Genomic DNA, 117,304 nt, shown 5'->3' on the forward strand with positions numbered 1-117,304 from the left:
GGAGGGACTGGTCAGACTCTTTATCAGTGGACTTTGAGGGGAGATACCTCTCCACTTAGAGGGAAGGCTATTACCCATAACCACCTTGTCTAGTGCCATGGGAGATGGACAAATGAAGGGTTTAAAGCTCAGTCTGAGAGTAAGAATAATTATACTGGCTATGATGTTCCAGATTCAGGATGCTACAAGCTCCGTCAAATGGGTAGTCAGGAGTCCCAGACTGTGCAGTTTGACACCTGCCGACTAATAGACTGTAGGGATTTGGAGCATCAGCCGTGGCTGAGTGGGGAAAATAAATACCTATGCCCAGAGCCAGTGGGGAATGGTTACAGTCAAGTTCCTTCTTGCCCCTCTTGGGATGATGTATGGTGGACCACCCAGAATAAAGGATGGACCATGAATATGGGGTGGGTCTCACCAAGTTCAAGACCATTAAAGGATAAGATAACCTTTTATAAAGGTAATACCCCACCAGACTGCAAAAGTCTTCAGTGCAATCCAGTAGTAATAACTATTAAGAAGGCAGACAAACTAGAAACTGGGAGCAGCACCAGGGACCAAGTAGTCAATAGAGTATATGGAATGCAAGCAGACATTACAGGTAAAGATCCTCTGGGGATGTTCCGTATTTGATTCCTTCCTTCTCCTGCAGATATGACATCAACAACGCCCCCTCTGCTAACCCTTTAGAGATACCAAAGGAAAACCAACCAAAAGCCAGTTCAATTCAGAATGATCCCAAAGCAGTCAGGATACTTAAGGCAGAGGATTTAAAGCAAACCACAGAAATAGAGACAGGATATGGGATGCAAATGCCTGGGTAGAATGGGTCAAATATACAGTTCAGAGTCTGAACAAAAGCAACTGTTACGCTTATGCAACTGGCTGACCTACTGCTCGTATCATACCCTTTCCACTAGGTATGGAAGAGCATGAAAGGGAGTTTAAGTGCATGGTGCTCCTCTTCCAAAATGCTACTCCTGGTAAAAATGGTAGTATGTTGGCCTCTCTCTTCCCTCCTGTCAAAAAGGGAAACAGCAAAACTGTGCTGGCTTCCTACCTTGGTCCAGGAAGTCCCTCTGCCTGTCTCTCTAGATGGGGAAAAGGGCTCCAGGACCTTGGGACCATGGCCTTGTGTACATAAGTGTGGAATGTGAATAAGGATAGTACCGGCAATTTCTCCATTTTGGCCATACACCAAGCAAACCTTTGGTGGTACTGTGGAAAGGGCATCTTCCAACGGTGTGACCTGAGGAGTGGGGAGGAACCTGTGCTCTGGTTCATTTGGGCATTCCATTTACCCTTGCATTTGAAAAAGAGGAAGAAACACAAAACCGGGGAAAAAGAAGAAGTTTACCTGGTTCCTTTGATGACTGAATTTATCTAGATCATATAGGCTTCCCTGGAGAATCCCAGATGAATTTACAGCTAGAAATCAGATAGCTGCAGGATTTGAGTCATTCTTGTTCTGGTGGATCACCATTAGCAAAAATGTGGATTGGATTAATTATATATATTATAATCAACAAAGATTTATCAATTACATCAGGGATGCAGTTAAGGGAATAGCAGTACAGTAGGATGCTACTAGCCAAATGGTCTAGGAAAATAGGATAGCCCTAGACATGATATTAGAAGAGAAAGGAGGCATCTGTATTATGATTGGAGGTAGTTGCTGTATGTTCATCCTCAATAAAATGGCCCTAGACAGGACTATCACCAAGGTCTTGTGAGTCTTACCAGCCTTATCTGAAGAGTTGGCAGAAAATTCTGGCATTGACAACCCACTCCTGGGATGGTTAGAGAGCTGGTTTGGAAAGTGGAAAGAGTGGCACTGTTTGTCCTGACTTCCCTTATCATCGTGACTGGGGTACTCATAGCAGTTGGATGTTGCATCATCCAATGTGCCCAAGTGTTAGCTCAGAAACTCATTGAGAGAAGTGGACGTGGCTCAACTGACAGAATATCCATCTACCATATGGAGGGTCCAGGGTTCAATCCCCAGGACCTCCTGACCCATGTGGTGAGCTGGCCCACGTGCAGTGCTGATGTGCACAAAGAGTGCTGTGCTATGCAGGGGCGCCCCCGTGTAGGGGTGCCCCACGTGCAAGGTGTGTGCCCTGCAAAGAGAGCTGCCCTGTGTGAAAAAAGGGCAGCCTGCCCAGGAGTGGAACCACACATACGGAGAGCTGACGCAGCAAGATGACACAACAAAAAAGAGACACAGTTTCCCAGTGCTGCCTAATAATGCAAGTGGATGCAGAAGAACACACAGTGAATGAACACAGAGCAGACAATGGGGGAGAGGATGGGGAGAGAAATAAATAAATCTTAAAAAAATAAAAAAAACTCATTGAAATGGCCCTAATCAAACAGATGCCCATACAGTACAAGCAAAACAACTTGTACCCCCTTAAAGAGGAAAATCTCTATGATGAAGAATGTAAGGAAGCTCTTAGCAGATTTGAGAAACTAAACTGTGAAAACTAGAAAGAATCTAAAAGTAAGGGGGGGATTCGTAAGAGAAAGGGTTAAGTTTAGCTTTCACATGAAGGTGAAGCCAAAACCAGCTCTGCAGTTAAAGAAGGGAAAAGGGCTCTCACAGCTCCCGCGCCAAATTGGAAAGTGGTGCCAAATTTAAAGGTGGAGCCAAGTTTGAAGGCAGCACCAAATTCAAAACTGGCACCAAGTTTGAAAGCAGCGCCAACTACCAAGCTGCCAGAACGTAGGGAATGGGAGCATTAACTAAGAGCAGGAACTTCAGTTTTAGGGTCAGGGCGAGATAACCCATATCAGGCTGTGTGGTCCCATTCGCATTCCTCAGATGTGGGTTGCTACTTCCCTATCCATGGGAATGTTTGGGCAGAGACCAGTGCTCTGGCTTCGCATTAATTAAGAATGCACACCTGCAGGAAAGGAGGGAAGGGAGGGGGGACTGAAGAAAGGGAGCAGAACCGGAGCCCTGGGCCTAACAGGATCACCTCCATAGGTGCAGGAAAACCAGCACAATCTGTTTTTTACCTCAAAGAAAGATTCTGGCATCTTTTAAAAACCCAGTATTCATTTCTGGAAAAAAAAATCCAGCAAACTAAGAATGGAAGGGAACTTCCTAAACCTGATAAAAGTCATCTTACAAAGCCCCTATAGTTAACAGCCTACTTAATAATAAAAGATTGGATGCTTTTCCACTAAGATCAGGAAAAGGCCAGGATGACCAATCTCACCACTTCTGTTCAACACTGTCCTGGAGTTCTAGCCAGTGACATAGGCAAGAAAAAGAAATAAAAAATGCCAGATTGGAAAGGAAGAAGTAAAACTGTCTTTACTCACGGGTAATGTGATAATTAAAAAGGCCATGAAATCTGCAAAAAAAAAAAAAAAAAAAACCCTACTAGAACTAGCAAGTGAGTTTAGGAAGGTTGCAGGATACAAAATGAATTTACAAAAATCAATTGTATTTTGATATACTATCAATAAACAATCACAAAATGAAATGTGTAAAAATAACCATTTATAGGATTCCAGCTGAGGCTAAGGCACTGACTAGCTCACAAGATCTGGTGAGGTTTAATCTTGTGAGCCCCTGCTTTAAAAAAGTAAGAATTTAATGTTTAAGGAACTAGAGAGTTGCCTGCCGTAAGTGGATGGATTAGAAAAGCCCAAACTCCTTCTTGAACAGTATCTGACCAGGCTGTACACTGCAGCATTTTTGCTCTCTATGAACCATAATGCAGACAATGCCGTTGACAAGGAAGTACTGCAGGTCTGGGATGTGGTTGTGGAGGGTTTAGCCTTGGAGCTGCAATGTAGGAGCAGGGCTGCGTGTTGGATTTGATATACATGAGGATGCATCGGGAATATTTAATAGGAATATGGAAGAATTGGCATTCACAAATGTTGACATGGCTCATTATCTAACAAAATGCCTGTCATTTGATACGGTAATTATGAGTCTTTTCTTTGCAACCAAAAATAAGGGAAGATATGTCTTTGGCAAAAACAGAATGGCAGAAACCACAGCCTGCCATTTACAGTTACACACACCTTCAACTTCTCCTTTGGTTAAGTTTATATTCAAGGGAAAGCTGCAGAATGGAAGATCAAAACAGATATTATAGGGGAAACGGACTTTGGCCCAGTGGTTAGGGCGTCCGTCTACCATATGGGAGGTCCGCGGTTCAAACCCCGGGCCTCCTTGACCCGTGTGGAACTGGCCATGCGCAGCGCTGATGCGCGCAAGGAGTGCCCTGCCACGCAGGGTGTCCCCCGCGTAGGGGAGCCCCACGCGCAAGGAGTGCGCCCGTGAGGAGAGCCGCCCAGCGTGAAAAGAAAGTGCAGCCTGCCCAGGAATGGCGCCGCCCACACTTCCCGTGCCGCTGACGACAACAGAAGCGGACAAAGAAACAAGACGCAGCAAATAGACACCAAGAACAGACAACCAGGGGAGGGGGGGAAATTAAATAAATAAATAAATATTTAAAAAAAAAAAAAAACAGATATTATAGAGATGTGATATGACCATCTGACATCATACAAATTTCATAAGAACAAATAATTGGATATTGAAGTGGATCTAATTCAGTTTTCTTTTTAAAAACTTCCAAAGATGTGACCTTTCTACACATGCCTCTTCAGTCACTTTTACTGAAGCTGTGGTTGGTGCTCGGGTTGGTGTATACTCAGGAGACTAGAGTTTCCAGACTGGCCATGTGCCAGCTGGGCCCTGAGCCTCAGAAGAGTTGCTCCTACTCTCTGATTCGTTAGACTTACCCAGGTCAACTAAGAGGGAGGTGAAGATGGTCAACCACCGTACCAAGGAACTGAGAGTCCCTACAACTGCAAGCAGAATAGCATCCATCAACCATGTGGGATCTAAGCCCCCTCTTGATATAGAGGTGGAGTGGACATCACCATCCCAGGGTCCACAGGATGGAGGAATAAAATATGGATTAGTGTGGACTTACTGGTATTCTACTATAGAACTATTGCAACTAGTAATGGAAGAAATTGTAGCATTGATGTGGAGAAAGTGGCCACGGTAGTTGCTGAGGGCAGGGAGAGGGAAGAAGAGATGTGATGTTGGGGCATTTTCAGGACTTGGAATTGTCCTAAATGATATTGCAGGGACAAATACTGGACATTATATATCCTGCCATAACCCACTGAATGGACTGGGGGAGAGTGTAAGCTACAATGTAAACTATAATCCATGCGGTGCAGCAGTGCTCCAAAATGTATTCACCAAATGCAAAAAATGTGCCACAATGATGAAAGAGGTTGTTGATGTGGGAAGAGTGGGTAGGGTGGAGTATGGGGTATATGGGAACCTCTTATATTTTTTAATGTAACATTTTTTGTCATCGATGTATCTTCAAAAAAATACAATAAAAAATAGATAAAAAACCATCCAAGGACAAAAGCAGCTTAAATTCTAATAAAATGAATAAAAAATTGTTTACTAAAAAAATACCATTCACAATAGTATCAAGAGTTGCAAAATACTTTGGGACAAATATTTGTCTGCTGATAAAATATGTACAAACCCGCCCATTAAAAACTATAAAATTGCTGAGAGAAAGAAGACTTAAATAAATGGAAAGATGTGTCATACTCATTGATTAAAAGACTCAATATGGTAAAGGTTTCATTTCTCCCCAAATTGATCTATGGATTCACTACAATCCCAATCAAAATCACAGCAGGCTTTTACAAATAGAAATTGGCAAGCAAATTCTAAAATTCATATGGAAATGCCAGGGACCTACTAGAGCCAAAAATAATTTTGAAAAAGACCAAAGTTGGACAACCTACACTACCTGACTTCAAGACTCATTATAAAACTACAGGAAGCCAGAAAGTATAGTATTGGCATTAAGGGAGATAAAAAGATCAAAGTCCAGAAATGGTGCCACACATATATGATTAATCTTTGACAAAGATACAAAGGCAACTCAGTGGATATATGATAATCCTTTCAACAAATGTTTTGGAACAGTTGGATATCTATGTGCCAAACACACAGATACACACCACAAACAAAACAAAACCACCCTCAATCCATACATTGTAACAAATACAAAAATCAAATCGAAATGTATCATAGACGCAATTGTAAAACCTAAAAATATACAACTATCAGAATAAAATTTAGAAGAAAATCTTCATGACTCTGGATCAAAAAAGATTTCTTAGATAAGATACCAAAAGCATGATACAGAAAAGAAAAACTTAATAAGTTGGACTTCATCAAAATCAATAACTTCTAATTGAAAGTTTTGATTTGAAAGAGAATTGTTGAGAGAATATAAAGATGAGCCACGGAATGGGAGGAAATATTTTCAAATCACATATCTGATAAGGAATTTATATCAGAATATATACAGAACTCTCAAAACTCTTGAGAAAACAAATAAGTCAGTTTTTTCAATAGTCAAAAGAACCTTTTTCCAAAGATTATATACAGATGGCAAATAAGTACATGAAAAGATGCCCAACATCATAAAACTCTCCTAATGAAACTTGCCACAGATTCCAAGCGGCATCATTATCCACCAGAATATCTCTAGACCCAACTTTCATCCCAGCCTGGCTTTCCACAGAATTCCATCTTGCTCTAGGCTCCACTCATCAGGTAATTTCAAATTAAAAACACAACGAGATACTATGACTCATCTAGTTTTTTATTGTTACATACAGACACACACATATTTACATAAAATTTGCCATTTTAGCCACTTTTAAGTGTACATTCAGTGGCATTAATTACTCTCAATGTTGTACTACCATTACCACCTTCCATTACTAAAATTTTTCATCACCCTAAACAGAAACCTTTACCCTCTAAGCAGTAAGTCCCCAGTCCCCTTCACTCCAGCCCCTGGTAACCTCTAATCTTTCTGTATCTGTGAATTTGCCTAGTCTAGATATTTTATATTAGTGGAATCATAAACTGTTTGTCTTTTGTATCTGGTTTCTTTCACTTAGCATTATGTTTTCAAGGTTCATCCACGCAATAACATGGCTCTCCATCCCTTTGTATGATTGACTAGTATTCCATGGCTTGCATATACCCCGTTTGCTTGATCCTTTCACCTACTGATGGATGCTTCCGATATTCCCACCTCTCGGCTGTGCTGTGAATGGTCGCGCTCCACAGTGAGCAGTGGTGCACTGGTGTGGGTTTAAGCCTGCCTTCCATGCGGAGGGGCATATGTCTAAGAGGAGAACTGCTGGGCCATGTGATGATTCTGTTTAACTTTTTGAGGACCTGTCACACTGTTTTCCACAGTTTTTACATTCCCACAAGCAATGTATTAGAGTTCCTGCTTCTCTGTATCCTCTACAACTCTTACTTTCAGTTGTTTTTTAATAGCCACCCTAAGTAAGTTCAAAGTGTTCTTTCCTTGTGGTTTTGATTTGCATTTCCCTGATGACCAATGACACTGAGTCTTTTCATGTGCTTATGGCCATTTTCATATCTTTGGAGAAATGTCTGTAGCCCTTTGCCTATTTTTAAATCGAGTTAACTTTTTGTTGAGTTGCAGAAGTTCTTTATATAGTCTCCATTAAACCCTTCTTAGATATATTTTCTCCCATTCTGTAGTTTGTCTTTTCACTTTCTTAATATTGTCCTTTCATGTACGAAAGTTTTTAATTTTGGTGAAGTCCCACTTATCTATGTTTTTGCTTTTTTTTTTTTTGCTCATATTTTTGGTGTAAAATCTAAAAGTCCATTGACTATTACAAGGTCCTGAAGTTATTTCCCTGTTTTCTTATAAGAGTTTTGTAGTATTAGCTCTTACATTTAGGTTTTGATTCATTTTGAAATAATTCTTTGTATATGGTGAGAGGTAGGGGTCCACATTCATTCCTTTTTTTTTTTAAGATTATTTATTTATTTCTATCCCCTTCCCACCCCCATGCCCCAGTTGTCTGTTCTCTCTGTCCATTCACTCTGTGTTCTTCTGTGTCCGCTTCTATTGTTGTGTTGTTGTCAGAGGCACCAGGAATCTGTGTCTATCCTTGTTGCGTCATCTTGCTGCATCAGCTCTCCATGTGTGCAGCACCACTCCCGGGCAGGCTGAACTTTCTTTCCCTCTGGGTGGCTCTCCTTATGGGGTGCACTCCTTGCACGTGGGGTTCCCCTAAGCAGGGGACACCCCTGAGTGGCACGGCACTCTTTGCACACATCAGCATTGCGCATGGGCCAGCTCCACGTGGGTCAAGGAGTCCCGGGGTTTGAACCACGGACCTCCTGTGTGGTAGGTGGATGCCCTATCCATTGGGCCAGGTCTGCTTCACCATATTCATTCTTTTGCATGTGGATTTCTAATGATTCCAGCACCATTTTTTGGAGAGCCTATTCTTTCTTCGTTGAATGGACTTGGCACCCTTGTGGAAAATCAATTGCCCTTAGATGTGTGGATTAAACTCTGGACTCTCAATTCTGTTCTGTTGGTCTAAATGTCTATTCATATGCTAGTACCACACTATTTTAATTACTGTAGCTTTGTAGTAAGTTTTGAAATCAGGGAATATGAGTCCTCCAACTTTATTCTTTTTCAATATTGTTTCAGCTATTCAGGGCCCCTTGCAATTCCATATGGGAAGTGGATGTGAGTCAAGAGATTGGGCTCCTGCCTACCACACGGGATGTCTGTGGTTTGGTTCCCAGTGTCTCCTAAAGAGGATGAGCAGGACGGCGAGCTGGCATGACGGGCAGGTGCATCAAGCTGACACAACAAGAGCGACAAGGGGGAAAACAGTGAAATACACAACAAAGCAAGGAACGAAGGTGGCTTAAACAATTAGGCACCTCCCTCTTACATCAGAGGTCCTGGGTTTGGTTTCCAGTGACTCCAAAACAAACAAAGATGAACAGATACAGCAAGTGCAAACGACGAGGGGGTAGGGAAAGATAAAATAAATAAAAAGCTAGGAAAAAAATACATATATAATTCCAGATGAATTTAAGGATCAGATTTTCCATTTCTGCAAAAAGGTGTACTGGAATTTTGATAAGCACTATAGTGAATTTGTAAATTGCTTAAGGCAGAATTGACATCTTAACAACATTATTAAGTCTTCCAATCCATGAAAACATGATGCCTTTCCATTTATTTAGTTCTTCTTTTATTTATTTCAGCAATGTTCTGTAGTCTTCATGTACAAGTCTTTCTGAGGGTTTTTATCATGAAAGGATGTAAGATTTTATCAAATGCCTTTTCCGTGTCAATTGAGTTGGTCACGTGGTCTTTTTTCCTTCATTCTGTTAATGTGGTGTATTACACTGATTGATTTTCTTATGTTGAATCATCCTTGCATTCCTGTAATAGATTCCATTGGTCATTGTGTATAATCCTTTTGATATACTGTTAGATTCAGTTTGCCAGTATTCTGCTGAGGATTTTTGCATCTATATTCATAAGGGATGTTGGTCTATAATTTTCTATTCTTTTGCTGTCTTTATCTGGCTTTGGTATCAGGGTAATGCTGACCTCATAGAATGAGTTTGGAAGTAAGCCCTTCTCTTCTGTTTTTGGAAGGGATTGAGAAGGATTGGTGTTGTATCTTCTTTAAATGTTTGGTATCAGTAATGAAACCATTTGGTCTTGGGCTTTTCTTTATTGAGAGGTTTTTGATTACTGATTCAATCTCTTAACTTGTTACAGACCCGTTGAGATTTTCTATTTCTTCTTTCATCACATTAGGCAGTTTGTATGTTTCTAGAAATTTGTCCATTTCATCTCAGTCTTCTAATTTGTTGAGATGCAATTATTCATAGTGTCCTCTTATAATCTGTTTTATTCCTGTAAGCTTGGTAATAATGCCCCCACTTTCATTCCTGATATTAGTTATTGTGTCCTTGCTCTTTTTCTCTGTCAGTCTGGCTAAAAGTTTGTCAATTTTATTGCTCTTTTCAAAAAACCACCTTTTGGTTTTGTTGACTCTCCGTATTGTTTTTCTATTCTCTATTCCGTTTATCTGTGCTGTAATCTTTACTATTTCCTTCCTTCTACTAACTTTGGGCTCAGTTTGCCCTTCTTCTAGTTTCTTAAAGTGTGAAGTTAAGTTATTGATTTGTGATCTTTCTTCTCCCCACCCCTCCCCAGATGGCTCCTTCATCTGTTTGCTAGTTGTTTATTCTTGTTGTTTTTGGTTGTTTGCGCTTGTTGTCTGCTTGGGTTTTGTTTTTTTCTTTGCTTTTTGCTCTTTGTCTGCTTGTTGCTTTTTGCTCATTGTCTGTCTGTTTTTTCTTTAGAAGGTACTGGGAACTGAACCTGGGATTTCCCATGTGGGAAGTGAGCACTCAACTGCTTGAACCACATCCATTCCCCCTTTTTTTCTTACCTGGTTGCGGCGGCATCTTTTTGGTGCATGGCTTTGCCTCGCGGGGACCTGCACCTCTCTGTGCCAGTTTGGGATGCCTTTTTTCCTTTTTTTTTTTTTTTTTAACTGGATGTCCTGGGGATCGAACCCGGGTCCTCTGTATGGTAAACAGGAGCTCAATTGCTTGAGCCACAGCTGCTTCTCTCGTTTTTTAAAAAAAATGTAAGCATTTAAAGCTATAAATCTTCACGTGAGAACTGCCTTCACAGCATCCTATATGTTTTGGTTTGTTGTGATTTTGTTTTCATTGGTCTGAAGATATTTCTTAATTTTCCTTGTGATTTCTTCTTTGACACATTGGTTGTTTAACAGTGTGCTGCTTAACCATATGAATTTGATGACTGGCTTTTCCATTTAGGCAAAAGAATGCTGCTGGAATTTTTATCTGTATTGTATTTTATCTGTAAATTGCTTTGGCTAGTATTGACATCTTAATAATATTAAGTCTTTCAATCCATGAACACAGGATGCATTTCTATTTATTTTAAGGGTTTTCTTTCATTTCTTGCAGCAATATTTTGTAGTTTTCAGTGTACAAGTCTTTTACATCCTTGAGTAAATTTATTCCTAGTATTTTATTCTTTTAGATGCTTTTAAATGGCATATTGAACACTGTTTAAATGTTTAAAATTATGACATGTAAAATTTTAGACTCACTATACCAAGTTTTGGCAAGAATGGGGAAAAACTGAAATTCACATATACTGCTGATGGGAATGTGAAATGTACAACAACTTTGGAATACTCTTTGGCAGTATCCAAAAAAGTTAAACATGCATTTACCATATGATCCAGGAATTCCAGTCCTGTGTACCCAAGAGAAATGAAAGTATATGTCCACACAAAGACTTACCCCTAAGTGTTCCTAGCAGCATTATTTATAATAGCCAGAAAAAGAGGAGACACTCCAAATGCCCATCAACTGCTAAATGGATAAACAAAAGGGGCACATCCACACAATGGAGACTATCTGGCAGTTAAAAGGAATGAAGTGTTGACATATGCTACAACATGGACGACCGTCATAAACATTAGGCTACATGCATGGAGCCAGACACAAACGATCACATGTTGTATGATCCCAATCATATGAAATGTTCAGAAAAGACAAATCTATAGAGCCAGAAAACAAACTAATGGTTGCCTGGGGCTGGAGTGGGAACAGGAAAGTCCTGCAAATGGGCCTGAGGGAGACTTTTGGGGTGATGGAAATATTCTAAACTTGGTTTGTGGTGATGCCTGCACAACTCTGTAAATTTACTAAAATGATTCAATTGTACACTTAAAATCAGTGAATTTTATGGCATATGAATTACAGCTCAGTAAGGCTGTTAAAAAATAAGGTTTAAACATATGCCTACCAGATGATCCAGCCATTCCAGTGCTAAGCATTTATCCAAGGGAAAATGGAACATGTGTCCATGCAAAGACTGAGAGCTGCTGGGCTTGCTGGGGGTCACACAGCCAGGATATGGCCCGTTAAAGGCTCAGCTCAGGGACCAGGCCCTGCAGCTCTGCTCTCCAGTGTGCTGACAGGTCCCGCTGTGTGTGCCTGGAATATGTGGTGCAGGTGGCAGAGAGGGGGAGTAGAGGCATGTCTCCCCATGACTCCCAGTGACCCACTGTGGAATTTCCAGGCGTCAGTTCTGCCAGGCTGGAGGTTCTAGTTCCTGTGGATGGGAAGCTCCTGCCAATGGACATAATAGGGTCCCAGGGTCCCAGTGGACTTGAAGATGTGACCAACCCCTGATCTTTGGGCCCCTCTGACTTGTGGGCTAATGAATTCTTATTACCATGAGGAGACAGACTGCTGCTATACAACAGAGCAGGGAATTTATCTAGAATCCCCTGCGGTATCCCTTGGTGTCTTCACACCCACTGGGGACAGTAAGTGGCACTTGCAGCAATCACCACCCAACAAGGGCAAGGCACTAAGGGCTCAGGCCCTGGGGACGAAGGTCTCGACCATCCCCTCAGTCAACAGCCAGAGCAGCTACAGCGTCAGCCGAGGCCGAGGGGCCTCTGGAGTGGGCGTGGGGGTAGGACCAGCTGCTGCTGCAGGGCCCGTCGCTGGTTTCATGTCTTTCAGACATGGTGCTCCCTACCACCTAGAAGGGGCCTCTGAGGGACTGGACTGCTCCCTGTCCTCTTGGGGAGAAGGGAGGGCAAGGGCAGACTGAATCTGAGGGTCTCTTTCAGACCCTCTTGGCCTTACCTGCCTTTGTTTCCAGCTCTGCCTGGGGCCCGACTAACTTGATGCTAACACAGCCTGCCAGCACCCACCCCTGCCCAAGCCCGTGTCCCCCCCCCACCTTTACCACCCACCATGGGCCCCAGCTCGGTGCCCAAGCCCTTAGCTAGGCCTCCCCACCATGCAGGAGGGTGAATGTCCTGTGGGGCAAATGGAAAGCCAGTGGGGCAAATGGAAAGCCAGTGGGAAGAGGGAGACGGTGGGTAACTTCTCCCTTCTCCACCAAGGGCTGCGCCTCCTTTACGCCGCTCCGCGGGGCCGGTCTGGTGGTTCGGCATCCGCTCGGTGACCAGCGCTCGGTGACCAGCGCCGTAAGGCAGCCTTCCGCAGCCTCCTCCCGACGTCGCTCTCACCCCTCCTTGTTCCTCTCTGCCCGAGACCTCTGCCTCTGGCCCTGCTTCCTGGGAAACGCTGAGGCACCACCCGTGTGCGGACTCCCAGGTGGGTGTCTCCAGAGCGGACTTCAGTCTGGACCTCCGGATCCACACGTCCAGCCTCAGAGGAGGAGCCTGTAGCCCAGCAGGTCCGAAGCCGAACGCCCGAGCTTCTCCCCAAACCTGCTCCACCTGACGCCTTCCCATCTCAAAAACGGCGAACGGGTCCCACACGTGCCCAGGACAGAAACCTTGGGCCACCCGTGGCGTCTCTTTCTGCTGACACCCTCCACCCTGCCTGCGGTCTGTCAGCACATCCTGTGCTTTCTGTCCTCAGCAGGTACCCAGGACCTCCGGGCTCCTGGTCGCATCTCTGTCACCGCCGGCCTGGTTCGAGGCTTCGTCGCCCCCTGCCTGGCACGTGGCAGCAGCCTGCTGCCTGGCCTCCCTTCTGCCATCCTTACTCTCGGGGTCCCACTAAATGTGAGTCTGCTCAGAACTCTCTAATGGCTCCCATCTCACCTACAGTCAAAGCCAGAGCCCTGACAGTGGCCTGCCAGACCCCACAGTCTGGGGGTCCCCCACATTCCTCTTTGCCCCTCTTGCCCCTCCCTTACTCAGCTCCAGCCACACTACGTCTCATTCTGTTCCCTGAAGACATACAGCCCCGCAGGGCCTTTGCATGTGCTAGTCCCTCTGCCTGGAATGCCCTTCCCCAGGGGTCCACACGCCTTCAACCCCCACTGCCTTCCTCAAGGGTGGTCTTTTCGGAGAAGCACGCCCTGACCACGCTACTGAAATGGCTAGCCCTCCCTCGTGCAAGCCACTCTCCTCTGTCGCAGTTCTGACATACTGTGTCTCTCTCACGACTGATTTGGGGTGGTGTCTGCCTCACCCCTAGAACACAAGCTCCATAAAGACTGGAATTTTTATCCCTCTTATTTGCTGCTTTGACTCCAGGCCTAGAACGCAGCTTAGCACAGAGGCGGCACTCAGACATTTTGCTGAGTTAATGAACTGCTTTCATCTGTACAAAGGGGAAGATGGGACCCAGGGTTTTTGAGAGGATTAGCATACATGCACATAAATGTCTGCTGTTTAAAAAATGTAACATGGACTGTATAGTAAAACCTCATTCAAAATTTGATTATGAGTAATAGTGCCTATATAAGACTGTTTTTCTTAGAAACTGAACAAATGTATGTTAATGTTACAAGATGTTAATATCAGGCTAAAAAAAAATCACATTATGCTCAGTGAAAGAAACCAGAAACAGAGTACTAAATATTGTATGATTCCATTTATATAAAATGTAAATATAAATCAATTTATAAAGATGAAATTACATTAGTGGTTATATAGGGTTGGGGAGGATAGAGGGATTGAGAGGGGACCACTCAGGGGTGTGGAGTTTTTCTTTTTGGAGTAATGAAATGGTTCTAAAATGTTTTGTGGTGATGAATGCACAACACTGTGATTCTACTAAAGGCCACTGACTGTACACTTTGGGTCAACTGTAGGGTATGTGAATATATCTCAATAAAACTGCTTTCAAAAAACAGAAACAAGTTGGCTGTCTCTGAAGCCTGAGGTTTGACTCCTTGAGGAAGGTGGACTTGCTGCCACGCGTGAGGAGGGCGCTGGACCCAGCAGCTGGCATCCCCGGCTGGGCCGCCCCGGCCTCCCAGCACTTGGCAAGGGAGGGAGCTCCCGGCTACGTGCTCTTTGTGATGAACTGGTCCCGGAGGGCCAGAGAGCCCAGGCTCTGGGATTCCCCCGACTCTGAGTGGGCGAAGCAGTCTGAGACAACTCAGAATTAATCTGGTTTTGACTTAGAATCAAGAACAAGACAGTGCTGAGTGAGGCACCCGGGAGCTGCTGACCAGTTCAGTGGGCTGCAGCATCGTCTTAATGAAAAGGGGGTAACGATTAAGTAAAAAAATGGTTTAATATTTGTACGTAGGTGTGTGTAACTGGACTGCAATGTATTTGTAATTGTGGCTGGCACACAGAGTTTAAAAGCCACCGTGTAAGTTGCAGGCTTTGGGGAATCAAGGCTTGGGCTGGAGCCCAGGCTCTGCCCCTCCCACTGCCGGGGCTAACTCCTAACTTCTCTGAGCCCCGCTTTCCACAGTGGAGCTGAAAATGTGTCTTTGGTAGTTGGAAATACCGAATACACTTGAAAGCCCCCAGTGTGTTGTGTGCCATGGGTTTTCAGAGACATTACAGAAACAGAAAGCAAATATAATAAGTATTTGTTTAATGACAACTACCATGAAAAATACATAAATGACGTGGCAGGCCGAGGGTCCTCGGGAGCGCCGCGGAAGGGGAAGGAGAGGGGAATTCTAAACGGGGGTCTGGGGCGACCTCGTGGGGCAGCGTTTGAGCAGACCTGGAGGCACAGGTGCTGGCTGCTGTGGAGACATCTGGACTGGGAGAGCGTCGGGCAGGGGGAAGGCACCTTAAAGGCCCAGCAAGGAGCAGCTTGGCTGCAGCGGGGGCAGTGAGGGAGCGACTCTCCCCGAGGGAGTGGAATGGGGAGCGGTGTTTTGGCCAGAGAGTAACATTGTGGAAACTGATTTCCAAGGGTCACTCTGGCCGCTGCCTTGAAACAACTGTATGAGCACAAACGGAAGGAGGGAGACCAGTGGGGAGGCAGCCCATGGTGGTGATGGAGGCAGGCAAAGGACTCTGGGTCTAGAGTCGGTCTGAAGAGTAGAAACTCATGGACTAGCTGCAGCTCCCAGGACTGTGGAGTCCAGAACCGTGCCCCCAGTTGGTGGCTGGGACACAGGAAGGATGAAGATGCCACCAACACGTGGAGGCCTCAGGAGCAGACAGGAGGGGCGGGGCAGCATGGGTGGTGCTAAGTCAAGGTCGTATCAGCACGTGGACGGGCAGGGAGACTGATAAGACACCCTTACCCACACTGAGGGTGCTTCTAAAAAAAAGGAAAGGTCATTAGCAAATTCTCAGAAAACAACACGGGTGGACAGTCTGAGTCATTACTTTTATGTGAAAACAAATGGTTTGCAGTTATGGAGAAATCTGTAAAAAAAATCATTCTAGATTTCTTGGTCCTTAAAGATAAGTTATATCATCTGTTCTTCTGAGGGCGTCCAATTCCTTCCTACAGTAAAGAGGAAGCCCCAGGCAGGTTACACTGGGAACTTCCTCTTAACAAAGTTAAGGCCACTTCAAAATACAGCTTCTGAATTTGGTTATGTCAAGAAGTTTGTGCAAAAACAATAAACCAACAAGTCAGAGATCCCAGAAAGGTTTCCAACTACATTTTATTGTTTCCAATATTACCAGCAATGATACAGGAGTAATTGAGGCAAATACTATCGCCTTAAATAATCAGAGAGAAAACTCACTGTGTCAAGCACATCTTGAGCTCCAGCAAATGAACATAAAAAGAGAACAAAGTTAGCAGCATTCAATTAAAGTGCTTTTTGCCAAAGTTCTTTTGGAAAGGGTCTCTCCTCCCATGGTATAAATTTAATATTACTTATTGTGTAAGAAGCTCAAAACTGTTCATTCCCCATGGGCTACATTGCAAAAATTCATGTTTACTTATTTTAATTTTTTTTTCTTTTTTTAAAAAGAGCACAAAATTCATTGGAATTGTGTGACACACATCGTTCCTGGCACACGATGCGGTGACCACTACCCGAGCCTGGCAAGATGCTCAGAACAACCTCCCACCAGGTATCCACCTTGGCAGAGTCCATCATTTTGTTCCATGCAACAGGGTAGACTGAGGGCTTGACGGCAAGCAGGTAAGTGGAGAGGATGTCACCTGCCTGGCCACCAACTCACTTCTCGAAGCCAATGGCAGATGGACTCAAAACCCAGCAGGATAAAATTCCCATCTCCCCACCGGAAGCCCTGTCCTGTGGGGCTTGTTCCTAGGAAAGAAGGGCTGCCTGTTTTACCAGCAACTCCCTGACCGGCGTGTCATAGACTCTGTCACCCAGAGGCTGCTCTACCAGACAGCTAACACTGTGCAGACGGGACGTGGCCCCACTCTGACCAGTAACAACCCCAAAACTCAGCAACAGGAAGTTTTTCTCAAAGTCAACATGAGGACAAATGTGTACCAGTCAGAGGCTCTAGGGATCAGGAGAGGGTGGGAGGATGGGTGCTGGGTTTCCCACATTCTCTTGGCCAACTCCAGGCACTGACAGAGGAATTAGGTCCAATGATGGTCAAGGGCAGCAAGGGGTAGACAGGAAGGTGTCTCTAGGGCGCATAGCGAGTGGGGTGGGGGATCTCCAGCTCCACCAAACCTGCCTAGAGCAAGATCAAATGGGGGCCCGTTCTGCCCTGAAGCCATATTCTCTAGCCATCCTGGGTGGGGCCCACTCCCTTCAGCCTGCCGCCAAGGTCACTCACTTCCGCCATACATCCTTCTACTACATCCTTTAACAAATCTGAACCAAACCACCTTTAATCAATAAAACCAGACTAAATAGGCCAAGGGCTGAAACCAGAGAAGTGACGCTGACACAGTGGAAGGAAGGTCAAGCCCCCCCTCGCCATGGTAACCGTCTCCTGCTCTGATAGCATGGCGCCCATCGGACACGCTCTTCACATGCTGCTCTCCTGAAGCTGTTCTCAGCTTCCTCCGGCAAGTCTGTCCCACCCCTCGTGGCAGAGGGCCTGCTCAATCTAAACTCTCAGGAGTAACACCCCCACACACACACACAAACACAAGTACACACAGACTTGCCTGAAAGGCTCTATAAATGGGAAAAGTGAATGCCAAAGGGCCAAACTGACCCAGCCAGAAGTCCTGGGATGGAATCAGCCTTCCTGGAGCTATTTCTGAGGCAGTCTGGGAAGGAAATCCAACTACCCCCCAAAGGAGCCTCTCTCTGCAGATGTGCTGGGTGCAGAAAGGACAGGGATGGACCAGCAGGAGCTAGTGCTGGCCGGACCAAGGTGGGGTGTCTGACAGCCTTGGAGGCGTCAGTCAGCACTTGGCAATGCCAAGAGATTCAGAGACCTTGGCAAGTGATCAAATGATTTGCAATCAACGAAACTGATGGAGCAGACAAAAGACCCCACTTGAACTCCTTGGTACCATGCTGTCATTTGTCATCATTAAAAACAGTCTCCTGTGGGGGTATGAGGTGGAAGATTTTCCTGCAGCAGCAGGCAAAGGGGCGGGGGGGAAGTTAACTAGCATTTACGGGTGCTTTCAACTGTCATGGCGGCGGCCTCTCCATGCAGGCTCCAGCTCCTGGTCACCCACTATCTGCTGGGCTGCAGGTACTGGTGCGTGAACATGTTGAGTTCACTGTCCAACCAACCAGCTTTATTCCTGCAAAGACAGGGTTATTTGTTAGTGGAAACAGCTGACAACGGGTCATAGTACCCAGCGGGCCAAGCACTGCTCTAAAACTAGCTGACACGTATTCTCACTCAATCCTCTGAAAACTAATGAGGAAAATGAGGCCCAGAGAAGTTAAACAACTTCCTAAGGTCCCCTGGTTATTAAACAACAGAGCCCAGAAGCAGGCTTTTCTGACTCTCAAGCCTTGTGTTTGGTTTGTCCTGGGACCAAAGGCAAGTCCTCTAACTGTTGGGAACTCAGTTTCCCAACTTGTCCCTGTGGCTTACCAGAGGCAGCAGAGATGCCCCCACACCTCTCCACACCCCCTGGGATTTCCAGCGGAGGAGCACAGTGTGTCCCCAGGAGACGGTGGCCCCAAGGGGCAGGGAGGGGCTCGCCTTGCTCACTGCCAGGGCGGGAGGGGCACATCCGCAGGGATAAGGGAAGGGAAAGCCACTCCTCTGGCGAGGAGGTTGGAGCTGACACCCTTTGTGGCACCTCCCCTCTGGCTCTGACACCCAGCAGGCCTGCTGGCGTGAGGGTTGGGGTCAGGAAGTGCAGGATCCCCCTGCGCCGACGTTACTGAGGGCTGAGTGGGCTGCGGACTTTTGCGGTCAGCTCTGCAGCTGTGTCATGAAATCTTACCCCCAGTGAGACAGAGGCAAGTTAGGTGAGTTGCCCAAACAGGAGTGCCAGACTAGAGCCCAGGACACCTGGCTCCTTAGGTGACACTCTTCCCAGCCAACTGCTAACCGAAGCTCTGCATTATGACAGAGACGCCATGGAACTCTGGGTTCAAAATCCCAGCTCTGTTTTGGCAATGGATGGTAGTGCTGGTGGCATGACACTGTGAGGGTAACTAGCGCCACTGAATCATACACGTGAAAGCAGCTAAAATGGGAACTTTCGTGTTGTATATATATGCCACCATGATAAAAATTACAATACAAAGAATGGGCCCTAACACAAACTATGGCTCTCGTGAATGTAGTTATAGTAAAATTAGCTCGCCAATTGTAACTAATGTACCACACCAATGTAAAATGTTAATAATAAAGAAAATCGGGGGGTGGGGGGGTGGGGGGAATGTGGGAACTCTACTTTCTGCATGGTTTTTCTGTAAATCTAAAACTGCTCAAAACAAATAAAGTGAAAAAAACAAGAACAAAAAACATAAAATCCTTGGCCCTGCCAGTAGCCACCTAAGTCTCAAGCTTCCCTGGGGGTAAAACAGGTGAGCTGCGCCCTGCTGGGCTTAAGGGAAGGCGCTGAGGCGCAAGCAGGACGAGCTCGACACCCTGAGGACAGCAGACAACAGAGGAATCAGTGTGTAGCACGTCGGGGGCGCCAGGACCTGCTCGCCTGGAGGCTCTGACCGGCAGGCATATGCAATGGGGGATTCGACAAGCCACTTGATCTCTGGAGGCACAACTTTTCCACTGATAAAATGGAGGTGATGATGTGACCCTCAGGAGATGCTGAGGGTTGAGTAAAAATGGCAAGTGCCAGGCCGGAGGTGCTGTGTTGAGCTGTAGCACCAAGGGGCCATGATGCCGGGTGCCCTGCTGCTGCTGTCCCGACTGCAGGCGCATGCAGGGCAGGGCCTGTGACGCACTGGAGCTCTGACAGTGGCACTCATCTGGCACCCTGCAGGGACCCCGCAAACCACCACCACTGGGCTAAAAGTAGAGGGTCCCACTGTGTTGATGTTATCAGTGGGCTAAACATCATCATGAGAGAGCTAAATCCTGATCTGAGGTTTGTGTCTAGGCCCAAGAGAGCAGGACAAGAGCTGAGCTCCCAACATGCCTGACCTGCACACCAGAGCCCACCACCTCCAGCTGCCCCAGCCAGCCTCACCTGAGCAGTTTCGCTTTGCTCTGAAGTGAATTAAGAACTTCAATTTTCTTGTTCATGGCGGCAATTTCCTGCTCCAAGTTCTCCCGTGTGACATCGACTTGCTGGCACAAATGAGCAAAAGTCCCAGACAGTTCCCTAAGGGGGAGAGAGTTGGATCAACTGGGCCATGCAGCTGTTTGTGCTGGATGCGCTCGGGCCGAGTCAGGCCCACAGCAGGGTGGCAGCCAGGCCTGTCCACGCCCTACTGGTGGCTCGGCCGTGCGCCAGTCATGGTCTAGCAGAATATTCCCTACCTCCCACTGTGAGGGTAAACAATCACACAACAAAACAGTCACCGTCACCATGATGGGAGAGAGGACCCGAGCAGTGCACCTGGCTTGGGCATAAGAGACCAGGATTCAGATCCTGGCTCTACTGCTCATCAGCCAAGTGGCAGGGGACAAGCGACCCTCCTCAAGTCCCAGAATCCTCATTTTGAAGAAGCAGCTACCAATAAATATAACATCTATCTCATACAGTCCGGGGCAAAGAACACATTGGTGCACAATTCCTGGCAAAGGGCCTGCCGTGCTGCAAGAATAAGAGCTCACAGCCCCCAACCCCAAGATCGAGCAATGGACACCCACCAGGCCTAAGATGGGCCATGAATTATAGGATGAGACCGAGAATTTCAAAGCCCGAGGCATACCCTGAGCCCTCCAAAAACACCTTCCAAAAATCCTATGACTATCCCTTGCTCGTTTTCCCGTTTCCTCCTTCCTTGAGGCACCAGCCTTGAGACATAAGGTAAGCCGGAGGGTCCTCTTCCCATCCCTAGCTCTCAAAGCCAGCCCTGCGTGGAAAGTGCAGGACTTGCCGGCAGCTGCCGGGGCATGCAGTGCTGTTTCCCTAAGAGAGTTTCCCAGAGGGGACTGACTACACCGAGAGGGAAGCAGGCACTTGGGGCAGACAGGGCGCACTCACTGCTGGACTTGGTGGCTGCAGTTGGAGCCGGTGTAGCTGATGATGAGCTGCAGCTTCTCGCTGGCATACTCTACAAACTGGCGCTTGAACGCTCGTTCCTTGGCTTTGGTGGTCCAGGTGAGGCGCTCGTAGACATAGAGGAGGCCGTAGAGCCCAAACGAGAGGGCAATCAGCCGCCAGCCCACCGCCTTCCATACCTACAGAGGCCCAGAGGTCAGCCCAGAGCAGGGACACTCTGCGAAGCCCCTGCTCCTATCCTGGCTGGCCTGTCCCCACCAGGGCTTCTCCTGCAGCCCCAGCCAAGGAGCCTCCCGTTCCTACTTAGAGCACCTCTTCTCAGACATCTCCTTTGACCCCTGAGGCCAGAAGGGCAGGGCTCAGCTTTGTTTGGAAATGAAGAACACTTAAGAGTTCGGCACATGGCATGTCTTGTCCAAGGTGAGGGGCTCAGGACCACAATCACAGCTGCAAGGACAGAGTTCTTGAAAATAAATGCTGGTGTGTAATGAGTAACACCCCACTCTGGGGACAACGTTGACAAGGATTCTGCATATCGTTCCCCATGGCTCGCTTCTTTGGGTCTGGTTTGCAACAGTTTGGTTCAAGGTAGTGTGAGTCTGGTCAAAGAGCACTGGGCGTGGAGCCGGGAATCTCAGTTCCTGTGCTGGCTGCCACCCTGGCTGTGTCAAGTTTCTTTACCTGTTTCCTCACTCAAAATGGGCATCATGACCTATGCCCATTTCGCAGTGCTGTCTGGGTAAAAGGAGATACTGTGTGTGTGACGTAACCGTCAAGCCTTATTGTCTCAGCTGATGACCCTCTGCCAGGCCACGGTCTGTGAAAAAGGACCAGTGCATGTGTCGCCTGCAGTCCAGGGGCACAGGGGCCACAAGCTGGGGATGCAATTCTTGGCAATTTTCACTATGAGGACACCTGCCTCCACAGCCAAGAGTTGGGGAGCAGCCCCGTTGCAGAGAGGGCAGCCTGCAATCTCAGGCCTTTGGGTGGAAGGAAGTGCCATGGCAACCACTGGATGGAGAGGTGAGGGTTCAAGTCCTGCCCTGACCTCCTCACCTGCAAACGACAAACTCCTTGTTGCACTCACCTCTCTAGAACCTACGTTTGCCCACCCCTACCCACTCATGTAGCATAGGCTGATGGGAAAAAGCAGGGCTTGGCCTCAGATGGGGCAAGAGTTCAAAGTCTTGCTGTTTGTCTTGGACAAGTTACCCTCGCAGTTTTTCCTCTCTAAAATGGGAATGGTGCTTTCTAAATGTCATACTCATTGAGTGAGGCTTAAGTAAATAAACATACATTAAAGAGCTAAGGCTGCAGGTTCCACAGGATCACAGTGAAAAGCTGCCAGTGGGTGTGAAAGCACTTGGCTCACTGTCAAGTGCTTGGCCAATGCAGGGCCCACCGAAAGAATTGTGCCGCGCAGTCCCCCGCCCCTACCCATCCCAAACAGGGCATGTCACTGACCACTCCTCCAACAACGAGGATGCCCATGGAGGTCCTGGAGGTCAGGGAGGCCAGGCCAGTAACCATGGAAACCATGAGCTCTTCCTGGGTGAGTGAGCCCTGAGGCAGGGGGGGCATGCTGGGGTTGGCTGGTGTCAGAGGGACAGGGCGCTGGACCTAAAGAGAAACGGTGAGATAGTAAGAGCACAGCAGTCTCTTGCTCAATTGAACCCTCAGTGATTCTCATGCTGGTGGTGCTGGAACAGGGACACAGAGAGCAGCTCTTCAATTTCCAGAAAGCAAAATAGAGGAAAACAAGCCTTGCATGAGGCCAAGAAGAAATTAAGCTTCCTAACAGACCTGCCAGCTCAAAGGTGAGCATTGTGGGATACAGCGAACCATCTGCAGGAGCCACCTGGAATCCTTCAGCAGTTTACCAAAGTATAGATGTGTTCCAAGAGTGGTACATGCAGTACCACAAGTGGTATATGGATGGCTACTTTTCAAATATATTTTTAAATGCTATTATGTCAGTGGGTATTTTAAAAATTGTCTATATTTAACAGCTACATATTTTAATATGTGTTAGAAAAACTGTAGCAAGTGTTTGTAATTTCGTGAATCACCAATCTGTGAAATTACAAATTTCCTTTTGTAACTGGCTTCAGATGAGGCCAGGTTGGTTTGACTGTGGTAGGCCATGTGGGGATGCGCCCTGCCGCGGCTGTTGACCTCAGACACCCTGTCTGAGAACAACGGTTAGAGAGCCTGGAGGTGGGGCGCACTCTGTGAGGCTCCGGGGGGCGGGGTAACTTGGCTTGCCTGGTCGTTGTAGCCCATCAAGGCCCGACGGCTGTTCTTGGGCCCCAGGAACCTATTCACGAGCATGGTCCACCCGAGAGAGAAATGGAACTCGATGTCCTCCTGGAAGTCAGCACACAGCTTGTCACAGTTGAGGTCGTAGCTGAGGGAGAAGCACTGCCGAGGGACCAGCATGTCTATCTGACTCCGCATAGCCATGGGAAGAAGGGGTTTCAAGCCATCTGGGGGAAAGAATTGGGGAGAAGGCCCAGCAGCTCAATCCTGTGCCACATCAGCGCCACGCTGCAGGGATGAGGGCTGAGCCAGCTGGAGCCGGGATGCCAAGAGAAACCAGGCCCTGGAGGAGCGGGTCTGCGGGCCTCAGAGGGCCTGTCCCACGGAAGGCAGCCAGTTCTCCCCAGGAGTTTGCAGGTGGAAGCTGCAAACATGCACCACTTACGCCTTGTGGATTTGAGAAACAGGCCAAGTGTTCAGCCTAAAATAGCCCTGTGTGGTAGCACAGGATGGGTTCCCCAAGTCTGTTCTAGAATGAATTCATGACCTATACACAGAATCTGAAGGCACCAAGATGAATCATCATCAAAGATGACGGTAAAGAAAGGTCATTATTTCTTCAGAATGGCTTCTGAATCTGATCTTGGGCAGCCCCAGAGCCCCAGCTCCCAAGCTCCCCTGGGCGCTGACCTATCATCTCCTGCTGCATGGTTTGCAGGGAGCTGGTGATGGCCGTGGAGCAGCGGTCAGACATGTTCCGGCCCAGTCCTTCCTCTATATGGCGGTGCAGTTCCTACAACGAGAAGAGGGAGGTTAAGGGAGGCAGCACTTCCCTCAGGAGTTCTTTCCGGGAGCCAAAGGATGAGGAGATCCTAAGATGTCAGCCCTACGCCCACCAGGTGAACGTGGAAGGCGGAGTCAAGTATGGGTCTGGTTTCCCTGGCTTTCACTGCCACTGATGGGGGCCCCTGGCACAGACTGGCCAGGGAGAATCGCTGTCTGCAGGGCGATTCCTCCTGACAGCCAACAAGAAGGGGGAGTAACCATGTCATGAGCACCTGCTGCTTGATGACTCACATTCTTATAAACCTTGAGAACGACTGGAGAAGGATGGAAATCCATCTGGTACTCGTCCACCAGCACAGAGAGGCGCCTGATTTCCTCGGCCATTGCAGTCGATACCTACAGCAAAAGGACATGTGCTGTCAAGTACCAAGGAAGAATGCAGCTCATTTCTCACCCACCAAGAGCAACTGTAATAGACTATTATCCTGCCCCTCAAACCAGCAATTTCCTTAGCTAGCCTATAGAATTAAAGCTCTTCAAAGTAGAAAGGACCGTAAGGGACTGGCTGGTCAAATGCCAGTGTAAGAAATGGAGAAGGTGGCCCAGAGAAGGGGGACTTGCTCAGGGTCAAACAATCGAACAACAGAACACAAGAGAAGGCACCGGATTCTTGAGTCAAGACCCCACGAAGCCCCTAGAGAGGAGAATGCCTGCTTCTACACTTTTCCAGCACCTTGGACTCCCACTGAGTCCAAATCTCCCCCAAAATGCTTCCTGCTCCTTTCTCACCTGCCTTTCAACTTCCTCTGTAATCTGCTTAATTCGCAGCTTGTAGTCCTGTGCCAAGAGCTCCAGCTGTTTGTCGATAAACCGCAGCCGGTCCTGCCGCTCTTCGCGCATTTCTAGGCAGTAAACCCTGAGAACAAAGAGCACCCGTGAGAAGGTCCAGGCTCCTGCCTCAGCTGAGGGGTGAGGAGACACCAGGACACACCCAGAGCCCACCACTTTTTCTGGCTGGGGCAAGGCCAGAGGACCTGGGCAGTTTCCCACACATGCCAGGGGCATTTGGAGACGTTGTGGTGGTACGAGTGGGAAGGGGGCTTCTAGGGGCTTTAGAACAAGTTCTGCCAACAAATACAGGAAAAAATGCCCAACCTCACTAATAATCAGGGAAGTGAAATTTAAAGAGTTACAACTTTCTACCCAGAAGCCTGGCAAAAGCCATGAAGTACTGGTGATGGTGTGGGGAAATGGGAGTTCCTAATTTGCTGCTGGTGGGATGGTGAACAGGCACAGGTGCTCTAGAGAGCAACAAACTAAAACTGAGTAAAACTGAAAATGCCTATACCCTAAGGCAGAACAGTTCCACCTCTAGGAATTAATCCTAGAAAGACTCTTAAAAATGTCTGCAAGGGGACATAGGAACAGATGTTCACTCTGGTAGGGTTTGCAATAGAAAAATCTGAAATCTAAATATCAATCAATGGGAAAATGAGGTGGATTCACAATGGAATACTCTACAGCAGTTAAGGTTTATTAACTCCAACTACATGTATCAACAAGGATAAAGTGCAAAAACAATACTAAGTGGTAAGAAGAGTGAGATGCAGAATAAAAACTACACTGTGATGCTGTATCTGTACATTTAAAATATGGAATAGAATGTTATACATTCTTCAGGATTTCTGTAAAAAGTACTTTTTCGGTGGGTGATGAGACCACAACCAAGTTCATGGTAGCAGTTGCCTCTGAGGCATAGGCAGTGACAATGGGATGGGGCAGAAGACTCAAAGACCTTGTAAAAATGTGTTTCTTTTATTTTAACTTAAATATAAAGCAAATATTAACTGCCAATTCTGTGTGGTGGAAGCAAAGTGTTTTTATATTATTCTTTGTGGTTTTCTACATTTTAAATTTCTCAGCAATGACAAAAAGGAAAGTGTTCTGTTTAAGGCTTGGAGAATGGCTTCCAGCTACTGTGTTCAGCAAGGCACTGGAGCTCGAAGCCTCCAGCACGGACGTGTAGGAGCGGTGCTCAGTGGTTCGTGCCACACAGGCAGGCCAGGGCAAGCGGGCACTAACACTCTCCCCACTAGGCTGCTCTTTGCGGCTCTAACATGGTCTGGAGGCTGATGGAAAGGGCCCTGAACAAAAGCCCAGAGCCTGAGCTCTGCCCTCAGGGATCTGCCCCTGGGCAAGTCCTGGCCACCCACATAAGGGTTAGACATGATGGTTTTTCGGCACATATACACACACACACACAGACACCATCCATGGGCTCAGGTTCTCACCGCTGCTCCTGAGCCGCGACGTGCAGGGAGTCCATGATGAGGCGAACTGCCTCTGCAATCTGCTTGGCCCGGACCGTGTGCTGCTCAAATTTGGTCTTCACTGCAGACTGGGAAATGCACTCCTGGAACAGATGAGGCGGTGAGGCAGACAGGCACTGCCTGGGGCCCCCAGTGAGGGCCCGGCCCTGGCTTTCATGGGGAGACACAGCTGCTGAGAGCTGGGGGAGGCACGGAGGCAAAGACACCAGAATCAAAGGGCTCACCTCAAATCTCCGCTCAAAGTTCTGAAACTCAAACATCCTCACTTGAAAGCCTTCTGCAAGGGCGCCCCCTAGGAGAATCACACTGCATTAGGCAGAAAGTGGTTTAGCAGCAGAGGAACGCGATGACGCCACCCAAAGCCAGCCCCGACTGGGAACTGTGTTATCAGTCACAGGCTGGAAAGCAAAGAGCTTCTCACGCAAGGTTCTCATCATTTCCTTCTCAGAACGATTTTCAACTGCCTGACTGATTTTAAGACCAAACGTCTTGAAATATCAGGGAGAGGGAAAGCTTTCTGTCCCCATCATCACCTCCTTCAGGCATGCCCTGGGCCTTCTGGATCCTGGCATTGAGCACCTCCTTGGCAGACACAAAGAAGATGCGGTCCCCGGCCTGGGCGCGGTCCACCACGCCCAGCTCGTCCACCAGGAAGCTGGTACAGCGCTCCATGTGCTGCCGCCGCACCTGGGCCAAGCAAATGGGTGTGTGTGACCAAGGTGGGGGGCGGGGGACCCCTCCTGATGGAGCCCACAGCCCACGACTGCCTTTTTTTTTTTAAGAACCAATATCATGGGGCCTTCTTTGTATATCCTCCCAAAGGATATTTTATGCATATACAAGCAGAATGTTTAAGCATTCCCCTGCCTTCTGTCAGTGTCTATGCAATGTTTCACTTCGGTGCTCCAGAAGGAAAGGATCCTGGGAGACAGGAAACCTGGGCTCTACACTGACCAGCCAGGGTTCCAGGGCCTCGTTTATAAAAAGAGCAGACACCAAAAAGAGCAGAAACTTCCTTCTAGCTCTAATGTCCTAGGGTTCTATTTATAGAACTTAAAAACAACAACAGTCCCTGGTGGACACCTGCCACATGGGAGGCACTTTTCCAAATGTAGCAATTACATCCTCAACAACTCTATTTATGACATACATCTCACAGGTGAGGAAATCAGATTACCAAAAGGTTAAGTGATTCACCCAGGCCACGTGGATGTTGAACTCTGGCCTGCTCACAAGAGTCTCTATGACCCATAATACAACCAACCTGTTTCTCCTTTTCCCTTCATTCCACACCTAAGTTAAGAGTAGTGAGCTGTCAGTAAGAACCAGCTATTCTTTGCTCCTCTTTCAAGCTTCTCTCCTGGACATCTTCCTAAAGCTTAGCCTGTTCTGCATTGATAAATTCCTTATGGACCAAAACAAGCATCTGGCCCCAAACAAGGATGCGCCATGAACATGGTGATTTTCAGATTTTCAGATAAGTATGAAAGCCGCTCAGAGAAGGGATCGGGCTGGTCAGTGGGTGGGAGAAGGGAAAGGACTGTTTCTAGAGCAGTCAGGAGACACCAGTAACCCTGAGGGACACTGGGGAAATCTTTGGCGATAAAATTAATGTGGGGAAGTCACCAGACCTGAGGAGGCCAAGAAGGGGGCAATCCGGCCCATGAAGACAGGGCTCACGCGGGCAGCATCCCCAAACTGCCAAGCAGAGGCACCCACCTCCTCCATGTACTCGGGCTCCGAGGCGGATGCATCCCAGCGGTTGTTCAGGATGAAGATGTTTGGGCGGGAGAGGCGCTCGCTCACCTTGTGGAAGAACTGCTTCTCCTAGACAAGGGGGCGAGCCCCAGTGGAGGAGAGGCTGGGCCCGCCAAGGCCCCGCCAGCCCCAGGCCCAACAGGGTCCCCAGAGGGTGGGGGAGGGCAGAGGAGCGGTTACCGTCTGCATTAGGGTGGACTCTGAGTTGGCCACCAGCACGAACACATCAGCATCCAGGCAAAACTTGTCAATCCAGCTGTCCAGCTCTGTGGTGACATCAATCCCTGGGCTAAAGGGGCCGGGGTAAACCAGCATTGGCAGGCACCCAGAACAGGGGCCTACTTTGTCTGCTTTGAGAAGACTCGGGATTTGGAAGGCAGCCGAGCAAGGCAGAGAAAGGCAGGAAGGAAGCGAAATCAGGCCTGGCCCTTACGAGGGCTATTTTTCCCTTTCATTTTTATAGCCTTCCAGATTTGCCAAAAATGTGTTTTTTACTATGTCCATCTGTCACTTAACAATGTGTCACTTTACTTTGGGAATAGACTTTTAAGGTAGACTTCTGTATTTATGTGAAACCAGTAAATGCTATAGGACTATATTTTATTTGGTATAGTGTCAACCTGTCCACCAAGCAGGGGCAAGGCGTCCCTTCAACAGACATAAAATAAACCACTGCACCCCAGCACCCCCCACCCTCAAGACACATACTAATGGGCTGAAGTTAAGAATCTTCCCAAACTTTGAGCATTCCTCCTACGCCTTTTACAGACCATCCCTGGGGCATCTTCAGGACACTGACTGATGGGTACAGTGACTAGACCCTGGAGGAAACTCCAAGAGGCAAGAAGCATCTGTTAAGCCAGGGTGACAGGTGGCAATAGCGAAGCACAGCAAGGACCAGCTCAGGAGGTGAAAAGCTGGTATGTTCCCAGTTTGGTCCCCTCGGCAGGCAGCCACCCACCTACCTGTCCATCAGCACGAGGTCATCCTTCAGCAGCGAGCACTTGGAGTTGGGCCACATCACGCTCACCAGGCTGCCGGCATGGAGCTGCTCATCTTGGTGGAGGGCATGGGCCAGCTGGTTCACAGTCTGATGGGGGAGGAGGGAGAGGAAGAGCCACCCTGCCAGGAGGGTTCCCCCACCTGGCCCTTGAGACTGCTGCAGTTGTTACCCTTCTACCTTCCAGCTCACAGATGAAAGGTTAAGAGTTGTGAGTTGTCAGAATCAACTATTCTTTGCTCTTTTAGCTTCTCCTCTGGCCGTCTTCCTAAAGCTGAGCCTGTCTGGCATCAAGCAATTCCTTATGAATCAGAGTGAGCATGTGGCCCCTGACAAGGATGCAGAAGCCTCTCAGAAAAATCAAAGTCTACAAGCCACTAGCTGATATGTCAGAACCACAGAGCGAACGCAGGAATCACTTCCTGGAAACATTCCAAGGAAAAGCGAGGCAGAGAGCAGTAGAACGACCTGCTAAGTGATACACGAGGAACCAAAGCGTCCTCATGCTTGGCTGTCCACACTTCGGACCCTCTCTAAACCTCTCTCTCATCCTCAAAAACGTTTTGTCTGAAGCAGGCTTTCCCATATTCCGCCCACAGGGAGGCCTGGTCCTCTCCTGAGTTGGGGTCAGTCCTGCACAACAGACTTGACTGGCCAGCGTGCGCAGGGCTAAGGGCGGGCCTGGCCCCCTACTCTGCCCCAATGCCCTCCCCCCGCCAGCATCCTCACCTTGACGCTCCTCTTCTCCTCCGAGCCCTCGGTGAGGAGGAAAGCCTCGTGGCCATCTGTGCCCCCCACCCGCAGGAAGCAATTGGTGGTGTGGCCGATTCCCGAGGGCAGAACTTTGTCCCAGAGCATGGCATTGATGACGGTGCTTTTCCCATTGCTTGTCCTGGGTAGAAATGATGGCTGTCAGTGAAAGGACAGTATCTGAGATTGTGGCTTTCACAATGGAGGGATTAGCCTGGAAGGCCAAAGTCTTGTTCTCGGCAGTGTCACCAATGCTCAGAATGGTGCCCGGAGAGCCACACAGCAGGCACTTCATGTTTACTAAAAAGGAGGCATAAACACCTCTGCATCTGTGTCCAGGCTGTGCTCCTGGTTCATCACATCAAACCCAGGCTGGAAGGCCGCAGAGCGCAAAGCCAGCACACGGACACTCAAACTGCCCTTGAGTAATCTGGCCAACGACCAGAAGCCCTTGGATCACGTGTGCAGACTGTGTCTGGAGGATAACCCACTCCTCTGCTCCCTGAAACCACAGACTCATCCCTAAGGGTTCTCCTCGGTCTTTACTGAGCAAAATGCCCTGATGTCCTTGGCTCCCACACAGGGCCTGCTTTGTTGCTCTCTTCCCATCATGCTCCTTCCCAAAGAGGCAGCCCCAGCACCTAACTTCCTAGCAAAAGGGAAGACTGCTTTAGCATGCTTGTCTCTCATGCCCCTTTCCTGGCCTGGTTCTTGAAAACAGCTCTGCTTGGCAGACTCATCGCTCTGGATTTTAGAGCTTCCAGTCTGTACCAAACACGGTCTCCCTCGTTCTGAGTGTGAGGCGTCCCAGCTCACGTCGCTCCCTTCGCAGCTACAAGGCCTTATCTGCACCCAGTGAAACATGTAGGCTGTAAGCTCACCCCCGTGAGCCACACCCCGAGGGAGGACAGAGAAATGACAGCCCAGAGGAGCAGGGGCCGCACCCGAGGGCATGGTCCTCAGGGTCTGGACTCGGCACGGCGCCTGTTCCTTGTGCCAACTGTGCGTTTAGCATCCAACCTGTCTGGGGGCTTTTCCCGCCCTGTGCGGGATTTTAATTATTTAAGGTGTCTACTAGACCTCAGAGGGTAACGAGAAGGATTGTGGATCAAGTCAAAGGGCATGTCAGCTGTTGCCTGCCTTGGGGTGGTCAGACTGTGACTCTGTACAGACCTCCCTCCTGCCCAGCCAGGAAGAAGCTGTGGGGGCTTCACAGACTCACCGGCCAAAAAAAGCCACTTTCATGTGCCGCCGGGCCAGCACCTCGCCGATGCCCCTCACTTTCGACAGGTAGCCTTTAACGTCCAGGACCTGCTCCTCCGTCGTGACAGGGTCCAGCTCTGCATTCCTGTGGGTGTCTGGAGGTGGGAATTGAAAACTGGTCACCCTATGGTCGAAGGGGTCCCACAGTCACAGACTGGAAGGGACAGAGTCTGGCCTTGCTCTCCCAAACCACTGTCCACACCATGCTCCTGCTGTCACCAGGCCAATGGTCCAGAGTCGCTCCTGTGGCTTAGCACCGTGGGGCTGAATGGGCAGGCTCGGGAGCAGGACCACCTGGCTGCCGGTGGCGGCTCTCACTGCTGCCTCACTTTGTGACCTCAGGCAAATGACCTTTCTGGGTCCTGTTTTCCTTGTCCTAAAATGGAGATAACTGTATCTACCTCAGGCCATTGTTGAGGATTAAATAAATTAAAACTATGTTAACTGCTGCCTTTTACTCCTGTATTTTTCACTAAACAAATACTTACAAAGCTTTTACTACATGCCAGGCACTACTCTAATTGCTTTTCAAATAGTCTGGCTTAGTCCTTCCTGTTAACACATCACATGGTTAATAGCGGACAGAGCAGGCGTGAGCGTAGGTGCCCGGCTTGGTGCTCTTAACCACTCTGTGATCTCACCTTCGGGGTCTGGCCCTGCTCTCAGCCTCGTCTCTTGCCACCCCCGCCTCACACTCCACTGTCACCATGCCCCCAACGCATGCCTGGACTTTGCTCACTGCTGCCTGAAACCACACACACAGCACACTCCCTGCCCCCGAAGTCGGCAATGCCTTGGGGCTTGGCTCACTCCCACTTAGCCTCAGGTCTGTCTGGACAGCACAGCCTCCAGCACGCTTTCCCTGATCACCCCACCACACCACCCCGAGTTAGGGCTCCCTTGTTGGAGTGCAATGGCACCCTATACTTCTTTCACCTCGGCACTTCTTCACCATAGTGAAGGGTCTAGCTTAGTCACCTGTGTCATCTACCATGCCAGGGCGAAACGGTCCGATGCCCAGCACCCAGCGCAGTGCCAGGCACCCACCAGGGGTTCAAATGGTTGCTAACGAATGGACACTGGGTCACTGCACTGATTTTACCCAACGCCCTTGACAGGCAGGTGGACAACTATCATGGATGGGAGCAACTGAGGCCAGCTCACCCTCCAGCCCAGGCAGGTGCCCAGCTGGGAGGAGGTAGGGGTCTGGCTCCTGCAGACTCCTGAGCATCCAGAGCACAACCAGGTACTTCAGAGATTGCCCGGCCAACTCCCCACACGGCTGGTGCCATGGGAGGAAACGGCCAAGCCGACAAAGCTTCCCCACACCTGCTGGTCACCCCACCCCAGGCCCATCCACATTCCTCCTTCATAGGGCACATGGGTGACTGGATGACCACAGGGTAGCCCTGGGACTGCCTCTCAGGGGAAGCCACCTCTCAGGCCTGCGGCTACGTTTAAAAGCAGCAGCAACAGCCTGACAGCGTCTTGACACCCACCCACTAGGAACAGTCCCTGGGCAGTGAGCGGCCCCTCCTCTCTCATGCATATCTCAGAATCACTCCAGCTCTTTCTCTTTCACTCCACCAATAGGGAAGGTCTCGTATTTTCACAAAAAAGAAATAAAGCAGCTGTTTCTGATGCTAGCATATAAATGCCTACACTAAGCACATGTCCATCCACAGCATCATGAGTAAGTGACTCAGAGCATCCCAGGAAGTGGCCTTGGGCTCCAGTGGGCAGCGACCTGGTCTGCCACACCTGTCTACCCAGGGCTTGGCGTGGTGCCCGGCATGCCGGTGCTGCGGCTATATAAGTGTGTAATGAATTAGAGTAATTTCAACCACCCACCTTGTAACTTTAAAATGTGTATTTTCTTATTCAACAAATATTTAGGGAGCACCTTCTCTTGTGCCAAGCACTAAGCTAAAGGCAGGGTATAGTCTGTGACCAGATATAGTCCCTTTGTTTAAAGGGAGCGTAGCAGTTTGACATAATTGATGAATTCCAAAAAGAAGTATTGGATTATGCTTGTAATCTGATCTGTACTTGGGCATGACTGAGTTATGATTAGGGCATTGAGTCTCTACCCCTAGGTGGGTGGGGACTCACAGATAAAAGGCATGGCAAGAACAGAGTTGAGGGTTTCTAATATTGAGAGTTTTGATGTTGGAATTTGATGCTGAAAACTTATACTGGAGCCCGGGGAAGTCAGCACACAGAGGAAAGAGAAACCAGCCCCAGGAAGGAAGGAACCTTAAACCCAGAGAAAAGCAAGCCCCAGGAATGTAGGATCCCAGGAAGCCAGAACCCTCGCTGACATCAGCAGCCATCTTGCTCCAAAAAGACTTTGGTGAGGGAAGTAACTTATGCTTTATGATCTGGTATCTGTAAGCTCCTACCCCAAATAAATACCCTTTATAAAAACCAACCAATTCCTGGTATTTTGCATCAGGACCCCTTTGGCTGACTAACACAGGACCCTTCTGCAGAAGCCTGACATACTAAACAGTCAGAGGCCAAGCTGCTTGGCTGAAGGCAAAGTGCAGAGAGAAGTTATGTCCCACTTCAGCCAGGGGTTGACCGGAATTTGAAAATCCCCGATGTTGCCTACACCCCTATTTCATAAATGAGGAAACTGAAGAGAGGTAAGACTCAGCTATGGGGTCTTCAGAGACCATCTCAGGAGCTGGAGCCAAGGTGTGCCTTGTAGAAAGGGAGCCTGAGAAGCCACCAGCCAGAGTTGGTGCTCAGGTCAAGGGGGCCCAGGAAGCAGTCCTTCTCTGCCAACAGAGCTGGGCTCAAGTTAGCAACTAGCGGAGAAGGCAGAGGTGACTTCACTGTCCTCTCACCAATCTAAAAACATCAGAGCGAGCACTCCCTGCTCAGGGTAACTGACAGCCGGCCTGTGTCCAGTATTAACGGCAGCCAGAACTGGGCCAAAGAAAACACCTGGGCTTTGGAGTCAGAGACGCCTGGGTAAAGTCCAGCAGTCACTTTCCTGCCATGGAACAACTCTCAAAACTTCCATCTCCTCGCCTTTCATACGGGGATACGGTCCACCCACCCCTCACGATAAGTGAAGCAGAACACATGGACTCCTTCCCGGGTCGTTTCCTTGCTTTCCTTACCTAATCTCCCCCGGCCCCCATTCCACGTGATTCTAAGAGTAGAGCATCGCTGAGGGCAATGATCATCTGGGCCCAGGGTCCCTAAGAGCAGGGCCGTGCCTCCTTACCCCCAAATCCTGCTAAATAAATGTCCTGACAGACGTGAGCCTGGTTGAGCAGGTGCCCGACTCACCTTCAAGGAAGGTGGCACTCTCCTGGATGTAGGCCCCCAGTTGCTCAAAGATGCCATTGATCTTCTTCTTGGCAGTGACAAAGTGCTTGAGTGGGGAAGCATTCACCTCAGCCATGTGTCTCTTATCCTTCTTGACTGTGACAATGGAGTTGCATCGAGAGAAGAGCAAGGACATTGCGCTACAAGAGAAGACAACGTGAGCAAACCCAGGACCGTGCCATCTTGGGACATTCTGCTAGGGGTAGGCCAGGGTATGGTGGGGGAACTGGGACCAGCTCTAGGGATGGTGAGGTAAGAAACAGCATCTCAAGGTGAGGTAAGAAACAGGAAGAAACCTCCTGGGACACGTGGGCCACACTCTACCTCACCTGGCATGGGCACTCAGCAGACTGAGCCGGGGCCCTGGGTTCAGGCCTAGTGCAGGCAGTTCCTGCCTGTTGAACAGTGACAGCCCCTGCCTTCCCCTCCTCGGTGAGAGGTGGGAGGATCTGTGAGATAACATGTAGCGCAGCCCTCTTCTGAGTCTTAGGCTGAAAAGCCTGGCCAAAATCTATACATCACCACCCCCCCAAGAAAGTGCTGAAATATGAAAGCACTGACAGCAAAGTCACACTCAGGATCAATGACTCCCACTGCCCTTCCCTGGCCACCCCAATGGCTCCTAACTCTTGACAGGACTTTTTTTTTCAGTGAGTGGCAACAGGGAAGGGTAAAGTGAGGGAGAACTACTTCTGTGATTTAAAACGTTTGTCTCAAGATATGTGCACTGAAGGAAATTTGAAAAATAAAGGAAAACTAACCATAACCTCATCATTCTGTGATAAAAAAAACTGTTAACATTTTATCCTCACAGACTATTTTCTGTATTAAAAATCTTTCTTGCTCTCACTCACATCTTAATAACTGATTTTTTTCACATAGCAATATCATGTTAGAGGCTGTGAAACTTAACTCCAAAGTCCAAGAAATCTTGGTCAAAGGTCAAAAGAGGCAGACATGTCAGGGGTGACACCCAGATGTCACTGGGAATCTCCAGGTCCCGGCCAGGCCCCTCTCCAGAGTTCCCACCATGGAGAGAACTACTTTCCCAGCAAAGCCCTCAAGTCCAGGGAGGTCAAAGGAAAAAGGTCCCTTCCAAGGAGGAGGGGGTGGTGTGTGCAGCTGTGAGCCTATCTGGTTCTTCTCGCTCCCAAACATAAGTAAATTCCTGTCTGGTCACACCCTCCCCAGCCACCCTAATCAACACTCCACTCTCTCTAGCGGGGAAATGAGAAGGCATTGCTCATGACTGAGCACAAATCAGCAACTTCCAAAGGGTGCCAAAGGGTGTTGAACAAGTTTACGAGAGAGAAGGAACTTCTGGAAAGAGTACTTGAGGAGTGAATGCCAAACTGGCTTTTAGGAACTAACCAAACTAACCACTCCCAGAGAGTGGGTGGACAGAGACCCACAGGAAGGTGCGAGCCCACATCTGCCCAAACCTACAGATTATTTTGCCACTTTCTTGATTTCTAGGGAGACGGGAGAGGGAAATGACCCTATTTCCATTTCTCTATTCCTCTTCAGTCTAATACCACAACAGTGAGAGATGTTGTCTTAGCAAAGAGGACACATATCAAGAGATTAAGTCAGAGAAACGGTACAACTCAGAGAAGGGAAACTGGGAAGAAAATGACATTCTGGCTCCTTCAAAGCAGAAAGGAAAGTACCGTGAAACAAGGCCTTGTGTGGTCCAGCAGACTAAAGCCAACTCTTGCAGGAACAGGGCATGCAAGCAGTAGAGGGAAGCCCCCCACAGAGAGGCAAAGGGGACTGGGACGAGGCATGACGCAGAATTGTAGATGATGGATTTGGGACTGTGAATGATCTATTTACAGGCTGAATAAACCTGAGCATGTTCTTTAATCTCAGAACCTTGGTTTCCTCATGTGTACAAGCATGATACCAGGTAGAGGGCGAGAAGACAAAAGATGATGCAAGCAATGTGCTTAGCACAAAGTAAGAGCTAAAAGGTAGTTTTATGCTTTATTTTGAAAAGCATTAATAATAATAAACATCCAAGACTCTCATCCAAATGCCCAGTCTTCAGGGAAGAGCAGAGAAAACTCCACCAGCACACCCAAGGCTCTCCCACCACTGCCATGGGATAAGTAAATAAGTCTGCTCAGAGGTGAGGATTAGTAGTGCCAGACCCAGAAGTGACTTGCTAGCAGGCAGGAAGCTCCCTGAAATTAGCTGGGCTTTTGGAAGCAGGAGTTTTTAATTTCTTTTTCTTTTTTTTTTTTTTAAAGATTTATTTATTTATTTAATTTCCCCCCCTCCCCTGGTTGTCTGTTCTTGGTGTCTATTTGCTGCGTCTTGTTTCTTTGTCCGCTTCTGTTGTCGTCAGCGGCACGGGAAGTGTGGGCGGCGCCATTCCTGGGCAGGCTGCTCTTTCTTTTCACGCTGGGCGGCTTTTCCTCACGGGCGCACTCCTGGCGCACGCGGGGGACACCCTTGCGTGGCACGGCACTCCTTGCGCGCATCAGCACTGCGCATGGCCAGCTCCACACGGGTCAAGGAGGCCCGGGGTTTGAACCGCGGACCTCCCATGTGGTAGACGGACGCCCTAACCACTGGGCCAAAGTCCGTTTCCCAGAGTTTTTAACTTCTAACCAGTTTGCAAGTCCAAAGGAAATGGAACCAAAAGCATTAATTTTTTAATGTGCAAGATTCAAATACATGCATTATTGTAAGAGCTTAGGGTTCAAGGTTACAAGGTCTGCTGGGAGTTCAGCCGGTCAAGGAGCTGGCCTCTGCTCTCAACACTTACCCAGCCTGTAGCTGAATGCCCCCAATCACCTGTGTGGCACCTACTGCCAACCCTCGAAACTGATTTCCCTGGCTCTGCAAATTCCCAAGCTGAGATTCTGTTTGCATTGCACATACTTCTTTCAGCCTGGAATCCTCCTTCCTTTTTCATCCATTCAGCACACTCCTATCTGTCCTTCTTAGACCCAACTCAAGTGTCACCCCCTTGGTGAAGCCTTCCTTGACTTCTCTATGGAGGACAGACTTTTGATGTTAACCTATGAGTTTCCTGAGAGCCAGGCTTTGACCCACAGCAGGTGCCCAATGCCTAAGGGAATACCCCACCAAGGGGCTACCATCTTACCCTTCTGTCCCTGGAATACACAAATCTACTTTTTTCTTAAAAAACAGCTTCTGCCTGAGCGTCTGTTTCTTTCCATTGGAACCCAGGGTGTCAAGAGCATTGAGGACACCTCTCAGATGCCGGGATTTAATCCTTCCAAAGAGCAAACTGGACATATGCAGAAAAACAAAGCGCCAACACTGTAAAATACACAGAAACCAAGATAGGGCCCCACTGTCTCAGGGCTTTGCCTGCTGGCTTCCTATCTTTCCAGAGTGGCAGGAGGCAACTGGGTTCCTCTTCCTCCTCTGGAAAGCCCTGATAGACCCTACTTCCCTGCAGGACTGGATGCAGACATGTGTGGCCCAGCCCCAAGAAGAGCAGGGCCAAAAAATCCAACTAATAGCAGCTACACACTAAGCAGCATGCTTAGAGCTCCTATGACTGCCTCAAAGTGCTCTTGAGATCAAGGTTTCCGATAGTTTAAGGCTGCATTTCCCAAGGGGTGGTTCCCCACCCAATGTTCCATGTAAAAAGGGTTCTATGGTAGAACCAATTTATGAAACACCAGGTTACTGCTGCCCTGCCCTGCTCTACTGGAGTTCAGTAAAGGCTTTGGGAAGGCCTGTTGTAAAGACTTAACTATACTTAACGCAGCATTTCACAAGATTTTTTGATGAAGAAACCCTACTGTATAACTACCTTTACAATCTTGAGACTCACACTTTGGAAGAACCCTTATCCATCCTGGTTGTCCCCTATTGCCACTCCCAAAAAAAAGGACCAGCGCACAGTATTAGCCTAAGACCAGAATCAAACCCAATTCTAAACTGGAACTGCTACTGATACTCCAAGATAATAAAAAACTTTCCCTCAACCTGGAGGGGTAGTTGAGAAGTATTAGATATTTTGGGGGCAGTAGCAAAATCACTCCAAGGTGTGTCTGGAAACCAAGCACAGTCTCTGAATCCACACCACCTCCTTACCCAGTTTTATGTACAGCAACTCCTAGCAGGGAAAAGAAAATGGATCCACCGATCGTCTGCTGCAACAACTGGAACAGAGGAGAAGCTGGGAAATTGAAACAAAAGAGTGTACAGGGTGAAGAGAGCCAAGCAGACTCTTAGATGAGCAATGATAAGGAGCCAGCCTCTGCTGGGCAGAAAGGAGGAGGAGGAGAGCCAGCATAGCAGAGAAGACCAAGCAAGGGAGATAGAGACTCATTCTTCAGGGAGCCCAGAAAATCCCAGCCACTTTCTGACTTGCCAATCTTTAAAACAACGGCAACCAGTGAAATTGTCTATGAAAGTTTATACAAAGGAAACACACACGTTTTCCCCAGCACGAGTTAGAAAACTCCATTTCTATGTAAGGAGACCTGCTGCTGGTTGGCCAGTAGAGCATAATCCTTTCCACTCAACCCAGATCCAAGGTGCCAGAAGTCACAGCTACTACTTACTTTGTGGGTGGTGGGAGGCCTTCACAGGGTGAGCATCATGGACATGGCTGGAGTCAAAGAGACAAAACGAATCTGAGTTCTCCTCTGGCTGAACTCAGATTGAGGTTGGTTGATTGTTCTGACTCCACCAATCCCCTAACTTGTTGGAAAGGAAAAGAGAGATGTCAACAAGCAGTAGAAAAACTAGTTTGTAAAACTTGTCTAAGTGGTTTCAAGTCAAATAAAATCATCCCTGAAGGGAGCTTACTCATTGGGGAGCTGAGCTGGCACGTGAGGCAGTGTCCTGGGGGAAAACACAACACAGAGGTGTGTACAAACATGTGCTCAGTCACGTGCTGCTGAAAGGCCCCAGGGAGATCCCTGCAGGGGTCCTGGTAATGACACATCCAGAGGAGTGAAGAAAGAGGGAGCAGAAGTAGGACAAGGACTAGGCTTGCAGACTGGAATGGAGGACTAGAGATGGGGCAAATGGAGGCTCAGAATTGCTTAAAAAGTGTTTACACTGGCTGGTAAGTGGCCAAGCTGGGAGCCCTAGATACCAACACCCTTGACTCCAAAGTTCACGTTTTCAAATACAAGGGGTGGGAAGGGTGAGATCAGAGCCCTTTTCTGGATGGAGGGAAAGAGAGAAGACTGAGCTCTCGCCTCCCACTCCCGGGTTCAGTTCCGGTGCCTCCAAAAGAAAAAAGTAAGCAGACAATGAGCAAGAAAAGAAGGAGGGCAAACAACGAGCAAACAGACGTGGGAGCCATGGGGGCGGGGGCAATGAAGGACTACAAGAAGAGAGGGGAACGGGCAGTTTTGACTTCATGCATCCAAATAGCTATGTATCCATCATTATCTATATGGCTGACCCAGTGCTAGGTCTTAGGGATAAATAGCAGTCCCTGCCGTCGAAGGGCTTATAGTTCAGTGATGAGTCCTAGTAAATCGACAACTGTAAGATAACGCCATAAGCGTCCAAAATGGGGAAGCAGGGTACGGTGGTGGATTGCTGAGTAAATCCTGGCAGAATGAAGAGGACAGGATGAGAAAGGGCAGGGGTGGAATGTGGCCTTGAAGGCTAGGAAGGCGGGGACCAGGGGGAGCCTCAGAGGACTCCACACCCCACGCCGGCGTCCCGCCCCCTACTCTCAAGGCCGCGGAGAGCCCGGGGCCGAGGCCGGAGCGAGGGGACGCCCACCTGTCGGATCGCGAGCCCCCGGGGCCCCCAGCGTCCCCCTGGGTCACGCTGGGCTGTGCAGGACTTCTCTTGGCTAGGCCGGGCCGGTCTCCGCTACCCTGGCACGCTCGCCCTCTCACCTTCACCTTCCCGGCCTTGCGGCGGCCATCATGCCCATGACGTCACCAGAGCGCGCCACCCGGGAAGGGGCGGGAGGAGGCAGGGGAGGATGCGCGCGCACCAGCCGCCGCAGGTTTACAGCGCTGGCCGGGTTGAGCTCCGGGCTCGAGGAAGCGACTCTACTACCTCTTATGCGACAGGGGACTTGCGGCTCAGCGCCTCCGAAGGCGACTTAGCGCACTGGTCACCGCCAGAGCGTCCCAAGCCGATGACCTGTAGGCCTTCCGGACTCGCGCTGCATCACGGGAGCTGTAGTTCCGGCTGGGTGCCGAGCTGGGCGGGGGAGAGCGGGGCGGGGCTTCCAGCTGTCAAGGGGCTAAAAACCACAAGGGCTAGACGAGAGGTTCCCGCTCTTTCGTTTGCGCGCCCCAGAGCCGGATCCCAAGGCTTCTGGCAGCTCTGAGGTCCAAACTTGAATTTTACAATTTTTGAGAAGCGCTCTCAAGAGATTACGGCCATTAAGATGAGATAGAGGGAAACGGACTTGGCCCAGTGGTTAGGGCATCCGTCTATCACATGGGAGGTCCGCGGTTCAAACCCCGGGCCTCCTTGACCCGTGTGGAGCTGGCCCATGCGCAGTGCTGATGCGCGCAAGGAGTGCTGCGCCACGCAGGGGTGTCCCCCGCATAGGGGAGCCCCATGCGCAAGGAGTGCGCCCCGTAAGGAGAGCCGCCCAGCGAAAGAAAGTGCAGCCTGCCCAGGAATGGCACCGCCCACAGTTCCCGTGCCGCTGACAACAACAGAAGAGGACAAAGAAACAAGACGCAGCAAATAGACACCAGACACCGAGAACAGACAACCGGGGGAGGGGGGGAAATAAAATAAAATAAATAAATCTTAAAAAAAAAAACCCTAAGAAACACAAGCATATGTACTTGTAGATGCACAGACCAGCGCAGGCAGGACACCCATGGAAGAGATTAGCCATGGTCACTTTTGGGGAGAGGAACTGGGCGGCTGGGGGTGAGGGATGGGAGAGAGATCACGATTTGTGCAGTTTCAATTTAGTGGGCCGATTAAAAAACAAAACAATAAAGTTAAAAATCTTTAACACATACGCACAACCCCTGAAGGACTCCAACTGCCTCCTGGATAAAGTCCTAACTCTCCTTCACCTGGGAAAACAGGCCTTGCCAATGTGACCCCTCCTCTCCACTCCCCCCAGCCAGGCTGCCTCATCTGATCCCACCTGTGCCTTGTGAGGCTCAGACTCCAGTCCTCTCACCTGGAATCTCCCTGCCTGTTGGAAACCTCCCCATCCTCTACTGCCTACTTTAAACGGCAGCTGCTCTCCAGGTTTTTCAACCTCGGGACCACTGCCATCCTGGGCTGGGTGCTCCTGTGTGGTGGGGACCCACCTGTGCACTCAGATGCTTAGCAGCATCCCTGACCTCTGCCCACTGGCAGCCAGTGGCACCTGCCCCAGTTGTGGCAATGAAAAATGTCTCCAGACATTACCCAAGGCCCCCTGGGGGCAAAATCACCCAAGACTGAGCAGTGTGATAGGAAGCCGGCTGCTTCCTCCCCCAGCCTCCATCCCACTTTGTTCTTACAGGCATTGTGCCACTTATCCCATTGGTCCACAGTGAACGGCTTACGGTTTTCTCTCCTCACCGATGCATACAGGTGACTCAAGGAGAGGGACCAGACTTCTTCAAAAGCTGGAATCAGATTCAAAACTCCCACTCTACCACCTACTTGCTGTGACCTTAGGAAAGTTACTTGACCTCTCCGAACCTCTGTTTTTTTATCTGTAAAAAAGAAAATCACTACCCCTACTCCAGAGTGGTGTGTGCTGAGTGACTGAGATGCAGTGCCTGGCTCACAGCAAGGGATGCATAGATGTTCGCTTACTATTAGTGCCCTGAATTGTTATCAGTGCTAAGAGAAGAGTCTGTTCAGGGTATGGTGGGTGTCACCAGAGTACCGGGACTTCTCCCTGTTCACATCTGCAGGAAGGCTGGTCAGTAAAGGCTTCAGAGAGGAGGTGACGCCTGATGTAGGTCTGGAAGGATGTGGAAGTGTGCCCTCAGCTACCGATTCCTGGCTCATGGTAAGGGTTTATGGAATACATAAAAAGTGACACGTCACATGTGGCTGGGTTTGGGAAACCAAGAAGTTCGGCCAGGCTCCTAACACCGCCTCTGCCTCCAGGGCACGCAGACCACGGGCTTTTAAAACATCTCCCCGCAGCTGCTCACACGGACACCCCCCACCCCACCCCAAATATCTCCCACTCAGTGGTTTCAATGACCTTTAATAGAAATTCTCCTGCTTGTGACTGTCCCTCTCCCCGGAGGCATCCAGGACAGGGTGACCTTGTGCACTGTGCAGATACTTCTCCCCTCCGCCCACATCAAGGGTTGTAGAGGACTGAGCTGTGGCATAGACGCCTTTGTCATTTCCCAGCAGGTTTTCTGAGTCACCATCTCCAGGGTATGTTCTGCCCGCACTCCAGGAGCCATGGAGAATGGGAGCTTCAGCAGTCCCAGGTTCAGGGTGGGGATGTGAATCGACGCTAGGCCTCTGTGTCTACCCTGAAGCATGGGAGTCCCTGGGGCTGTGGCTCTGCCTGGGAGAAGCTCTGAGTCAGGGCATCTCTTCCCCGGAGTCTCTCTGGGAAGCCCAGGTAAGCCCCCGCGCTGCTCAAGTCTCGGCCCATGGAAGAAGTAGAGGGAGGGAACACAGTTTTTCAGGAAGACAGACTGGGGAGGACATGTGACTACAAATTAGTGAAGTGATCAGAATCTCCAGAGGCTGAGGCCAGAGCACCAGGGAAAGCCCCAGCCAAGAAGATCTGCTCCGCCTGTGGCCCGTGTGCCCAATCTCTCCGACTGGCGGCTCCAAGAGCAACAGGAAGTCGAGGGCCTGGAGGCTGGACCGGGTTCCCTGGTTCTCCAAGGTCCCAGAAACTGTGAGCAGTGGTTCTTGGTGAAAAGGAAAGGTCCGAGGTAGCCAGGCCTGCACAGTTAGGGGTCGACGAAGGAGACGGCGATGTAGCGGGTGCCCTTGGTGGTGGGGAGGCCTTCGTGGTAATGCGTGAGCCGCCCAGGGTGCATGAGGGTCCAACCCTTCCGTGGGGCACGTACGGAGCAGTTGTAACGCAGGAACCGGCAGCCCCCACCCTGCAAGACAGAAATTGTCAGTTCCCCAACAGGAAGCTTCAGCAACCTGGCAGGAAGTGTCAGCTCCCGAAGAGGAAGTGTCAGTTTCCCAACAGGAAGTTTCAACCTGGCAGGAAGCGTCAGCTCCCAACAGGAAGTGTCAGCTCCCTGGCAGGAAGCATCAGCTTCCCAAGAAGAAGCATCAGCTCCCAGCAGGAAGCATCAGCTCCCCAACAGGAAGTGTCAGCTCCCCAGCAGGAAGCGTCAGCTCCCCAGCAGGAAGTGTCAGCTCCCCAGCAGGAAGCGTCAGCTCCCTAGCAGGAAGCAGGGCCTTCCCCTGTCACCACCCCCATATTCTCCCACTGAGCAGCCATAGCCCAGCGTCCCTCAGCACAGCCTGCCTGGGGATGCCTTGTGAAGCAAAAGCCATAAGCTGCCATAGGTAGAGCCTCAGCAAAGCAGGCTGGGGGTGAGGCCACCAAGGGCAAATGTTGGCTTCACCATTTACTAACTCTGGGACCAACCTCAGGCAATTTTCCCATCTGTAAAATGTGGAACAAAGTGCACGAGCTTGTGAGAATTAAGTGAGGTGATTCCAGTAAGAGCGTAGCCAAGGCAAGGCTTCTCCATCTTGGCACTACTGACGTTTGGGGCCAGGTAATTCTCTGCATGGGGGGCTGTCCTGGGCAGCCCTGGCCTCTACCTACTGGATGCCAATAGCACCCCCACAGTTGTGAAAACTGAAAATGCTGCCAGGCACTGCCAGTGTTCCAGGGAGGGGGGCGCGGTGAGCGGAATCGCCCCGTTAAGAACCTCTGGCTTAGGGCAGTGTCTGGTACATTGTAAAGTCTCAAAAAGTCTAGCTGTTTTTATGAGCATCCTTTATAGGGCCTAGCCAAGGGCTAAGTCCAAAAAAAGAGTCTTAAGAGTGTAGCGTATGGGGAAAAGGAACCTGTGGTGGCTTCCTCGCTGATGACACCTGCGGCCCCCAGAACTGCTCCTTCCCCTATGCTCACCTCCTCCTGGTTTCCTCAGCTTTCCCCTCCAGCCACAGCCTGTGGCCCATCCCAGACCAACGCCTTCCCTGCCACTCCCAAAACAGCCTTCTTCCTTCCAATAATAATGAAAACCCTAAAATTCTCATTACAAAGAGCCATCGTTCCTTGAGGACTTGTTTCAGGTCTGTGTAAGCAAGGAGCTGGATTCTCTCGCTTAATTCTCAAAACTTTACGAAGAACACTGTCATTCTTCCCATCCTACATGTGAGGAAACCGAGGCTGGGAGAGGCCACGGCACGTGCCTGAGGCCACAGAGCTGGGAAGGACGGGCTGGGACCGGGATCCAGGCATCCTGGCCGCAGACTTCCTCACGCCCAGCTCTACCGCCTCAGAGAAGACCCTCCCTCCTGCCCAGGAGTGTCTTGAGACCACCCCTTCCAGGGAGCCCTCCCTGCGGGCCTGGCGCCCTGCCTCCCTGGCACTGCTGGACCCCGGGCCTGGGCCTCATCCAGCTGTAAGCCGCTGACCAGGCGGCACCCACCCTGCCAGCTGCTGGCCGGCCAGCCCGCCCTCCCGCCTGCCCCTGCTCACCTCGTAATCCACCCCCACTCGGTTCAGGGCGATGTTGATGGTGAAGGTGGAGGCGTCGTGGTGCGGCATCAGCGACGGCTGCTCATCAGGCTTGTAGCGGACAACAAAGGCCAGGTCGAACTGGGCCTGTGCCACAGAAAGGGGACCACGTGAACGGAAAGAAGCCACCCAAGGCCAGGTGCGGTGGTGTGGACAGAGGGGCCCCTCGACTCATCTGCCGTGATTTTGGCTCCCCAAGGGCACATTTGTTCAACACTGTGTCCTCCAGTGCCCGAACAGTCCAGTATAGAGAAGGTTGTCAACAAAAACGTCAGGAGGGAAGGAGAGAGGGACAGAGGAAAGCAGGATAGCCGGATGGATGGGTGGGAGGGAGGGAAGGGGGAATTTAATCCTCATAACCCTTTTTGGTCCGTTGTCTAGACTGGCACCTCCTGAGGACAGGTCCAGGTGCCCCTAGGGTGATGTTTGGAGAAAAGTGTGGCTTGAGAAAGTGACTAAAAGAGGAAGGAAGTCAAGGAGGCCAACAGAGTCGTAAGTGACGGAGCAAGGGAGAAACTGAGGGAGGGAGTGGGCGAGGCGGCCAGCTAACTGGGAGGCCTATGTTTGCTGGGCTGGTGGGGAGCCACTGAGGTGGCTGAAGGACAGGGAGGAAGGAGTCCAAGAGAGGGTGAGCTCAGAGGCTGGAGGCAGAGCGGCCTTCCCCAGCCCAGACCCTTCCTGAGGCCCTACCGGGTGGGGGGCACCCATCCAGGAATGCCTCATGCACCCCGCCCCGAGCCAGTCGTCCCCCACCCTCATCCCGGCTGCACCCTCAGGCCGGCCCACCCGGGTGTAGTAGCCGGGGTACAGCTTCTCCGTCATGGGGGCGATGTACTCCACCAGGAACTTGTGCCACTCCCGCTCGAAGCTGATCTGGTTCATGTGGATGTCGATGGTCGGCACGTTCTCGTAGCCGCCCTGGATGCGGGTGTCCTGGAAGTGACCGGAGGGTGGGGGAGAGCGGAAGGCAGCATTCTAAGGCTCCTGCCCCTGGCCTGAAGACCCAGTACCGTCCCCTCCCCTGGAGAACGGACAAGGCCTGTGACTCTGACAAGGCCAGAGCAAAGGGATTCTGCAGGCGTAATCCAGGCGCCTCATCCGCTGACTTGCAGGTAATCAGCAGGGACAGTATTCTGGGGGGGCCCGGCCTCTTCAGGTGAGCCCTTGAAAGGAAGGTCTCCCTCCTGCTGGCCTGGAAGGAGGGAGCCCCGGGGGTTCTGCAGCTGCCAGAAAATGACCAACCACGTGAGCTTGGAAGAGGACCCCGAGCCTCAGCCGAGGCCCCAGCACTGGCCGACACCTCCCCTGCTGCCTGGTGCGACCCTGAGCTGACCCAGCTAAAGCCACGCCAGATGCCTGGTCCACGCAAACTGTGAGCGAGTAAATGAGCGTTGTTTTAAGTCGCTCGGCTTGTGGTCGCTTGTTACACAAGAGAGAAAATTAACGCAGAAGGGCGGTGGTGAGCGGGCCCCGGCACCCAGGGCTGGCCTGGTCCTTGGGGCACAAAGGTTAGCCAGATCCCGGGATGCAGGGGCTAGCCCAGCTACTGGGTTCTGGGGGTGACCTCAGCCCCCAAAGCCCACGGAGGAGGCGGGCTGACCAGGAGCACAGGTCAGTCCCGTTCCCAGGGCAGAGGGCAGCCCAGTCTCTGAGGCACACAGGCCCCGTGTCTCCAAGGCCTTAAAATGGAACTTTCTGACACCAGCGGAGAGGGGGTTCCTCCTCCAGAGAGCAGCCTCTCACATCCCCCGTGCTGCCCTGATCCGGTGTGGGGAACTGATGTCGCTTCCCAACTCCTCCCCACCCCCCACACAAGCCCGAGGAAGGAGCTAAAGCATTCTAGAAAGCAACCCTGAGACGCAAACCCGGCGACTTCAGGCTAGGGCAGCTCGACCTCACGCAGCGGTGACGGCAGCTCGGAACCGCCACTGTCTCCAATTGCCCAGGTTCCCTCCACTCCCAAGTGCCTGCAGGTGTTTCCTGGCCCGCACCGCTCAGAGGAGGTCTAGAGATGTGGTGGGGTCGCCCCCACCTCGTCCCCAGGGCCCACCTTGTTATCGCCCAGGGACCACTGGCCGTAGTGCTCCATCTCCTCCACCAGCTCGTCGCAGGCCGCCTCCGTGAAGATGGGGAACCAGTACACGTCCGGGCAAGGCTGCCGTGGGCAAGCTCGGTCACGGGCACAGAGGCCACCGCCCTGCCCTGAACCCTCAGCAGGAGCCGCCGTGTGGCCCATGCCCCCGGCCCCCACCCCGGCCTGTCAGCCCTCACAGGGCAGGGCCCTGTCACCCTGGGCAGGCGGAGCGAGCTGCTGAAGGGAGGACACAGACGCTCTGGAGGGGCCTTCTGGGAAGAGGCCACAGAGCCCCGCCATCTCCAGCGCCAGCACCGGGGAAGGACCTGGAGGGAGCGTAGCCCTCCCAGGGCTAAGCAGACAGATCCAGGGTCAGAGAACATCCACTCCTGCCTCCCGGCCCAGAAGCCAGGGCTACAGTTGACGCCACATCCGGGAGCGTCATCCTCCTTCCCGCCAGGCCCACGGCTCCCGACATCCCTGCAGGCTCTAGCCTGAATGTGCCGGGCAGGGGCCACCCCCCTCTCCACTCCCTTCACCTCGGGCGGGTGCTGCCAGAGCAGGCAGCGAGGTGCCCCCACGCGCCAGCTGGCTGCCTCCCTCCTCACCCCCGCCCCGCCCGGCCCCTGCAGGTGGGGGCGAGCCCTGGGCTTTGTCCCCAGCCCCGCGGCCCTCACCGTCTCCACCAGCTTCCCCGCCAGGGCCTTGGTGTAGTTCTCGTGGATGTACTTCTCCTTCCAGTCCTGTGGGGAGGGGCGGCGGCTGGGCTCCACTGCTGAACTCCACGGAAGGCTCCCAGAGGGGCTCCCCACCAGCCCCGTGCATCGGCGGGCGTGACCATGCCACGCCAAAGGGCGGGGGGGGGGGGGGGGGGGGTGCGCCTGGGCCTGCTGGGGGGACCTGCAGGCTCGGGAGGCAGAGGGGCACCCGCAGAGCCAGCGTCTGCCTGCGTGTCTGTGCGTGCAGGTGACGAGCAGGATCGGGGCACAGCTGCCACCTCCTCTGACCCTCGCCACACCCTCGGGGGCGAGTCAGGCTGGGCAGTTCCCTGGTTTTACAGCTGAGATAACCAAGGCCCCGGAAGGCGAGCGGCTCAACAGTCAGCAGCTGGCAGGGCGGGGCCTGCCCACTAGGTGGCGCTGCCTCCCACTCGCTCACCTCGGGGTTGCTGAACACCTCCCAGAGGTCGTTGTGGAGGTGCGTGGTCTGGTAGCTGTCCAGGGAGAGCAGGCGGCCAAAGGTGTGCCGGTTGGTCAAGAACATGAACACGTCCTGGGAGAGCAGGCCGGATGAGCAGCATGCCCAGGGGGAGGGGGCCTTGGGGTAGTCCCTGGCCCACTGGATTTGAGGTCACCAGATCAGGGCCCAAATGTGGGTCAACGCCATGTCCCCAGCACCCGGCCCAGGCCTGACACCGGGGACGTAGCCAGGGGAGGCTTCTGGGTGGACTGGATGAAGAATGAAAGAATGAAGGGATATGGGTGTGACTCAAGCAGTTCGGTGCCTGCCTCCCACATGAGTTCAGTTTCGTTCCTCCTAAAAAAGACAAACAACGAGCAAGACAGCAAGCAAAAACCAAAACAAAGAGAGTAGATGTGGCTCGAGCAGTTGAACACTAGCCTCCCACACAGGAGGACTGGGTTCAGTTCCCAGTGCCTCCTAAAAGAAAAAAAAAGGGCAACAAGAAGACCATGAGCAAAACAGCAACAAGCAAAAACAGCAAGCACACAGTGAGCACAAACAATGAGCGAAAAACAACAAGCAAACAAACAAGAATGCCATCTCAAGGCGTTTGGACCACAAGGGAGAACATCAGCATGCCATCCCTTCGAAAATAATAACTAAAGCGCTAAGAAATACAGACTGGGGGGAGCAGATTTGGCTCAACGGATAGAGCATCTGCCTACCACATGGGAGGCCCAGGGTTCAAATCCAGGGCCTCCTGAGCTGTGTGGTTAGCGCAGTGCTGATATGTGCATGGAGTGCCGTGCCACAGAGAGGCGTCCCTTGTGTAAGGGAGCCCCATGTGCAAGGAGTGCACCCCGTAAGGAGAGCCGCCCCGCACCAGACAAGTGCAGCCTGCCCAGGAGTGGCACCGCACACACAGAGAGCTGACACAGCAAGATGATGCAACAAAAAGAGACACAGATTCCGGGTGCCGCTGACAAGAATACAAGTGGACACAGAAGAACACACAGCTAATGGACACAGAGAACAGACAACTGGGGGTGGGGGGGAAGGGGAGAGAAATTAAAAAAAAATAAATTAAAAAAAAAATACAGGCTGGCACAGGGTACGTTGGCTCCTGGGCACGCTCCTTGGATTAGGTTCAGGTGGAAGTTTCTCTTTGGGCTGGCTCCCACAGAGCACGGGGGCCAGCCACCCCGTGAGCCCCCGTCCGACCCTGGCAGCCCCTGAGTGGCCCCTGTGGCCCCGTCTCCCACCCGCGAGGGTCCACAGGGCTACCGTGACCCCCCAGCCCGGGGCCGACCTGCTGCCGAATGTTGGCACAGAAGGCCATGTCGGGGTCCAGCTTGCCGTGGTGGAACAGGTCCTTCTGCTGCAGCTCGGCCCGCAGGGCACTGCCCTTGATCAGGTACACGTTCGAAATGTAGGGAACATTCCAGACTCCACTGAGAAAGAGAGACGGAGGGGTCACCGATGGGAGGGGCTGGGGGGAGAGGTGAGGGGAGCCTCAGGGGCTGGTGCCGATTCGAGTGTCCCACCCTGGGCACATGAGCCTGGGATAACAGTAAGTCCCTCTGTGTGTCTGGCTGTTGTCCTTGCTTCATGTTCAGCAAGATGGTGAGGACACAAGGACAGGAATACTGGACAGGGAGGTGCCCAGGAGGACGGGTGAGGGCAGCCCCACCGTCCTGACACTCACACGCGCCGCCCCTGCACGATGTCCACGTAGTCCTCTGAGCGGGCATAGTAGCCATCTGCACTCAGCGCCCCCCAGAAGTTTGACCACAGCCTCCCGGGGCGGGTCATCAAGGGGGCGATGACGTTCCTGAGGAGGGAGCACTTCAGTGGGAGGCCCCAGCCCGCCGGGACAGGGGAGGGCAGGCCAGGGAGGGGCACGGGCTAGGGGTGCCCTGGAACTGGCATGCACCTCACTGGAGCAGGCCAGGGTCTTGGCCCGGAGGTGCGTTTGGCTCATCTGGGACTGGCTCCCTCCCGTAGGGCAGCCAGGGACAGGCGGGGGCAGCATGGGAACGGGTGGGCGGGGGCACCCATTCTCCAGCAGAACCTACAGCCGCCAGGCTGGGCCAAGGGCAGGAATCCCACCGTCCAGGGTAATGGGGGAGCCAAGGAGAAGGAGGAGGAGCGAAGAGGGGCGCCCAGGCCCGGGCCCAGGTCCAGGACGGGGCAGAGCCCACCCGCCCGCGGGCCCCCATGCGGCCTCACTTGTTCTGCTCAATCAGCAGCCGCAGGGTGTTGGGCTCGGTCAGGGCCACGTCGGCATCCACGCTGAGGTAGTAGGTGCAGCTGCGGTCCTGGCGGCACAGGTCTCTGCAAGGCAGCAGGCACGGTCGGTGGGCTGGGCTCCAGGGGCAGCCTCCCCACCCAGGTTCCCGGTGCCGCACCGGGTGCCTCCCCAGCTCACCCACGTCTGTGGTCAAGCTCCAGCCTTGCCACAGCCCAGGGCCAAGGGGCCGGGGCCACCAGCACTGGGGGGCTGTCCCCCAGCCCGGTGCTCCTGATGGCGTGGCACCTCGGCCTGCCCACTGGGGGAGATGACTGTGGCCCCCGGATCCCCGACTCACGCGCCCATGTTCCTGGCATCAGCGTTCGCCACCCGCACCTCGGGCCCCACGAGCTTCACGGCCTGGTACTCGCCGCCGTGCTCTGCCAGGAACTGCTCCACCTGGGCCTTGTGGTGCTGCTCCTGGGGGGCAGGCAGGGGGGTGAGGGCACGGGTCCACCCTGGGGCCACAGCTGCTGCCCGCAGCTGCCCCTGCACGCCGGCACATCCCTGCCCATCTGCCTCCCTGTCTCTGGACCTCGGCCTGCGGTGGAGCCCCCGCTGCAGAGCCCCGCCCAGCACAGCCAAACCCTCGCCCTCCGACCGGGCCAGGCCCCTAGGCACCTTCCTTTGTCCCCGCAACAGCACCCACCGTTTCCCAGGCCCCACTTTCAGAGATGCTGGTTGTGCCAGGCTGGGGTGTGGCCTGGCCATCTGCTTTGTCACAAAACACTCCTGATGATCTCTGGACCATGCTGGGAAAAGCAGTCCATGCCGGGGCGGCTCGCGCGGGGAGGTGGAAGGGCGGGGTCTTGAACACCAAACTCAAGGTTTGGAGCCAACTGCAGCGCCGCTACGACCAGCTGCCTGCCCTTGAATGAGGCACGCCATCTATCTCGGCCTCAGTTTCCTCGTTTGCAAAATGGGAGGACACTCGCACCTCCCTCCTGGGCCCTGTAAGGAGTCGGCAAGCCTGCCCGTCCAGAGCACAGTATTTTAGGGGTGCTCATGGCTGCCTCAAGGCTACTCTCTCTCAATGCCAAGTCTCGATCGTGGCTGTGTGGGGTTGTCTCGGGGATGCTGGGAGCCTCCCCAGGCAGGGCCTCACCCCACCTCCTGCTTCCACGTGGCACAGCTGAATCAGTGAATGTGGGGGGGTGGGCATTATGGATTGAACTGGGTTCCCCAAAAGAGAGGATGAAGTCCTAATCCCAGGGCCTCAGAACGTGACCTCTGGAAACAGGGCTGTGACAGAATTAGGCGAATTGCAACGAGGTCACGGCAGCAGGCTGGGCCTTTAGTCCAGCTTGGCCAGTGTCCTCATAGGAAGAGGAAACTTGGACAGAGACAGACAGAGAGGGCAGGACACCGGGGAGCTGCCACCCAGCCGGCGGGGGAAGAGGAGGGAGGCGCGGGGGAGGGCGCGTGGGCCTGCGACACCTCCATGTCGGACTTCTGGCCTCCAGGACCGCGAGACAAGAGGGCCCTGGTTTGGGGCATTTTGTTCCAACAGCCCAAGAAACTAAGAAGGCAACGCCAGGGAGCAGCTGAGAAGCCCCTCCAGGCCTAGAGCCTGGAGCAGAGGTAGCATTTGGAGGGGGCCTGGCACCCCAGGTCGGGGGTCTGACGGAAGCACAAGCCGAAAGGGACTGCCTGGCTGGGAGGGAGAGGCGGGGAAGGGAGGGCGCTAGGACGCTGAGCAGGATACTCAAGCAACGAGAGCCAGTGTCGCTCTCCCAGAGCAAATCAGGAAGGACTAACTGGGGCAGGTAGAGAACGACGATAATGACAACAGCGGAGAGCACCTGCTATGTGCTTCCATCGCCAGGCTCTCTTCCCCGTGCTTCACACGTCAGTTTACTTAATCACTGTGGAAATTCTACCTGGTTGGCACTATAATTAATCCTCATTTTAAAGATGAAAGCGTTGAAGCACAGAGAAACCAAGTAATGCTCCTAGGTCACACAGCCAACAAAAGGGGGGAACTTGGGGTTCAAGGCCAGCCACGACGGCCCCACAGGGTGTCCGCTACTCACATCGTTGTGAATGAAAAGCCGCATCTGTCTCCGGGGGTAGTGGAGACGCAGCAGCCGCTGGAAGAACAGCGACAGGAACGGCGTGGGCTGGTGGATGAAAATGCCCACCAGGACAGCGGGCAGAGCCTCTTCCTGCGCGGGGGGGGGGGGACACTGAGTCCAGCAGCGCCCACCCACAGTGCCCGCTGCCGAGCCCTGGGGTGGCCTGAGGGAGCCTTGGCGGGGAAAGGCTCCTGGGCCTGGGGACCTGGGCAGGGTTTGCAGAGGGCAGAGGCAGGGGCTGGCAAGGAAGAGGGAGGATGTGCCAAGGAGAGGGAAGACCAGGTGTGGGAGGGGGCGAGCAGCGGGAATGCCTGACGCCAGGCGGAAGAATCCGGAACCCGGCCTGCCCAGCCTGAGAAGGCTTCCAGGAGACGGCGCCTGGGCGGGGAGGGGGCAATCCCAGGGAGCCGGCAAGCGCTGCCCCTCCCACCAGACAACTGGGCCTGCCCCAGGAGCCATCCTACCCCAGCCCGGGGGCAGAACCCCCGAGCGCCCCCGGGCCCGGCGGGGAGCCTCACCCCGATGCCCCTGAGGCTGCGCAGGCCCTCGTCACACACGGTGCAGCCTGTCTCGAAGGTCCAGAAGCGCGGGATGTAGTTGCCCAGGTAGTTCAGCTGCAGCTGTCGGGGAGACGCGGGGCCTGGAGAGGCTGGGCCCACCCCGCCCACTGCCAGCCCCGCTGGGCCCACCGAGTCACAGCTCCACGGCCCCCCGTGGGTCTGCTCAAAGCACCCCTCTCCCACTCCTCGGGGGGGCAAGGCCGCGGGGCCGCCTCGGGCGGGTCTCGAAGAGAATGACCGACCGACTAGGCCCGCGGTGGCAGAGAGAGGACACCCGGGCAGCCGCCTCCGACGTGTCCTGCCATCCAGCAGTGACGGCTGGCGTCACTGACCGCCACGGCAGGAAAGCGGGCACCACACTGACCACAGATGGGGGGTCAGAGGCGGCCGCTTGCAGCAGGGCCCAGGGGCGGCCCCAGCCAAGGGGAGCTGCAGGACGACGGAGCAGCAGGGGGTTCCGCCCCTACCTTGGTGGGCCCGTTGCCGTGGATCAGGACGGGGAGGGTGTCGTAGGCCAGGTTCCGCGCTCTCACGTGGCCCATTTCGAACTTGAGCACGACCTCATCTGGGGGTCAGAGAGCACAGCGCCGGCCAGCGTCAGGCCCGAGTGCAGCCCCCCCCACCCCGCCCGCCGTCGGGGCATGGCCTGGGACAAGCCGCGTCACCTCCCTGAGCCTCAGTTTCCTAATCAGGAAATGGGGATAATCCCCTCTTGGGGTGACTGCGGGGACCCTGACTGCGACTCGGCACTGCGCCCGGCACCGGGTGAGCCCTGGACCCACGACACCCCACCCCTCATTGTGATTAGGCACTGGAGCCGGAAGCCGGGGTGGGGGGCGCAGACCCAGGCCCTCTCAGCAGCAGCCACGGCTCAGAGGAGCCCCACGGACAGGCAGGGGGCACGCTGGGTGCTGCGCCTGTGGCGGTTAGTGTCATCTGTCAGCTGGGCAAGGCCAGCTGTTGGTTCAACCACTGGTCTAGGTGTTGCCGTGAGAGACTGTGCAGCTGGGACTAGCACCCACCCTCGGTTAACTAAGTCAGGGGGTCCCCTGATAACATGGTGGGCCTCGTGCGATCGGCTGAAGGCCGTAAGGGCAAAAACCAAGGTTTCCTGGAGAAAAACAAATTCTGCCTCAAGACTGCAACTAGACCCCCGTCCTAGCCGCAGCCTGCCCGTCGATGTCGGACCGGCCAGCCCCGCTCTCCGACCCCACCGCTGGGCCCGGCGGTGTCTGACTGTTAGCCCCTTCTCTCCTCCGAGGCCTTGCTGAGGACAGTGGGAGGGGGGCTTGGGGGGGGGGTGACCATGTGAGGGGAGCCAGTCCCAGGGGACCCCAGACCCTAGAATCCACAGACGGAGCAGACGAGGCTCCTGCCGCTTCCCGGGAGAGGAGCCCCAGGGTCCCTTCACCCCACAAATCACGCAGCAGTCAGGGGATGGAAAACTGAGGCCCGGGGTGGGGACGGCTTGCGCGGAGCCACCCAGCAAGACAGCGGCAAGTCATCACGTCGTCGCCAGCCCCGGACGATGGTGTCCGTGGCCTCGAGGGCCGAGCCGTCCCTCGGCTTGCCAAGTTGTCCGACTCCCGGCAAGCCCCGGCCCCAGCCCTAGCCGGAGGTGGGAGGGCGGGCGAGGGAGCGGATGCGGCTCACCTGGAAGGCCCTGGCGTGCGGGCAGGAGGCTGGGTGCCTGCCGCGGGCACCACCCGGCCCCTCGCAGGCTGAGCTGCCGCCTCCCCCGCCCGGGCTCCCCACCCCTCGGCAGAGACGCACGCTCTGCCCCAGGACACCAGGGGCTCCCTGGGGGCTGCGGATGAGGCCGGAACCTCCCAGCACCATGGCCCGAGAAGGGGCAGCCTGCGTTTCCGCTGTGGACTCAGGCCTGCCCCCTCCCCTCCTTCCTGATCTCAGGATGAAACTCCTCAGCCCGCCTGCCACGCCCCCGCGGGGGCTGCTCACCCAAGGCTCCATCCAGGTTCTGGAAGATCCGGCAGCGGTGGTCCAGGGTGATATTGATCTGTTTCTGCAGGAAAGAAGGCACTAGGCTGGAGCAGGGGCAGGCCCTGGGAGCAAGCTGGGGCCCCATCACCCCACAGGGGGACTCGGCGCCCCACTTCTGCCACTTCCTCTCCTCACACCTGTTCTACCCCTGCCTCAGCAAGGCAGCTGGGCGTCCTGAGAATGCCAGGCCCAGTCCTGGATTCTACTGTTCTAGTGGAGCCAAGAATCAGGGACTCTCAGAACTGGAAGGAACCTAAAGAAACACTCGTCCAACTACGATAACAACCATAACAGGAAAAAACACTTGCTTAGCACTTTACTATATGCCAGTCGTTGTTCCATTTCACATGCATTTATTAACTTAATTCGCACAACATCCCTATAAGAAAAGTACTACTGTTATCTCTGTTTCATAGATGAGAAAACCAAGGCACAGAGAGGTTGGGTAACTTGCCCAAAGTCACACAGCGAGAAAGTGGCCAAGCTGGGATGTGAACTCAGGCAGCCTGGCCCTGAAGTCCCTATTCTTAACCACTGGGCAACATGCCCTCTGCAAGTTTCAACGGGGTCTCATGGAGCCCTAGGCCAGGGGACACCCGAGGCTCCAGGCCCATCCCTAACAGGGCAGCTTCACTCTGATGTCTCAGAACCTGGGCTTTCGCCAATGATGCCACTGGAGGCAAAGGCCAAGGGGAAGGAAGGACCAAGTTAACCAGATCGGTCTGTACTGTACGAGCCCTTCGGGTTATGGATGATAAAAACTGAGGCCCAGAGAGGGGAAGTGACTCATCTGAGGTCACACAGCACAGCAAGGGGAGGAGGAGAGTGAGAAGGGCAAGGTTCAGAAATCCTGACCCTCAAGGGTCTGGCTGGGTCTGGGCTGCGCCCCTGCTGCTCCCCTCAATGACCCCTGCCTCGAGACAGGCTATAAGGCCTGTCTTGTGGGACCCAGTCATCCAATGTCTCATTGGTCCCCCAAGGGTCCCCCCCCAAATAGGATACGGAGGGCCGTGTCTTCCATCACAGTCGCGACTACCTGGCATACACAAGGACGTACATTCCTTGTGACCCCCACTCTGTCCAGCAGAGACCCCAACTGTCTGTTCACTGCCCTATCCCCACACCTGACACGGTGTCTACACACAGTAGGCTCTCAGGAAATAGCTGCAGAACAAGCCAGTAAATTAAAGAACAGGTACTGGTGTCCAACCAGGGGTGCGGCCTGGCCCTGGGGTCCAGAGTTGGGGTTCCCAGGCCCCTGGCCTCGACCCCACCACGCCTCTTACCCTCTTCTCTGGGTCTAAGAAGATCTTGGTGTAAAAGAGCTGGTCACTGTCACTGTCTTGGCCTTCCCACTCGGCCACCAGCTGGCTGAGGTTGGGGGCATAACCGATGAAGCCTGGGGGGTTATGGGAGGCACAAAGAAACAGACACTTAGCCTCCAGGCCCAGGGCCTGAGGGGTCTGAGGGTGCAGCGTGGCGGAGTGGTGGGGTGAGGACGCTGGCCCGGACGAGAGGGCAGCAGCGGCGTGGGCGTCGGGGGAGTGATGCGCTCCACCCGCAGCCTAGCAGGGGAGAAGGCCCAGGGAGGGCTGGAAGGGGCTCCCCGCGTTTTGCCCACGAGCTGGGCGGCTGCCTGCCGGGGCCCGGAGCCTGCCGGGCGAGCAGGCGGAGGGGTTAGGAAAAGCCAGCAGCTCTGCTCAGGACATCGCACGCCGGAGGCCCGCGAGCCGTTCCCCGGGGTGCCGAGCAAGGGACCCTCGCAAACGCAGTGGGGGGACCCCCTGGAGCTCCGCCCGCCCCCACCCCACACCCAGGTCTCGTACCTCCGGAACCCAGGAACCTCTTGCCGTTGGAAACCGCCGGGTACTTGGCCTCCAGCCTGCGGTCAGGGTAGATGAGCTCCTCGGCCGAGAAGACCACCTGGCCGCCCGCCTGCCGGAACTTCTTCAGGAGCTCCCGGGGGCCCGACGCAAACACCACGTCGTAGCTGTGGGGGAGCCGGGAGAAGGTGGAGCGGGGCGAGGGGAGGGGCGGGCAGGAGGCGCCCGGGACCGAGGCCCTCCACAACCCCCTCTGCCCCACGTCGCCGGCCCTGCCAGCCGTGCTGCCACCCCCACCCTGGGCAGAGGCCTCCCTGACCCATGCCTGTGTCACCCCCACCCAAGGCCTGGCTCACGGCCCCTGGGCAGGCCGTCACCCTCATCTCTCCACCAAGAGTGGGATGGGCTACCCCAGAGGGACGTATCCTGGGGTCCATGGACCCCTAAAACTGGAGGTGCCCTCTAGCTCGAGTGGCTCCCTCCTCCCCGACGTTCAGGGAGGCCTCGCTTTAGAATATTCTTTCATCTCCCTGCTGAGGGGTCCGGCCCAAGAAGCCGCCCACCCACCCACCTGTCTGTGAAGAGAATGACCAGGTTTTCCTTGTCTGCGTGCTTCTCCAAAGCGCTCTTCAGCAGCCGGACTTTCTGGCCCCCGCCTGCCGACGCCGCCTTCTCCCCACCTTTCCAGTCCTCCCCGAGGCCGAGCGCCTGCAGAGAAAGGCCCCTGAACACAGGCCGTTGGCAAAGATCCCCCCCTGCCTGGGTAAGTGAACATCTCTGCTCCTGTGTGACCAGCACCTCTGCCCCTCCCTCTTCTAGGGTGGAGGTGCAGATGGCACATGGCGTGGTCATGTGACCCTGCCTGGCCAATCAGAGTGCTCCATCCCCTCCACAGGCTTGAGCATGTGACCAAGCACAGCCGATCAGAGTCTTCCCTGGGACCCTTCTGTTAAAACTAAGGCAAGGGTGCCTTATTCTGCTGAAGTTGTAAAGCTGGGCCAAGGGAGCCTGTGGCTGGTGGTCGTCTCACCACTATGTGGAGAGAGCACATCTGCAAATGAAAACAAACAGGGCCTAGGAATGGAGAGCCAAAGCCCTCACCATGCTGCTTCAACTCCTGGATGCAGCTATGCCTGAAGCAACCCTCTGCCTCAACTCTCATTCATGTGAGCTGATACTCTCTCCCGCAGGCTTAATGCCACTACATCGCTAGCTCACTAGCTCCACATGGGCAGTGGCACGGTCCACCTCGCCCATCACTCCATCCCTCGCATCTAACGTTGTGCCTGACACAGGGAGGCCACAGCACCCTCAGCTGAATGGAGCAGTGTTTCCCTGCAGGGCTCAGCCCCAGGGACTGCACTCGGGGGACCCCAGGCAAGGTCTTCGACCACATCCATCCCCAAATCACTGGGGTATGTGTGAAATGCTGAATCCCAGGCCCTGCTCTCTAAACCAGCCCCGCAGGAGAGTGTCACACGCCCTGTTTGCACACTGCTACACACCTCCCCAGCCTCGTCTCTCCTGCACCCTCCCTCTCGTTCACCTCCTAACTTTGCCGTCATCTGCCCCCTCTTCCTTTTCCTAACTCATCTTCATCTCTCAAGCCTCCAGAGCCTTCCGCATGGCCCCAAGTCGGGCTGGGAGGCCCTGGCAGTTTGGGAAGGTAGCTCCAGGTCCTGGGTTCCCCCCACTGCCCCTCGGCTGTCGCGGCCTCACCCAGGGAGCCCCTTACCTGGACCTTATAGTTGAAGAACTGAGCCGAGCGCCTGAAGCGTCGGAACCCTTCCGTCTCTTTGGTGGCCACTGTGAGGACCAGGAGGTTGTCTGGGGACAGAGAGGGTACCAGGAACGGAGAATGAGGGGTGACAGGGAGGAGCGGGGCACTGGGAACAGTGAACCCACGACAGGCGGGGCCGGGGCCCAGGGCCCAGGGTGGGAGACACACACCTAGGGTCACCCAGCAGGTTACGACAGAGCTTGGGCCCAGCCTGGGCCTCTGATTCTCCTCCAGGGCAGGAGAGGTGCCTGCCCCTTGCTTCGTGGGACTCAGGCCTCCCGTGGTGGGGGGGGCGGGAAGGACCTGCTGGGTGTCCGGGACCCCACGAGCACCTCTCTGCCCAATACTGGCTATTAGTCCAGGGACGGCAAGCACGCAGCACGACGCACCGCTATCCACGCTGCACCCGGGGCAGGCATCGCGCACCGATGCCCCGACTTGCTGACTGAGCCTCACATGGCCAGGGAGTCTCCCAGCACAGCATGTCAGGGGGACACAACCGAGCAGGGTAGAAACCAACCGGGATCCCTCCGTCAGCCCAGGGGTGACCTTTGCCCAGCGCAGCTTTTCCTGCCTTGTTCACGAGGAGCCTCCCTTGGGCTCTGCGGTGTGGTTTCACCTCTGCCATGGAACCTGCTGGAATCAGCTCCCTGGGTGGTATCTCTGGCTTGGGAGCCTCGGGGAAGCCCTTCCCAGGCCATCGTGAGCTGTGTTCTCTGAGAAGGGACGGTTCTGGAGCTGGCCTGTCTGCTTAGAACCCCAGCTCTGCTCCTTTCCAGCTGTGGGACCTGGGGCAAGTTCTTGACCTCTCTGAGACTCAACTTCCCCCTTGTACGAAGGGGCTAAGAGTGCCTACCTGCCAGGGCTGCTGGACTGATGAAATGAGCTCAGGCCCATGAAATCTTTCTTGTGCACATGCTATGCACTATTCCTGCGTGGATTAGGGAGGGGCAAATGCCTGGCCCTGGCACTCAAGGCCCTCCCTGATGGGGCCTGCTGACTTCCTCACCCCTCTGCTGTGCAGGCCTTCCTCCAACCTGGGGGTGGGAGGGGTAGGGCGTGGGAGGGACTCTTGCCGGGCTCCTCCCCTTTTACCACCTCTCCCTCTCCCTGCCCTTTCCGACCTTTTCTCCAGGTCCCAGAGCCAGCGAACACAGACACCCTTTCTCTGCCACCACCTCTATGAAGCCTTCCTGGATATCTCCTGCCCTCTCTGTCCTTCGCGAGCCTTGGAGGCAGGACCCCGCTCTGCAGCACTCATCTTTGTCGTGCTGTGAGCCTGAGCCCTCTGGGCACCAGGCCTAACTCTTTCCTGTGGGAACACACACACCCAGTGGCCAGGACAGTGGCAGGCTGGAAAGGCTCTCCAGGGAGTCATAGGAGAGGGGGCCTGCTGCGTGGAGGGGGTGGTTCCTCCAGCACTGGCTCCGGAGCAGGGGCCTGGCGCCAGGCGACTCAGTAGGAATCCGCAGGAAGAGGCCACCAGAGTTGGGCGTGGGAGTGGGGACCCAGGGACCTGGAGGAAAACTTGGCAGGAAGGGGTGGCTTCACGGGTCAAGTGCGGACAGGACAGACCCGACCCTGGGGCCCAAGACGAGGGGTGGGCACCGCTCACGCAGGGGGAAGGGCCCCCCAACTCCTGCCAGGATGGCTAAGCCTTCCCCAGGGGATGGGGGCTGCTGGGGACAGGAAGAGTGTCACATTTCATGGATGGAAAAAAGCCAGAGTGTGCGTGTGTGATTCCAGATCCCCGCTCCGGTGTGTATTTCAAGGCTCCTTTCTCAAGTTCCAGCTTCTGAATAACAGTGGGAATAATGGTGCTTTGAGCGCCTTCTGTATGCCAGACTCTGCTCCGAGCCCTTTGTGTGTACTGATTCCCACTTTATGGGTGGGAACCAGGGGCTCAGAGCTGGTAACCTCACCAAGGAAGCTAGAAGTGGCAGCCCAGGCTGTGGGTGCAAGAAGCCTGGACCCGGAACCTGCTCTCTCAACCTCTGCCCTGCCCCCCCGGGACGGGGGCCAGGCCGACTGCCAAAAGGGCCTCATTTCTCCATTTGTCTAAAGCTTTGTCTAGCTGGGCTGGAAGCCGGGAACACAGCAGACCCTTCCCACACACCCCCTCCTCCTGCTCAGCTGCCTCTTGCTGTTTCCTGCCTGCAGCCAGGTGCTTGCACGAATCCTGGGTCCCTCAGGCCACGCAGCTTCGGCCCGGAGGCCGAGGACTCCACCAGATCACCCAGCCCAGAGGGTCCCAAACCTTTCTGCACATCAGCATCACCAAGAGAGGCTAATCCAGACCCCTGGGTCCCAGGGCCAGAGGTGTGGGACCGACCAGGAATCTGGACTTTCCATCTTTCTTTCCCAGGTGACGTCTGGTGCCTGCCACGTCTGGAAACTACTGGCAACCCACCAAACCATCTGGGCCGTGACTCCAGGCTCCAAGGGCCTGGGAGGCGGTTCACAGCAGAACTCACGGCAGGTCCCTCCCTGGCGGACCCTGGCATCACCTCTCAATACCCACGGAAGCCGCCTCCGGAAACCCAGCCACCTGCTCCCGGCGCCAGCCCATATCCCATTCCCTGGTTCTGTCTGCAAAACTCACCCCTCCTCTAAAGGGCCCCCATTCACCCCTTCCAGGAAGCCCCCTGAGTTTCATCTCTTTGCTGGTGAGCACTGCCTGGCCGTAAGGAGCGATGTGAGATCATTCTAGTAAGAGCTGCCCCTGGCTGGGCAGGCTGCCAGGCACTGCGCGGAGCCTGTTACACTCATTATCGTACCTAACGTTCAAAGCAACCCTGGGAAGTAGGCGGTATTTTTATCCCCTTCTACGGGTGAGGAACTGAGGCTGAGGAACTGAGGCTCGGCAATGCTGCCTGCACCACCACAGAACCTCAGGCCGAGAAGGGGAGGTGTGGGAATTCCCAGCGGCCGTGTGAACCGCAACACTTCCCCGCACCCTGGAAGGCCGGGCCCTCTCAGCCACAGCCTGACTCCAGCACTTCCAGCCCCCTTCTCCTGGCCCTTCCCAGTGTGGACACCCAGCTCCCCTCACGTAGCAGGTCTTCTCCGGACTCACAAACCTGGCCAGAGCTCCGGGCAGCCCACAGGGTGTCAACGTGGAGGATTTGGTTTCCAGGCGCCGGAGTCCCCCCTGTGCACTGTCTGGTTCAGCCGGCCCTGGGCTGAGGCCAGGGCCCACATCGGGCCTGTAGCCCAGGGCACCTAGCCCTCCTGACCTGCTGCCCAAAGTCCAGCGATGCTTTCCCCAGATGGCATGAACCTGTGCTGCAGCTTCAGTGGGAGACAGCACAGTGAGGTGGCAAAGAGATTGCTGGGCACGGGACTCAGCCTCGCTGTGCCACAGGGTCCACGTCGGTAAAAGGGGACTCATTTTTACAGCGTCCTCCAGAGACTTGTGGGCACTGAGGAGTGCACACAGGTGCTGGCATAGAGCCTGGCGTGGTGGCTGAGTGGGCTCTTGTTGCAGGAAACCTCCCCCAAGAGGGGGAGGCGAGCAGGGTGGACACTGCACTGGGCTCTGGGATGGAGAACGAGGCTGAGGTGCAGAGGCCTCGCCGGGGGGGCTGGGAGGTGGGTGCAGGCCAGGTGAGGAGGCTCCTGGGAGAACAGGACCTACCAGGCGATCTGGCCAGGTGGCCACCTGCAGCCTCAGGGGTCCTAAGAGCTGCTAAGGACTCGCCCTGAGAAGCGACTCCAGCCAGGGGGGCAGTGGATGGTCAGCATGCAGCCTGGCCTGCTCCCCTGGGGTGTCAGGGCAGGTGCCCAAACCGCATCTTCTCTCTGGGGAGGTGAGAATGAAGCCCCTTCCTCTGGGCCTGAGTGGAGGCTGTGAACGGGCTCTGCAAGGGAGCAGGAGAAAGGCATTCCCAGCACCCCGGAGCTGGGTGCCCGCTCATTTCTAACGCCTCAGGCCTCCTCAGAGCCTCCCCCCCCCCCAAATTCCTGGGACATTTCCGTTTCCTGCTGTGGAACAGCACGGCCTGGAACTCAGAGCCAAGTGCACCTGGTGTCGCCAGGCTTCTGATCTCACAGCTGTCGAGCTCCAGCTGCTCTATCCCTGTCCAAGGCCAAACCAAGTCTGTCAGGGAAAGGTGGGAGCTGATGGGTCAGCCAGAAGCTTCTACAAAGGGGAGAAGGACCCCTGGGCACCCCGACTCTCAGCTCTCTGGGTTGGATGGTGCTTTGCTGATGGTGGATTTTTGTCTCCCACTTTGGTCTGGAGCCCTCCCCCCGCCCCCCTGAACAGGGGCAATGGCTCTTCCCCAGCCACGGGGCTCCCAGAGAGCAGAAGGCACAGTCTCCCCAACGGACTGGGGGCTACTGAGGTGAGGAGCTCTGCGGCCTCCTGCCAATCGGGAGCTCCCCACAAATAAAAACTGTCCCTCTTTCTCTCCCTGCACCAACTCCACAGGCACTCGGTCCAGGGGGTGGACAAGCTGCTTTCAGCCCTCCCACTCACGCCCCCAACATTCCACAGTAAATCCCCTTCCCCACCTTGTGTGTGTGGCAGGGAGGGGGACACCGACAAAGCACCCTCCCTGAGCCTGCCCCAACTGAATACCCCTCAGCAGCTGCACCATCCCAGGACCGTGGGTCCCGGCCCAGCCAGGGGAAGGAGGAGTTGGCCTCTGTGGGAGCTGCTGGAGTAACCCCCTCCCTGATGCCAGTCAGCTGGCGGCTGAAGGGAAAGACGACCGTTCCCCCTCTGTCCTCCTGTCCAGGTGGCTGAGGGCCCCACCTCAGCTGGGTTTGAGAGGTGAGGGCTGGGCAGGCTCCTCCAGTGTCCCCAGGCAACAGCTCCTCACCCCCCCCCGGGAGGTGGGAGGTGGGGGCTCAGAGAATGAGCAGGGGTCTGACTCCCAATCCATGACTCCAACCAGTGGTGGCAACACCCCGCCGTCCCCTCGGGCTGGGGGTCAGAATGCCCAGAACCCTGTGGTCCATTTGGTTACCCCCCACACACACACCCCGCCTCCCCTCTGGCTCCAGCATGGGTGGCTCGGCACAGATCTAGTTTTCCTCTGGGAGGGTGTGGGGGGCAGGGGTCACAGTGGGGAAAGCAAGGGGAAGAGAGCCCCAGAAGGGAAAGGCTCTGGGGCCTGGGTCGGCCGGCGAGCCCTTTGCTGGACACACACCGGGAGCCCGGCCCTGCGCCCAGCAGGTCCCTTGCTGGATTCTTTCCTCTGTCCCACTGCTCTGCTGAGACATGCCAGGAAAGCTGGCAGCGCTGCTTCCGGAGAGAAAGTGTCCTTTCGGCCTCACGACAGGCCCCTTCCTAGGGAATCCTCGTGTCAGTTCCAGGAGTAATGCCTTCCCACCCCATTTTGCAGGTGGGAAGAGCAGCCTCCGGGGGACTGAGCACCCACCGGCCGTGCCCCGGGGAACCATGTGCCTTGGGCACAGCCTGGCACAGAGGAGGCGCTCCAGAAACGGTGGCTTCCATCCCTTCCATTGCCTGAGGGTCATGGAGCCCGGTCCCCTCTGCTGTACCAGCCCCCCACCCCACTCCAGGCTCCCCCATTTCCAGGCCATGGAGAGCAGGGAGAGCCATGGAGGACGTGACCAATCTGGCGTCCTTCGGCTCTGGCTGTCCTGGGTCTGCCGCCCCCTCCCCCCCCAGGCTCTGCTAAGTGTGGGCTCAAGACGGGGCGGGGGACAGGGGGCACGCTCTGAAATGCAACCTGCCCTGGGGAAGTAGTAGAAGGGACACCCAGGAGTCCAGGGGGCCTGGGACCCGCCCCTCCCAGCCCGACAGCCCTGGGCAGTCGCTTCCCCTCTGGGCTTCGGTTTCCTCAAGTGTGAGCTGGAGAGAGCGGCCCCGCAGGGCACTGGGTGGACCACAGTGAGAACTGCCCCGCACCTGAACGCCCCCTTTTACCCCCCCCCCCCACACCATTCCCCTGTGACACCCCCAGGGGCTCTGAGCTGGGCTCTGGAACCAGCACAGGCTGTGTGATGCTGAACAAGCTCAACCCCGACGCAACCTCAGCTTCACACTGTCCGGCTGGGAAACGGGGACAACACAAGGGCCTGGGGTGCTTGCGAGCCTGGAGCGGGACCCACAGGCACTGCTCCCCGCGCAGGAGTCCTTGCCAGGGCTGTGCTGATGAGTCCGTTCCTCCGTTCCTCTCCGCCGCGCGGACGTGGGAACGGCAGCCCCGAGGGAGGAAGTGATTCGTGCGAGTCACCAGAGAGTGAGTGGACAGTGGCCGGACGCCAGACCCACCCCCCAGCCCACCCCCCAGAACGCGCGGCCCCCACCGCCCGCCCTCCGGTCCCCGGGCCCCTCCCGCGCGGCGCCCTCACCCTCCGGCGCGCCGTCGCCCTTCGCTTCGGCCAGGAGGAGGCAGCCCAGCGGGGCCAGGAGCAGCAGGGGCCGCATGGCCGCGGTCCCGGAGCGCTCGGCCGCCCGGCGGGGCTCGCAGGGTGGAAAGTTCGCGACGGGCCGCCAGTCCCGCTGCCACGCACGGGGCCCGCCCCGGGGGCGGTGTCGCGCCGCCCGCCCCGCCCCGCCGCCGCCGGGGGCCCGGTTTTCCTGCAGATGGGGCGGCCTCCGGGCCCTGGCGCCCTGGAGCACCCGTGGCCGCCAGTCTGTGCGCCTCCCGCGTCCTCCGCCAGCCCTTGCTCCCGCAGGGCGGTTCAAGACGACGAGGAAGGGGAGGGAGGGGGCGACCACCAAGTCCACGCCAGGGCTGTATGGTATCTGTGGCCGTGAACCTCAGGGTCCTCACCCTTGGGGATTGTAATAGTATCTATTCTTCGGGTGTCACCGAGGAGGACCTAGGAATCCAGGCCAGGGGGCGATAGTCTGAGCGGGAAGTGGGGCAAGGGTGGGCCTGATGTGCTGTGACCTCGGCCAGCTACAAGTGCAGAAAGCCCCAGCTGCCCGCCCCAAAAAGAGAATCATTTAATCTGCCTTTAGGTCCCTGGGAGTGCCCCTGAATGAGTGTCACAATTCTCGAGGGCCTCTTCACAGACCCGAATCTTCCCCAAAGTCCAGCAAGCAACTCAAGGGTCCAGCGAGCAAGGGCTATTGGCCCAGCTTGAGCCAGCCATTTCGGAGAAAAACGCTCCCTTCCTCAGAAGAGACTGGCACGCAGGGAGCTTCTTTCCAGCAGATCAGGCTCCAGAAGGGCCGCAGACCGCAGGCCAAGGAGAGGCTTTGCTCTCAGAGGAGCGGGTGGTGGACGGTGCCTTGAGGGGGGGTGGAGTGGGGCAGGCACTTACTTCCCAGGAGAAGAAGGCACAGGCTGGGAGGAGCGTCGTCACTGTCACAGATGACAGGTGGTGCGGAAGTGGAGGGGCAAAGAGAGATCAACAGCCCTGGTTGGGCAAGGGAGATGTCGTCTCCATAGGATAAAGGTGGAAAAAGCCAACTTAGCAAAAATATATTCTTAGAAATATAGATATGCATAGAGATAACAGTAGAAGAATATGACACCAAATGTTTACAGTGATTATTTCCAGGTGGCCAGATTATGAGTAGTTTTAATTTTTTTTTTTTTTAAAGATTTATTTATTTATTTAATTCCCTCCCCCTCCCCTGGTTGTCTGTTCTTGGTGTCTGTTTGCTGCGTCTTGTTTCTTTGTCCGCTTCTGTTGTCGTCAGCGGCACGGGAAGTGTGGGCGGCGCCATTCCTGGGCAGGCTGCTCTCTCTTTTCACGCTGGGCGGCTCTCTTCACGGGCGCACTCCTTGCGCGTGGGGCTCCCCTTCGCGGGGGACACCCTTGCGTGGCACGGCACTCCTTGCGCGCATCAGCGCTGCGCATGGCCAGCTCCACACGGGTCAAGGAGGCCCGGGGTTTGAACCGCGGACCTCCCATATGGTAGACGGACGCCCTAACCACTGGGCCAAAGTCCGTTTCCCGAGTAGTTTTAATTTTCTTACATTTTTCATTGTTCCTTAATATTTTTTAGAGTGCATTATACTTTTTGGACAATCCCAAACAAAACCAAGACAAAAAAAAACCATGTTTTTTTTTCAGAAGCTACGTGCAATCACTGGGGGCCTTGGAGATGGTCTAATTTCCAAGTACAGAGGTTAGCTCATCATACAGATGGTAGAAGGGAGACCCAGAGGGACCCAGCAGTCAGCTCAAGGTCACGAGGCATCAGCGGGATCCAGGGCCTCTACCTCCCAGCTGGGACCAGCAGAGGGGCGTTTCTGCAGCTGGGGACAGGACTTGGTGCCAGAATCTACCGGATGTTTTGGATCCAGGATGTAAACCGAGATTCCAGACCCTTTGAGGAGGAAATGCAGGGGTGAGTAGAGGGCAGGAGAAAGAGCATGTGTTGGGCTGGCTCAGTTTTCAAAGCTCAGTCTCATTTCAAGCTCACAACATCCCTGCAAGTTAGGCAATATTGCCCCCATTTGCAAAATGTGGAAACTGAGGCTTAGAGAAGTGAAACAAACAGCTTAATGTTGCTCAGTTGATGGGGGGGGGGGTCACAGTCAGGGAGGAGGGATTGGAACCCAGCTCTAACTACCCATCTGCCGGGACCCCAAGAGAACCCAGAGAGGGGTGTGCTGATACCAGAAAGAATCACTGGGCAGTGGAGTTCCCGTGACCCAAGTTCCCAGTGTCAGGGGCTGGAGAAGCCCCAGGAGAGAGGTTTCACCCACGTATAGCCCACCCTCACCCCTCTGGCATCTATTTCCTGTTCCCTTTGCCAGATTGCTGGGACATGAACTTGGTCCAAGCCGAGCTCCTGTCTCTTTAACCAGTGGTGGCTGCCGCCCAGATGTTCCTCGGGTACGTGCAGCACGTGTTGTGGAGTGTTAAAGTGGGTGGACTCAGCCTGCCTGGGAAGGACGGGGGCGGGGAGTGGGGGTGGCGGCTGCCCACTGCCAGGAGGAGCCTCTCCCTTTCTTCCTCTTCTTTTATCTACTTCCTTTATTGGCACAGGAAGAATCGTGGTCTCGGTGGGATGGCCACACTCTGTGCTGCAAAGCGCACTGTCACCCACCCTCGGCCCCTCCCCTTAGACCCATCGGTCCGCCCCTTTACTACTAATAACCACAACAAGGACAATAATACTAAAAGAAAGAGAATTTTCAAACTATCCTTTTAAGTGAAAAAATAAGCAAGGGTGCATCACACATACAATTTCTGTGAAAGAGAAAAAAAATACATAGGAAAGTAAATACACTATCCGGAAGAATAGACAGGAGCAGGTAACAGTGGTGGCCTCAGGGGACCCGGGAGGGACGAAGACTTCATTTTCCCTCTTTACCCTTTCGTACTTTCTGAGTTTGGATCATGTACCTGTTTCCTGGTAAAAGTTAATTAAATAATGAATGCCGATTTTAAGGCAGGCAGCGTGCTCAAGGCTTCACGTGCTTGTCCAACTGGCATCCCGAGCAATCCTACTTGTCTTATGACCCACTTGATGGATGGAGAGAGTGAGGCCCAGGGAGGCTCCTTGACTTGCTAGCAAGGAGTGGAGCCAAGATGCAAGACCCAAGGAGCCTGACCGGGCCGGCCTGGCCTTACTCCAGACCTCCTACCTGTGGCTGTGTTGCCCACCTTTGGCCTTGAACTCCCCCTCTGGGGTGTCTGAGTGGCAAGGTAGTTAAGAGGCAGAGTAATGCCCCTTCCCTAGGAATCCCTTCAAGGAATTGCTCCCACAGAAATATTCACACAAGTGGGCCAAGATGTATGTCTGCAATAGCAAAAATATTGATATGAAAATAAAGAAAAAGGAAAAAAAACACTAATGATACAAGTTTACATTTAGCAAGCACTTACCGTATGCTCCAGGCTTGCATTACCTGCATTAACTTATTTATTCCTCAAACACTCCAGACGCAGTTTCTCTGATCATCCCCATTTCACAGATGGGATGAGGGACCGTTTCACATCTGGTCCCTGGCTCTCACCCACTGTGCCCCCCAAGTCCTGGATGGATTGATGTCCGCCTCTCTAACTGGAGGCCATGGAATCCTGTGCACCCATGGACATAATTCTGTAGTTTATGAATTTTAATGAGAAGTTAGAATTTTGTATTTATGTTTTGATTACCTTAAAAAAAAAGCACACTCTAGAATTGCCTGGATAGGCTCCTTCTAACAGCTCCCCAACCTCAGCAAACACAACTGTGTGCCCTCACAGCCCGAGGAAAACCACCTCGAATGACCCTTTAATTTTCAGCTACCGGTAAGCACTATCCAGCTTTGCAAAGGCCAGAAACCAAAGTGGAAACAATTGCCGCATTGTTAGCCCCTGTGCTCAAATCGAATTCATTCCCCAGATACAAAGCAAAATTCCTCTTTTGCACTGATAATTCACATTTTAAAGTCATTTCCAAAGTATGAGATTTCGAGTGTCATGTTATATAATAAGTTAAAACTCAGGTTTGACATCAAGGGGAAGCTTTGGTGTAGTAGAGAAATATACCGACTGTCCTGGACTGGGTTTGTGTCTCCATATTTTTCAGTCTCTTTTTTTCTCTTTTTCTCTTTCTCTCTCCCTCTCCCTCTTCCTCTCCCCCTTTCTTCATTCTCTTTCTTGTTCCAAGATTTTTTGCAATGAAGATGATCATTTTTACAGAAACAAAATTTTGTTTTGTTTTGCTTTTAAATCCCAGCGCTGTTGAATCCATCAGTATCAAACTGGGGTTTATAGGCCGAATTCGGCCCCGCGCGTGTTCAGTTGGCAGGCTCGGTGTTTTCTGCCCTTTTTTTAATGTGGATTTTTTAACAGCCCCAACCTTGCTCCCTTGCATTCCGCTTTAGCCCAGGAACCCGCGGCTCCACTCCCGCCCGCTCTGCGGCTCCGCCTCCTTCCCTCTGCCCCGCCCTCCGCACGTCGTCCCGCCCTCTCTCCTTTTCCGTCTGTCGCAAAAGATGAGACTACGCTTGACGGCCGGCGTAGTCTGACGGCCGGAGGCAACTGAGGGGGAGGAGGAAGCGGCAGTGGCGGCTGCCGCGACGGCTGCGACGGGGGTCGGGGTGGGAGCCGTGTTCGGGGCCGGGGTGTGAGGCGCGGGCGGAGGGCCCGGCGGCCGCCCCCGCCCCGCGCCCGTGCCCAGCGGCCCGATGTGGCTGCAGCAGCGGCTCAAGGGGCTGCCGGGACTGTTGTCGAGCAGCTGGGCCCGCCGCCTGCTCTGCCTGCTCGGCATCCTGCTGCTGCTTCTGTGGTTCGCGGGCTCCGGGGCGCGGCGGACGGCGGGCGGCCTGCACCTGCTGTCCTGGGCCCGCGGCGAGCCGGGCGCGGCCGAGCCCTCTGCCTGCCTGGAGGCGGCCACCCGTACCTGGCGTGGCCTGCGGGAGCGCGGCGACGCTGTGCCTCTGGGCCCCGGTGTGCCGGCTCTGGTGGCTAACGGCTTCCTGGCCCTGGACGTGGCCGCGAACCGCCTGTGGGTGACCCCCGGGGAGCGGGAGCCCGCCGTAGCTCCGGACTTTGTGCCCTTCGTGCAGTTGCGTCCTCTGAGCGCGCAGGCCGAAGCTGGGGAGGCAGTGTTGCTGCTGCGGGAGGGGCTGCTGCGCCGGGTGCGTTGCCTGCAGCTCGGAACCCCAGGTCCGGGCCCTGGGGCCGCCATTCCAGGACCCGCTTCGGCCTCCGGTTTTGCTACGGGGTCCGGCCGTGACTGCGTGCTGCTGCAGGAGGACTTTCTGGCGCACCGGGGCCGCCCCCACGTGTACCTGCAGCGCATCCAGCTCAACAACCCTACGGAGCGTGTGGCAGCGCTGCAGACTGAGGGGCCGACTGCTGGCCCCGTCCCAAAGGCCTTCGCCAGTACCCTGGAGAAGGTCGGAGACCATCAGTTTCTCCTTTACTCTGGCAGGTCCCCACCTTTAACAACCGGGCTGGTGCACTTGGTGGTGGTGGCTGCCAAGAAGCTAGTGAATCGGCTCCAAGTGGCTCCCAAGACGCAGCTGGATGAGACCGTGCTGTGGGTGGTGCACGTCTCGGGTCCCATTAACCCACAGGTGCTGAAGAGCAAAGCAGCCAAGGAGCTCAAGACGCTCCAGGACTTGGCCCGGAAGGAAATGCTGGAGCTCTTGGAGATGCCGGCGGCTGAGCTGCTTCAGGACCACCAGCATCTCTGGGCTCAGCTGTTCAGCCCCGGTGAGGCATGGGGAGTGCTTGGGTGAGGAGGGTAGAACCGGGTCCTTCCTGGAGAGGCCCCTTCCAAGGCATGCAGAGGTGGCACTGAATGGGGAGTAGTGGGACAGTTAAAATTTGGGCTTGGCATTTGACTGAGGTTGACTCTACTTCACCACTTAGTGGCTGTGTGCCCTTGGATCAGTTGCTTAATCTCTCTGGGCCTGTTTTCTCATCTAGAAAAGAACAATAGCATCTACCTTAGAGGGCTTTGGTGAGACTTGAATGGAAGGAGGAGGGTAAAGGGCAAGCAGACCTTACTGCTATTTGGTCTTGTAGATGAGGCCTGATTTGATCAGAGGGAAGGTTTCTGGGGTCATTTAGGAAGGGTGGACCAGCATGTGGCCCTGCAAATCCCCAGATTACTTCCCCACTTCCCCACGGCCTGCCTGGCGACTGGCGTGGGCTTTACGACGGAATGCCCACCAGGGTGAGGGGAGCCCTGGCTCTGGTGGCTGCAGCTTTTCGTGGGGAGTTTGGGGAATCTCTTTGACCAGGTTAGGATGTTCTTGCCAAATGAAAGCTTTCTCCATTGACTGTTTAAGAAAAGAAAATTCTCTTCTAGATGACAGGGATTATGGTCTCCAGGGTTCCAGTTGTCTGCACCTTTAGGATTGGCTGTTCAAAGAGAGTCTTTAGTTCATTCAACAAGTATTTATTGGACGCTTATCCCAGGGGCTGGTCTTGGCATGGGGCATACAGAAGTGAACAACAAAGTTGTTCTTCTCACAGCACTTTCTTAAAACTTAGTTGGGAGGAAGACAAATATTAGACAAGTGAACATTTAAGTAAGAAAGAAAGTTTTTTTAAGGATAAAAAATACCGTGGAGGTGAGTTGAAACTGGGAGTGATGTATTGAGGGTGACAAGAGTGAGGGTGCAAGTGTGAGCTTAAAAAATCCCTCTGGCTACTGTGTGAAGAATACTGGCTGTAGGGACGCAAGTGACTATGTGGACCCCAGTTTTTACAGGAGCCTAGGTGAAAGAAGAAGGTGGCTTGGGTTGAATCAAGATTGTGAACATGGAAAGCGAGAAGTGGATGGATTCTGATGCATTTGAAAGTAAAACTGGCCAGATTTAGTGTGGATTTGTTGGGGGGGGCGGTGAGAACTTGATGACTCCCAGATTTGGGGGTCATGAGCAGTTGTCTCGTTGGGGGTGAAAATAGAGCCAACTTGGGAAGGGTTAGTTTGGGGCTGGAAGAGTTCAAGCTGTGTCAGGTTCAAGATGCCTCTTGTTCATCCAGGTGGATACATCAGTATGTTGACTGACTCTAGAATTGATCTAAATTTGGGAGATCTGTGTGCTCAGATATTATTTACAGGTCTGGAGAGAGAAATGCTAGAGAAGTGATAGAGGCCCAAGACTGTCAGGGCATTGGTAGGACTAGTGTGGGGGGACCGGACTTTCCACATGGCACTTTGGGGTTGGAAACCCCCGCTCGGCCTGTGTCCTCTGCTCTGGCAGGAGGTACTGCTGCCACGTAACAGGATTTTAGGTTTCTAGATGGGTTGTGTATAGAAGACAGGCAGGATAACTTTCTCCCATACTTGATGGCAACTGGAATGCCGTTTTCATCACTAGACACTGAAACTTCATGTCTCTGTGTTGGCTTACTGTTTCCTAACCTGTGTCTGGCCACGCCCCTCCTTAACATGCAGCCTTTGTGGCATTACAGGCGTGGAGATGAAAAAGATCACCGACACCCACACACCATCCAGCCTGACCGTGAACCTGACACTATACTACATGCTCTCCTGCTCACCAGCCCCCCTGCTCAGCCCCTCCCTGAGCCACAGGGAGCGAGACCAGATGGAGTCGACTCTCAACTACGAAGACCATTGCTTCAGCGGCCACGCCACAATGCATGCCGAGAACCTCTGGCCCGGAAAGCTGTCCACGGTCCAGCAGATCCTGCAGCTCTCTGACCTGTGGAAGCTGACTCTCCAGAAGCGCGGTTGCAAGGGGCTGGTAAAGGCAGGCGCCCCAGGCATCATGCAAGGCATGGTACTCAGCTTCGGGGGGCTGCAGTTCACTGAAAACCATCTCCAGTTCCAGGCAGACCCAGACGTGCTGCACAACAGCTATGCGCTGCACGGTATCCGCTATAAGAACGACCACATCAACCTGGCCGTGCTGGCAGACGCTGAGGGCAAGCCATACCTGCACGTGTCTGTGGAGTCCCGTGGCCAGCCTGTCAAGCTCTATGCCTGTGAAGCAGGCTGCCTGGACGACCCAGTGGAACTGACCTCGGCGCCCCAGGGCCACATCTTCTCTGTCATGGTGACGCAGCCCATCACGCCATTGCTCTACCTCTCCACCGATCTCACACACCTGCAGGACCTGCGGCACACGCTGCACCTCAAGGCCATCCTGGCCCACGATGAGCACATGGCCCAGCAGGACCCCGGGCTGCCCTTCCTCTTTTGGTTCAGCGTGGCCTCCCTCATCACACTCTTCCACCTCTTCCTCTTCAAGCTCATCTATAACGAGTACTGCGGGCCTGGAGCCAAGCCCCTCTTCAGGAGTAAGGTATAGAGCCACCATCCCTGCAGGCCCCAGGCCGCTGCCTTGCTTTCTGCCCCATGCCTGGGATGGGCCTGGCCTGGGGAGGGTGGGGTGAGACCTGGACAGTAAACAGCTTGGCCTTCTAAGCTGAGGTACGAGTGAGTGTCCTTTTAGAGGACACTAAAAAGGGACTTTTGGGAGGAGACCATAAAAAAAGGAAAGCTGTGGAAATCCAGCTGTGAGTACCTGAGTCCACAGGCTTCCTGGGATGTGGGCAGTTTCTTCACCGCCATCATCCTCTGCATTTTAAAAATTACTGCAGCACAGCCCTAGATGGACTTGAAGGCTTTCCCTAAACTGCTAGTGGGACCCCATGCTCACCCCTGAGGGCCTGCTTAGCGCCTTCCTCTGGGCCCCGGTGAGGTCAAGGTCTTGTCAGCGCAGGACAAGGCTCCTTCCCTCTCGTTTCCCTGAGACATCTCTGCCCCCAGAGGTGGTGGTTTTGACCACAGTGGTTGAGGGACTCGTCTGGAATGTACCTTGGGAATTGGGATTTATGTCGCAGGGTCAGGCTGCCTTCTCTACCTCGCCAACCAGTCTTTAGGCTTTCTCTCTGAGAAGAAGGATCCAGGGGAGACCAGGAGGCAGTCCTTGGTTCGTGGTCATGGGCGGAAGTGCTTTAAGGAGCTGAGCTTTTTCTCCCCTTCTCTCTCTCTTTGTTCCTGTTTTCTTCCCTCTTTCCCTCCCTCCCTCTGACTCTTCTTATGTTAACCTGCAGTGAGCATAGAGAGAGATATTGGGTGCTGGGTCTGCATTCCCAAGTCGTTAAGGAGCCCAGAGTCCACTCAGGAGAAATGCTTCATGACATCAGCAGAAGGGCTTTGTGGCTTGTGCTGTCTGGCCCAAAGCCAGAACTTGGAGACAGAAATGGCACTCCTCCTCCTGAAGGAGCAGAAGGCGGGAGGCAGGTCTGAGTTTCTCAAGCTCGAAAAACAGATAGATTGAAAGTCAGGTTAAAAAGAAAGGTGCCTTCCTGCTTAGTTCTTGACTAGCTGTAAGAGAACAGGTGCTAAATTTGTATTGCGTGGGTTTTGCAGCCTCTGTTAAACTAGCAGGCTGCTTTTCCAAGCTTTGCCTGCTGCTCTGCTCATCCTCCTGATACCTGTCCCCGAGTTTACTCATGCTTGAGCTGGACCGTGGCAGAGCAGACCCCGTGGACACTCTGCATTGGCCTGAGGAGATGCACCACCACTAGGTCCAGGGTGGTTCTCGCATTGCCAGTGCCACCCAAGGGTGCCAACAGTGTCGTCTCCATAGCCCGCTTCTTTAATAATTGTGTAGCTGTCAGAAGGGTTGGCGATGAACAGTAATGACTTCTTTTGTTAATTGAACAGGAAGATGCCAGTGTCTGAGTGAACTAACAGTCCTGCTTTCAGCCACCATTGGCACAAGACATCCGGCACTGGACATCCTGCTGCTACGAGCAAGGGAGCTTTGACAGCAACCACCCTTTTGTGCCTTGTTGGGGGAAACCAGTGATGTAGAAGTGTTTGTGGATTTTAAGAGTTTGTGTTGGAAGGAAGGAGTGTCATGTGGGGAGCGGGGAGGGAAGGGAGCTAGTGAACTTTTGTAAGCTTTCAACTCAATAAAATGAACCTATGTGGAAATACTTGAATTTGAACTCACTCCTTCCACTTTCCCCCTTTCTCTGTCCCAGGAAATTGACCCTCTTTTGAAAAGACATGTCTAGGAAAAATTGTGTTCTTTTCCTAATTTAATGTACTCTTTCTCGAATGAATTTTTAATTTATTTTTGTTGAGATTTTGTCATATGGCTTTTGCCTCCACTTTAGCAGTGAACCTTGGTGGTGATTTGTGAGCAGAGCCGTCTCTGGCAGTGGGGGCCTGTAGAGTTCTGCGGCTGGGCCTAGAACCCCGCAGAGCCGCTCCGTGTGGGGGCGTGGGCCAAGGGCTCCTTCTCGGGTTTGCACCTTGTCTCTTACTTATCATGAGCCTGTGGGGATCTGTGGTTTTGTACTTTTGGGCTTTGGGAGAGGTATTTATCTTTGTAGTGATTGATGATTGTTGGGTTTTGAAATACCAAAGCTTCTTTTTGTTCAGTTCTTAAATAAATGACTTTCAAACTATCATGACCTGGTTTGTGTGTGGTTGAACCCTTTGGAAACATTTCCCAATGCCAGGTTTATGGGTAGTGTCAGAAGCAGGACACACTCTCTGGCCCTGCCATAAAAACAGCGCTTCTCTACCCAAGTCCTCTTACCCTCTTCAGAGGAGTCAGCTCAAGAGGTGTGGGGGTGGCCTGCTCCTCTCTGCTCACCTGGGGGGTTTGCTGGGTGGTCTGAATGAGTGGGTTGACTGATGGCCTCTAGCATCACCCAAATCCCTTTCTGTGTCCTGAATCACCTGGATTCTCCAGCCCTGGCTTTTGCCGGCCATTGGACTAGGCAGTGGGAGAAACGCCCCCCCACACACACACCCCCATTCCCCCAAGTGGGCTGTTGGGGAGCTGTTAGTGGAAGCCAAGGTCAGATTCCTCCCCTTTGTAGGGAGGAGAAGGGACCAAAAAGGGACATGGCTGAGCTGGGCAGTCCCCTTTGGGGGACTTTGATCCTCAGTGTTCTGGTCATTTCCCTGGGTGCCCAGATCAGCGTTTTCAACAGGCTGACTCGCCTGGAAGCCTGGCTTGCTCACCAAGGGGCTAGAGGTCACCCAGAGGAGATGGTCGTGAAAGAAAGTAAACAAACATCAGGCTCTGCTTGTGGTTGCCCTGGTTCTCCAGTCCCTTCAACCCTGTGCATCTTCAGTCCCTGCTCTGGATGGTGCAGAGCTCAGAGACGTTCTCCCCTTCTAGCTGTGGGTCACTGGCTGGCCTGCCTGTGGTCAGGGGGAGGAACCCAATGGGTTGCAGTCAGGTGTCAGTCACAATGTCACCTGCTCTCCAGGTCAAGTTAAACTGGAAGCTGCTGAGCCATAAAAGCCACACTGCAGCTCCCACTCACCCTTCACGTGACTTGGTGCTGGCATGCTGTTGGCTCCCGTAAATACTGGTGGAATGACTAGAATTTCAATGACTGATCCCTGAAAAAGATGGCTCATCTTGTGCCAGGCCTTGTGCTTGGTGTTTTATGTCAACATGGCCCAGTGTGGGGAAGAGGTTGCAGAGGGTGGGGAGTGGTTCGGATCTCGATTTCAGACATGACGAAACTGGGCCTCAGACTGAATAATCTGCCTAGGCCACACAGCTGCCGAGTGTGCGGCTGGAAGCCAAATGGGCTCGGCGTGAGCCCCAGCCCTTCTCTGGATTTGGCTGAATTGGGCCACCCTTGCAGAGGAAGTGCTCGCAGGCCTCAGCAGGGAGCAGGCTAGTAACCAGAGGATGGTCTCCTGAACAGCCCCACCAGTGCCCCTGGGAGGAGCTTTCTTCTTGGCCTCTGTGGCTGCATGTACAAGGGGCCACAGTTACCATTTCAAGGGCTGAAATCTGGTATGAAAATTTTAATTGCACACTACTCAGCACTTCCCAGTAGCTGAGAAGTTAATTTGGAAATCTGTCAGCTTCCCGAAAATCTAGCTTCACTGGATGCCTCTTGGGGCCCATCTCACACCTTCTCAGCCCACCTTTGGTTCCTGCCATTGCTGCAGCAGCCAGCTTTGCACAGGTGGAAATAAACTTCTGGCGCATGGCCTCAGCCACAGCCTATCTGCAGGAGCCTGTGTACCTCCACAGCGTGGGCAGCCTTGGAGGGTGAGAACGATAACCCTGCAAGGGCCACCCTTGACCAAGGGGAAAGGGAGCCGGTGGGTGGACGCACTCCTCTTCTGTCCCTTGGATGGCCAATCCTGAAGTCCATTCTGAGCAGCTTCTCAGAAGGTCCTGGTGTGAGCAAGCCCCAACTGCCCAGCAGTGGAGAACTGAATCAGGCTCCCTTGAGTTTGTCCTCTCTCCCTCCCTATTTGCCCTTCTCCCACTCCTACCCCCTGGGATCCCTTCCCAAATAAACGCCCTGCACACCAGCTCTTTTTCTCAGGTTCTGTTTTCCCGGGGAGCCCAGTTTAAGACACTAGCCCAAGGTGTGAGGCCCCTCGGGAGGAATTTTCCAAGAGGAAAATGGACATCTTTTCCAGGAGACGAGTAAGACTTTCAAGGGATGGTAAAAAACCAAGGATATGGAGAGGCATGGGCTCTTTAATGAAGAGAAACTTCAGAGTTTTCTTGTTCAACCTGGCTTCAAGGGACCTGGGAACGCCCTGAAATTGCAAAATGTGTCCATGTTTTTTTATCAGGAGAGGCTCTGGTAGCCTTCCTCAGATTCACAAAAGGATACGTGACTTCAAAAAGTTTAGGAAGGGGAGCAGATGTAGCTCAAGTGGTGGAGTGCTTGCTTCCCAGGTAGGAGGTCCCAGGTTCAATGCCGGGACCTCCTAAAAAGAAAAGAAAACAAAAACTTAAAAAAAAAAAAAAAAAGATTAGGAACAAGATAACCTGCCCTTCAGAGACTTGTTTTTAGTGGACTCCCCCCGCCCTATGGCAGGAAACAGGAGCTGTCTCAGCTCCTGATGTTTGGCTAGGGCTCTGGCAATTGGAGGTGTCACCCTTCCTGTTGTGAAGCAGTTGCCCTCCCTGCAAAGAGGGCTCAGGAAGGGTGAGGGGCAGAGAAGGCCATCACAGCTGCTGGGCGCTGGCAGAGCAAACAGCCTCACCCTGAACGAGCTACCTATATTCTGACACGCTTGTCCCTGGAGCCTCTCTTCTGGACTTTGGCCAATGGAAGCTTCAAATAAATCACTGGGTGCAGTGAGCATTCATTGAGAATCTTCCAGCAGGCCATGCGTCAGGCTGTTGGGGTGATGGGTTACATTTGATGAACATCGACTGTGTGCTTGGCATTTCCCCACCAACTGAAGGTCCATGAGGGCAGTGGCTATAGCTGTCTTATTCACCTCTGAATGCGTGGCACAGGGCAGGGATTTATTTTAGACTACCAGAGCTGCTGTGATGGAGCCCACAGACTGGCTGGCTTGGGCAACAGGAATCTATTGTTTCGGTTTTGAGGGCTAGAAGTCTGAAAATTAAGGTGTCAGCAAGACCGCGCTTTCCCTGAAGTCTGCAGCCTTCTGGTGGTGGCTGGCCGGCCACCTGTGACTCAGTCTCCACCTCCATCATGTTGCTGTCTCCTGGCTCCTCTTCCTAAGTACACATTTCCTCTGCTTCTAATGACTCCAGTCACATTGGATTAAGACCCACCTGGATTCAGTTTGGCCTCACCTTAACTACTAACTTCTTCAAAGATCCTATTTGCAAATGTGTTCACACCCACAGGACCAGGGGTTAGGACTTGAACAAATGTCTTTGTGGGGGACACGAGTCCCTCCATAATAGTGTTTAAAGAATGCGGAATTACACGTATGTACATTATGTCATTTAATCCTTATGTATCAATTAGGACTTTTGGGGTTGCAAGTGACAGAACCCCTGGTCAAACTGGCTTAAGGGAAGCAGACATGGCTCAACTGATAGAGCATCTGTCTACCATACGGAGGATCCAGGGTTTAATACCCAGGGCCTCCTGACCCATGTGGTGAGCTGGCCCATGTGCAGAGCTACCGCGCGCAAGGAGTGCCGTGCCGCACAGGGGTGTCCCCTGTGTAGGGGTATCCCACACACAAGGAGTGCGCCTTGCAAGAAGAGCCGCCCGCATGAAAATAACGCAGCCCACCCAGGAGTAGCGCCACACACGGAGAGCTGACGCAGCAAGATGACGCAAAAGAAAGAGATGCAGTGTCCTGGTGCCGCCGAGGGTGCAAGCAGACACAGAAAAACACACAGCAAGTGGACACAGAGAGCAGACAATGGGGGGCAGGCGGAGAGGAAAAAAAAAAAAAAGCTGGCTCAAGCAAGAGGAAATGCGTTGGTGCAATAACATCACTGTGCCGTGGGAGCGTTGGGAAGGGCTTGACTCAGGGCTCAAAAGCCTTCAGTGGGATCCACCTCTTGGCTCTGCTTCCTGTGGACTGATCTCCATCCTCAAGCCGGCCACCACTGTAGGCAACAAGTTATGACAAGCCTGATGCCTTCCCTGCGTCAGGCCCAGTGGAGTCTGTCCCAGCAGAAGTGCCAGAGCTTACCTCTGATAGGACAGCCCATCCCTGATGCAGTCACTGTGGCCGGGGTGAAAGGAGACGCTAATGCAGCTGAGCCAACCCAACATCTCCCTCAAAGCTGCGGATGGGTCAGTCTCAAACCACTGAACGGACACAAATAGGAGAGGGGTGGTTTCCCCAAGGAGATTTTGGGGACTCTTATCAGGAAGAAGAAGCAGATGCCCAGCAGCCAAGTGCAGGTCTCCAGGATACCCTGCAAGGAAAGTTTCGTTCCCATTCTATAGAGGAGAGTGAGGTTCTGAGGTGATGAGTCACTAGGCCAAAGTCACACAGTTAGCGGAGTCTGCGAGGTGACCCCAGATCTGTCCAGTTCCAAAGATAGATGTCTCCACTTCTAGCCCAAATAATGGTGGACACATTTTGGAATAGCCCTCTGTCACCCATATTTGCCCAGAAGCAGCACAGATTTCCTGCTGGGCAGGGGCGTTGCTCCTGATTCACGGGGGGAGGGGAGGGGGGGGTGCGTCTCTGAGCAGAGCAGGTAGGAGGAGCCCCTTCCAGGAACAGGTGGGAACCCCAAGCCCACTTACCTGATGTGGGGCTCTCAGGCCCCGTGGATAACACATCTCCTCTAAGAATCTTTGTGGCTGACCAGGGAGAGGGGAGCAGCACAGACACTGGCCCTGCGCTCACGGAATGCACAGTCTATAGGGAGAGACAGACGAGAAACAGGGCGATTACACTGCCATCGGGGCGGTGGGCGTGGGAGCCAGCACGTCCACCCTCCACTGGAGGGTCAGGAATGGCCTCCGGGAGGACAGCGAACCCTCAGAACTGGAGCCTGAGGACGCCGGGGAGGGACGAGGCCAAGGCGTGCGAGAGCGCCACAGGCAGCAGGGACTGCGGGGCAGCAGGCGGGGGTGGGAAAGCGGGGCTGCCCTGGGCCAGCTCATCCTCCAGTTTAAATCCCCCAAGGGAAGAAATGGGTGAGAAGGCTGGGGGCTGGGGTTTATTTGCCCACCACCTTGCCCTCCGAAGGTGAGGAGCAGGCTCTGCCTTAGTTAACTCACGGCAATCCAATCGTGACACCAGAGGTGGCCGTGCCTTACCCTGTCCTCTGGGTGCCGTCACATTTATAATGTTAGCCAACATTTACAGCATCGCTGAAGACCAGGTGAGGACCACTCATCTCCCCATTCACGAAGGGGAAACTGAGACGCAGTGAAACACCGAGAAACTTGCCGTGGATCAGACAGAGCCCCAGGCGCAGGGGTCGGTCACCTCTGCCTCCACGGGTGTCCAGACAGAGGATAAAGCTGAGGACAGGTGAGGGACAGGTGAGCGGTAACTCAGCAGCACTCTCCAGGAACGAGCCCCGGACTGGGGCAAGGAACCCGGGCTCCGTGTGTGGCCTCTAACAAGTGAGTTACGCGTTTACACCCTGGGCTCCCCGCTGCAATATGGGTCTAATAGCTCCTTCCATCCAACTTCATGAGATGCTTGGCAAGTCCCAATAACTGAGTGGGAATGTGCTTTGAGGAATTAAAAACTTTCCACCAACACAAGGGAAACTCGTTTGTCTTGTGTACCTGGAGGCAGGGGATATCAATGCAGCTCAGAGTTTTTAAAGTTCGGGTCTCAGACAGAATTTTGGGGTCTGTGGAGATTGGGAAAACATCTTTATTTTCATCAACCTCAAACTGAGATTTAGCAATTCCTTCCACTATTCATTTAGAAATTTGGGTCATCGTCACAAATAGAAATCACAAGATATGTTCATAACACAATGTGGATGTAGATATCTTGAAATACTGCTTACGTTCATCATTACTTTGAAATGATAGTCATTTGTCTTCCCATTAGATCCCGATATTTGATTTATTAATAAAGAAGCACATTTATTAGCATATCACAATTTTGATCTAAAAGTACATTTAAAATTAAATAAATTAGACACAAAGGGATAGATATTGTATGATTCAACTTACATGAAATAGCTAGAATGCACAAACGCATAGAAAGTAGAGTACAGGTTCCTAGGAGATGGGGGGAGGGGAGGGGGTTGGAATGGGAAGTTAATGCATTACGGGTGCAGGATTTCTTCTGGTAAGAGAAGGTGAGGAAGGGAGCACAATATTGTGAATGTGACTAATCCCATCTTGGTGTGCTTGGGAGTGGTAGAGACGGGCAAGTGTGTGTGGTATAGACAGTGCCACACTTTTTTTTCCTTCCCCTCCCCTTCGCCCTCCCCCACCCTGCTGTTTTTGCTGTCTGTGTCCATTCGCTGCATGATATTCTCTATCTATGTCTCTTTTTGTCTTCTCTCCTTGCCTTTCTCCGGGATTTGATCCTGGGGACCTCTGATGTGGAGAGAGGTTCCCTGTGAATTGCGCCACCTCAGTTTCTGCTGCGCTTCACCTTGACTCTCCCCTTCATTTCTCTTTTGTTGTGTCATCATCTTGCTGCATGACTCACTTGCGCTGGCACTCGGCTTGCCAGGTGGGCACTGGCTCGCCATGTGGGCACTCACGCGGCACTCAGCTCACCACGTGGGCACTGGCTCACCACTCACCACACGGGCAGTCACGTGGACCCTCAGCTTGCCACACATGCACTGGCTTGCTGTGCAGGTACGCTTTCCCTTCTTTTTCACCAGGAGGTCCCAGCGATCCCTCCTGGGTCCTCCCGCATGGTAAGCAGAGGCCTTATCACTTGAGCCACATGCACTTCCCCATTGCCACACTTAAAAAAAAAAAGTAGCAACTAAAGAGACAGTGGCAGTTAAATGCAATACACAGTCCTGAACTGGATCTAATAATGGAGAAAAAAAGGCCAAAGGGACATTATCAATACATTTGAAAAAAACTGGAATATAGACTGTAAGCTTTATGTCAATGTTAAAGTTCTTGAACCTGGTAACTGCATTTAGGTGGTTACATAAGTGAATATACTTATTCTTAGGAAATGGACAGAGATGTATTAGATGTTCAAGGAGCAAGATATATGCACCCTACTCTCAAATGTTTAGACAGACAGATAGATGATGGATAGATAAATGGATAGACGATTAAAATGCTATAGGAAGTGTGGCAAAATGTTAAAATTGGTGGATCTGGGTATCTAAGCGTGGGGTCTGTTGGAGTTCTCTGTTTTGGGTGGGTTCTATATTACTTTTGCAACTATCCTGTAAGTTTGAAATTATGTCAAAATAAAAAGATTAAGAAAATGAAAGTACATTTTAAACTTCTAAAAAAGTATGGCTCTTATTTGACATACACAGAAGTCGAGCCAATAGCATAATGAACCCCACAAGCCCCTCACGCAGCCCCACAGCCTCCACCCCGAGTCCTGTCTTGTGATTTTCCACATCACCATGCACTTCCCCTCTGCTTTATTTTCTTTTCTTTTTTTTTTTTATATAGATATTTTTTTAATATTTATTTATTTATTTAATTTCCCCCCCTCCCCTGGTTGTCTGTTCTTGGTGTCTATTTGCTGCGTCTTGTTTCTTTGTCTGCTTCTTTTTTTTTTTTTTTGTCAAGTGATTTTTTTTATTATTATTTTTTAATTACATTAAAAAAAATATATGAGGTCCCATTCAACCCCACCGCCCCCGCCCCCCACTCCCCCCACAGCAACACTCTCTCCCATCATCGTGATACATCCATTGCACCTGGTAAGTTCATCTCTGAGCATCACTGCACCCCATAGTCAATGGTTCACATCATAGCCCAGACTCTCTCACGTTCCATCCAGTGGGCCCTGGGGGGATCTACAGTGTCCCGTAATTGTCCGTGAAGCACTATCCAGGACAACTCCACGTCCCGAAAACGCCTCCACATCTCATCTCTTCCTCCTGTTCCCCACACCCAGCAGCCCCCATGGCTACCGTTCCCACACCCATTCCACATTTTCTCTGTGGACATTGGATTGGTTGTGTCCATTGCACACCTATGTCAAGTGAGGGCTTAGATTCCACTTGGGTACTGGATGCACTCTTCCCTCTTCTAGTTGTAGACACTCTAGGCTCCATGTTGTGGTGGTTGACCTTCTTCAACTCCATGTTAGCTGAGTGGAGTAAGTCCAATAAGTCAAAGTGTAGGAGCTGAAGTCTGTTGAGGCTCTGGGCCTGGGTGTCATATTATCAGTCCAGAGATTCAAATCCCTTACATATATCTTAAACCCAGCACCAACTACAATTCCAATAAAGTAGCATGCAAGTCTTGTGAAAAGAGATCCCCTCTGAGTCCATTTCCATCACGCAGAAACACCAGCTCCAAAGAAGGGCCATCTGTCATGGCAGTGAACCCCTTCTGCCATGACCATAGAACCCGTGGGTCTCTTTATCCCTCAAAAGAACCAATACCTGGGGTTGTATCTACCTTATCTGTCTCTTAGACTCTGTTCAGTTGTACATAGGGCTATTCCTTCTGACAACCTCCAGACTCTTTTTTAGAGACTCACAGCCTTATAATCTCATTTCTCCTTTCCATTTCCCCCTTACATTAGGTCAAACCGCTTCCCGAAGTCATGTTATTATATGCAGATAGGTATATTCTGCTGTTCCGCATTGAATCTTTAATTCAAGGTCATTTTCTAGTTGCTTCTTCAGCTGGTATGTGGTAGTGATCCCTCGGTGCCAGGGAGGCTCATCCCCGGGTGTCGTGTCCCACGCTGGGGGGAATGCATCACATCTACACGCTGAGTTTGGCTGTGAGAGTGGCCACATTTGAGTAACATGAAGGCTGTCAGGAGGAAACCCCCAGGCACAATGCTACTCTAGGCCTTGTTCTTATTGCAGGTGCATAGGCTCAAAAGTGTAGCCATTAGTATCAAGAGCCCACTGTTGGGCCCTCCTTCCTTCCTGGTTTTTGCCGTTGCACCTGGAGGATTGCCGCTGCTCTCCCAGGGCCCACAACAGTGACCCCCCGGCCAGGAGCCCAGTACCCCCCCAGCTGTTGTTTTTAATTGTTTCCACTATGAGTATATATAGACATTACCATATACCCTGGGCATATGCCCTGTATAACTCCCTGTCAACCATATATATCCTGTCAATAACATCCCATATCAGTATTCCTCCGCTGCCATTGTTGAACCACTCTGTGATCCTTTATTTTCAATTAATAGACTTTATTTTTCAGAACAGTGTTGGATTTACAGAAAAATTGAGGAGGTAATATAGAGATTCCCATATGAAACCCCTCTCATCCTGCACACACTGTTTCCTCTAATATTAGCATCTTAACTACAATGGTAATTTGTTATAATTAGTGAACCAATATTAATATATTATTATTAACTAAAGTCCATCATTTACATTAACATTTACTCTTTGTCAGACAGTTCTTTTGGTTTTGACAAATGCATGTAGTGTAGCCACCATTACTATTTTCACTCCCCTAAAATTCCCCTCCTATTTGTCCCTCTCCTCCTCTACCCTGAACACCTAGTAACCACTGCTCTATTTTCATTTTTTGGAATGTTGAAGAGATGTTTATTTCTGTATCTTCATTCTGCTGTAATTCATTTGAGTTTCCATGTAATATCCAAGTTTCATAGATAAACCCCGTTAATTTAGGTAACTATCCTTCAGAATTATAGACTTCAATGGAAACGTAGAAATCTCTTAAATACATAAATTCTGCCTCTAAACTGTAAGAATTTGTAAGAAATGTAAGAATTTGGGGGTTTGTAAGAAATGTAAGAATTTGGGGGTTAAACAGAACAAGTGAGACCATTTTTTACTTACATCTGTTCAGTTTATGCATATTTGAATCTCATCTTAATAACCTGACTTCTGTTCCCAGTTAAACCAAAGTTAAACCAAAGTTAAAAATTCATATAAGTAAATTCAACTTCACTGTATCAGGGGTAAAGATATTTAATATAAGTTCAGTGAAGTAGAACCATTCATAAACAGCATGAGAACATGGGCTGATGAAAATTGTCCAGGGTGCTACTATAAGTAGTGCTTTTTTTCTTAAATATTAATTCACTGAAACAAAATATTAAAATTATTTTAAAATACAGATGTGGGATTATTTCATTCTGTCCATACCTATTAAATTAGCTTCCAAAACTTTCTTAATTCAGTCTGAGAAATTCTTGGAGCCATGAGCATTTCATATTCAGAAATGTGACCTTTATAAATCTCCTAGGAAATTTCAGAAAAAAAAAAATCCGATATAAAAGTTGATCACCTTGCCAAATGATGCAGCCAGGTTTGCTCCTTTAAAAGCTTCTGATAAAGTCAGATGTGCATGAGAGATTCTGGCTATATCGTCACAGGATGCTCTATATTCCAAAGCAAGAGCAGCTCTGTTTACCATTTCTCCAGGACCTGGTCCTACGATATGTGTTTCTAATACTCTATCCGTTGATTTCTGCACAAGAATCTTCACCATGCCCTCTGTGTCAGCATTCGTCTTAGTTCTGCTGTTAGCAGCCAATGGGAATTTCCCAGCTTTGCCCTCTCTACCCTCCCTCTTCTTCCAGCTGCTCTTCTGATGTGACAATCACAAGCAACCTCAGGATGTGCATGAATCACTGACAGTACACAGTTGTAGTCAGTATGCACGGTGCCACCAGCCATTCCTTCAACACTGAGAATGCCTCCATCCTCTGCTTCATGAGCCAGCATTGGGCCAGCAACCATATGGCCAATAGGAGACATATTTGGAATTTCAGTTTGGAATCTGGTATGGACTGGAATTCTACCTCTGGGATCTAGTTCAACACCAAGCTCCTCTAGTCCCATCTTCTGAGTAAATGGTCGTTGGCCAATGCATACCAAGAGTACATCACAAGTGAGAACTTCAACTTTACCACCAGAAGCAGCTTCAACGGAAACAATATTTCCATCTGACTTCTTGGAAGCACCAGCAACCAATTTAAATTTAAATCCTTGTTTCTGAAGGACACGCTGAAAGTTCGGATAGCTCCACATCAATTTCAACTCTACCAACATGATCCAATACGCAACTGCAGTCACATCTGCACCAAATTGCCAAACAGAACCCAACTCTACACCTATTACTCCTGCACCAATCACTATCATCTTTTCTGGAACTCTCTTTTTTTTTTTTTTTTTCACATAAGGAAGCATTTATTTGGAACTCTCTTTTAAAAGATAAAGGACTTATACATGACACTATTATATCTCATCAATCCTGATTCCAGGAAAGAAGATAACTTCTGAACTTGTAATTAAAGAATATTCTTTGTATCAATAACTTGAGTGCTGCCATCGGATTTCATCATGGTGATCTGATTTTTTTTGGTTATCTCTATATCCATTTATATGAACAACCTTACTCTGTTTGATTAAATGGCAGTTCCACCTGTTAAAGCTTTTACTGCAGTACTCTTCAGCTCCATTATCTCTAAATTCAAGCAAGCTTCAGACACTTCAGTTCCCCTAAATGCAAAACCTTTTCCATGAACCATATTGTATAATCATGAGAGTTAATCAATAAAGCCTTAGAAGGAATACAAGTAACACTCAAAAACATTTCACCAAGGTTTCTTTTTTCTCAAGGCCCACACACATTGAGGTTGGTTGATCTGTAATTTAAGTCTCTTTCAATCTATAGGTTCCCCCGCCCCCCGCCTTTTTTTTTCAAATTTGGAGTTAGGTGATTTTTTTAAAAAGATTTATTTATTTACTTAAAAAATATATTCCCCATCCCCCAAGACGGTTCTCTTGTCTCTCTGTTCATTGTTTGCTCACCTTCTCCAAGAGGGACTGGGAAGGGAAGCTGGGATCTCCTACATGGGAGGCGAGTGCCCAAGGGCCTGAGCCACATCGGCTTTCCATGGGCTATGGCATCTGCTGGCTTGTGGCATCTGCTCGTTTAGGCATCTGCTGATCGAGGCATTTATTAATCTTCTTAATGGTCAACCGATATCCATCTTTGGCCTTTGGAAGCCTCTTCATGGTCATGCATTTTGTTCATACCTGGAACCAGCCATTTCTCCAGGGAGTCCTGCATGCTTCATTTCATTGGGGAATGGTCTTTAGAGACCACAATCTGGGTGCTTAGACAATGGGTTGTTTTTTAAAAAAATATTTTGACGATAATATTTCAATATAATTGATTTCTTTTGTGATCCTAGGCATATTGTTTTATTAGTTTAAAACCCTTACCTGAGAAGAGGGTCCATAGGCCTCATCAGTGTGCCAAAGGGGTCCCTTGCACAAACAAGTTAAAAAGTCTTTGTTTTAGAAACACACCCCACCCTGAGAGCTCAAAGAAAGCACTGATCATCCACATTCTTTTCTTAAAAGATTTATTTATTTATTTCTCTCCCCTTCGACCTGCCCCGGTTGTCTGTTCTCTTGTGTCTATTTGCTGTGTCTTGTTTGACCGCTTCTGTTGTTGTCAGCAGCACAGGAATCTGTGTTTCTTTTTGTTGCGTCATCTTGTTGTGTCAGCTCTCTGTGTGTGCGGCGCCATTCCTGGGCAGGCTGCATTTCTCTCGCGCTGGGCGGCTCTCCTCACGGGGCGCACTCCTTGCGCATGGGGCTCCCCTACGCGGGGCACACCCCTGCGTGGCAGGGCACTTCTTGCGTGCATCAGCACTGCACGTGGGCCAGCTCCACACGGGTCAAGGAGGCCTGGGCTTTGAGCCGTGGACCTCCCATGTGGTAGACGGACGCCCTAACCACTGCGCCAAGTCCGCCTCCTGATCAGCAACATTTAATTCTGACTCTGACCATTGCTGATCAAGTGAGGAGCAACCAGCTTAAGCAGAAGAGAAGGAAAACCACCCTCCTAAGGTTTGAGTAGGATTTGGAGCCAACTGGGCAGGGCTGGTCTGTGGGCAATTGCCTCAGGGAGGCTGGGTTCGGGCTTTCCTATGCTAGAGAACATCAAAAGGGCCTCAGAGGGGAGTGTGTAGCTCAGTGGTTGAGGACCTGCTTCCCATGTACAAGGTCCTGGGTTCAAGAACGGATGCCCCCTAAAAAATTTTTAGTTAGTAATAATTTTCAAAAAGCCTCAGAGCATCTTACCCCAAGGCCACTGTTCAGGCCCTGTTACCCTCTGGGCAGGCTCCCTGCGCACGCTCAAGAAGGCTGGAGGACAGGAAGAGGTGTAGGCGGCCCAGAAATGGAGTCCACAATGAGAACTTGAGGGTGCGCTCCCTCCCTCCTTTATGGGGGCAGACACGGCTTGTTTTCTTTCGCAGTCTTCAGTATCTTCGGCTCACGGCTGCCAAGGAGTAAAGACTACACTTCCCAACCTCCCTTGCAGCAAGGCGTGATCACGAGACTACGTTTTAGCCAACTGGTAGGTCAGGAAAACTCCCTTCATCTTGAATTTTATCAATCCCATTATAACCCTCATTAAATGTCATTCTCAAATTTCCTATTTTTAACAAATGATCACGTTCTAGTTTTAAGGCTAGATTACCTCATTCGTAAATAGACTAGTCAGTAGACAAAACAGCCAATTATACTTCATTTTTAAAGGGGGAGCGGATGTAGCTCAAGTGGTTGAGCGCCTGCTTCCCACGTACGAGGTACCGGCCTGGATCCCTGGCACCTCCTAAAAAACGAGACCATAAACGAGAAAATAAAAATAAACTCTCAGTGGGGAGCGGAGGTGGCAAGCAGTCAAAACCTGCCATGCTTGGAATCAGAGCTCAGAACAGTGTCTGGGCCCTGCTTGGCACTTACTTGGTTGAAAAATGTGCACAGATCTGCTCAGATTCAACTAAACCTTTTTTTTTTTTTAAAAAAAAAGGTCTTATTTAAGACCTGAGCAAAAGCCGTGTTTAGCAAACAGCTGGGCCACGGCTCTTGGGGACCACGCGCAGCACCCGCCGCCGCCCGGGGTCTCCTGGGGAAGAAGCCAGGCGGCGGGCCTGGGACGCGAGGGCATTCTGGGCTCTCGCGGCTGTTGCTACTGAGCGCAGGCCGCGCCGCGAGCGCCCTCCACTCGCCTCCCAGGGCCCGCAGGGGCAAGAATCTGCAAGGTCAAGCCGGTCCTACTACTTTCCGTTGTACAATTCAGTCGAGAAACTCGCTCCATCCCCGTGACTGAGGTGACAGCCCACAGATAGAAAGCAAGCCACGAAGTAGGTACAAACGAACACAGAACAACGACTTCCACCAAAGCCACAAAACAAAAGCCAAACATAGTTACCAACATAGAATGTAAGAACCCCTCAAACAAACCCCAGGCATGTTGTGGTTGACTCTAATTTTTAACCGTTTTATGAGCTCTGCAAGCGCAGAGCCTCAAAAAATTGGGTATAGACTCAGAATTGTTTCTCTCCACGGAAATCTTTAGTAAAAGGCGAAAGATTTATGCGATCTGAAGAGAAACCAGAGTATGACCCGCGTAGAGCGTCACACATTACTGGAGTAACTGTTACACCTAGATCACTAATGGTGACTGCTTACAGGAAATAGCTAGTCACTTCTGCCTTTTCCCCTGACAACAGTGTAGGAAAAATATCATTCTGACAAAGACGAGGTCGAAAGAAAGAAGAATTTAGGTCTTTTAAAGTCGGAAATTGTCCTGTGTGCCGTGCATTGTGGGTATGCAAATATAAGTGAGTTCGTCCAAGGTTTCCGGAAACACTGTCAATAGTGCGCTGGGCGGGTACCTGCCACCAGATGGCGCGGCTGAGGCGAGACCCATGCGGAATTAACCCCGGCGGGTCCCACCAGAAAAGAGCCTAACTTTATTAGCGCCCCCGGTAGAGTTTTCACTTGAATTAAAAACCAAAGGGAAGAAAAAGAAGAAGAAGAAGAAAAAAAGAAAAGTAAAAAGAAATGAGAAAACAAAAGGCTTGAAAATAACTGTCTTCATTCATTCATTCAACACAAAGCTATTGTGCACTCATCGTATCCTCCCCCCGCATTGCTCCTAAAGTGGAATCTTCAAGGAGCTCTTTGTGCGATGGGGAGACTGGTATGTTGCTGGCCCCTGAGCACAGAATGGCCGGTGACCCCTGGGCCAAGCATTTTGTGGCTGAAAGGCGTGGCCCAGCGGGTCGCGAAGCCGCGCTCAGAGCTTGCTTTTTACTTTGGGGGCAATGGGGAGACCTGAAGAGTTGAAAATGTGAACGAGGCGGCCCGATTAGTGTTTGAAGACAACGCTTCTCCCCGCGTGGTCCCCGGGCCTGCAGCCCCACCGGGGCCCCACCCGCAGACCTGCCGAATCGGAAACCGTAGGCGAGGCCCAGCGGTTGGGGTTGGAGCGGCATCCCCCGGGGGTTCTGATGCACGCTGGGCTGACTGCCCGCGGAAGCGTGGAGGGTACACACTGCATGACGTTTGGGGACAGTTGGGTGGAGAGACACGCATGGTGACCCGGGCCAGGGCTTGGAGGACTGGACTGAGCAAGGAAAGTGAGTCGAGTGAGGAGGGGGTGGTGATCTACAGGAGGGGAACGGCGGGTTTAGCTGAGGTTAGAAAGAAGACGCCAGGGGCAGGAGGCAAGCCAGGAGGGGGCGGCAGAGAAACCAAAGGCAGGAGCGTCGAAAGGCGGGGAGCGGATGTAGCTCAGGGGCTGAGCGCATGCTCCCCAAGTACCAGGTCCTGATTCGGTACCTCCTTAAAAAGCAAATGTGGAGGAGCAGTCACGTGAGGTGGAGGCTGCACAGTCCCTTAGACTTCACGGCGGGGCGGGCGCTGGTGATCTTGGCCAGAGCTGTTTCCAGGGAGTGGGGGTGGTGGGCGATGCAAGCCCAGCGCAGGAAGTGCTGAGGCAGGGCTGGGGGGGACAGGGTGGAGGCGAGAGTGCTCGCCCTGAGAGGTGGGGGGCAACACGGCTGGAATGGGTCTAACATGTCTCTTTTTTAGTACTAGGAAAGTGTGGAATGTGGTTAAGCACTTTTAAAAAAGCAGTTTTGGGAAGTGGATTTGGCTGAATGGATAGAGCGTCTGCCTACCACATGGGAGGTCCAGGGTTCAAACACTCCTGACTAATGTGATGAGCTGGCCCACCGCCGTGCTGATGTGGGCAAGGAGTGCTGTGTCACTCAGGGGTGTCCCCCGCGTAGGGGTGCCCCATGCACAAGGAGTGCGCCCTCTAAGGAGAGCCATCCAGCACGAAAAAAGTTCAGCCTGCCCAGGAGTGGAGCCGCACACATGGAGGGCTGACACAATAAGATGACACAACAAAAAACGAGACACAGACTAGAATACCAGTGGACACAGAAGAACACACAGCGAATGGACACAGAGAGCAGGCACCTGGAGGGGGGGTAGTGAAATAAATGAAAAATAAATCTTTTAAAAAAATTTAAAAAGCAGTTTTTTTGAGATTTATTCACATACCATAGGATCCATCCAAAGTGTACAATCAGTGGCTTTTAGTATTATCACAGAGTTGTGCATTCATCACAAAATATTTTGGAACAATTTCATTACTCCAAAAAAAAACTTTATACCCCTTAGCAGTCTCCTCTCAATCCCTCTATCCTTCTCCAGCCCTACATAACCACTAATGTAATTCCATCTTTATAAATTGATTTGTATTTACATTTTATATGAATGGAATCATACAATACTTTGTGTTTCGTTTCTTTCACTTAGCATATATATTTTTTAATTTACATTCTTTGCCTTGATTTTAACAACTTGTAACATTAACATCCATTTGTTCAGTTTCAAAGAAAAAGTCTTATATACTCAATATATTCATATTTCACAGGAGGTTTCACTGTGCTGTACAGCCCTGAGTTACGTTTTTTCGATTTCCTTCTAGCGGTATACAGGACCTTAGAGTTCCCTTTCAACCACTTGTGGTGGAGCTTTGATGGGAAGGAGGCAGAGGTTGAAGACCCAGGAAAGAAGATAAATGATAGATGGGAGGTGGGGAGGAGGGTGTGGCTGGCTGGGGGCGCGAAGAAGAGGAAGGTGGGGCACAGGGGACAAGTCCAACGCCTGGTCCCCCTTCTCGGCACTCTCCTGTGCTCCCTTCTTGCCTTGCCCCGCTTTCCTGCCACCTTCCTCACCACCCTCTTCTTTTTCAACATCTGACTTGTGGCAGGGGAACTCCTGGAAGAATCAGACAACGGAGCCAAAGCTCCCATGAGATCCTTGTCAAAAGGATTTGAAGCCAGCTAGTAAGAGAGAGAATCAATAGATGGATCTGGAACCTGGCAGAGAGCCCATATGGACTTCAAAAACTCCAAGATGACTGCTGGAAGACACCCCCTCCCCCAGGATTCTGCCATTCAGAATAAGATTTCCTCTGGAAGCCTGGAGAAGCCCTGGATATTCCCCAAGGACTTTATCATTGGGCCCTCCAGGGCAATTGGTGGGTGGGGTAATCAATCAAAACAGCCAACAGCTGGAACTTCCTCCCCTACTGTTAGAGAAGGGGTGAAATAATTAACAGTTCAAAAAGCAGGCGCATGGGAAGTGGATCTGGCCCAACGGATAGAGCGTCTGCCTACCATATGGGAGGTCCAGGATTCAAACCCAGGGCCTCATGACCCATGTGGTGGGTTGGCCCATGTGCAGTGCTGACACGCACAAGGAATGCCGTGCCACGCAGGGGTGTCCCCCGTGTAGGGGAGCCCCAAACGCAAGGAGTGAGCCCCGTAAGGAGAGCCGCCCAGCACAAAAGAAAGTGCAGCCTGCCCAGGAATGGCACTGCACACGGAGAGCTGATGCAGCAACATGACGCAACAAAAAGAGACACAGATTCTTGGTGCCGCTGACAAGAATAGAAGTGGACACAGAAGAACACACAGCGAATGGACACAGAGAGCAGACAGCTGCGGGGGGAGTGGGGAAGGGGAGAGAAATTTTAAAAAATTAAAAATAAAAAAAAAAAGCAGGCTCAAGGCCTGAACACCCTTGCCTTTGGACCCTGATTCTAGCCACCCTCTTCCCCACTTCAATCACTCTGCAAGTAAAACCTGGGGATTTATAATCTAGAATAGGGAATAATAGTCTGTAAATCAGCCCTCTTTACCACTTTTCAGCCCCTTCCTCTCTACCTGGGACCCATGATCTGTTATTTTCTCTCCCATTTCTTTTCTACCTGAATAAATTACTGGCCTAACTCACCCTTGAAATTGAGTTCTGCAGCATAGCCAAGAACCTAGACAAAATTCCATTACAGACTGCTACTGCAAATAGAAAGAAGAGAGCTTTATTAACAGCACAGCAACTCACCAATTGGGCAACTCCAAGTGAAAGCCGTGCTCCAAGTCCTGTGGAGGCACTGGGAATTTATAGTCCAAAAAAAAAAAAAGGTGGGACATGGTTTTCAGGCCATCTCTGTTCTTATTGCACCATCAAGGCTGAAGGAAATGTGTCTGAAACTGATGGGTCAGAGCGAGGCCTCTTTTCCTTGTCCTATTTCCTATGCGTTCTCCAAGCTGCACATTCCTGAAGGCTGAAGGTATCAGCCTTGGGTCACCACTTTGTTGGTGTCCTTTGCTAGGAACGATTTTGTAACCAGGGCCTGGAGGTCGACTGAGAGTTCCTTTCACCTGTCGCCCTTTTCATCAAGGTCTTTTGTAGGAAGCATCACCGATGAAGACTGATTCTGTGCTGTCCCACAGTGCTAGGGGTGAGCTGTCCATGCAGCTGGAAACTTCCGGTGTCACGTCCCATGGAGGAGGGAATCTGTTACGGAACCAAGGCCAATTGAGGCAACACTGGGAAAACGGATTCCATCAAAGGTCAGCGACAAGATTTCTGAAAGACATGAGAAGAGTATTATTCTAGGGCAATAATATTTGGGGGTAAGACAATGTAGTTAGAAGCACATCATACGTGCATGCGTCACCATTGAAAGCCTGATTCACCAGCATGATTTTGGAAGGGAGAGACTGTTGGACTATAGCCATTATTCTGAAACTTATACAACTAATTAAAGATACTATGATCATTAAAAGGTGGGAAAAGATTGACAGTGTTTGAAATATGACCCTAATCCTGTTTCTCCAAGATCCAAAATTCAACTAGCTAAATAAATCCCAAGCCCTGTGAGTCCCTAGTTCTTTCGGTATCTGAACCTTTTCTTTGATGTCCTTAATGTGTTGTTCAATTTTGCCAGGTTGTTTTAAATAAAAGCAGCATTGCTTTCCTAAGTGGAGCCAGGAGGACATCGAGTGCCCCGTGGTTTTGCAGGACAACCTTCTCCAGGCTGGCTCTGTTGAGTTGTAAGCTCTCTAACGCCGTGGTACTCTCACAAAGGCATCCTCAATAGTGTTTGACATGTTGCAGATGACTTTTTCAAGTTGAGGAATCCTGTGAAAGGAAAATACACTTCTCAGACATTTCCAGCCTATACCAGGCCTTCAGTTAATAGGTGGTATTCTATACTGTTCCGTTTAGGTCTAAAATGGTTTTTGAGTTAATAAATGGCTGTCTGCATTTTCTGTTTCTAACTGGTCGATCTTCTGGAGGTCAGGGAATAAGGCTGTTACTGTATTGGTCCCACTCCCAGCTGGTGACAAGGCTAAAAAGGCATTCTTTCCCCATAGGAAGAAATAGCCTTTGTCAGCCTGACTGAGAGGTAAAGAGCTACCCATAATCCGATGGTTTTGTTTGTGCCTCTCTTGACCTCCAGCTACAGAGGAGTGTGTCTCTTTACAGGCAGAGTCTGTAGGATGACGGGGTCTAGTGATGGACGAACGATGGCCATCGTGATGAGGCTGACGTAACAGGTGGTGGGAAGGGTTAGAAGTGAGTGCAGTTCTGGTGGGGACTTGTGTCCAAGCCTGAGAATTGATCTAGACAGATAGTATGGTTGCCAGAGTTACAGACAAGGATGACACTGAGAAGTTTCCAGCGGTAGAAAAGGCTGTTTCATTTAACTCAAAATCTTAAATGTCAAGGACATCATTATCAGAGCCCTGTTTGATTATTGTGACCTTGTAGAAAGGATACCATTTGCCTTTGCAGGGTTGGTTGGGACAGTACTAGATAAGGTCTAGCGCTGTTGTTGCTTATGCAAAGAGAGAAAGTCGTTACAGCCTGGGCAACTGAGATATGGGGACCTCCTTTGCTTCAAGAATAAGGTAAGTCCAATGGGGCGGTCATTTCTGCTGTGTATCTCTTGGGTGCTCATCTCTTATGGCCCATACTTTGGTCTATGCAAAATATGCCTTTTACGTCTCTCCAGGTCTGAATGTCTATGGGTGCGGCCAAGAACTGGGGCCCTTCTGTGGAGTCTAAATTAGCACGCACCCAGCAATCTCACAGATTTCCCAGGGTGGCAGCCCTTCCTATGGCTGGGTGAAAAGGATAGTGAATGGCAGGAAAGAAAGGAAAGGAGGGAAAAAGGAAAGAATGCGTGCTTGATCCCTAGCTCTTGGGGTGAGCTGTCCACATCTGTTGTGTTGTCTACTTCTGAGTGATCTGAAACTCTTTTTAGGATGAGTCCGAGGCCACCAGTAGCTGTACTTTTCCAATGGCTAGGTGGTGCTTGTTTAAGTTGAGACAGGTGTATCCAAGGCCCACCCCAGCAAGTTCAGCAGCACATTGGTTGGCGAGCAGGAGCTTTGAAGGTCCTTTCCATCGAGGTTCCAAAGAGTTCTTAACTGATGCCTTTTCCGGTACACAAACTCTCAAGGCTGCAATTTTGGGGGGTCAGTTGGAGTTAGGTGATGTTCTCCTCCTTCAAAGGCTTCTTCAACCTGTGAAACATTTTTAACCATTTCAGCTTTAGGCTGAAGGTTTTTGATTATCATATCAATGTCTCTATTGGCTATTATTCTATTCAAATTTATTATTTTTTCTTGTATCAGTTTTGACATTTATATTTTTTCTAGAACCATATCCATTTTGTCTAGGTTTTCAAATATGAATTTATTGGTGTAAAATGGTTCATTATTATTTTAATCTATTTTGTGTCTTTAAGTGTCCGTATATTGTATCTCCCTTTTACATTCTGTATTTTGTTCATTTGCATATTTTTTCTTTTTCATCTATCTTGTCAGGCTTATCCAGCTTAGTAATACTTCCAAAGAACCACTTTAAAAATTCTTTTAAATTCTTCTTGTCTCTAATTTCTGCCTTTTACTTATGTTTTTTTCTCTCTTTTAGTTCTTTGATGATCAACTTTGTGGTTCACTTCCCAAATTATTGGATTGAACAATCAATTAGGAATGTTTTCAGCTGCAGGTAAAAGAAAACGTGAATGAAGACAGGGTGGTAGGCAGAATAATGGCCTCCCACATAATCCCTGGAACTGGCTAAAATGTTAGATTACGTGTTAAAGAGAAACTAAGGTTGTGGATGGAATTAAGATTGATAACCAGCTGACCCTAAAATAGAGAGATTATCCTGGATTATCTCAGTAGGCCCACCCAATGGAATCACTTAGAGTTCTTAGAAGTGGAGGTGGGAGACAGAGGGAGATGTGACTGTGGAGGAAAGTCAGAGTGATGTGAAGTGAGAAGGACTTTTCTCATTTTACTGGCATTGAAGGTGGAGGAAGAGGTCGTGGCAGCCTCTAGAAGCTGGTAAAGGCAAGGAAAGTCTCCCCTAGAGCCTCCGAAAGGAATGCAGTCCTGCCAACACCTTGATGTTAAGCTGACGAGACCTAGCTCAGATTTAGAAACTACAAAATTATAGTTTTACACCGCTAAGTTCATGGCAATTTGTTACAGCAGTGATAGAAAACTAATACAGGTGTTTTAAATCAATAGGTACATTTTTGTTTTGTTTTGTATTCACAAAACAAGTCTCAGTGGTGTCTGGCATTGGTTCAAATGCTCAGCTTTCAAGAACTCTCTTGGACTCTCCTTTCTTTCTGCTTGACTTGTCCTTAGTAGATTGTCTTTTTTGATTCACAACCATCACCTATGATGACCCCAAAGCAACTGTCAAAACTCCAGGTGGGATATCATGTGCAAGGCAAGACAAAGTCTGAAGGGATGGCACAAGTGAAACGCCCTCTATGTCATTCCTTTCTATTATTAAAAAAAAGTATTCTGCCCAGAAATTCCCAGAACACCACTGCTTACTTTTCATTGGCCAGAAGTGTGTCCACAGAGCCAGATAAAATTGCATGGAAATGCTACGGGAATTCTGGGAAACTAAGTATTTAAACTTTTTCAGTCTCAAATGTAGCGATAAGGAAGAAAGGGATTGCGAATTGCGGTTGGATTAACCACTAATAGTGTATATTACCCTCAGGGTAGAGTTTCTATGTAGGAATGAGAAGGCTGGCCACAGAGCGGGGTACTGGAGACCAGAAATGGAGCCCTCAGGGAGAATTTCAGGGTGGCTTCCCTCCCTCCTCCACTGGCGCATACATTGCTAGTTTTCTTTCCCAGTAGTCAGTCTCTTTCCTAGAATCTGACATTGTTAGCTGGGCTCATGTCTGCCTAGAGCAAACACTACATTTCCCAGCCACGCATGCGACAGGGTGTGATCACGAGACTGCGAGCCTGCCAATGCAATGCAAGCAGAAGTGTGGTCTACTCTGGCAGCTTCTGGGAACCTGCGTAGAATCACCTGGTGGGTCCCCTTGCTTCCAGCTTGCTACTTGGACCCCAGATCTCGAGTTTGAGGACCCCCTGTCCAGAAGCAGCTTGTGTTCCTGAGGATGTGGAGCCTTACCAGCCCCGGACTTCCAAGACTTTTACCTGAGAGGGAAATCAACATTTATTCTCTGCAAGCCACCATTATTTGGAATTTTTGTTACTTACAATTGAAACTATCCTAATTAATAAATCTGACTTAGGGTTGTTTCTAGGTTGTTATTGGAAAGAACTGGACCACAGTCCCTGGAGACCCACTAAACTGAGTTCACATTCCTGCATCCTCAATTATTAGCTATGCTTTCATTCAACAAGTATTATTTGATCCCTACTATGTGTCAGGCATGGGTCTAGGTGCTGGGGAAACAGCAATGAGGAGGTCCCTGCCTTTCTGGAGGTTACATTTTAGTCATGGTTTAGAGGATGGGGGAGATGGAGGCAAGTTTCTCAACTTTCCTGAGCCTCAATTTTCTCATCTATAGAAAAAACCCCGGGGGGCGGGGGGCAGCAAAAAAGAAGAGCTTGTTGCAAAGATTCTGTGAAATAAAGGTACTTTTAAAAGTTTGAGATTTGTAGTGAGATTTTACATTAACCATAAACTTGATATTATATAACATTGAATCATGTAGACAGAAATGTTTCCTTTCCATTCTTTTGATTTCCTGCACATATTTAAAGCATACAATTTGATACGTTTTGAAATATATATGCATCTCTGAAAACATCATCACAATTAGGACAATGAAGACAGCCATCACCCCCAAAAGTTTCCTTATATCCCTTGGTAATCCCTTCCTCTAGCCCTTCCCATCCATGTCTCCAGAAAATCATTAACCAACTTTCTGTCATTATAGTTTAGTTCATTTTCTAGAAATTTCTTCTTTTACTCAGGATAATTGAGATTCATTCATGTTGTTGCATTTATCAATAGTTCATTCTTTTTATTACTGTATAGAATTCCACTGTGTAGATATGTCACAGTTTCCTTTTCCTTATCTATTCACTTGTTCATAGACATTTAAGTTGTTTTCCAGTTTTGGGCTATTACAAATAAAGCTGCTATGAACATTTACTTAAAAGTCTTTGTATGGACAAAGCATTTCTCTTGCGTGAATACCTTGAAGTGGACTGGCTGGGTCATAATTTTGAAGAAACCGCCCAGCTTTTCCGAAGTGGTTGTACCATTTTACATTCCCACTATGAGAGCTCCAGTTTTTCCACATCTTCACCACCAGTTGGTATGGTCAGTATTTTTAGTTTTAGACATTCTAACAGTGGCATCTGGTTGTGGTTTTAATTTGCAATTGCCTAATGGCTAATGAATTGAGAATCTTTATCTGCCCATCTGAATATCTTCTTGAATGAATTGTCTGTTCAAAGTTTTTGTCTATTTTAAAAAATTAATTTATTTTTTATTTCTCTCCCCACCCCCCCCCCCACCCCCGTTGTCTGCTCTTCTGTGTCCATTCCCTGTGTGCTCCTCTGTGACTGCTTCTATCCTTACCAGCGGCACTGGGAATCTTCATATTGGAATGTTTATTTCTTTATGATTAAGTTTTTTAAAAAAGATTTATTTATCTATCTATTTATTTATTTATTTCTCCCCCACCCCCGGCCCCAGTTGTCTATTTGCTGCCTATTTTTCTTTGTCCGCTTCTGTTGTTGTCAGCTGCACGGGAATCTGTGTTTCTTTTTGTTGCATCATCTTGCTGCTTCAGCTCTCCGTGTGGGCGGCGCCATTCCTGGGCAGGCTGCACTTTCTTTCGTGCTGGGCGGCTCTCCTTACGGGTGCATTCCTTGCGTGTGGGGCTCCCCTATGCAGGGGACACCCCTGCGTGGCAGGGCACTCCTTGTGCACATCAGCACTATGCATGGGCCAGCTCCACACGGGTCAAGGAGGCCCGGGGTTTGAACCGCAGACCTCCCATGTGGTAGACGGACGCCCTAACCACTGGGCCAAGTCCGCTTCCCTATGATTGAGTTTTGAGAGTTCTTTATATATTCTAGATATGAGTCCTTTATTAGATATGAGATTTTCAAGTATTTTTTCAAGTCTGTTGCTTGCCTCTTCATTCTCTTAACATTATCTTTCAAAAAGCAGATGTTATTAATTTTGATGAAATTCAATTTATCTATTTTTTTCTTTTATGGCTCACTACCCAAAATAAAAAATATTTTTTCTTTTTTCTTCTAGAAGTCTTATAGTTTTATATTTTACTTAACATGATCAATCTTTCCTCTAACTTCTCAAACTTACTGAATACAATTATAACAACTGTTATATCGATTAAATGTAATACATGATCTTTGACAGAATCTGTCAAGGGAGGAGAAAATTTTCAAAAGGACATCATGCAGGCATATGAAAAAATTGGAATATGGACTGTAAGCTTTGTCAATGTCAATTTCTTGAGCTTGATAACTGCACTTAAAGTGGATGCATAAGTGAATATCCTCGTTCTTAGGAAATGCACATGACATTGTATTAAATGTTCAGGACCGATGTATATAATCTACACTCAAGTGTTCAGAAAATGCACTGATACATAGGCAGATAGATGAATAGATAGATACATGGATGGCTAGCTAGCTAGAATAATATGGTAAATGTGGCAAAATGTTAAAATCAGTGGATCTGTGTATCTAGGGGGATCAGGGGTATGTTGGAGTTCTCTGAATGGGGTTTGTATGATTTTTGTAACTGTCCTATTAGTTTAGAACTATTTTAAAATATAAAGTTTTTTTTTACTCCTTTTTCCATGCCACACTTTGACTCTTTATTTAATTCTTATTTTGACTTAGGTACCCAAAAATTGTGGGACAGGTTCTTAGAATTTCTTTTGTAAAGTTTAGATTTTGGTTTGTTGCCTTGCTTTGGAATGACTCATCTATTGTGGTTTCATGCTTCAGTGGAAATTAAACATTTTAATCCTCTTACTCCAGGAATTTCTGTTCTGGTCATGGTGGACATGTATAAAACAAACTCTCATGCTAATAACATATATAAACTCTGATCAAAATTCAAGAACAAGAAAGCTCTTTGGAAATACTGGAGAGCGATAAAAAATAAGCGGAAGCTGGAGGGCTATACTTCTTCAAAGAGGTGAAGCAGAATAGCTCCACATTTAACTGGCTTTTTTCATGAGCTATTTTGCAATTTTTAACCGTGCATGGGGAACAAAGCTCAACAAGAGAGTGGTAATACTGGGATGAGAAGACAGAGGTCAGAGTTTGCAGGTGCCAGAGAGGCTGGAAATTGAGGAGGGATATCCTGGATCCACAGATAGAACTTTACAAGAGCTGTTGTACACATTTTTAAGAATATTAGGAAAAGATAGACAAAATGGGTAAATAGATGGAGAATCTCAGCAAAGAAGTTGAAACTGTAAACACGAATCCAATGGAAGTTCTTGAACTAAAAAAAGAAAATGTCTGGAATAAATTTCATTGGATGGGTTTATTATTAGGCAGAATTAAAATGCTGAAAACCAAAGATAAAGAGGAAGTCTTATAAACATCCACAGGGGGAAAAAAGATACATTACATTCAGGGGACCATAATAAGAATGACAGCTGGCCTCTCATTAGAAATATTGGAAGCCAGAGAGTTTGGGATACCATTTTTATTAGAGTTTTGATGACAAAACACTCCTATATTTCAATATTCAGTGAAAATATTCCTTAATAATTAAAGTTTAATAAAGGCACTTCAGATGAAATCACCAGTGAGGCTGCACTATAAGAAATTACTAAAGGAATTTCTTTAGGTGGAAGAAACAAGCCCAGATAAAACTTTGGCTCTTTCCATTATGAGAAAACTATAAATGGTAAGTATGTGGATAAATAGAAAATGTATTTTACTTATTCTCTTCAAAAATCTATAGAGGGCTGGGCGCAGATGTGGCTCAAGCAATTGGGTACCTGCCTCCCACATGAGAGGTCCTGGGTTTGACTTCTGGTGCCTCCTAAAGAAGACAAGCAGATGCAATGAGCTAATGCAATGAGTAGACACAACAAGCAGGGAATGGTTTTGGGTCAAGAGATTGGGCATCTGCCTCCCACATGCAAGGTCCTGGGTTCAGGTCCTGGTGCCTTCTAAAGAAGACGAGAGGGCAAAGTGTGCTCTCTTTGCCTAGAGGGGCCCACTCCAAATCTTGCCAAGAACCTAGAGAAATCCAACACTTCTTCATCTTTAGAACCACTGGAAGCATCCTGTGGCCCTGCTCAGCTCTGCACTTGGTCTGCCATCCTGCCTGTTCCCAGGCGGCACCGGCCCCCTCCTGTACCAGCACTGCCCCAAGCTCTCTGGGGAATGCAGACTCTCGCCCACCAGGGTCCTTCATGAACCCAGCACTGGGCAAACCATTTGCACATTCATCTCATTCAATCTTCCCACAGCGCCGTGAGGAAGTATCACTATTCTCATTCTGTTTTATCTTAGTTAAGAAGAAAACAATTTCTATGTAGGCTTAAAACATATCAAATGTATCAGGTCTGCTGAAATGTGTAATTTTTGGCCTTTTCCCTGTTAAATGAAACAAATGGACTAATTCTGTTACCATTTGTATTATAAAGCAGTAAGTGTTTTGCCCATTGAGTCAACAAATCTCTGTGTGGCAGGGCACTCCTTGCGCGCATCAGTACTGCACATGTACTAGCTCCACATGGGTCAAGGAGGCCCGGGGTTTGAACCATGGACCTCCCATGTGGTAGGCAGTCGCCCTATCCATTGGGCCAAGTCCGCTTCCCTCCTCATACTTCCTAAAAACAAACAAATGAATGAAATAACCAACTCTTATTGGGGAGCAGATGTAGATCAATGATTGAGCACCTGCTTCCTATGTGCAAGGTCCTGGGTTCAATCCCCAGTACTTCCTGAAAAAAAAGTCTATTGATTGTACAAGGAAAAATTATTTTAAAATGTATTGTGGGGTTTATAATATATACAGAACAAAATATATGACAACAATAGAATAAAGGTTTGATGAGGAGTAAATGGTATTATATTGCTGTAAGGTTATTACATTGCATGTAAGGTGGTATAATGTAAATTTGAGGTAAGATAAGTTAGGGATGCATATTGAAGTCTATAGAGCAACCACACACACACAAATAAAATGAAGATGTATAGTTAAAAAGCCAAAGAAACAATCAAATTGAATTCTAAAAAATATTCAATTAATTCAAAAGCAGTCAGGAAAGGAGAAATAAGGAAACAACGATCCAATCAGAAAAATAGAAAACATAAAGAAAGATGGTACACTTAAATCCAACCATATCAAGCATCACATCGCATGTCAATGGACAAAAATATTCCAGTTGAAAGTCAGAGATGATCATACTTGATAAAAGAACAGCACCCAACCATGTGCTACTTACAAGAAACACTTGAGGGAAGTAGATGTACATCTGCCTACCATATGGGAAGTCTAGGGTTCAATACCCAGGGTCTCCTGGCCCATGTGGTGAGCTGGCCCACGTGCAGTGCTGCTGCGCAAGGAGTGCCCTGCCACACAGGCGCGTCCCCCACCTAGAGAAGCCCCTAGTGCGGAGCGCGCCCTGTAAGGAGAGCCGCCCAGTGCAAAAAATGTGCAGCCCGCCCAGAAGTGGCGCTGCACACGTGGAGAGCTGACGTAGCAAGATGGTGCAACAAAAAGAGACACAGATTCCCGGTGCCGCTGAGAATGCAAGCAGAAGACCACACAGCGAATGGATGCAAGGGATGCAAGGGAGCCGACAATGGGGCCGGGGGGAGGAGAAATAAATTTAAAAATTAAAAAAAAAAAAGAAACACTTGAAATATAAAGACACAGAAGGTTGAATGTAAAAGGATGGAAAATGATAAATCATACAAATACTAATGCAATAAAACTGGAGAGATTATTTTAATATAACACAAAATAGACTTTAAGACAAGGACTATCATTAGAAATAAAGAAAAAGAATGAAAGCCTCAATTCATTGAGAAAGCATAATAACAACATGCATGTGTCTATAATATTGCAAAAGTTATCAGAACTGAAAGGAAATATGAAGAAATCTACAACTATAATAAGAGATTTTTTTGTCTTGATTTATTTTTTTAAGATTACATTAAAAAATATGAGGTTCCCCAAAACCCCCTACCCCCCTTACCCCCTCCTCCCCCCATAACAACAACATCCTCCATCATCATGAGACATTCACTGCATTTGGTGAGTACATCTCTGAGCACCGCTGCACCTCATGGTCAATGGTCCACATCATAGCACACGCTCTCCCACTGTCCACCCAGTGGGCCATGGGAGGACATATAATGTCTGGTAACTGTCCCTGCAGCACCACCCAGGACAACTCCAAGTCCCAGAAACGCCCTCACATCTCATCTCTTCCTCCCACTCCCTACCCCCAGCAGCCACCATGGCCACTTTCTCCACACCAATGCCACATTTTCTTTGATTACTAATCACAATAGTTCATGAATAGAATATCAATAAGTCAACTCTAATCCATACTCTATTCCTCCATCCTGTGGACCTTGGAATGGTTGTGCCCACTCCACATCTATATCAAGAGGGGACTTAGATTCCACATGGATGCTGGATGCAATTCTCCTGCTTTCAGTTGCAGGCAATCTTGGCTCCCTGGTGTGGTGGTTGACCTTCTTCACCTCCATGTTAGCTGAGTGGGGTAAGTCCTATAAACCAGAGTGTAGGAGTTGCAAGTCTGTTGAGGCTCAGGGCCTGGCTATCACATGATCAGTCCAGAGATTCAGGTCCCCTGGGTATACATTAAACCCAGCACCAACTACAGTTCTGATAAAAGTAACAGGAGAGGCTTGTGAACAAAATAATAAGAGATTTTAACATTCCTCTTAATAACTGATAGAACAAACAGACGGAAGTCAGGGAAAAAAATATGGAAAAATATTGTTAATTAACTTGACCTAATTAATATTTACAGAACAGTCCATCCTACAATAGAACTCAAATGCTTTTCAAGTGCAATGTTCATTAGTTTAAGACACATATATATTTGTCTGTGAACTGACTGTTCATGTTCTTTGCCCATTTATCTTTAACAGGTATCAACAATTCCAGCCCATGGCCTATTTTTTAAGACCCCCAAACTAAGAATGGGTTTCACATTTTAAAGGGTTGTAATAATAATAATAATAATAACAACAATAATAACAGATAGATAGCATACATGGCCCACAAAGCCAAAAATATTTACTTTGTGGCTCTTTGCAGGAAAATCTTTCCCATCTCTGATTCTTGATCTTTTTCTGATATTTATTTTTAAAGATTTATTTTTATTTACTCTCTCCGTGCCCATGTTGTCTGCTCTCTTGTGTTCATTTACTGTGTGTTCTGTGTCTGCTCACATTCTCATCAGGTGACATGGGGAATCTGTCTCTTTTTGTTGCATCATCTTGTTGTGTCAGCTCTCAGTGTGTATGGTGCCACTCCTGGGCAGGCTGCGCTTTTTTTACGCAGGGCAGCTCTCCTTGAGGGGTGCCCTCCTTGCGCATGGGGTTCCCCTATGTGAGGGACACCCCTGCCTGGCATGGCACTCCTTATGCACGGCAGTGTTGCGTATGGGCCAGCTCACCACACGGGCTAGGAGGCCCTGGGTTTGAACCCTGGACCCTCCATATGGTAGACGGACACTCTATCAGTTGAGCCACATCCACTTCCCTGTTTTTGTATTTTTATTTAGTCATTTTTAGCAATCTGTGTTTTTAAAGACTTCTGGTGTTATGTCATAGTTTGTGGTGGTTTTAAAACAAGTTTGAAAATCCTTTTATACTCATCACACCCAAAGATGGGGAACATGTATAAATGTGGACAGACCTTAGTGATTTGTTTAGAAAACAAAAATAGAATGCAATAGAGGTGATGCTTATGACTCTGAGGACAGTTTAGAAAAGATGATACAGCTTCTGCCTTCTTCCTCTCAAGGCACTTCCCCTTGAAACCCAGCCACTGCACTGTGAGGTAAACCAGTAAGCCCCAGAAAGGGCATGAGTTGGTGTTCTGGACACAGTCCACCTGAGGTTCCAGCAGAGACCCAGCATCAACCGCCCGAGATGTGAATGAATGAGGCTGAAGATGATTCCAACCCTGGGTTTTGAAAAAAATTATTGTGGTGACATATATACAATATAACATTTCTTATTTAAACCACTTTCAAGCATACAATTCGGTGGTGTTCATTATGTTTACAATATTGTGCTACCATCACCAACACCCATTATCAAATGTTTCCTATCACCCAAAACAGAAACTCTGGATCCATTAAGCATGAATTTCCCACTCCTCACCTCCAGCCTCGCCCCCTGATGCCCTAATCTTCTTTATGTGTCTATGGATATACATATTCTAATTATTTCATGTAAGTGAGATTATACAATATTTGTCCTTTTATTTCTGGTTTATTTCACTCCAAATGAAGTCTTCAAGGTTCATCCATGTTGTAGTCTATATTAGAACTTCATTTCAGTTTTACAGCTGAATAATATTCCATTGTATGAGTATACCACCTTTGTTTATCCATTCATCCATTGATGCACACTTGGGTTATTTCTACCTTGTGGCTATTGTGAATAATGTTGCCATGAACTTTAGTGTACTAAGGAAGTCTGACAAACTTGAGAATGAGTAAAAATTTGAATAAAGAAATTAACCTCCCCCCCCCCGCAAAAAAAAAACAAAACAAAACAAAAAACACTTCTGTGAATATGGCAGACTAGAAAGACATGGGACTCTTCTCCAGAAAAATAGCTAGAGGACAGGCTGAAACAGCCTGGAGAAATATCTTCTAGGGTTTAGGACACCAACCAAAGACTGTACACTTCCCAGAGGGGAGAGAGACAAAGAAGGGAGTCACGACAGAACTCGGAGTTGAAACCAGCGGCTGCTGCTGCCGCCGGCACCCTCCCCCACATAAAGACACTTTAGAATTCTCAGGCCTCTGGAACTGGGGCTACAGACAAAGCAGGCTCCAGGAATTCACTACCCCAGGAAAGGGGAGTGAGAGGGACACAGCCTAAGGCTGACTCAGCTTTTGACTCACAAATTTGGTTTGCTGGAGCCCTTCCAGGCCAGGTGGGGCTGCACTATTGTTTACCTTAATCCATAACACAGAAGGGAAGGGGATCACTTCCTACCCAGGAAAAGGGAGGGGGCAGCCAGAGAAGGCTGGTGAACTGTCTCAGAGAAAGTTTGAATTACAAGACTCTTAGCCTCCAGGCAGGAAGCTCTAGCACAGTGATCTAGTCTGTGTTGCAACAAATGCACTCTGACCAGGTATTGAACTAAGAGCTGCCAAAGAGTGCCATCTGCTGGCAGACAAAGGAAGTGTATGTGAGAAAATAAAAAGTAAAAGAGGTTTTTCCCGGCCTTTATAGTTTCCCTCCCCAAAGCCCTAGGAAGCAGGTCTGCAACCAATTACTGGGTCCAGAGCCCAGTCTCGAGCAACAAGCAGGGACAATCCTAACAATCCAGGTCAACCCAACAATCAAAAAGCAGTGGTAATGCACAACTTCCTTGCCACTAAATCCCTACAAAAGAGAAATAAATTGAGCATCTGCATTTACTACATCCTAAACAGATGCCTAGACATCAGCAAAAAATTATAAGCCATACTAAGAAAATGGAAGACATGGCTCAAGGAAAGGAAAATATCAAAGCCCCAGAAGAGATGAGGATTTGAGAGAACTAATTAGGGAGATGTGCACAAATTTCCAAAGTCAAATTAATGAGTTGAAAGACAATATGGCTAAAGAGATGAATGACATCAAGAAGACATTGAGCAAGCACAAAGGAAAATCTGAAATCCTGAACAGAAAAGTAACAGAGATCATGGGAATGAAAGACACAATAGGTTATATCAAAAACACATTAGAGACATACAACAGAAGACTTGAAATGATAGAAGAAAGAATAAGTGATAATGAAGACAGAACAGCTGAAAACGAAGAGAGAAAAGAATAGAAAAATTTGAGCAGGGGCTCAGGGAATTGAATGACAACATGAAACACAACATCACACATGTCATGGGAGTTCCAGAAGGGGAAGAAAAGGGAAAAGGGGCAGAAAGAGTATCTGAGGAAATAATAGCTGAAAATTTCCCAACTCTCACAAAAGAAATGAACCTACATGTCCAAGAAGTGCACCATACTCCAATCAAAATAAATCCAAATAGACCTACTCTAAGACACATACTATTCAGAATGTCAAATGCCAAAGATAAAGAGAAAATTCTCAGAGCAGCAAGGTTGAAGCAAACCATCATATACAAGGGATGCCCAGTAAGACTTAGCACAGATTTCTCTTCAGAAACCATAGAAGCGAGAAGACAGTGGTATGGTACAATTAGGATACTGAGAGAGAAAATCTTCAGGCCAAGAACTCTTTATCCAGCAAAACTGTCCTTCAAATATGAAGGAGTGAAAAATATTCACAAACAAACAGAAACTAAGAGAATTTGCAGAAAAGAATATACCTTTGCAGGAAATATTAAAGGAAGGCTTAGAACCTAAAATAAAAAGACAGTAGACAGTGACCTGGAGAAGAGTATAGAAGAAAGAATAGAGAAAGGATAACTACAAGAGTAAAAAGACAGATGAAAACATGATATGACATATGAAAACCAAGGAATAAAATGGTGGAAGTAAATAATGCATTTACAGTAACATCACTGAATGTGAATGGATTAAATTCCCCAATCAAAAGATACAGGCTGACAGAATGGATTAAAAAACATCCATATCTGCTTACAAGAAACTCACCTTACACCCAGGGATACAAACCAGATGAAAGTGAAAGGTTGGCAAAAGTAAACCAGTAACCAAAGAAGAGCAGGGGTAGGTATACCAAGATCGACAGAACAGACTTTATTTATTTTTCAAACTCTCTGTTACAAACCCCTTTGTTGCTGTTTTTGCACTCACTCACTGTCTGCTCTCTTGTGTCCACTCACTGTGTGTTCTTCTGTGTCTGCTTATCTTTTTTTTCCTTCTTTTTGTCTTTCTCTTTTTAAGAAGCACTGGGAACCAATCCCAGAATCTCAGGAGTGGAAGAGGGGCACTCAATTGCTTTAGCCACATAATTTCCCTGGTCTGCTGCATCTCTCACTGTCTCCATTTGTTGTGTCATCTTGCTGTGCCAGGTCTCTGCAGCACGGTTGCCAGCTCTCTGTGGTGTGGGTCAGCTTGCCTTCACCAGGAGGCCCCGGGAATCAATCCCAGGACCTCCCATATGGTAGACAGGAGCCCAATTGCTTGAGCCAAATCCATTTCCCAAAGCAGACTCTAAATGCAAAAAAGTTATGTAAAACAGAAGGCTATTTCATATTAATAAAAGGAACAATCAACCAGGAAGATATAACAGTCATGAATACCTATGCACCTAACTAGAGTGTTTCAAAATACATGAGACATATTCTGGCAAAACTGAAGAGAGAAATAGATATCTCTACAATAACTGCTGGAGACTTCAACACCTCTGTCACATCATTAGATAAAACAACTAGACAGAAGATCGATAAGGAAACAGAGAACTTGAACAATATGATAAAAGAGTTAGACCTAATAGACATATATAGAACACTGCATCCAAACTCAGCAGGTTATACATTCTTCTCAAGTGCCCATGGATCTTTCTCCAGGATAGACCACATGTTAGGGCACAATGCAGCTCTGAATAAATATAAAAAGATTAAAATCATGCAAAGCACCTTCTCAGATCATAATGGAATGAAAGTGGAAATCAATAATAGAAAAAAAGTAAATTTGCAAATGTGTGGAGGCTGAACAACACACTCCTAAGTGATCAATGGGTCAAAGAAGAAATAGCAAGTAAAATCAGTAAATACATTGAAACAAATGAAAATGAGAACACAACATAGCAAAACTTATGGGATACAGTGAAGGCAGTCTTGAGAGGGAAATTTATAGCCCTAAATGCCTATATTAAAAAAGAAGAGGGAAACGGACTTGGCCCAGTGGTTAGGGTGTCCATCTACCACATGGGAGGTCCACGATTCAAACCCCGGGCCTTCTTGACCCGTGTGGAGCTGGCCAATGCACAGTGCTGATGCGCGCAAGGAGTGCCCTGCCACGCAGGGGTGTCCCCCGCGTAGAGGAGCCCCACGCGCAAGGAGTGCACCGTAAGGAGAGCCGCCCAGCGCAAAAGAAAGTGCAGCCTGCCCAGGAATGGCGCCGCCCACACTTCCCATGCTGATGACAACAGAAGCGGACAAAGAAACTAGATGTAGCAAACAGACACAGAGAACAGAAAACCGGGTGAGGGGGGCGGAGGAGGGGGGAATTAAATAAATAAGTAAATCTTGAAAAAAAAAAAAAGAAGAAAGCACTAGATTGAAAGATTTAACTGAACAACTAGAGAAACTAGAAAAAGAACAGCAAACCAGTCCCAAAGCAAGCAGAAGGAAAAAAGTAATAAAGATTAGAGCAGAAATAAATGAAATTGAGAACAACAACAACAACAAAACAGAGAAAATCAACAAAACCAAAAGCTGGTTCTTTGAGAAGATCAATAAAATTGACAAACCTCTAGCTAGACTAATGAAGAAAAAAAGACAGAAGATGCAAATAAATACAATCAGAAATGAAAGGGAGGAAGTTACGACTGACCTCACAGAAATAAAAAGGATTGTAAGAGTGTATCATGAGAAATTATATGCCAATAAATTAGACAATCTAGATGAAATGGACAAATTCCTAGAAATGCACAAACAACCTACATTGATGTTACAGGAAGTATAGGAACTTAACAAACCAATCACATTTAAGGAAATTGAATTTGTCATCAAAAATCTCCTGGTAAAGAAAAGTCCAGTACCAGATGGCTTCACAGGTGAATTCTACCAAGCATTTAAAAAAGAATTAATGGGAAACGGACTTTGGCCCAGTGGTTAGGGCGTCCGTCTACCATATGGGAGGTCCGCGGTTCAAACCCTGGGCCTCCTTGACCCGTGTGGAGCTGGCCATGAGCAGTGCTGATGCGCGCAAGGAGTGCCGTGCCACGCAAGAGTGTCCCCCGCGTGGGGGAGCCCCACGCGCAAGGAGTGCGCCCGTGAGGAAAAGCCGCCCAGCGTGAAAAGAAAGTGCAGCCTGCCCAGGAATGGCGCCGCCCACACTTCCCGTGCCGCTGACGACAACAGAAGCAGACAAAGAAACAAGACGCAGCAAATAGACACCAAGAACAGACAACCAGGGGAGGGGGGGAATTAAATAAATAAATAAATCTTTAAAAAATAAAATAAAATAAAAATAAAAAAATAAAAAAGAATTAACATCAATCCTGTTTAAACTCTTCCAAAAAAACTGAAGAGGAGGGGACATTATCGAACATGTTTTGTGAAGCCAACATCACCCTAATACCAAAGCCAGATAAAGATACTACAAGAAAAGAAAATTACAGACCAATCTCTCTAATGAACACAGATGTAAAAATTCTCAACAAAATACTTGCAAATTGAATCCAATAGCATATCAAAAGACTTAAACATCATGACCAAGTGGGATTTATTTCCAGTATGCAAGATGGTTCAACATAAGAAAATCAATGTAATACACCACAATAACAAATTGAAGGGAAAAAAACCATATGATAATCTCAATCTATGCAGAAAAGGCATTTGACAAAATCCAGCATCCTTTTTTGATAAAAACATTTCAAAAGATAGGAATAAAAGGAAAATTCCTCAATATCATAAAAGACATATATGAAAAACCCATAGCTAATATCATACTCAATAGGAAAAGGTTGAAAACTTTCCCTTTAAGATTGGGAACAAGACAAAGATGCCCACCATTTTTATTCAATATTGTACTAGAAGTTCTAGCTAGGGCAATTAGAAAAGAAAAATAAATTAAAGGCATCCAAATAGGAAACGAGGAAGTAAAACTCTCACTGTTTGCAGATGATATGATCCTGTACTTAGAAAATCCCGAGGTATCCACAACAAAGCTACTTGAGTTAATAAGTGAGTTCAGCAAAGTGGCAGGATACGAGATCAACATGGGAAAATCAGTAATGTTTTTGTACATTAGTACTGAACAATCTGAGGAGGAAATCAGGGGGAGAAATTCCATTTTCAAGAGCAAAGAAGACTCAAATACCTAGTAATTAATTTAGCCAAAGAAGTAAAGTACCTATATGCAGAAAACTACAAAACAATGGTAAAAGAAATTAAAAGACCTAAACAAATGGAAAGACATTCCATGTTCATTTGTTGGAAGAGTAAATATTGTGAAGATGTCAATCTTACCCAAACTGATTTACAGATTCAATGCAATACCAACCAAAATCCCAACAGCTTACTTTACAGAATTAGAAAAGGCAAGTACCAAATTCATTTGTAAAGGAGAGTGCACCTGAACAGCAAAAAGCATTCTTAAAAAAAAGAGCGATGTGGGAGGAATTTCACTGCCTGATGTTGAAATGTATTACGAAATTACAGTGGTCAAAACAGTATGGTACTGGCATAAAGACAGACACATCGATCAGTGAAATGGAATTGAGAACCCAAAAATAAACCCTCACCTATACAGTCAACTGTTTTTTTAAATTTATTGAAGTGTATTATTCATATATAAACATACATAAACAATAAGTGTATAATAATAGTTTTGAACTTACAAAACAAACATTTATAACATCATACAGGACTCTCATATTTCACCCTACCACTGATACCTTAAATTGTTTATTTATTTATTTTTAAAGATTTTATTTTTTATTTCTGTCTCTCTCCTTACCTGGTCCCCCTTCCCTGCTGGTTGTCTGCTCTCTGTGTCCCTTTGCTGCGTGTTCTGTTGCTTTCTTGTCGGGTGGCATCTGGATTCTGTGTCTCTTTTTGTTGCATCATCTTGTTGCATCAGCTCTCTGTGTGTGTGGCACCACTCCTGGGCAGGCTGCGCTTTCTTCGTGCAGGTCGGCTCTCCTTGCAGGGCGCACTCCTTGTTCGTGGGGCTCCCCTACGTGGGGGACACCCCATGTGGCACAGCACTCCTTGCACGTGGCAGCACTGCACATGGGCCAGGTCACCACACGGGCCAGGAGGCCCTGGACCTCCTATATGGTAGGCAGATGCTCTACCAGTTAAGGCACATCCACTTCCCTCCAATGTTTTTTACATTTCATTTATTGCAACTTTCATTCCCATAAGATCTGCTGTTTTTCTATGTATGCTTTCAAAGTCTTCTTTGTGCTCATCCAATTTCTTCTTAACATCCTTACTCTCTTTAGCCATCTCACTAAATTTATTAAGGAGATTTGTTTGAACATCTATGAGTAGCTGTCTCAATTCCTTTATGTCATCTGGAGGCTTATCTTGTTCCTTTAACTGCAATGTATCTTCCTGTTTGTGTGTATTGTAATTTTTTGTTGGTGTCTTAGCATCTGGCTTACTAGAGTATTTATTCAGGGTGCAGTTTTTCTCTTTAGTTTAGGACTTCCTGCCCTTTCTCCCTTGCTGCTTGTGCAGTAGAAGCCAAAGATGTAGTTGGTGCTATAAACTGTGGAAGCTCAAGCTGCCCTCATTGCCCCAGAGACTAATGAAGCTTTTCCCAACTTCCTCCTTTGCCAGGGGTAGGGGCAGAGTCACAGCTGTGTGAATAATCGAAGTCATGCAGGCCTAGACTGTAGTTGCCCAGAGAGACTGATGAAGCTTCACTTCCCTTTCTGCCCTGCCTGGGGCAGGGATGGAACTGCAGGTGTGGGCAGCAATCAATGCATTGCGGGTCTAAGATGACTGTAGACTTCCATTTATTCAGACTGTGCCAGTCAAATGTACCTGCAGTTACCTGTATAGGCTGGTGCAGGGCCCGCCAGCCTCCTCCCTGCCAGAGCTGGGGCTGAAGCCTAGCCTAGGGCTGCAGGCCAATATGGGTGAAGGAAACTGGTTGCTATGGTCACTGTGATTTTCAGTCAGCCCAGCTTCCCCTCATGCTGGGGATGGAGTCAAAATGGTGGCCACCAGCCTCTTTCCAACCTGGACAGGTTCATACTTTTGTTGTTTTTAGAATTATACTTCAGCCAGCCAACTTTACTAATCAGTAGCTGAAATTGGTGTCCAGCTGTCTCCTCCTTCCCTGTTTTTGGGAAATGGAGCTTCAAATTCCAGCAGCAGAATAACTCTTGGGGCAGCATATGCTGCCAAAGTAAAATAATCACCAGCCTCCCCAGTTTGGCCGTTAATTTTCCAGAGAGGCTGGCGCAAGTCCCCCCAGCTTCTTCCCTGCCAGAGGTGGGGCTGGGGCTTAGGCTAGAGCTGCAATCTGATCTGGATGGAAAGAAGCTGGTCACACCAGCACTGTGATTTTCAGTCTTCCCTGCTTCCCCTCATGCCAGGTGTGGAGTTAAGATAGCATCTACCAGCCTCCTTTTGACTTGGATAGGTTCAAACTTCAGCTGTTCTTAGGATTATACTTTAGCCGGCTGAATTTACTCATCAATAGTTGAAGTTGGTGCCCAACTGTCTCTTCCTCCCCCGTTTTTGTGAAGTGGAGCTTTCAATTCCAGCCTTCGAACAGCTCCCAAGGTGACTTGTGCCTCCAGTGGAGGATGGGCACCAGCCTCTGTGGCATGGAGCACTCTACTTAAGAATCTTCTCTGCAGATGGGCAGTCTCCTCCTTCCTTTCCTTCAAGGATGTTGCAGGATGCTCTTCTGTTATCTTGGAGCCCTCAGACAGGTGCTTCAGCTAGCTCTAGATAACTCTGGGTATTTACTGACTGCCCTGTAGCAGGAGCTGACTCTAGCAGCTCCTTACTCCACCGTCATTTTGCTGGTTGTCTCCAGTCAACTGGTTTTTGACAAACCTACCAAGTTAATGTTATTGGGAAAAAACAGTCTCTTCAAAAAATGGTGCTGGGACAACTGGATATCTATAACCAAAAGAATGAATGAGGACACCTATTTCTCTCCCTATACAAGAATCAACTCAAAATGGATCAAAGACTTAAATATAAAAGCCAGGACCATAAAACTACTAGAAGAAAATGTAGGAAAACATCTTCAAGACATTATAGTAGGTGGTGGTTTCTTAGACCTTACACCCAAAGTGTGTGCAACAAAAGAAAAAATAGATAAATGGGGCCTCCTCAAAATTAAACACTTTTGCATCACAGGACTTCATCGAAAGGGTGAAAAGGCAGCCAACTCAATGGGAGAAAATATTTGTAAATCACATATCTCATAAGGGCTTAATATCCAGGATATATAAAGAGATGTTCCAACTCAACAATAAAAAGACAAATGACCCAATTTAAAAATGGTCAAAAGATCAGAATAGACATTTGTCCAAAGAAGACATAGAAATGGCAAAAAAAAAAAAAAAACACATGAAGAAATGCTCACATCACTAATAATTAGGGATATGCAAATCAAAACTACAATGAGATATCATTTCACACCTATCAGAATGGCCACTATTAAGAAGACAGAGAACCACAAGTGTTGGAGAGGATGTGGAGGATAGGAACACTTGTTCACTGTTGGTGGGAATGCAGAATGGTCCAGCCACTATGGAGGACTGTTTGGCAGTTCCTAAAGAAGTTAAATACAGAGTTGCCACATGACCCTGCAATATCACTACTGGGTATATACCCAGAAGACTGAGAGCAGTGACACGAACAGACATCTGCACACCGACGTTCACAGCAACATTATTCACAATTGCCAAAATTTGGAAAGAACCAAGGTGTCCATCAACAGATGAATGGATAAACAAACTGTGATCTATTCACATGGTAGAATATTATGCAGTTGTGAGAAGAAATGAAGCCATAAAGCATATGACAACATGGATAACCTTCCTTCCAGTTTCCAATTATAGTTTCATCATTTACTTCTAAGTCCTCATAAAAAGCCTCTTTAGTGTCCATATTCGTACAAACAGTCTTTTCAGAGCACTCCAGGCCTTTTCTATCAAGCATCTTAAAATTCCTCCAAAATACCCTTACCCATTTATAAAACTGTTGCAGCATTTTGGTAATTGCAAAAGCATAACCCCACTCTCTGGTACAAATTCTATATTAGCCAAAGGGGTGCTGAAGCAAAGTACCAGAAACCTGTTGGATTTTATAAAGCATATTTATTTGGAGTGGAAGCTTACAGTTACAAGGCCCTAAAGAGTCCAACTCAAAGTTACTTCCTCACTACACTTTGTTGCCATGTGTTAAAGCAAGATGGTGGGTGATGTCTGTGAGGGTTCAACCTTCCTCTTTCCTTTTAAGGCTCCGTGGACACAGCTTCTTCAGATCTTAGCTGTAAGTTCGCATAAGCCTCATTTCATTTCCCAAGCTTCATTTCTTTCCAGGCTCAGCTGCTCTGTTCTCTTCATAAGATCAACTCTAGACAACAGTCTCATCTCTCTTCCTGAGGCCACTGCCATGTCTAATGAGCTGTATCTCTTCCTCTGTGTTCTTCTTATCTGTGTGTTTCCTTTCATGTGAGAGTTGGTTTTATTTCCACCAAAGGGGTAGAGACTCAACCCTGTGTGCTCTAATGAAGTGGTCAAATAAAAGCCCTAATCTTGATTTAATAAAGTAAAAGTGAAACCTCTGTATCTAATATAATCCAGTATGACCAGAGGAACAGACCAGTTTATGAACACAATCTAATATCTGACCCGGCCCGTGGGTCAACTGAACTGGAACCTGAAGAAGGGAGTGAGAATGGGGGAGACAAGAGACGCGAGGAAGGGAGACAAGACAGGATTCTGATCAAGTCTCGTTTATTGAGGGTCAATCAGGGGTATTTATAGGCAGGAATGAAGGAAGTGGTACGTACTGGCGTTAGCACATGTGTCGGTAAATGATTGGGTAACTAGATTGCTGACTTTCCCACCATGCGCATGCGCAGATGGTTGTTTGGCAACGTCCGCAAAAAGACTTTTGCGCGCTTTAGGGAGTGCCCAATCAGAGCCCGGGGGAGTGGCGGGAGGATGGAGAAATAGAAACTT

General features: G+C 50.3%; 3 protein-coding genes, 1 non-coding gene and 1 pseudogene across 12 annotated transcripts; 1 reads left to right on the forward strand and 4 right to left on the reverse strand.

The window, feature by feature from the left end:
- Positions 1-16,292: 16,292 nt before the first annotated feature.
- Positions 16,293-41,272, reverse strand: MFN2 (mitofusin 2). Of its 9 annotated transcripts, none has more exons than XM_012521207.3 (20): positions 40,424-40,808; positions 39,241-39,379; positions 38,768-38,852; positions 34,649-34,827; positions 31,305-31,440; positions 30,062-30,224; positions 29,298-29,422; positions 28,513-28,621; positions 28,294-28,401; positions 27,108-27,261; positions 26,799-26,866; positions 26,536-26,657; positions 25,034-25,160; positions 24,536-24,640; positions 24,149-24,251; positions 23,465-23,685; positions 22,664-22,819; positions 21,182-21,378; positions 20,219-20,353; positions 16,293-18,346 (listed from the first exon to the last, which is right to left on the reverse strand). In XM_012521207.3, the coding sequence occupies exons 4-20, from the start codon at positions 34,821-34,823 to the stop codon at positions 18,277-18,279; spliced, it is 2,274 nt and encodes a 757-aa protein (XP_012376661.1). In that variant the 5' UTR covers positions 34,824-34,827; positions 38,768-38,852; positions 39,241-39,379; positions 40,424-40,808; the 3' UTR covers positions 16,293-18,276. The 9 variants fall into 9 exon arrangements, with proteins under 9 accessions (XP_012376661.1, XP_058160374.1, XP_004482576.1 ...); XM_058304391.2 differs by having other exon boundaries at positions 40,543-40,751; XM_004482519.5 differs by having other exon boundaries at positions 39,241-39,287; positions 40,424-40,594.
- Positions 41,273-42,823: 1,551 nt separating this feature from the next.
- PLOD1 (procollagen-lysine,2-oxoglutarate 5-dioxygenase 1) lies at positions 42,824-65,606 on the reverse strand. Its single transcript, XM_004482523.5, has 19 exons — positions 65,427-65,606; positions 59,055-59,146; positions 57,891-58,027; positions 57,323-57,486; positions 56,783-56,895; positions 55,455-55,518; positions 53,963-54,060; positions 53,454-53,555; positions 52,894-53,025; positions 51,159-51,280; positions 50,800-50,904; positions 50,276-50,401; positions 49,880-50,021; positions 48,547-48,660; positions 48,066-48,131; positions 47,365-47,469; positions 46,101-46,247; positions 45,276-45,401; positions 42,824-43,707 (listed from the first exon to the last, which is right to left on the reverse strand). Exons 1-19 carry the CDS (start codon positions 65,500-65,502, stop codon positions 43,552-43,554), a joined length of 2,187 nt encoding a protein of 728 aa, XP_004482580.2. The 5' UTR covers positions 65,503-65,606; the 3' UTR covers positions 42,824-43,551.
- Positions 65,607-70,012: 4,406 nt separating this feature from the next.
- Positions 70,013-75,884, forward strand: KIAA2013 (KIAA2013 ortholog). The gene is made up of 3 exons (XM_004482524.5): positions 70,013-71,192; positions 72,906-73,759; positions 75,130-75,884. The coding sequence occupies exons 1-3, from the start codon at positions 70,160-70,162 to the stop codon at positions 75,145-75,147; spliced, it is 1,905 nt and encodes a 634-aa protein (XP_004482581.1). The 5' UTR covers positions 70,013-70,159; the 3' UTR covers positions 75,148-75,884.
- Positions 75,885-86,024: 10,140 nt separating this feature from the next.
- On the reverse strand, positions 86,025-86,999 carry LOC101441496 (dihydrolipoyl dehydrogenase, mitochondrial pseudogene; annotated as a pseudogene).
- A 3,084-nt stretch (positions 87,000-90,083) lies between these two features.
- LOC111761671 (U5 spliceosomal RNA) lies at positions 90,084-90,199 on the reverse strand. Its single transcript, XR_002794964.1, has one exon. It is a non-coding gene; the product is annotated as a U5 spliceosomal RNA (small nuclear RNA).
- Between the last annotated feature and the right edge of the window lie 27,105 nt (positions 90,200-117,304).

Source organism: Dasypus novemcinctus, chromosome 9 (assembly GCF_030445035.2).
Source record: "Dasypus novemcinctus isolate mDasNov1 chromosome 9, mDasNov1.1.hap2, whole genome shotgun sequence".
Classification (NCBI taxonomy): Eukaryota; Metazoa; Chordata; class Mammalia; order Cingulata; family Dasypodidae; genus Dasypus; species Dasypus novemcinctus.

Coding starts and splice junctions, on each gene's coding strand:
- MFN2 (XM_004482517.4), bottom strand. CDS start 34,823: ATGTCCTTGCTCTTCTCTCGATGCAACTCCATTGTCACAGTCAAGAAG. Junction 29,423..30,061: donor AGGAGAAGAGGAGCGTCAAG/GTGAGGATGCTG, acceptor CTCCCCCATCAG/ACTGTGAACCAGCTGGCCCA. Junction 25,161..26,535: donor GTCGCGGCTCAGGAGCAGCG/GTGAGAACCTGA, acceptor CTTTGTTCTCAG/GGTTTACTGCCTAGAAATGC.
- PLOD1 (XM_004482523.5), bottom strand. CDS start 65,502: ATGCGGCCCCTGCTGCTCCTGGCCCCGCTGGGCTGCCTCCTCCTGGCC. Junction 55,519..56,782: donor TCTTAGACCCAGAGAAGAGG/GTAAGAGGCGTG, acceptor TCTTTCCTGCAG/AAACAGATCAATATCACCCT. Junction 50,022..50,275: donor ATCGTGCAGGGGCGGCGCGT/GTGAGTGTCAGG, acceptor TCTCTTTCTCAG/TGGAGTCTGGAATGTTCCCT.
- KIAA2013 (XM_004482524.5), top strand. CDS start 70,160: ATGTGGCTGCAGCAGCGGCTCAAGGGGCTGCCGGGACTGTTGTCGAGC. Junction 71,193..72,905: donor GGCTCAGCTGTTCAGCCCCG/GTGAGGCATGGG, acceptor GTGGCATTACAG/GCGTGGAGATGAAAAAGATC.